The sequence below is a fragment of the Rattus norvegicus genome, chromosome 12, assembly GCF_021556685.1.
Source record: "Rattus norvegicus strain SHRSP/BbbUtx chromosome 12, alternate assembly SHRSP_T2T, whole genome shotgun sequence".
Taxonomy (NCBI): Eukaryota; Metazoa; Chordata; class Mammalia; order Rodentia; family Muridae; genus Rattus; species Rattus norvegicus.
The window spans coordinates 52066680-52210858 of NC_141545.1; the positions used below are offsets into that span (position 1 = coordinate 52066680).

Sequence of the window (144179 nt, forward strand, 5' to 3'; positions counted from 1 at the left end):
TGTTTTAAAAGTCAAGGGACCAAGGAGTGGCAGCCTCAGTATCAAGGAAGAACAGAGCAGTGGGAGCTAGGAACACTTAGACCACACCCCAAACCACCAACTGGTGCTGCTCTGTGGAGAAGGGAGAGCATAAGAAGCCTTTCCCCAAGAGGAGACTTTACCATTGCCTCTCTAGATCCCCAGCCACCACCAGACAGGAAGGATGACCACAGTGTGGTGAGGAAACCCAAGTAAAACCCCACAAGCAGGTGGTCTCCACCCTCTCCAGTGGCTTCTCGAGAGCTGGGGGTGGGGGGGGGGCGGATCCAACTGCAGGCAAGATGTCTGGGGGACCATTTGTGTCACGAATTGATCCAGGTACCTCAACAGTCTGTCACTGACATCTGTATAGGAAAACGAGAAGGAGAAGGAGGGGTTTGGGTATCTATTTTTCACAGTCTACTTTAATAAGCGTTCAACCTCCCCTCTAGCCCACCACCCACCAGAGGTGGAAAAGAAAGGTTATCGGGATGCAGGGGAAGTGGACCTGTTTAGAAATAGTTCCTCGGGGTGATCTCAATCTCTGCCGTTCTCAGTCCGGTCCACCAGCAAACACCACACAGGAATCAGCAGCTGCAGTCCAGTGCACTCGGCAGATACCACACTGGAATCAGCAAGGGCGGTTCAATCTGGAAGGCTTGCCAATCAGCCGCAGGAACCTCACGAGAAGTTCTTCGGTGGCTTTCCCTCTATAAAGTCACCCCAAGCAAAGCTCAGGGAGACAGCAGAAGGCAAACCAAGAGACGTGTGTCGTCAGCAAAGAGTAGTGATGTGGAGCAAGGTAAACCCATGCTCAAACCCCCACTGTCCGTGAAGTCACATTTACATTTTTTTTCTAAACATCACATCTCCTTTCACGAGACTGCTATAGAAAAACATTCTTTCATCTGTGTCTGCTTCAGTGAAACATTCTTTCACATGTCTTCTTTGGCCAATTATTCTTTCGCCTGTCTGCCCCAGCAAAGCATCATTATAACCTAACTGAGTCTCCAAAGAAACCTGAAGTTTCCACATTAGAAGGGGACCTTTGTTTTTGATGGAGACCCTCTTTGTTATGTGAGCCTTTATAACAATATACACATTTTGAATGTTTATGCTAATTTTTAAAAAATATTCAATATTGACTGCTGAGTAAATAAAAGGGATGTGGTATGTCCATACAAAAGAATACTATTCAGCCATTAAAAGGAGAGAAGCAATTTATGCAAAAAATGAGACCAAGCTTAAAAACATGATACTCAGTAAGAATGGTAGCACATACCTACTGCCTTGGAGGGATAGGAGTTCAAGTCCAGCTTCTGCTGGGCTACAGGTAACCCTGTCTTTAAAAGAAATAATAAATAAAAACATGGTAATTGATTCCAATATATGAAATATTCAGAGTAGGAAATACAAAGATGTAAAGAGAGAACACAAAGATGAAGAGAGACGGTGAGACAGGAAGACAGAAATACACAGAGACACAGAGACACAGAAACAACAAAAACAGACACAGAGACAGACAGGGAGACACAGAGACAGAGAAACACAGAGACAGTGAGAGAGAGAGATAGTGAGTCAAAGAGACATTAACACAGAGAGACACAGAGACACAGAGATAGAGAGACAGAAGGAGATATTGGAGGCGGCTGGGCTGGGGAGGTCAGAATGAGGACCAATAGCTAAAAGCAGGATTTTATTTTCAGAGTAATAAAAGTGTTTGGAGACTGGCTAGGCAAATGGCGCACACCTGCTGTACCAGCTCTTGGGAGACTGAGGCAGGGAGATTTTGAGTTCTAAGTCAGCATGGGCTATGTAGTGAGAACAATGCCCCAAATTCAAACCTTTTAGAGCAGCCAGAGACTGCTTCAGACCCCGATTGGAACCACTGCACGCAGGACGCCCAACATGATGTCACTGCACACAGGACCCCCCCCCCAGAACGCTGTCACACTGATGAAGTGCTGTGCTCACGTTAGAGGAGGAGCTACATAATGCGTTGTCCTTCAAAGGCAGTCCTCCCTACCACACTGCGGCAGTCCTCCCGTGTCTCTAACCACCACACGGTGGCCGGTCCAAGTGGGACCTGGACTCTGGACTTTTCTGAGAGCCAAGACGGTACAGCAGAACCTCTCAGAAAGGCGCACACACTGTGCTCCCTGTCTACGCTGGGCCCAACCTCAGGAATGACTATGACCCCTTGTCCAGCAGTCAGGGCACAATAAGGGGTGTCCTCTCAGGAAAGCGATCTTATTTCACACAGCAGATCACAGTAGGATGGGAACAGACGCCAAAGCCTGCTGACCAAGTGTGGGCTGTGACTTGGATATGGCCTTAGTCCTCAGAGACGCTAAAGGTGTCCCCTTTAAGAGGCGGGGCTTTGTCCTTTAGCCACGCCCTCTTGCAGGGATTAATAGTTGATGAATCCTTGGGAGAGGGGACTGTTGGGAGGGTGCCTGTTCTCCATTTCTGTGGCCCAAAAGCAAGTGAAGCCATCCCCTGCCATGCTCAGACCAGCCTGACTGGCCCACATGGTGGAGCTAAGTCAGTGGTTCTTGCCCTTCCTAACGCTGCCGCACCTTAATACAGTTGATCATGGCGTGGTGACCCCCAACCATAAAATTATTTCATTGATACTTCGTAATTGTAATTCTGTTACTGTTACGAATCCTCGTGTAAATATCTGATATGCAACCCCTGTGAAAGGGTCATTGGACCCCCCGAAGGGGTCGTGACCCCACAGCTTGAGAACAATGGCTGAGCTAGAATGTGGGCCTGGACTCAAGGGAATCGCTGGATATCAGGGCTGGTGCTGTGAAATGTGTGTTACAAATATGTTCGGACCGATCAGAGGCCTGACATCAGGCTTCAGGGACCGTGGACACCCCTCACTGCCACACCCCATCCCAACTTCATAAAGAGACGCTAAACACCTGGGTAGGACTGGAATAAGCGGATTTCTCGTAGTGGCGTGGCTTAAAGTTACCCAAGATGAGTGGGAAAAGCCTTACATGCATCTACATCAGTACTTCCATTCTGCAGATGGGGAAACCGAGGCTCTGACCCAATTCATTTGTGTCACGGTTGCAAACATCGTGCTGAAGAGCCACCAGGCTGCACGGCAAAGCTGGGTCAGGCAGCGAATGCACTAGACCTCGCCACCTGGGGGTTCTTACAGTTCGAGGTGGCTCAGTCTTAGCCATTATGGCTACCCCAGAAACTCACTCTGAGTCTTACAGACTCAGTTGCTTCTGCCCGGCACAGTCTCTGGCAGGCATAGTTTGTGGTCCTTGGAATCGTGCTTTGCTTTGCTGCTCAGCCTGACGTTTCTCATCTATGAAATGGGAACAATCACAGAGCCAGTCACAGGGCGCTTGTTGGTCTAAGCGAGGGTCAACTCCCCAGGACGTCTGGATTCTGGGAGTTGGATAGAAGAGAACACAGGGCCTGGATGCCTATGTGGGGATGGGGTGCTGGCTAGAAGCTCCTGACCTGCCTGAGCCCCAGGCCTCGGGGAGGGTGCAGTTCTTATCTGTGCAGACTGCACCCTGACATCAGCTTCCAGCTATGACACAAAGCCACAGGAAGCTGGGGCAGAGAGCAGCGGAGGTCTGTCACACAGCAGAGGGGAAGCCAGGCTGGCATCCCCTGAGGGGTCAGGGAACCATGCAGAGCAGACAGAGGAAGCCCATGGGTTCTTGGTCCCACTCCACTCTGCCCACCAGCACCAGGAAGGCCCTAACTTTAGTAAGGGGAAACTGAGGCCCAAGGAGGGAACACTCTGGCCAAGCCCTCACTGACAAATAGGGGTTTGGGGAGAGTTTCTCACTTGGCTATCTCAGGTGAGCTGTTCAGACAACCTTGAGGGTGGGGGAGGAGGGTTCTCTACCCCAGAGGCTCTGCAGGTCCCACCCCTTGCACACAGACCCCTGAGGCCACAGAGGCACTGCCAAAACAAGTAAAATTAGTTCAGGTCTTCACCAGAGAGCAAGGGAGTGGGAAGAGTCATGGGGAAGGAGGGACGCTGAAGAGGAGGCATTGAGGAGGAAGAGGGGCAAAGATTCTAGACAGGGAGACGGTGCAGAGGGGGAAAACACTGGAATGCTGAAGGAGGGGCGTGAGTTAGGAAGGAGGAGGGATGCTGGGAAGGGGCTTAATTGGGGGGAGGATGCTGGGGAGGGAATAGGCAAGAGAAACAAAATGTCTTGCTCAAAGACACTTTGTTCTCAATGCAGAGCCTGTTGAAAATTTGGTCTCCGAACTCCAGGCTCAGCAGGGGTCAAGGGGTCAAGAGGCCCTGCGGACACATTACTTAACAGGTCTGTGTCCTAAGAGAATGGCCCCTTGGTTCCTTCCTGAACCTCCCTCGGAGCACAGGCAAATAAGGCCCACCGGCCTGAGGGGTGGGGGCGAGGTGCTTCATTTTGAAGCCACCTACATGGTTTTGTATCCACACCTCACCGTCAGCGTCCAAATGCCTGCTTCCTTATCTATAAAACGGGCACACCGTTAGTACATTCTAGATACCGTTAGTGGGACGCAGTTACCAATCCCCACTCCCAGGGAGATCTCAGGGCCAAGAGAGCACCTGCCTGCTAGGAGGGGATGCAGTCCCTTGCTGAAAACACAGAAAGGAAACAGCTTCATGGTGGAGGCACACCATGAAAGACCCAGCAGGCTGCTCTCAGCACCCGGCATGGAGTCTGAAACACTCCAAGACAATCTGTTTCGCTTCTCCGGACCGACTGAACTACTCAACAGTCACAGAAGATTGGTGACAATTCAGCTCACGGTTCCGAGAGTTGAGATCCACCGAGAAGACTGGTGATTCAAGGCTGCTGGTGAGTGGCTGAGGCTGCTCTCACCATGGTGGACCAGGAAGCAGACAGCTCAGCAGGAACCAGGAGAGGATCTAATCTGTGAGTCTGCCCTTGGTGACTTGCTGCAGCAGGACCTCACCTCCTGTTAGGAGATTAAAATATGAACCCTGTTGGGGAGACAGCCGTGGGATTTGTGGAAGAGAGTACCAGCTTCCTAGTTTAATAGATCAAACTGGGCTGACGTGTACCCACCCAGGTCCCCAGCCCATTCTGAGAGCTAAACAAATGTTTGGCCATTGCAGCCTTTGAAATGAACAACAGAAACCCGCATATGTGGTTAGGTCACCTTGGCCTGTTTCTTTCTGGTTGCATCTCAGGAGGTGGGGGTGGGGGAGTGTTAGGTCAATACAGTTTGAAGATCAGCGATCAGCAAACAGACGGTATGGGTGACCACAGCCACCTGGAAAACAGAAAAGATGCCCTCCTCCCCCTCGACCTGCCAGCAATATTATTCCTGGAAATATCCCAGAGAAGAATCGGGCCACCGCACCACACTGCACCCAAGGAGCACGTATGGACACACAGAGCAGTGTGCTCATGACTTTTAGGCAAGAAGCAACTGAGTGTCCACAATAGCAGGCCAGGGAAATTAGCCCGGGCGAGGTCTTCAAAGAATTGTTTGACCTGGGATTCCAGCACCTCTGGGCTGAGGCTAGATAGACTGAGTCACACAGAGTGGAATTTGAAGCCAGCCTGGGCTACATATAAAGAGACAGCCTAAACAAACCACTAACTACATGAGACAACAATGAGAAGAAAAGGTACGCCAGGTATGTTTATGTTGAGTCAGAACAAAGGAATGAGGAAGAAAGGGCCAGCCAGACCTTGAGCTGGCCCCTGGCAGTACGGAGTCATTACTGCAGAGACTACAGGCTTCTCACGTGTAGCCTGTCTTCTGATGACTTGCCCCGGCACCTGCCTCATGCGTCTTCTTTTCGTAAGTAACTCAGGGAGAGATAACTTTTTTTATGAAATAGTTGGGTATTTGGAGGTAGAAGGGTGTCGTGGGTGCTGCTGGCTTCATCATTAGAAGCCCAGCACTCTGGCCAAGTCAACGGCCAGGCTCCATGTGGAGCACCGAGGGTACCACTCCTGGAGAACTCCCAGCATAACAGTACTTCAAGCTACGGTAGTGGGGACTCCTGGCAAGGCCTGTGGAAGCCTCTTTGCCCAGCATCATGGGTCTTGGAGGGAACCTACTTGTTCCTCCACTGTGCGACCCTGTGAGGTGTGCACAGACAGCTCCATGTAGGTGATGGGCGGTTTATCCACAGCCTCTCCAGAACTGGTATGTGAGAAGGAACTGAATCCCCCAAAGATGCTTAGATGTGGGGCAGAATCTGCCAGGGGAGATGTGTGTGTGTATGTGTGTGCATGTGTGTGTATATGTGTGAGTGTGTATGTATATGTGTGTATGTGTGTACATGTGTGTATATGTGTGTATGTGCATGTGCATGTGTGCGTAAGTGTGTATGTGTGTGCATGTGTGTGTATATGTGTGAGTGTATGTATATGTGTGAGTGTATGTATATGTGTGTATGTGTGTGCATGTGTGTATGTGCATGTGTGTGCATGTATGTGTATGTGCATGTGCATGTGTGTATGTGTGTATATGTGTGAGTGTGTGTATATGTGTGTATGTGTGTGCATGTGTATATATGTGTGAGTGTGTATGTATATGTGTGTATGTGTGTACATGTGTGTATATGTGTGTATGTGCATGTGCATGTGTGCGTATGTGTGTGTATGTGTGTACATGTGTGTATATGTGTGTATGTGCATGTGCATGTGTGCATGTGTGTGTATGTGTGTGCATGTGTGTATATGTGTGAGTGTGTGTATATGTATGTGTGTATGTGTGTGTATGTGTGTATGTGTGTGCATGTGTGTGCGCATGTGTGTATGGTGTGTATGTGTGTGAGTGTGTATGCATGTGTGTATATGTGTGTGTATGTGTGTGCATGTGTGTGTATGTGCATGTGCATGTGTGCATATGTGTGTGAGTGTGTGTGTATATGTGTGTATGTGTGTGGAAGAGGGGGGGATGTCTCCAACCCACACAGTGTGCAGGCAAGCTGCCTCAGCCTTCGTTCTTCTCGGAATCACCTCCTCAGTGAACACCTGCTGGCTTCTCTCTCCTCCTTAGCACCTCTTCAATTGCTCTTTCACAACAAGACCAAGCTGACCTTTACCTCCACTTGTATCTCCTCCTCCAGGTAACACCTGGTAAGACAAACCAGACCTCAGGTCACCACCATCCAGAGAAAGTCTTAGTTTATTTCAACCTCCTGCTTCCAGCTCTAAACATGCATGGCATGCATGTTCACATATATACACATGCAAACACTTGCACACATAAACATGCATGTGCACATACATATGCCAGACTGCATACACATATGCATATATATGCACATGTACATACACACTCATATACACAGGTACACACATGCACATGTACACATATGCATATGTATACATACACATGTGAAAATATGCACACAAGACTATACACACATACACATGTACACATGTATACATGCATGTACACATACCCATGCCAGATTATATACACATACATGTATACACAACTACACACATGTTCACAAGTCACATGTCATGCACATTCACACTTACATACATTTTTACACACACATACACATACACACATGTACATATACATGCCAGACTATACACACATACACATACCACAATATTCACATGTACATTCATGCCATGCACATTCACAAGTACATACACATATCACATTCATTCACACATGTATATATGTATACCTAAGAACACACATAAACATTTACACACACACCACACACATTCACATGTAATATACACCACATACATTCACACATATACACATTTATACACATGCACAAACATGCACATGCACTTATAAAATCTAGACCCCACACACACACACATACCACGTGACTAGCTGTTCACATTCAGGATCTGTAATTCTTTCTATCGGGAAATGGCAGGGATCATCGGTGAGCTCGTGCTGTGCCTCATTAGGCAGCGTGCTTGGGGTGGCCATCACTGTTCCCTAACCTCTACATCCTGAAATTCCATCAACTCCTATGGCCCCCTCCCCAGCCCACATCGAGCCCCTTCCTCCCTGCCTCCCCGGGGGAACTCCAGGGTCAAGGAACTGAGTGAAGTACCTTCCTTTGCTATGCACTCTGGGAGCTGTGGGAGGAGCCTAGCAGTCAATAGCTGCTGAAGGGCTGGGCAGAGTGTCGGGAAGGGGTGGCCCATGCTGATGGAAAGGAACAGTTCACACTCATCTCCAGCCACACACGCGCATCCATGCACAAGACTCCTGTGGATGGTGCAAATGGTGGTGTCAGTAAATGAGTCCGATGGGCCACGGAAGTCCGCTTAAACGCTCTGGTCTCCGGTGCAGTCTGCTCTCCCTGGCACTTAATACACACCAAAGAATCCACTCCTCTCTCGTGGGAGGCCAGAGAATCTCTCCAGTTGCTGCTGAGGAAGTAGCCCGGGTCACTCCTGCGGGCCTGTGTTCTGTGCTTTCCACTGAACTTCCCTCAGGTCTGATGATCAACCCATTGTGGAGACAATAGAATGACAAATCTCTCTGAATTCATTTCACAAGATGGCTTCCCGTGAGCCAGAACCCTTGCTAGGTGACCCGAGCCCCCAGATGGCCTCCTGCCCCCCCCCCCCAGTTTCCTATAAAAAATTCCAAAATTTGCATCCAAGGCCCATCTGATGGGCCCTGTTACGAAAGCCGCTGCCTGCCAAAGTCCCAGCATGTGGGCTACCTCATCTTTGTAATATTAGAAATATTGAAAATAGCTCACAGACACCATCCCACACCACATCAGCCGCTGCCGCTGGCCCAGCGTCCCAGGCCCGGCTCCGTGAGCTCCACGTGCCCACCTTGCTGCCTTCAGGACTGGGCTAGTGAGGGCACTCACAGGCCCAGACCCTTCTGGTGTGTTCGAGGTTTAACCCCTCTCGCCAGAGCCAGCCAGTCCTGAGGGGGTGGGATGAGGAGGAGGCCCACTCAGCCCGGGCCATGGAACCCCCTTCAGCTGGCGGAACATCAAACCTTCCCAAAGTGCTTCCATGTGCTGCCAGGCCTGCGCCCGGGCCCTTCACGTTGGATTAGTCCCGGGGCCGTCGGACAGCCCCTTCCTCACAACTCTGCTTTCATGCCTGCCCACAATTTGAATGTCATCACAGAAAATCAAGGCTAATTGTGAACAGGCCTGGCCCTCCTCCCCCTCCCCCTTCCTCTCCCCCTCCCCCTTCCCCTCTGCCTTCCCAACCACATCTGGATTCCACAACTTCTCCCGGGGGCCTGGAGACCTGCTCAGGCTGCGAACTCTCGGTTTCTAACTTGATTTCCTTTCCCGTCTCCCGGCCTCCTAGACATCACGGGATGTTCTTTTCTTTCCTCTGCCTTTGGCCTTGGGGTTGCCATTGTCAAGACCGCCCTGCCTGTGAACCCTGCCTTTCTGGGCTTGCTCCCAGCAATGCTGAGCCTCCTACAAAGCCCAGGGCCTCGCTCGGTGCTAAGGTGGGTATAATCTACCTTATACCAGCCGGTACCTTCTACCCTTCATACAAGCTGTCTCAGAGGGCTTCGTTCCCTAGTGTGACAGACTCCTCAATGTGGCCACACCACCCCTAGTCCCCAACCCAGCCATCAATGATATCTGAACCCCAGCAAAGGCTGTCAAGACTATTCTAGACTGAGGAGATAAATTTGGGGCAGAGGAAATGGAAGTACTTTGTCAACCGTGATGAACCCCAAAGGAGGCAACTGAGGAGTCTGCCTGGGACCTGTTCCAGTAGGTTAAGGAGAGACTCTAGAGGCTCTCTGTGGAATGAATGTACCCTCAGGACCCAGGGCTCTTTAGAACGGATGGGGTTTGGGGAGCAGGGTTTGGGGGTGAGCGCCAGTTGATGTCAAATATGCAGTCGAAACTCCCCCAGAGGGGCCCTTGTGTTAGAGTGGCGTTAGTTTTATCTACAGAAACAGTTATGTAGTCTCAAAGGCTGCGGGTGGTCATCTGACAGCCGATCATGTGGCAGAGAAGCTGTGGCCAAGAAAAAGATATCCACCCAGGGCTGAGCTAAAGGAGGTCCTGCTCTTGGGGCGCTATTAGTGCTGGCTGGGGGACTCCCAGAGAAGATGGCTCATTCTAGGGAAGATGAAGAGGCACAGGAGACTCTGCATCAGCATCCCCACTTGGCAGACACAGCTCTGGGGCAGCCGCCTAGGGTGGGGTTTCCAGCCCAGACCACAAGGATGCTGGAGTCCCTCACACACTGCCTGTGACCTGAGCAGGGACCTTGCCCTGCAGCGTGGGGCTACTCCTACCTCCCTTCTTGAGGCACCAAGAGCCTGTTCGCCTGAGAACAAGGGGTTCATCCTGATCTGGCCTGGACACTTAGTATTCTCATTTCCAGTGATAGAAACATAGGCTAGGATGCCCCTAAGTGCCTGGGGAAAGCCACAGTCATGAGAGGAAGATGTGAAAGACCTTTGGTCTATTTGATCTGCACAGAAATAAGGCGAAGGGAGGGAATAAAAAAAACGAAGGAACGAATGAAGGAAGGAATGAACCAATGAGTGAGTGAATGAACAAATGAATGAGTTAACAAATGTATTAATGAATGAACTAATGAATGAACAAAGAAACAAATGAACGAATGAATGAATGAACAAAGAAATGAATGTAAACTCGCCTCCTCCCTTGAGCTCTGAGCTGTGGGAGGCGAGCATAGCACCCATCCACCTCTCTCTAAGGCTGTGACAGGAATTTCAATTCAGGCATCTGCTGAGAATGAGGCTCTGACAAACAGTCCTGACAAAGCATCAACTCTGTCGCTGAAACCCAAACTTCTGTCTTCCTTCCCGGAGCCACATGCAGTCGGTGGCCTGTGGCTCTGACGCTGCCAATACAATTGGAAAATCACCATGGCAATCCCAGGGCTACCTCTCCCACCCCTCCTAGGAGGTGTAGGGCTGCAGAGGTCTCAGAGCTGCCGACCTACGGAGCCTGTTAGGCTCCCAGGCTGCATCTCTGGAGGAGGATGCGCAAGTCTTGCAGCTCAGAGGACAGTGGCCTTGCCTTATTGCAGAGCAATGAATGATCTGAGGGTCAGTTGGCTTCCTGGGCAGACACCCTTGCGTTGTGACTCCCTACTGAGGCCTGATCCAAGACCCAAAGTCTTCCTATCCTGCTGAAGCCAAAACATTCCTGCCTAACTCCAATCACATGCACGAATGCACGCACGCATGCACGCACTCATGCCCGAGATCAGTGTCACGTGGCCAATGTCACGTGGCCAGTGTCAAAAGCTTCAGCCTTGCAATTTCCACTGTCTGTGACCATGCTTACATTTGCAATAAAAGCTGGCAGCTTCTGGCAATTGAAGAAATCAGCCCTGGTCTGGCCCCAGACGCCGGCCATCCTCAACAGGACTTCTCTGAGCCTACAGTCATCAAGGTCACCAGCCCTGCACACAGCTCCGATCGCCTCACATGAGGAAACAATAACAAAATGGACGCTTCCCCTGAACCCTGAGACTCTGGGCCAGCAGTGTAGGACACAGATTGCCCGACACCCCCACCTGCAACATGCACACTGATCAGAGGCTGCTTTGGCTCTCTCTCTAGATCTGCCTTCTGGGGTCCAGCCGGAAGAACTAGGGTCAAGGTGGGAGCCCCATGGGGCAGACAAGTGGCCGACTAGAAAATCCTGGTCAGATGATATCCCCAAGTCACTGAGCAACTTTGCCCAGGGTTGGCATTCATGAAACCTGTTTGGGATGCTCACCACATATCCCAGGATGAGCTCAGACCCATCCCATAGGCCAGTGTGGGCTTCCATTTCTATGTCTGGTGTGTGTCAGAGTTAAAGCACGATGATCCACTCACAGTAGTGTTGGAGCAGGCTGCCCACCCCTCAACAGGACAGGAAGTGAAGGCCTCCATTCTCCCTCCATATGAAACTAAAAATGACACTGGGCTGTCAGCACCAGTTGTACCAGCTGGAACCTGGGAGAGAGAGTGCTTGGAAAATCGGTGACTTCTCCCAACGCCTCCCCATCTACGGCATACTCCTTGAACTTTTACACGGTCACCATGCCATCCCCTCAGCAAAGGACTGTGTCCTCTGTGTCCGCTGCATTTTCAACCTGCTCAGTGTTCCCTCAGAGATTGACTCTAACATCGGTTCCCAGGAGACAACCTTCTGAGCACAAGCTGCCTCTCCTGGTGTGCCCCTGCCTCTGAGTGCTTACTCTCTGAAGTTGTCCATGGAGAGCTGGTACTAATCTTGTGGTTCAACCTTGGCTGAGAGTAAGGTCTCTACACCAGGAGGCACTTGGGTATCAGGAGGAGATGTTGGGGATCTGGGTACCGCCTACAGGGACCCCTCACGTCACAGTTGAAACCGACAGGACCACAGTCAACAGTTCATCCTGGTCTGCAGGCATGTGTGGGTGGAACTGCAGCCCCGGGTTCTGATGGCTGGGTGTGCTCTCTCTGTACTCTGTTCTCCTCCTCTTCTCTCCCCCTCCCCCTCCCTCCCCTTCCTCCCCTTCCCCTCCCTCCCCTCTCTCCCCCTCCTCCTCTCTCCCCTCCTCTCTCCCCTCCCTTCCTCTCCCTCTCCCTCCTCCCTTCTCCCCCTCCTTTCCTCCTCGCCCTCTGGTCTCTGTGGCAGATCTGAGCCTCTCTCCCTGCAGGTACTTATCTATCCCTTTGGTCGATATTTATCTTCAGTAAAAGGAATCCAGGCACGGTGCTAGGTTGCTGGTTTTGATTTATTGTTGGTGCTGCTTGTTTGCTTCCTTGTTCTAAGGCTTTTGGTCAGAGGTAAGGAGCTCTGTCCCTGTCCTGGCACCCTGGACAGTGGCCTGAGGCACCCCACACACATACTGCCAGATATTCTTACAGACCTGTGACTGGTGTATGTGATTCTCCATACATACAGTCTACACACCTGTTGATGCCCACTCCCATGCTTTCTGGTCGTGAGATCCTAGGCTGTCTCTTAATCGCTCAACACTGGTCTCCCATGCCGTGAAGTAGGCACGGGGATGCCTGTGTGGTTCAGCGGCTGCGTGGGGGTTTCTAATACAAACAAGGAAACCGGGGCTCATCAAGACCAAGGAATTTGTCAGGTGGCTAAGCCTGGAGCCATTTGTTCATGGGACTAAACCACACTCTGTAACCTGCGTCATGCAGATGTGAGCTCCCACGCGCCCCGAGTCTCCATGCCTGCCTCTCAGTCCCCTGCGTGTGGGGCTAGTTCACTGGTTTAGAATGAAGGGCAGCCTCGACATCTGCCTGGCCACACCACAAACTTTGCCTATATTCCCCAGGTAGCCAGGAACCCCTGAAGTACCAAGTTCACCATGGGCTATGCTGGTCCCCTGCCACTGGCCTGTGGGGACCAGGTCTCCCCGTACAGCCTCTAACATTTTCTATTTAAATGCAAATTCTGACTTTTCCTTGGCAGCAGGCTAAAGTTTTTTGCACTCAAATAAGGGTCAGGATTATAATTTATCCACAGGCCTTTTCTAACAATTATTATTTATTCAAGGGGGAGGAGAGGGGCTCTGGAGCCACAGAGAAGGGGCTCCAACCTGAGCCCCTGGGGACAGCCGGCAGAGGCCTGGGTCTCTTTCCTTGGGAGGAAACTGGGATCAAGAGAAGGGGGTCTCCCTAGAGTAGCACAAGGGATGTGGATGGATGTGAACCCAGAGGCAGCTCAGGCTGCTGACTCGATGACATTTGTAGTCAGGAGTGGGTGACTTGAGACTGATCCAATTTCATGATGATGGTGTGAGCTGACATAGGTTGGTGAATAAGTGGGGACCCTGAAGAAGCCCCTGCTCTGGCGTGAGAGCCCAGGAAGACTCCCTGGAGTGAGCGACAACTTCTCAGACTCACAGTGTGCTGAATTACCGGTCAGGCCACTCCTACGCTGGTGTCATGAGACTCAGTTAAGTAAAATCCATCCGTGGGATAGATGGGTTTTCCTAGGAAGAAATTTAAGCTGCCTGCTAACAGATACACAGGGATAGTCAGTGATAGGTTTTAAATCACAGCAAAATATGTGTAACAGTCTAGATACCCACTATTGGGGTGGGGGTGGGGCCTAGATGAATGAATGATGCCGACCCACGATAGGGTACCAGACAGACACGTAGAAGGTCAAGCGCTTTATACGTAATAGAGATGACCCTCGAGTCATAGAAGGTGCAGCCTGAGCACATCTGTGGTGTGGCAGGGAGGTAAGGGACAGCCTGGTTTCCAGTGTCTGTGCTCTGTACCCTGTGAGTATAGACTGACCCCATACTGAGCTTAGAAAATAGATTTGCAAGCTGCCCAGCTGAATGGCTGAATGAGAGGTCAGGGGGACAGTGGACTACTCAACCCATCCTGGCTTTAAGGGACACCAGTGTCACTGCCCTAGGGCTTTGCTTGGAGATCAATGGACCACAACATGCCTTGTGGTCTAGGACAGGCCTGGACAGTAGTGTCCACTCATGCACCGAGAACCCAGTAAGTTGAGTGGAAGCAGCTGCTGTTCTCAGGGGCCTGCAATAGCAGGAGGGCAGGGTGAGTTGCTGTGTGAGTTCTGGTGCAGGCTGGGAGAGGCTGAGTGAGGGTCTCCAGGAGACAGCCTTAACACAGAGAGCCATGGAGGTACAGGGAAGGGTGCATTCCTGGCAGAGGGATAAGGGAGTGTGGCTAGCATCTTCAGGGAACAGTGAGCTCGATGTAGATCAGAGACCATGGGATAGGAGAGATGTGCGGGTACTGGGATATGTGCTATCTAGTCAGTTCCTCTGCTCTGTGAATCAAGGAAAAGCTTGGTAAGAGTTGGGGGCTCACTGTAGGTGCTCTGTCAGGAGGAGGATGGGCGGGAGGGGAGCAAGCAGGGAGGAGGCTGAAGTGGGAGACAGGGTCTAGTGATCTCTGGGTATGCCAGAGGTTAGGATAACCAGACTTACTAGCACTTGGGACAGGGAGGGAACGAGGCCTCCTGGGGGACTGAATCGCAGGGGTAAAAGAGACCAGCCTGGGTTGGGTGGCCAGTACAGAGCTAGTAGCTGCCCACAGAGACTGTTGTAGGGGAGAAAGGTTGGGTTCTGCTTTGAGGGAACCTAGCAAAACGATTTGGGATCCACAGTCTCCCAAGAGTCAGTGGGTCAAGGTTTGCTTCCCTGACTCCTGAACTAACCAGGATCTATCTTAGAGTTCAAATGTTAGTATCCATACCAGCACCCAGCACCCAGCACGCAACACCCAGCACGCAACACCCAGCACCCAGCACTCAGCTCTCAGCACCCAGCACCCAGCACCCAGCACCCAGCACCCAGCACCCAGCACCCAGCACGACTTTCTGACACACAGTAGTGGATATGCTTAATAAAAAAGAAAAAAAGAAAGAAAAAAAAAAACAGCTGGGCATGTGGATCACAGGACACACAAAACATGGCCTGCCCCTTCCTCCCCGAGAAGGAGGATGCTGTCAAACCTTTCTCCTCCATACATAATTTAAAACCCAGCACATCCACGGCGGTGTCCACAGCCTGGCTGGGCTGAGGCAGGATGGGAGACAGCGCTGGGAGCCGCAGATAAGGGGCCGCTGCCGACAGCCTGTCGCTCAGCCTATTAGACACCGCTTCAGCCCTCCCTCCCCTGCTCATTAATACACAGGGTGAATAGAACACTGAATAAAAATCAGCCCGGCCACAGACGGGGGATTGAAAGGTAACTGCCAACAGGAGGATTTGCTCCACAAAGGGACCAGCCTCACGCTCAGCAAGTGACGCCAGCCCGTGTCTCCACAGCTGCGGTTTCCAGAGATTGTGGGTGGGTGGTTTTGCTTTTTTTTTCCTTCCTTTATTTCTTTCTTTTATCCGTTCTTGCTTTTTAAAAAAAAATTTATTATCAGACATTTGGAAGGTTTGTGTTCTCTCTGCCGCCCGCCCACTCCTCAATGTATGTGTGTGTGCGCACGTCTAGGCGGATGTGCCTGTGTGTTCTCTCTCTGCTGTGTGCTCACTCCTGTGGGTACGCACACACGTACATGCGTGAGTCTGTGACACCCTTCCCGTGCAGTCACAGACACTGAATTTGTCTGTTCCTGGTCTGACAGGTCCATCTTCCAGAAAATAAAATATGAAATGAGCCACAGCCCAAGTGGATTCTGGGAAAGGATGTGTCATAAGAGGACTGCAAAGAGGCAAAGAGGGACCAGGATGGGGGAGAGGGGGGCACACGGTGGGAACTCATGAGGGCCTCTGTGTCAAGGACCAGTTGGTGTGAAGTCCCCTCTGGTCTGCACACACCTCCTACTCAGGAAGTTTATGAGATCGCTGGGCATGTACAATGATGGCTGTTCTTACACAGTGGCCAGTGCTCACCCAGAACTCTGCTGTGAGAACTTGTCCTTGAGAAGCCAGTTGTCCAGATCGACAAAAACACAGCCCAATGATCCAGGCCTCTGGAAGAACGTGTGTGTGAGGTAAGATATCAGAACCTCAAGTAAGTCAGTGTGACTTGAAAGAAACCCTCAGAAAGGGAAGGAGTCAGGGGAAGCCTAGGGGACTCGTTGCCACTGAGCAAACCAGTTTCCACACTCTGCCCTCAGTTTCCCTCATCTGTGAAATGGGCCACTAAAAATCTCCTATTCTTTCAAAGGCATCACTCTCAAAGCAGGGGCTCACCGCAGAGGCACACAATTAGAGGCCAGGGGGACTTCTGCTTCCTGCAGCCAAAGCAGAAAGTCAGGATTCCATTAAACACTAGAGAGAGCTGGGGAAGAAATGGGAACTACAGGAAGTGTGGACTAGGGGGAAATGGGCTGTACATTGACAGCAGAAATATCAGTCAGGAAAGCAGGCTGCTAAACAGCTCAGCCGTTGCACGTCTGGGCATGCATCCCAAAGAAACAAAGACTTATGTTCCCATAAAAACCTGCACAGACGTGTTTATAGTGGTTTTATTCACAGAAGCCCAAACTGGGAGCCAACCCTCATGATTTTCAGCAGGTAAACGGAAGAGAGACCAATGGAGGCCCAGTCGCGCTGGGGAATACTACTCAGCCAGGACAAAGACAGCTACAGATCAACAGAACAGCCTGGGGCTCCAGAGACTTATGCTGGGTCCAAACAGCTCAAACTTCACTTCTGCCCCTGTACTTTTGCTGGAGTGGAAATGAATGGAAGCAGGCTACCCTGAGGCTGCAGTAGCTCAGGCAGGGACCATGTGCCGACGGGGGTGTGTTGTGCCCTGACAGTGCTGGCTCTCCCCTACCAGAGACTCCAATGCCTGCCGGGTTCCGCCACTGGAAACTGAGTAAGAGCTACGGGAGAACTCTGTGTCCTTTCTAGCAGCTGTCTGTCCACCAGGGCATCAGATGGAAACTTGTTGAACAAGGGTGGCCACCTAAAGGGCTGTGTCTGGCAGGTAACTGGGTGCCTGAGGACAGGGCCCCGGGTCCTATTATCACCTTTGACCTCTGCTCTTCTCAAGACATGCCACACCTGCAGTTTGCTAATCTGAGGCTGTGGGGACCACGGCCCTGCACTGCTCATCACCAGTCTTGACTTTCTAGACCTCAGAGCTTCTCTGTAGCTTGTCTTGTATGACCAGTGGCCGCCTGGACCTTGTCAGCATTCCAGGTTGGAGGGGAATGGACAAGCCAGTTCATACTGAGGCAAGTCTCCCTAGAGCACTGGGTTTTCTCCTATGCTGGGCCACGCCCCCTCACACCTATATCCAAACAAAACCCCAGCATGCCCACTCCCACCTCACGCCTGGCACATCCACCTGAACCTTCCTGCATTCACAAAGGAGTCCGGAGCCCCTCTCTCCCACAATAGGGCCACACCAAACATAGCAGAGAGATCTTGAAGCCCCGAGGACTGGGACCACCCAGGCCTCAGGTCATTCTGGAAGCTAGACAAACCCCCAAGCAGTTCCTTCTAAATGGAAGACTATTGTAATAGTTAAGAAATGAGTGGGGGGTTGGGGAGAGAGACACAGCAGGTTGCTGGTCAGGCATTATTTAAATTCTGGACCTATCTACAAGGAAGCTTTGGAAGAGACATGGAGGGAGGCTGGAAGATCTCCCCAGTGTAAATGGCTTCGTCAGCCTACCAAGGCCTGGAGAGAGCTGAAGGTTCCTTGCTCACTGAGATATGAGCCAGCAGCTGCCAGGACATCTCCCCCACACTTCCCCAACCAGAATGAGTCCTTCGTCCCACGGAGTCCCTGTTGATTAGCATTTTACCACAGCAATGAGAAGAGTGACTGATAGCAGTCGATGAATAGATAGATGAATAGACAGATGAGAGATGACAAAAGGAGGGTGGAGACAAATAGACAGGTGATAGATAGATAGAGAGATAGATAGATAGATAGATAGATAGATAGATAATAGATAGATAGGCAGACAGATGATAGATAGGCAGACAGATGATAGATAGGCAGACAGATAGATGATAGATAGACAGACAGACAGGTAGACAAACAGACAGAGTCCTACTTAGAGTTATTATCACTCTGTCCCTGTGAAGAAACACCACGACCAAAGCAACTTTGGAGGGGAAAAATTTTATTCAGCTCACACTTCCACATCACTGTTCATCACTGAAGAAAGTCAGGACAGGAACTCAAGCAGGGCAGGAACCTGGAGACAGGAGCTGATGCAGAGGCCATGGAGGTGTGCTGCTTACTGGATGGCTCTCTATGGCTTGCTCAGCCTGCTTTCCTATAGAATCCAGGACCACCAGACCAGGGCTGGCTCCACCCACATTAATCACTAAGAAAATGCCCTACAGGCTTACCTATACCCCGATCTTTTGATAGCATTTCCTTAACTGAGGCTCGCTTCTCTCTGATGACTCTAGCTTGTGTCAAATTGACACAAAACCAACCAGTCAGCACAGACGGAGAGAGTCAGATAATTTTGTCAATTAGAATTCAGAACCACTGTGGCAACAAGCCTCTAGTTTATCTGTGAGGGCATTTCAAGATTAGGTTACTGACATGGAGAGATCCACCCAAAATGTTAGAAGCACCATCGCATAGGCTGAGATCCTGAATAAACCCAGCCCGGCACCAGCATCATCTCCCTCTGCTTCCTGAATATAGATGCAGTGGGACCCATTGCCCCACACCCCCACCTACCCACCTTCCCACTGTGATGCTCTGAACCCTGGACTGACCAAGAGTAAACCAGCCTCCATTCCTCCCTCCCTCCCTCCCTCCCTCCCTCCCTCCCTCCCTCCCTCCCCCTTTTTCTTCCTCCTTCCCCTTTCCTCTTTCCTCCTTTCTCCCTCCCTCCCTCCTTCCTCCTCCTCTCTTCTTCCTTCCTCCTTTCCTCCTTCCTCCTCTCATTTTTCCTTCCTTTCTCTTTCCTACCTCCCCTTCTTCCTCCCTCCCTCCTTCCTCCTCCTCTCTTCTTCCTTCCTCCTTTCCTCCTTCCTCCTCTCATTTTTCCTTCCTTTCTCTTTCCTACCTCCCCCTTCTTCCTCCCTCCATTTTTCCTCCCTCTCTTCCTTTCTTTCCTCCCTTTCTTCTCCCTCCCTTCCTTCCTCTCTCCCTTTCCTTCTTCCCTCCTTTCTTCACATACAATCTGGGGGTGGGGGTTGCAGAGGCTTCCCCCTGAAGCCAGCCTCTGTGAAGACTTGTCTTCAAGAGCATTGGTGCACAGTAGAACTCACGTGCATTCTTTAGATCTCCCCTAAACAGTCTGCTGTCGTGCAGTGTGAGGGCTGTGGGAACCATCTGTACCCAGTCAGTAAACATATAAGCAGGGAAGGGTGGTCCACGGTTGGATGATTCTAAGGACACAGACCTTGTGCACGCAGAGGGCCTACTTTGTATATTCTATGTCTTGACTCAGAGCTAACTTCCCCATCCAGGAGTTTGTGCTTCACAGCCAGGACCCAGGAAGTTCATGAACCTGAAGACCCCTCTCAGCACACTGAGCTCCAGACAGCTGCTACACACTGCAAGTTTCTCACCTGTCAGAGGAATTTGGGTCATGTGATCCTCCAAGCTGCTGCTCAAAACCCAAGGATCAGAGTCTGGCAGTAAGAAGGTTTGCTATGGCTTGAGAGTTTTCTGTCCTCCACACATGTCCTTCACACAGCCACCTCATGATGGGACACACACAGAATCTCTATTGCACTACCCACAGGGCACAGCAAAGCTAGAGCATCCACCCAAGGGCACACAGCCGACAAATGCCCTGGCTGGAATATGATTTCATTTCACCTTGAGTCCATTTCCTAACTACCTTCCTACATGACTTTGTGATAATAAAATTCAAAAACCACTATTGATTCCTGAAAGATGCTCTAGTGAGGACTTATAGGACCCTCAGTCACTCATACGAAATGTCTGATCCAGCAGGGGAGGCAGAAAACATGTCTGCTGCCTAGCAGAAGGTGAGCAAAGTGGACCAGAGAAGGATACGAAGATAGGATACCTAAGTCCATGGCAGAGCAGAGAAGGTAAGGACAAGGAGGAGGTGGGGAGGAAGAGTGAGAAGTTGGGGGGAAGAAAAGAGGGGAGAGAAAAAAGGAGAGGGAGAGTTGGAGGGAGGTGGAGGGAAGGGAGGTAGAGGGAAGGAAGGGAGAAGGAAAGGAGAGGGAAGGGAGAGGGAAGGGAAGGGAGGGGAATAGGGAGGGAGAAGGGGAGGGTAGGCAGCCTCACATTTCTTCTCTGAGAGCATCCCTTACTGTTGCTGCCCTTCCCCGTGTGTCTTCTGGACTATTCAGCTTGTTTCTGGGGCACAAAGCACTGTGCGCTTGGTTTTGAGACAGTGTCCCACGAAGTCCATGCTCTCCATTCACAGGTGCATCTGATGATGTGTTCAACCGTGAGTGTGACACCGTCAACCTAAACTCAAGATGTCTCAGAAGTGCCCAAGAAGAATGCAACCTGGAGGAAGGCAATCATAGCAAGGGCTGCTTGTCTCATTCTGGATATGGTGGCCCTGGAGAAAATCCTGGTGTCTTTCCTCATTCCCAGGTATCACTTAACATGGCTAAGGGTAACTCTCACCAAGCATAGGCTTAATTGACATTGGATGAATGGATAGATGGATGGGTGGGTGGGTGAGTGGATGGATGGATGGATAGATGTGTGGATGGATGGATAGATGGATGAATGGATGGATGGATGATGGATGAAATGGTTAAATGGATAAATGGATGAGTGGATGGATGGGTGGGTGGGTGGATGGATGTTTGGATGGATGGGTGGTGAATGGACGCACTGATGTATGGGTAGATAAATGGATGCATGCATGCATGCATACCTGGGTGGATGATAAGTGGATGGATGGATGCATGCATGCATGGGTGGGTGCATACATGGATTGATGGGTAGATACATGGATGGATGGATGGATGGATGGATGGATGGATGGATGGATGGGTGTGTGGGTAAGTGGATGGATGGATGGTGGATGGATGATGGATGAATGGATGGATGGATGTTAGATGGGTGAGAGAATGAATGAATGGATGGATGGATGCAGGCATGGGTGGGTGCATACATGGATTGATGGGTAGATGGATGGATGGATGGATGGATGCATGGATGCGGGCATGGGTGGGTGTATACATGGATGGATGGATGGGTGTGTGGGTGAGTGGATGGATGGTGGATGGGTGGATACATACATGGATTGATGGGTAGATACATGGATGGATGGATAGATGGATGGATGGATGCATGGATGCATGGATGCATGGATGCATGGATGGAAATTCTGATGGATGAATGTATAATGGATATGATGTTCAATTCCATTGTCAAGATAATTGGATTAATAATTTTTAGGGCATTAGGGGACCATATCCCCAGTATATCTGTAAGAATATTTCCAGAGAAGATTAAGAGAAGGAAGACACATGCCCTGAGTAGGTTGTGATATCCCACTGTTGTGGGCACCATGCAAAGAGGAGAGGATGGGCTAAACACCTCCTCTATGCTTCCATTGAGATGTGAGCAGAAGTCTCTTGACACCAAGCCCTTCTCAGCGTGAGAGGTGGCACACCTAAATTGTGAACGGAAACAAACCCTTCCTCTCTCTCTCTCTCTTTTTTTTTTTTTTTTGGTTCTTTTTTTCGGAGCTGGGGACCGAACCCAGGGCCTTGCGCTTCCTAGGTAAGCGCTCTACCACTGAGCTAAATCCCCAGCCCCCAAACCCTTCCTCTCTTAACAACGATTCTTGTCAGGGTATTTTATCACAGCAATGGGGAAGATAAACTATGACCATGACCTAGGGAGTAGTGGGTCTGACGCCAGAAGCTTCCAGAGCTTTGACTTTTAGACTCTGAGTCTCCGTGCTCCTCTTGGTCTCCAGAGTCCCTTTCTCTGTGTATTCCACCTTGCTGGGGGGAGGGGTAAGGGACGCAGATGGAGACATGCACCTCCTCATGGAGGGCTGTGGTAGACCCCTCATCAATCCTTGATCCCTTCAAGAACGCACAGCACACATGCCCACCAATGGGACCAGTCAAAGGGTCTGTCAGATCCAGCCCCCAACACTGATACATGGTAGATATATGGATGGATGGATGGATGGATGGATGGATGGATGGATGGATGGATGGATGGATGGATAGACGGATGGGTGGATGGAGAAAAGCAGGATTGTGGAAGCAGGGCCTGGAGCTATATATCTGCTTCTCCCACCACTATACCCACCAGCAGGGGGACAGCTTGGGATTCTGGGAAGATTCCACAACTTCATGACTCAAAGTGTTGGCATAGGAGTGAGCCTTCAATGGCATCCTTGTCCAGTGAGAGTGAAAAGACCACCCCAAAGACCATTCACCACTGGCAAATTTAATCCTCCATCACTCAAGCCATATGATCACCCAAGAGAACCGTTCTCCAAGTACCAGGGACTCTTCTGGGGAGATCTGTCACATTCAAAGCCATTCCATCCCAAACTCCTCAGAGTACCCATGGACAATCCCAGCCCCTCCCACCCAACCCTTCTAGAATAATGTCTCAGAAAACCCCCTTCTCTAGTGTCCTTCAGCAGGGGCCCCAGGATATGGCTCTCAGGATAACGGGATAATCCCTGAGTGTTAACGGCAGAATGGAAAGTGGGTGAAGAGCCCAGAGTAGAATTTCTTGCTGTCAACTGGTGGTCTATTTCCCAGATACCATTTGCTTGTATACAGATAAGGAGTTATCTTAAATGGCCATGTCTTTCTCAATTTGTCCTTAACAGTCAATCCCATTTTCCTTCTATGATACTATCTAGGCAGGATGAGAAATGCATTCAGTAATCCCCTGGGATCTTCATATATCAATATCAAATGGACTGAAATTGACCTGGTATAAAATCCAGTCCTTCAGCCAGCAAGAGGCAAAATCAGAACGAAGCAAATTTTAGTAATCTCAGTGTTTGGGGGAGTTTGGGGGCTTTCAGCACCAAAGCTCATGTTTTCTGGGCCCTTCGTGAGGACAATGTCTCAGGCTCCCTCTGAAGAGGAGTCCTTCTGGATTCAGGTCATGGTGGGATTCACGGAGGGCCGGGCTCTGAGAATCTGCATTTCCTTTGCACCTGAGGTCCAAGGGCAGTGCTTGGACTTGGAGACATTCTTCATAGGACATCCCTGTCACCAAACCCATATTCTTCCAGACTCTCCTGCCAGCCTGTTCGGTAGTGACTTAGAGAGGGCTCTGCCTGCCAGCAGCTTCTGAGGCTCGGGCAGGGTGGCAGTTTCCTCCAGCTTCCATTCTGAAGTCTCTGGGATTTACTCATCTATCAGTCATGACAGAGCAACGACCAACGACTACTTCATTTCATCCCCAGAAGAACCTTCGTTCAAGGCGATGAAATTAAAGCCTGGAGCACTGGAGGAACTTCCTAAAGCCGTGCACAGCAGAGCTGGAGGTCAAGCTCCAACCCAGAGAGTCTCCCTTTGGCCACTGCAGTCTAACCCACAAACACTTACATTGGATGGGTCAGGCAGTATGTGGCGGGGGGGGGGGAGGGGGGAGAAAGGCAAACACGGAGGAGGGAAGAAAAGAAGGGAGGAGGAAAAAGGGAAAGATGGGATCCTGAAGAAGGCCCAGGTGTACTGGGTACTTTGAGGACAGAGAGAGGAAGGTGAGGCTCCATAAGGGAGCAGTTGCGTTCCCTAGCGGTGAGCTAGCCAGGCGGAGAAGCAGGAGCCATGGGCTTGGTTCTGCTTGGCTCCTCACTACTGCCCCTTCTTACCAGGCAGGATCACTCAGACAGGAAGGATGTGGAACCTGCTCTGGAGAAGAGGCAAGACAGGAGTCAGGAATGTCAGGCATCCCCAAAAGAAGGGAGGAAGCCACCTCTGTCTCCGAGCCATGGCCCAGAAACATGACAGGCTGGGGACAAACTCCTCCAGCAGCCTCAGACACATATGCTTTTCCCTCTCCGATCCTTAGATGTTGGGGTTCTGGAAAACTAGGAACAAGAGTGACCTTGGGTTCTTAGGAGCTCAACGAAGTCCCCATCTCAGTGAGGTTCCCACACCAGTCAGCAGCTCACAGAGCACACCCTGCTCTCGTTCTGGAAGATGCTCACAGGTCAGAGGTGGCAGGTGGCTCACTAGTGGGTTCTTGGTGCTTGGTGGTGTAATTGCCTCATGTTTAGATGGATGGACAGAAAGACCAAATGGACATATCTCAGCCATGGCTGCAGACCTGCTGCTCAGGTAGCTTGCCTCATCTCTCCCCTGGGGAACCAGCCTCTTGCTGTCTCAGCCCAGTTATCAGCCTGGAGCTGCCTGGCTCCCTTCATAAAAATCACCATGTCTACCAACTCACACACTCCTCCAGTGTGGAAGGAGCTAAGACCAGAAGTCCACCAACAGAGAGGCTGAAAAACTGAAGACCAAAATGAGTCCCACCCTGGGGGCAGAATGAGTGATAGTTTCCAAGGACAGCAAGAGCAGGGCAGGCTGGAGGTGGGGGCTCTTATGAGGCAAACGCTGTTAGAACCAAAGAGAGAATTCACTAGGCATTGGCTCTGAGGTAAGAGATCTGCCAGCGTCTGCCGTGGCATCACGACAGTCTACCTGACCAGAGACTTCTCCACAGGAGAAGCTAAGACATGAGAGTTAAGGAGTCCTTCAAACTGCGGAAGGAAGACCTGGGATCTGAAGCCAAAACCCAGGCTCTTCTCCTTTACCCACTAAGCTGCACATATGGGATGGCACTAGGTGGGGACATGGGTTCAAGCAAAGCCCCCCCTTCTTAAGGGTCGCCATCCAGAAAAGCAGCCTCTGGGTACGATTCTGTGAATAGATTGGTACATCTCTATTAGACACACATGGGAAGGGGACTGAGGCTGGAGATGCGTGCAAGGCTTTCTGGAGTAGTCACCACGTAAGACCAATAGTTGTCATAGTAGTATTTATCAGAAGGCTCCCAGGAAATAGGTGGGCTGATCCCAAAACAAGGTTTTCTTGTATCTTGAATTTCTGACCAAACAACCCACAGCGCAGGGCTCTGCCTCTCAACAGCTGCACTCCAGCCACACTGTCCTTCCTCCCACAGCATGAATCCTCTTGGATCTAGCTGTCCCAGAACCTTTACACATGCTGACCCCCCTACCAGAACAGCATTCCCCACCCTTCATATAATCAGTTTCCTCTGATCTTCAGATTTTAAATCAAAGGCCTTCCCAGAGATACCTTCCCTGCTCACCCCTCTAGTGCAAAATTAGTCACCTCCCAGTCCTTCAACTTTGCTTCCCAGGATTAAAATTTACATCCGTATATACAGCTGTGTCTTGGCTTGCTTGACCCATCTTCCCCTTTTTATTGTGGGTGCCTTAGGGAAAGGGTGAGAACATCTACTCCAGTGACTGCTTTGCCTAAGCACCCAACATTGCAGAAGACACACAATATAGACCTAGATAGATGGATGGGTAGGTGGATAGACGGATGGACAGGTGATGGGTGGATGGGTAGGTGGATGAATTTGTGGGGAGGTATGTAAAAATATGGATGGATGGATGGATGGATGGATGGATGGATGGATGGGTGGATGTGTGGATGGATGGATAGATGGATAGATAATAGATGGATGGATGGATAAGGTGGGTGGGTGGATGGATGGATGAATGGATGGATAGATGGATGGGTGAGTGGGTAGGTTAATGTATGGGTGGATGAGTGGGTGAGTGGATGAATGTATGGGTGGGTAGATGAATGAATAGATTGTTGTTGCATTAGAAAGACCACCTTTAGGCAGAGGACTTGGACACCTAACTTTCTTCGTGCAGCTGTGAGAAATCGAGTCTGGTAACATGAGGTAGGGACTGCTCTATGATAGAGGGAACTTGGGATGGCTTCCCTGAGATGAATTTCTCCTGAACCTTAATGTTACTAGGAGTCAACAGCACCGATGGGGTGGGATGTTTTACCCTGAGTGGCCCTCACGGCACTGTCCATGATGAGAAGGCAGATGCTCAAGATGGGTAGCAAGAGCTGGAGATGTCGCAATGGCTAAAAGCACTGCCTACTCTTCCAAAGGGCCAGGATTTAATTTCCAGCACCTCTGTGGCAGCTTACAACAGCCTAACCCCAATCTCAGGGGCTCTGATGCCCCCTACTGGCCTCAGGGGGCACCAGGCATGTTTGCAGTGAATAGACAATGGATGGACCAGCAAAGTATCCATGCACATAAAACAAAAATAAACAAATGTTTAGGGGCTGGGGATTTAGCTCAGTGGTAGAGTGCTTACCTAGGAAGCGCAAGGCCCTGGGTTCGGTCCCCAGCTCCGAAAAAAAGAACCAAAAAAAAAAAAAAACCAAATGTTTAAAACGATCCTGATCCTTAGTCCCCAACCTATTGAGCTGGAACCTCTAAGGTCCTCCAGAACATCTACTTGCACTCTCACCTGCAATCCCAGCCATCTCTGAGCCCAAAACCCTGTCTCTTTTTGGTTAGTCAGGAACCAGCAGTCCAGCTGAGCCAAAGAGCAAGCCACCAACAAGCTGTCTCTTCCTCAACACTCAGACCAAGCTTGCCCTTGGCCCTTGAGGTGTAGATAAACTCAGCCCTTCCTCCAGGTCCCCCAATCAATCAATCAATCAATCAATCAATCAATCAATCTCTCTTTCTCTTTCTGTCTCTGTCTCTACCTCTCTCTGCCTCTGTCTCTCTCTGTCTCTGTGTCTCTCTGTGTCTCTGTGTCTCTGTGTCTCTCTGTTTCTGTCTCTCTATCTGCCTCTGTCTCTCTGTCTCAGCCTCTGTGTGTCTCTCTGTCTCTCTGTCTCTCTGTCTCTCTGTCTCTCTGTCTCTCTCTCTCAGCACTTCCAAAGAACTTGAGCTGACCACATCCTTCAAGCCCTGCTAAGTCATGGTGACCCTGTTCCTCATGGGCCGCCCAGTCATGGACAGAAACCTGTAAACTCAGTCCAAGCATCCTTCACAGGAGGCAGGAGATGCAAACGCATTAGTTAGCTTTAGTCTGCTTTGCTTTTCTTTGTTTTGTTTGATTGATTTTAGTTTATTTATTTGTTTGTTTTAAGAGAGAGAGAGAGAGAGAGAGAGAGAGAGAGAGAGATCTGTACGACTGACTTTGTTTCTGCCTCTGACAGCCATTCGTTGCCACGTGATGGAGACAATCGTCCGACTGTCAACAAATGCACAGCATCATCAGCTTCTCAGCTACACGTTCTTCATCTCTTTGCTTCATGTGCTAGAATTCCCACTGAGAGGCTGGGAACCCAGCCTCTCAGAGCTCTGAGAACCCACAACACAGGGGCAGACAGTTCTCCTGTGTCCCCAAGAGAGAATCTGGTGAGCTGAATGACAGGCTTGTGAGAAGCTAAGGCAGAAGGATGCAGTGGGAAGCCAGTGGGGTAAGCCACTGTTCTGTCAGGAGCCTCAGTTTTCCCTCTGTAGAATGGGCATCCACCCTGATCCTCTCTTACAGAATTTGATGCCCTGGAGCCATTTCCAGTAGCCCTTCCTCTGGTACCGGCCGCTGCAGCTCCCTGGAGATCCTATGAGGAACCAGACTTTTGCCTGTTGGACACAGAGTAGAGCAGACACAAGATACAGTTGACTCGTGAGGCCAGATATCAGAAGAACCCTCCCAGACTCTGCCTCCTTCTTTCCGGTTGCTGCAGCCACCTCACAGCCCGACTCATCAGAGACGGAGACAGAGGCCTCCACCCACAGAAACTGCACAAGCTAATACCCAGTTATTGCTGCTTCCTGGTAATGAGTCTCAAGTCTCGGGGCTGTTTGTTTCACAGTTACAGACAGCTGACATACAGAGAGAAATGGATAGAAACACACCAAAATACGATAATCAATCCTTGGTATTTACTGCTCCTGGGTGCCAGCCAGACTCTGCTCATGCTTTCTGTTCATTCCCTGGGTACACACCAACACGAAGTTGCTTAACAGATGAGCAAAGCGAGCCCAGAAACAGGGAGCTACTTGCCCAAGGGCACACAGCCTGGAAGGGAAGGGACGTTAGCAGGTCTGTCAGGCTCTGAATTGCACACCCTGCATTCCAGGCATGGATATGAATCCCCTAACCCCGCCCCCGTCCCCCGTCCATCATTAGTGTTACCTTCTAATGGGGTGTTTTTTCCCGTGGGGAAGACATAAATGTCCGTGTGTCGGCAATCCTCCAGGGCAAGTCCTCAGCATCCGGGACTTCTCGGATGGTAGCAGGGAGCCACGTGCTGGAGAAAAGCCCAGACCCTGGAGGCATCTCGGGAACCTAGCAAGGGTGGCTGGGCTGCTGTCTGCCGGAGCCGCAGGGGTTAAAGAGAAAGGCTGGCTTGAAGAAATTCTCTAAGCTGGTGTTAGAGCAGGAGGAGAAGGCAAAATGCTTGTAAATTCCACCCGGGGAATTGGGCCCCGAATCGGCTCACCTTTCGTGGACACCCCCGCCGCCCCCGCCCCGCCTGAGAGGACAGCTGACCTTTGGAGGGAAATAATGAAAAGAAGAAATTCCTTGGAGAAAATAATGTGTCCGGGCCTCAGTAATGAGATCGGCTCCTTTCATGTTGCCATGGCGACGGCAGTCATCTTATAATACAAACCCATGAATGGTCGGGGCGGGCAGCCTCACAGCCGAGGGGCCAGGGAGGGGGTTAGCCTCTTGCAGGCTGGGGTCAGGGGCCACCGGGCCTCATTTCCCCGAGATGCAGCCTGGCTCCGGGGTCTCCAGGGCTGGGGGCTTGGGCCTAGCTGGCAGTTGCACCACAGCCCTGGGTTCACGGGAACTTTGCAGGCTGATGTTGGCAGCACCTTCCTGGCTAAGCAGCCGCAACCCACATGCAGGGTTATCCTGCAGCTGCTCCATAAGGGAGGGATGGGAGCTCCACTGTCAGATCAGGAAACGGAGGCACAGGTTGCAAAATGAGCTCCTCCTGGTCCAGTTCTTGGGCCACACCTATGTGTGGTCCAGACTACAGTTGGACCAGGACCTCTCTAGGCAACAGGGAAGCTGAACGGAAGCAGTTAGAGGCCGAAAAGACGCCCCTCTCAGACAGACAGAATGTATGGAGGACCACTTGTGTTTGAAAACACGCTGTGCTGGGCTAGCCTGGTGACAGAGCACCGAGTGGCACTCGTAAGGCCCTGGGTTCCATTTCCGGAGCCTCAGTGTGATTGATATCTGGCAAGTTACAGCTGCATTTGTCAGTGGGATGGGGCTGAAGAGGCAGCTCGGTGGTCACAGAGATTTTCATTCAAACATGAGAAGCCAGATTGGATCCTCAGAACCCATGCAGGGCCCAACGCCATAGAGCAAGGGTTTGCCAGCCCAGGTCTCCTGCCCAGTGATGGGAGGCAGAGACAGGAGGGTCCTTGGAAGTTCTACAGCCAGCTAGCCTAGAAGACGCACAGGGCATAAGAGACCCTGTTAAATAAAGTTGAAGGTAAGGACTGAGGAGTCCACTGACCCTGCATTGCCCTGGACTTTGTGCATGGGGTGCTCTTCCTTCAGAGCTGGGGTGCTCTGCCTAGATGGGTTGTTGCAGCTCAAGGATACTGCGGGAGACTGGACTTCCCCCAACGGGCTTTGGCAGAGAACATGATGACGGAAGCGGGGCTCGTGGGACACGCAGGTGAGGCAAAGTGTCTTCAGGAGGGAGACCTAGAGGAGAGTGGGAACAGAGGGGTGGATGCAACAAGGAAGTGAAGGGAGGAGTCAGACGGGAAAGAGGAGGAAGTGGAGGAGAGAGAGGAGGGGGAGGAGGGGGGAGGAGAGGAAGGAGAGGGAGGGGGAGGAGGGGTAAGAGTAAGAGGAGAAGGAAAGAGAAGAGGGAAAGAATAGGGGGAGGAGGGAGAGGAGAGGGAGAAGGAAGAATGGGGAGGAGGGAGAGGAGGAGGAGAGGGAGGAGGGGGAGGGAGAGTAGGGGGAGAAGGGGGAGGAGGAAGGTGAGAAGGAAAGAGAAGAGGGGAAGAATAAAGGGAGGAGGGAGAAGAGAAAGAGAGGAGGAGGGAGAGGAGGGGGGAGGAGGAGGAGGAGGGGGAGGAGGAGGGGGAGGAGGGGAGGATCTTAATAAGAGAGGAGGCAGCAGGTGTTCTGAGGCTTCAGAACTGGGCAAGGGGGAACAGCCGGCCAGCTACCGTGTGACCTTGGGGAAAAATGCAGTCCCACATGGCTTTCCTGTCCACAAAGACTCCCAAGAGATCCTGGGAGCAAAAGAGGAGAGAGGGAAAGGGCTAGGGTTGGGAGGCCCCTCTCGTAGTGAAAATGCAGCCCCCACCTCTGCACAGCCTGGTGGCCCTCTGCCTCCTCCTTACCCTTGAAAGCCACAGGCCGTGGGAACCAGGGCTCTTCCAGCAGAGACCCCCAGGCAGAGACGTAGTGATGGCATCCCTTAAAATAACAGTGTGGGTAAGCTTTTTATAGGTCTCTGTCTGACAGGACGAGTTAGAGGGATTTCTGACTGCAGAAAAATCCGGAGATGTCAGCAGACACCGGCGCGGTGCCTGCAAGGGAGCTGGGCGTGGTGCGTCTTGCGGGGCGTGGTTGGCCGATTACCTCCTGCTGCCTCTTGGGAAAAGGACTCAGTGACTCCTTGCTGCCAGGACCATCCCATGTGACTCCTCAATAAAGCCCCACAAGTCATCTCCATTTCACAACTGAGGAAACAGAGACTTGGATCAGATGTGGAGCTCAAGGTCACACAGCTTGTGAGAAACCTGACTGGGAACAGATCAGCCGCCTGCCTCCTTGGGAGCCTGGACTCTTAAGGAGGTCTGTGTCTGTGCCCTTGACCTGTAGCTTTAAAGATCGTAGGTAAGACAGTAGTGCCTGGGACTCAGGAAGAGCAAGTGCTACATGGAGAACATTAGAGTCAGGATCAGCTGGAGCCCTGCGAGGAGTCCTGCCCTAACCTACAGCTCCGGAGAAAATACCCCAAGTCAGTCCAGGGCAGCTAACGAGATGACAGATGTCTCTCTATCCCCCTGTGTGTGCAGCTGTAGATGGGACTACTTCACCTAAGTGTGAGGACAGCACAGCTCTACCCTAGATGCCCACCATGACCTTGTGCTCTGTGCTCCATGGACACATGAGGGACAGTCATTCAGTTCCCTATGATTCTAACCACAGTGGTGCCATGACTGTCTGCTGAGGCTGGCCCTGTCACCACTTGCAGAGACAAGAAAACCCAGGGTCTAAAAGGCAGAACCCAGTCTCCAGTCTCATAGCGGCTTCAGCCTCAGGCTGCTGGTCCTTGTGTGAAGTGTGTGGCTTGAACACAACCTGGTGACCCTGTGACCTCATTGGTTATAGTCCTCTCAGCTTGGGGCTGGATGGTGTCACATAGACACCTGAGGGTTGTCTCCAATTCCTCAGCCTTCCAGTTCCTGAGAGGCCTGTGGTGCTGAGCACATCTGGCCAGTTGGCCAGAGATGTAGCCAACATCTGGGAAGAGGTAGGGGAGAGGGGAGGAGGGAGGGAGGAAGGGAGGGGAGAGGAAGGGAGGGAGGGATCCCAGCTTCTGATGGACAGAACCTTGGACCTGCTCCAGGTGAGCCAGGTGAGAGCTGTAACTTCAGGTCCTAAAAGTATGTGTTTGTACATGCAGGTATGTATGGTGTGTGTGTGTGTGTGTGTGTGTGTGTGTGTGTGTGTGTGTGTCTATGCATATTGCGTTGTTGGAGAAGGTGTGTACACACATATGTGGTATGTTTACAGCGCTCCTGTCTGTGTGGGTACCTGCTTTTGTCTAGCTGTGCAGACCCGAATAAACTGTGCTGCTCCCCAATTCTGAGTTGCTTCTTGCTGTGCCCTCTGCTGAGCCAGTCTGGGGGATACCAACTGGCCAAAGCTGAACAGCCAGCCCTCCTGGTGCTGCATAGACCAGTGGTCGAGGTCCACCCACACCCCCACTCACCCTGGGACAGCCTGCTGCAAGAATGTGGGAGTCTATCTTCTCCCAGACAGCGTCAGCCATTCAGGCCCTTTTCCCTCTGGCTTGCAGCCAGGTTTAAGAGTTTTACAAAAATTCCCAAGACCTTTAGCCGCCTCGCGTTGAGAAGACAGGGCTGTGGCTGTGGCCTGCAGAGAAGTGCACGGCTGGGAGCTGAAGGCAGGAATCAAGCTCCTGTCCCAGCCCAGGGCGGTGCAGTCTGGGGGTTGGGATGGGGGCAGTTAAAACGGCTGCGTTTCAGCAAGGGGCCCATAGGCACTTCTGCCCCAGAAACCAAAAGCAACAGAATGGACAGCTGATACTGGGTGGGGGAGGAAGGCCAAGCAGTCAATGGTACTGTGTCCTCTGCACAGATTCAGGAAACTGTGTCTCTCCTGTCACATGTCCACTACTTAGGTTCAGACTCCAGTCCTGCCCCTTCCTCACCTAAAGCCCTCCAGAGCATCTTGGCTTTTACCTTTCTGAGCCTCAGCCTCTCAACTTTAACAGGGAATTGGCATCACTGAAGCTCTACGGGACGGGATGGTGCTTGTGAACTTATCCTGGACTCCTTCCACTCCTTCACAACTGGGCAGGGCCAAACTTGTTGGAGGGATGGCGAAGCCCCCTGCCTCTCACCCCCACCCCAGAGTGAAGCTCATAGACAGACAGCTCAGTCTTCTCAGAGCTGCTCTGCCTTGGCCCACAGCAGGAGTTGTATCTCCTGCATGGCTTCAGGCAAACCACCAAACATCTCTGGACCCCATGCTGGCATAAGATGGCTCAAATGGGGGTTGGGGATTTGGCTCAGTGGTAGAGCGCTTGCCTAGCAAGCACAAGGCCCTGGGTTCGGTCCCCAGCTCCGAAAAAAACAAAAGAAAAAAAAAGGTGGCTCAAATGTACCTTTTGCCACTGGACCAAAATACCTAACAACTTAAAGATTCTTTTGGCTCAGGTTTCAGTCCAAAGCTCAAATCGTGCAGCTATGAAGGGGGCGGGGAGACACGCGCACACACACACACAGACACACACACACAGAGGGCAGAGGGGAAGTGGCAGGAGAGGGAGAGGGGAAAGGGGGGAGGGGAAGGGGGAGGGAAGGGAGGAAGAGAGAGAATTCTGTAACGGCAGGTTTTAGGCCAGTAGCCTATGGCAGGTGCCACCCACATTCAGGACTGGTCTTCCTCCCTTCATTGGTCCTTACTGAACACACCCTCACAGAGGATACTTAGCTAAGTGACAGGAAACAGACGTCTCAGCCCCACTGGGTTGATAATCAAGGCTGACCATCACAGGCAGCTCTGCCTTGGTCTAATTTATGTTGCTACAACAAAATACCCGAGAGCCGGTTGTTTAGAAAGAATAGAGCTAGCATGGCTCACGCCTCTGGAAGCTGGGACATCCCATCTGTGGAGGCTTTGTAGTGTGTCCTGCCCAGCAGTGACTGACCATTTCCATGAGAGGCAAGGCAAGGTAGAACCTTGGACCTCTCTTCTTCCTGGTCTGATACATCTCTAACCATCATGTGTCTTCACTCTCCAGACCCCCTTGACACCACTCCAGCTCCAAAAGACCCCACTGCAGGCCCCATCAGCCTATGGATTTGAGGTTAGGACTCCGACCTGTGGACGTTTAGGGAGCTGCCTTCAGTTATAGCAAGGGCTTCGAACCCTGGGCTCTGGGAATCTTGGAAACACAGCACGCAGCAACAGCACAGCAAAAAGTGTCCTGAAAATTCTCAAGTGTGAGTTCCACCTTACAGACATCTGTAATCTAGGTGTTAGGATCTGCTTCTAATCTAAGTGTTAGGATCCTGCTTCTGAGGCTGGATACTGGGTACTGGGTACTGGGTACTGGGTACTAGGTACTGGGGTGTCAGGATCCTGCCATAGATCCTGGGGCTGGGTACTGGCTACTGGGGTACTGGGTACTGAGTACTGGGTACTGGGTACTAGGTACTGGGGTGTCAGGATCCTGCCACTGAGGCTGGGGTCTTTCATTTTGTTTGTAAACTTTTATGTTTATGTTTTTAAAATGACGCCTGGCCAACTATGGGCAGGACTCTCCCTGACCTGAGGGTCAGAGTTAGGAGTAAGCTGAGGAAGCCCCATGCCTGAGCCCTCCTTCCCCAGGCTCAGAGGAAATGGACATGGTGAAGCCCCTCAGCTGCCACGGGGAGAAACAATTGCATGCAGAGAGGCCCAGGGAACTGGAGATTTCTCAGTATTAAGGTCCAGGAACAAAACGACAATAGCCCACCACTCTGTGTGTGTGTGTGTGTGTGTGTGTGTGTGTGTGTGTGTGATCTGTGCCCACCTTGCCGTGGGTAAGTGTCTGAGACATAAGCACGCACACACCAGAGAATCACATCAGTAGTAAACTAGGGATAAAGTCCAGGAAGGGCCCTGGGCAGGTTTCCAGTTTGCCTGTTTGCAGACTTCAGAGTGTGGAGAAGGAAGACACTACCCCACTGAGTGGCTGATAAACGTGGGACCTCTACATACCCTCTCTACCTGTAACTCTTTGCCTGCAAAGACAGATGAGAATCCGGCGCTGGAGGAATGGAGCTCACGGTGGAATTCCCCAAACCCCACCTCCCTACTCCCGTCCTTGGACCTCATCCCTGTGACTCCACTGTCTGGGGACACGAGAACAGCAGAAGGAAAGAAATCAGATGGCGCTGGCCCCGTAGCACTCGGTGGCACCTCCCCCACGCGTGACAACTGTGTGAATGCAGGAATGGCAGAGACGGCAGCAACAGCTGGGCCCTGCCCCCATCCAGATGTGGGAAAGACAGTTTCTCCCAAAATACCCTGGCTGTGAAGTCAGAACTCCCTCCTGGTATAAACAAAGAGGCTGCTCCTGTCTCTGCCTGGCTGTCGCTGAGCTCCTGGAGCCTCAACCCTTCTCCCATTCCCTCTCCTCGCTTCCCCCACAAGTCTGTGCTTCTCCACAAGGTCCTGCTGCTCTGGGTGTGGCCACGTGACTCGCTTCTCGGGCTCCTTTCCCTGCCTTCCCCTAAATCTGCCCCTACTTCCCAGGCAGACTTCGAGGTGCTCAACTGGTTCCACCTATGAGTTTACTCCAAGGAAACACACACACACACACACACACACACACACACACACACACACACACAACACACACACACAACACACACACACAACACACACACACACAAAACAAAAACAAAAACAAAAACAAAAAACCAAGAACATGGAATTGTCTAGAACTGCAGGCTTGGCCTAACCCCAACTTTGGTTGGGAAACACGCTGCGGTACATGTGACCCACGTAAGGCTCGTGGTGGGTTGATACGGTGTGCACCCCACCTGCCTAAGCGAGTCTCTCTGTGGTTAGCTCTGGCCTACTGAGGAATGAAAAGGAACTGAGTTCTGTGCAACCCAGGAGGCAAAAGTCCTCCAGGACCTGAGCTTATGATCCTTGTGTCAGGCACAAGAGTTAAGAGAGGGCTGGGAGGCACAACTGGCCCGGATGAGTGCTGCCACAAGTCGTGATTCGAACTGAACCCAGACAGAGCCTAGGTTTTAATAAATCCTACACCGTCAGCTGGAGCCAGAGGGGAGGACCAGGAATCCACTGAGCCCAGTGAGACCGGGAACACCTCGATGAGTTTCCCACACAGGGGAGCCACCCTAGAGGGAGAGGCGCAGTGGCTGCCAAAACAGCCCCATCTTGCTTAAAGGTGGGAGGTGTGTGGACTCAGTATTGGGCGTGGCCCAGCATCACCCTGGCAACCCAAAGTAACAGTTTCATAAACAGCAGTTGGCCCCACAGGGAGGTAGAGAAGAGTCCTCTTCTTGCCGCTGGGATGAGGGTGCCTGGCAAAACCCAACAAGTTTGAGAAGGCAGAATCCATAGTAATGTGTGCTGGGGGTGAGGATGTCTGAGAAAACGGGGAGGGGGCTCGGAGCTGAGGGGTGGGGCTGAGGGGAGCTGAGGGCGGAGCCTGACCAGATCCCAGCCCACAGTCATAAGCCCCGGATTCTGGGGAGGAGTCTCTTCTCACACCAGGAGCACTGTAAGGAGCTGAATAGAATCTGTTTACAAGCCTGCAATGACAGCAAGCCCACCCCTCATTTTAGAGCAGGGAGTCTCTTGGGTCCCAGGGGGAAGGGCCAATTGCTACCACTAAACCCCTTGACTTGCTTTTGCTTTGGAAAAAAAAGAGAAAGATACATTTCCCAAGAGTCATTGTGAGCTCTCGCTGCCCCTTCCCTGATTCCCAGCCCCTGGTCTGCATTCCATAGATGCCGTCTGGGTGGGAAGATAGCTGAGGTACGGTGTCTCAAAGTTCCCTAAAGACTGGACCACATTAGGACGAGGCAGAAAATGCAGTGGGTTTCACAAAGCCAGACACACAGCCCTACAGAAGAGCAAGTGGACCTTGGAGATTAAGAGGAGATACCCAGGCTGCCACTGAGTCCGCAACCAGGAGGTATCATAGCATGGCAGAATTCAGGTCCCTTCTTACCCTTACCCCACGGAAGCCTACAAGGCAGGAAGAGGCTAGAAGACTCTAAGCTTAGGGGAAGAGCCTTTGAGGCAGTTGAGCAGGGAGGTCTAGGCTGAGACCTAATCTGGGTGTGAGGAGTGCTCCCAGAGGAGTGCTCCCTCCTGCTGGACTTGCAGATTGAACAGGCACAGCAGTGGCTAAGGTTTAGTCATACTGTCATCACCTTTCTGTGCAGCCTCAGGAGAGTGAATGACCCTATCTTGGTGCCTTCTTTCCTGTCTGTGAAATGCCCACGGCAAGAGCAGCAGCCCGAGGGGCCAGGGTAGAATGCAACGCATGATAAGCACCCACTCTGTCAGGCCATGGGCTGGTGCTGATAAAAAAGATCAAGACAGACCAGGCACAGCTTGTGTGTTCACATGGAGGAGAACACGCATGTCAATCAAATCAATGCATACCACCCTCCAACCCACCTGCTCTGAAGCCACAATGGACAAAACAGCCCTAGAGTGGAACAGAGCCTCAAAGTCAGAGCTGCTGGAGGCAGTGTGTATGTGTGTGTGTGTGTGTGTGTGTGTGTGTGTGCGCGTGCGTGTGGTATGTGTCTGTATCTGTGTGTGTCCCTGTCTGTGTCTCTGTGTGTGTTTCTGTGAGTGTCTGTGTATGTGTGTGTATGTGTGTCTGTGAGTTGATATGTGTGGATCTGTATGTCTGTGTGTATATCTGTGTGTCTGTCTGTGTGTCTGTGTGTTTATGTGCATGTATGTGTGTGCATCTGTGTGTATGTGTGCCTGTGTGTATGTATGTGTATGAATGTCTGTGTGTGTGTATGTGTGCCTGTGTGTGTATGTATGTGTATGAATGTCTGTGTGTGTATGTGTTTGTTGGTGTATGTATGTGCATGTCTGTATGCATCTTTGTGCATATCTGTGTGTATGTTTGTTTATGAATGTCTGTCTGTCTGTATGTGTGTGTTTGTATATGTATGTGTATGAATGTCTGTGTCTGTGTGTGTATGTATGTGTATGAATGTCTGTATTTATGTGTGTGTCTGTGTATGAGTATGTCTGTGTATGTGTATGTCTCTGTGTGTTGGTATGTATATGTGCGTGTTTGTGTATGTCTGTGTGTATGTTTGTGTATGTATGTGTATGAATGTCTATCTGTATGTGTGTGTATGAATGTCTGTGTGCTTGTGTCTGTGTGTGTATATGAATGTATATGTGTATGTATGTGTGTGTGTCTGTGTATGTGCCTGTGTGTATAGTCACGTGCATGTCAAAGGTCCAGAATTGACAAAACTAAGAAATAAAGCATACACTTCTTGTCTACTTCTGCCTGTACTCTAGCCCTCCTTCCTGCCACCCACAAAGCGTCATAGTCTCCTAACCAGACCCAGGAGCACCCACCTCTCAGCCTTCACACATGCCATTCTCTTTGCTGGTGTGGCCTCTTTTCCTAATAACCGTAGGAAGTTCTGCAGCCTCAGGACCAGGCACAAGTGACCCTCAAGGGCCAACTCACTGTCCTAGGTGGGGACCTGAATCTTCTCCACTCAGCAACAGGCTGTCTGTGCCAAGACCACACCCTTCCCGCCACCCCAATCTGCCTTTCTCCTGAAATTCCCTCTGTGTCCCAAGCTATGGGAAAGAAATGGAAGCTCTGGAGGCAGAATGCAGAGGCGAAAGGGCTGAGAGGGTGTTTTGAACCCAGGCGGATCCGCCTGACCTCCTCCTTGCCTCTCAGGTTGCTGCACAAGAAGGTTGCTGCACTTGACTCCTCAAACCTCCAGGCTCAGCTGCTTCTTCCACGGGCAACTGAAGCCACAGCCACGGGGCACCAGGCAGTCAGGCATCCCAGCTGGGGACACGCCCTTGGCCCAGCTCCCGGCCTCGGCTGTCCCGCTGCGCACCTCACATTTACTCACTTCATTAAACACCTTCTTCATGATGCCCTCTCGGCCTCCCTGCTGAGCAAGAACAAACATCGCAGCCCTCAGGGCAGGGGCATAAATCACCAAGGTTGGCAGAAGCACCATGAGCCTGGCTCACCTCTGCCGGCAGTGGCCCGGCCCATCAGGTTTCCTCAGATACTTTTGGAGTAGGCTGGGCTGCGTGTGTGCTCTCCGTTCCCTGAGGCTTGGAAGCACAGAGCTTGCCTCAGCGGGGTTTATCGTTCAGGCCTTGATAGGACGACCGCCTGACCCAGAGTCACGCAGGAACTTAATCAAAGCTCAGTGCCCCACAATCGTACGGGAGGCGTCACCTTGGTTCAGTCTCAAAGGGTGTGATTTGTGGCGTAAAGTCTCAGGTTCCATGCCTAACATTGAAAAGAACGCACCACCATCCTCACCACCCTCATCATCACCGTCAACAACACCAGCCCAGAAACCAAGCTGACCCTGACACAATGCCAAGTTCTTCACACATCCCCTGGGAGGGGCGACACGCTGCAGCCCATCTGTTTCCAAGGTCTCTGCCCCTCCACGTGAGATCAACTTCTACAATCCGCTCATCGGTTCTTTGTCTCTCAGCCTCCCGAGGAGCAGAACCATCCCAGAAGTCACTACAGCAGCACGTGAACACCCAGAGATGGAAACTCCGAGAAAAATCCATCCTTAACATGGTGTCCACCGTCAAACCCTATTCAGTGGTTGCGAGTGTTGGGAGTGGACCGGCTGCTTGCATCAGGGAGTAGCTGGTTGCTCCGGGATAAAATAGCTGTGCAACTATTCTGTATCTTGTCGGTGGGTCTTGCTTGAGGTGTTAATCTCGTAGCCCAAGTGTTAGCATTCTGCCTAAGCTCCGCCCCACGGTTACCTGGCAACAGACAGGCATGCCAGACCCTATAAAAAGGGGCTGCTTTCCCCCTCTTGCTCTTTCTTGCTTTCCCTGCTCATGATCGGCCTCTACTCCTCTACTCTCTGCCTTTCTCTGCCTCTACTACCCTCTTAACTCCCCGTGCCCTGAATAAACTCTATACTGTACCGTCACGTGACTGGTCCCTCGTGGGGAAGGGATGCCTCAGCATGGGCCGGTAAGGCACCCCCTTCCCCATACCTTGCCACACCTCCACTAAACATATCCCCTCCTCTCTTTATCTTTTCATAAACACATCACCAAGACCGTCTGTTGAGCAGGGCTATTGACAGCTCCCCCAGCAGTCAGCAGGGAGAAAGGCAGCTTGTAGCTCAATCTGACCTGATTTCTCTCTGTCCTACAATCAAAGATGGGAATCTTGGACTTGTGGGGCTTGGTACTTTTGGGCCCACAGTGACCCCAGAGGTCACAATTAAGCTGATGATTGCTGAGGGTGGGGAGGAAAAGTGTGCGCCCACCTTGGGCCATTGCATGCTCTCCTGGGTCTGTGTGAAAGCTGCCTGCAGGTGGACACGCATTGCCGAGCCCTCTGTGTCTAGGAAACGTAACATGTGCATGTGCCCATATGGGGGCCTTACGGTGTATGCTTAGGACAGACAGACTATGCACTGAGGGTGTTGCTGCCTCCACACTGTTAGTGTAAATATAAGTGTGTACACACTATGTACACACACACACACACACACACACACTATGCACACTCACTGAGGACACTGGCATCTGTCCCCCTGCCTGGAGCAATTCTAGCTACAGGTCCTAGTCACAAACCACTAGGCTCCCCTCTCACACTCAACTCTCCTCTTATAGAACCCAGGGACACGAGCCCAGGAGTGGCGCCACCCACCGTATGCTGCTCCCTCCTGCATCAAGCAAACGCCCTCATCTACAGGCCAGTCTGAGGGAGGCATTTTCTCAACTGAGAGTCCCTCTTCCCAAGTGACTCTAGCTGTGTCAAGTGGACATGAAACCTCGTTGACTGGACGCACAAACCCATCACTGTGAGACTATAACCTTTTCTTTCTTGCTCATCCCCCAAGAGCTCATATTAACGTTACAAATATAAAGCATAAAAGCCCTACGGTCTCTAAAAAAAAAAAATCAAATTCTCCAAAACTTCCATATCTTTAAAAATACTCAAAGTCTCTTTCCAATCCCTAAGTCTCCCTAAAAATCCAAAAATCTCTTTAAAAGTTCAAAGCCTCTCAACCGTGGCTCCTTAAAATCAAAAGCGAGTTAAGTGCTCCCGTGAGGAGTCCCCCACCCTGGTCCTGCCTGTGCGCCCGCCTGGAGTTCCCGTACTTCCTGAGTCCAAGAGGGACCACTTCAGCTCTGAGGGCTCAGCCACCCCGCAGCTGGGTACCAGCTCCCCCACGAGCCAGGTTTCCTGCTGTCTGGCTTCCTGGCTTCTGAGTGGCCCTGCAGACAGTGAAATGGTTCAGAGGTGGGCCGTATGGGAAAGTTAGATCATTGCAGGTGTGTTCAGAAGGGGACATCATGCCCCGAGACGCTGGCACTCTTTGTCACCCATTTCCTGACGTTCTCCGCAGCCTCCATACTCAGTCTTAGGGTTCTTGTCCATGCTCCACAGCCTCTGGAAGAAAAAAGCTACTTCTGACTTCTCTTCCTCCTCCTTCTCCTCTTCCTCCTCCTCCTTTTCCTTTTTCCTTCTCTCCTTTTCCTCCTCTCTTTCTCTTCTTCCTCCTCCTTTTCCTTTTCCTCCTCTTTTTCCTTCTCTTGTTTTCCTCTTCCTCTTCCTTTTCTTCCTCCTCCTTCTTTTCATTTTCCTCCTCTTTTTCCTTCTCTCCTTTTCCTCCTCCTCTTCCTTTTCTTCCTCCTCCTCCTTTTCCTTTTCCTTTTCCTCCTCTTCTTCCTCTCCTTCCTCCTCCTTTTCATCCTCCTCCTCTTCCTCCTCCTCTTCCTCTTCCTCTTCTTCCTCCTCCTCTTCTTCCTCCTCTTCTTCCTCCTCTTTTCCCTCCTCTATCCTTTCCTCCTCCTCTTCCTCTTCCTCTTCTTCCTCCTCCTCTTCCTTCTCTCTCATCTTCATCTTCCTCATCTTCATCCTCCTCCCCTTCCCAGCCAAGGTCTTAGGCAGGTGACCCCCACCTCTATAGGCCACCTTCTTTGTTGACTGAGGTCTCCACCTCATGGGCTTTTCGGGGGGGAATTGTGTGTGGATGCGCCTGTGAAGCAGCCAGCCTATGCCTGTTTGTAGAGGTGTGCAGTTCATGCTGGTGTGTTCTCCAGTCATGACCACCGCTCACACCCACCCTTGGTCAGGGTAGACAGGGAAAGGCAGGACTCACACAGCCGAGCCCCAAGTGCGCCTGGACTCAGGGAGCAGGGAACCACAGCTTAGAACTTGTGAGGAGCCCCTGTCCATCCTATTTTTTTAATTCCAAGTCCACAGAAAGGTGGGAAAGGTTTGGTTTCCCCTGGGAAGTAGACAACAGCTGTAGACCAAATCCAATTACATGCAGCTAGCCTGGGGAAGTCCTCTTGATTTCTACCCTGTAGCCTCCTCCCGGGCGCCTCCTCGACTTGGAGCTTGGATTCCAGAGCTGGAAATGGTGGCTAGCTGTCTGTGGAATGCAGGCTCTGAGGGCTGAGAGTCCATTCTCCCTGGCAGAGAACCAGACATTTTCAGCATAGCCACCCAGAGTAAAGCATTCATCTACCAGAACTGTTCAGGCAGACAGTCCTCCATGAGTCCTGTACTCTCCGGCTCAAGGATGTAAGTTCAAAGCTGCCCAGAACCGTGTCCTCTAGAGTCCAACTCCTGGTGCTTTGGAGACTCTTCCCCATGGACCTCTCCACTGATTCACCTCAGTCTTCCAGAACACCAGCGTCTCTGCACACTGTTCCTCCTGTCCAGAATCTCATACACTCACTCTCTTTCTCTGTAAAACTCCTATGAATCCTTCAAGACCCGCTTGGAATGACCCTTCTGGACATGTCAGCACCATATGGGCGTGCACACACCTTCTGTCATCTAAAGCACATAGCTGAAAGGTCCCTGGAGACCACCCGGTCTCAGTCTTGCCTCTCAGTAATCCTGAGAAGCAGAGCTCTAAACCGTAAAATAAGAGAGTTGTAGGTTGGCTCCAGGTGGAGGGAGTTAGGAGCCTGGGTGTGTTCACACCTGCTACCACAAAGTACTCAGGGTTGAGAATAAATAAATTATCCATAATAGGGGTAAGTCTGTTCAGAGTTGGGTTCTGTATCCAGAAGCACAGCCGAGGACAGTGAGGACTGCAGAGGGCTCTGTGAGGACATGGCAGAGGGCCCTGTAGAGAGAGAGAGAGAGAGCAAGCCTGACAGCCTGGGTCTCTCCTCTTCTCAAAAAGCCACTTCTGCCACCTCAGGGGCCTCACACTGGTGACTTCATGTAAGCCTAACAGTAACCTCTCTCAAGCCACCTTGAGGAAGTTCATCGTACGAACATTTATTGTCTTATATTGTGTTTGTGCAAGTATGTGTGTGTGAATGTGTGTGTAAGTATACACGTGCATGTACATGTGCAGTGTAAGTCCGTGATGTTCAAAGAGGCTGGTGGGTTTTATTTTAATTAAATAATTTACAGGATTTGTTTTATTTTCTTGCATCTCTGTGTGGGTTTCTGGATGGAGGTAAAAAAAAAGGTCACGGAATGCTGGGAGCTGGATTTACAAGGAGCCCTGAGCCACATGATGTGGGTGCTGAGAAGTGAACTCCAGTCCTTTGGAAGAACAGCCAGTGCTCTTAGCTGCTGAGCCATGACTTCAGCCTCCATGTATGTGTGCACATGCATATGTATGTATGTATGTATACATGTGTGTACATGTGCATGAATGTATGTATATGTGTATATGCATGTGTGTATGTGCATGTATGTGTGTATATATGTATATATGTGTGCATTGTATGTGTGCATTAGTATGTATGTGTGTATTGTGTTATGTATATGTATGTATGTGTATGTATGTGTATATGTGTGTATATTATGTGTGTACGAATGTATATATGTATGTGTATGTATACATATGTATATTATGTATGTGTGTATATGTGTATGAACATATGTATATGTATGTATGCATATGTATGTATGTATGTATGTGTGTATGTATATATGTTTGTGTGTATGTGTGTGTGTGGAGGTCAGAGGACAACTTGCAGAAGTGAGTCCTCTGCTTCCCTCATGTGGATCCCAGGTAGTCAGTCTTGGAATGTAGTGACATTACCTTTGAGCCATCTTGCCCACCTCATCTAATTTTGGGGTACAGGTCTCTCCCTAAAGCTGGCCAGTAGCCCCAGGATCCTCCCACCTCTGCTTTCTCAGCACTGGGGTAACGGGCTCACACTGTCTCTCCCTATTTTTTCACTCGGGTACTGAGGATTGAACACCGGTCCTCAGGACACAGCAAGCATTCTGGCCGTGGAGCATCTCCCCAGCCTCACACAGGAAAACCTTCAGGTCACACAGCATACTGCATGGCTACTCAACCCGAAGTTGCAGCCAGAGCTGGCTCCAGCCATCAAGGCCTTGGGAAGTGTGTGCCGCGGTCCACTTTGCTTCTTTCGTTGGATAGTGCTTCCCAAGTCCGGACCCAGATGCCTCCATGTCTTAGTGTCTACCCTCCTGCCTGGCCATCGAAAAGGAAACAGAGTAGCTCATTCTAGAAAGCTCTGGGCAAGATGCCAGGAACCTGTTACTCAGCTCTGATTGACTGGACCTGGGTCATGTGATTCTATCTAACCAGTTCTAGAGCCAGAGCCACCTGCTGATCCCATACTAGGTGATTTGTTCTGGAACTGGGGGTAACCTGACAAGGACTGAAGGGAGATGCTCAAGGTAAAATCAGGACTCCGGCCTCCAAAAGGGAGTCCAGACATATGCCTCCAAATTAACACTGCCGTCCTCCCAGAACCCCCACCTGCACCCCTCCCCCTTCATCCCCACGAGACTCTTTGAAGCCTAGGGAAAGACATGATCTGAGAAACATTCATCTACTTCATTTGACGAATGAAGATCAGAGAGGGAAATTAATTTCTTTGAAGTCACACAGCTCACTTCACCATCCCCAGCTCCAGGATGGTCTGCACTTCCTAGACAAACTCTTTCCCCTGACCCATGATGCCTCCATCACAAAGTTTGGCTGAAAAGATCTGTCTATTGTAGGCTTGCTTGTCTAGAGGAATTAGTGTTTCACATCCTCCTCTAGTTTGCAAACTTTAAAAAGAAATTAATTCCATCATTTCAACAAGTGTAACAACTAAATTATCATCTTTACATGATTAAGGAGTCCGCTGCATCTCCCCTGACAAACACCACACGCACATAATTTCACTAAATGTAATAAACCAACCACAGAATTATTAATTTTTCCATGGTACTCATAACAATTAGAACTGCGTGAACCTGGAAAGATGAAGGCTGAAATGAGGGCCGAAGTCGTAGGAAATCCCCAGTCCCTCCCCACAAGCTGAAGGCTGCATCTGCTTCCTACTGTGTTTGAAATGAGACAGACCAGGGTGGGAGCCCTTGGCAATCTCAGCGAAACTTTCTCCCAAATCTAGATGTCTCTGAGGAGCAAAGGGCAAACTCCCTGCCCCTTCAGAACGTCAGTCCGTGTCTGGTCCTGAAATAGCTAAGGTACCACTAATCCACCTCCCACACCCATAGCAGACATTATTAATCAATCAAAAAACTTCCTGCCAACCTAGATAATCTCCACAGCGCTCTTGGCAGACACTAGCTATCAGTCGCACAGTGAACACTTTTCCTGATGTAATCCAATATTGGGAGTTTACAGGAAGAGGAAATAGACTGTAGACAGAGAAATGACTTGCTCCCAGTCAGGGAGTAGACTAAAGGAGGGGTTGAGATGCTGTAGATAGAAGCCTCAGCCCTGTTTGATTAGTGCTTTCTCTTGAAACCTCCAGGAGAAGACCCAAGAGTTGGCTGCTCTGAGGACTGTGCCTGGACACAGCTTCTCCGGATACCTTCTCTGTACAGTTCTGTCAGAAATGTGAGGAGCGAATGACTCCTTGCTTAATTTCTAGAATGTTCACCCGGGTATCATTTTACATGGAATGAAGTTGAAAACGTGATAATTGAAATGTTTTGAAGCACTTAGAAATGAAGTACTTGCTAACACACACACACACACACACACACACACACACACACGTGTCTCTCTTTCGCGTGTGTGAGGACGGCAACTTTCAAATAGTACATGCAGGCTGTGAAGGATGAACAGCAACAGAAAAGTCAAAGCCAAGACTGGTACATAATTGCCCAGGCTGTGCACTGAACAGCTACCGTCACTTCAGCTGTGACGTACGTGGTGCTGTCTGAGGCTGAGCACTTGACATCCCTCCTTGTAGTCTAAGAAGGGTGGAAGCAACAACAGCAGCTTAGCACAGCTTCCCGCAACAAGCGAGGCCCCTTTACAAAATCATGTGAGCGATAATCCCTCTGTACCATTCAGTAGCATGTGCAGTATCCTGCCGGTCCTGGCGGGCTGTGCGCTCCAGCTGCGCTGACGAGGTCTGCACATGCGCCCATGTGTGTCTGCTAGTAAACTGGCATTGTTGGAGGCTCAGGGTCAGGTGCAGGACTTCCTGTTACAGTCCAAGGTGTCCTTGGGAGTCCAACCTATTAGGCATGTGTCCTGCAAAGCCACAGTGGCTGGGCGGTGGGGGCGTGGGGGGTGGATCAGTCTACCATGGCGCAGGGAGCAGGTTCCAGGAAGGCCTCTCCGGGATGTTCTCTGAGAAAGGTGTGCTGCTGAGAGCCCGGCTTTCCTTCAAAACATAAATTTGGGGTGAGACACTGAGTCTCATGAGAGTCCTTTGACTGTACATCTGAGTCAAGTGCACGGGCTCAGACTGTAAGGCCACTGGGCCCTTTGAGTTGAATGCTTTGGGACTTGGAAATCTGCAGCCCATGGCTGCACCTCAATCTCCCCTGAAAAATAATAACACAAAGAAGCCAGCCACGGATGCTTCTTCCTTGATGCCCATGTTTCTTTCTAGGCTAGGAAGACCCCAGTCAAAAAACAAAACAAAACCATCTAGGCCACAGCCTTGCTCAGTATTCTCACCCATAATAGATACAGGGTTAGATGTGGTATGATTTGTTTCCTTCCAGCCCTACATCTGACTCCATGAGACTGTACCCACTGCATAATGAGACAAGACTCGGTGTCCACGTTGGGCCCTGACCCCTGCCCTAAGGTAATTAAAATTCCAAACCCTAACACCTTATAGCTCACAACGAATATGATCCCCATCATTCAATGCCCCAATTCCAAGATGGCGGTCCAGAGAACCTGCCGCAGACAACTCTGACTTTAGTACCCCAGTTTAGGGCGCGGCCTCCGGTCAAAGTGGAGTAAACACAAGCCCAGCCTCCAGATACACTGAAATCTGTGGTGGATGCTGGGACGTAATGGGGGCGGGGTCAGCGAGGCAGACGGGTATCAAGAGCAAGAAGGTTCAAACAATCTGTAAATTGAAGGTAAAGCTGAATCTTGAGGGTGGGGTGTAGCCATGGACCAGATGGGCTGTAATTGAGAGTGAATTGTGGTTGGGGGGTGGGGGTGGGGGTTGGGCGGGGTCAGCCAAGAGATAGACTAAGGGTTGGAGAGGATGGTGGGACAGGGTGGTTGGTAGGGCCTGGACTCTCTGTGCCATTGCCCAGTCTTCAATTGTCCTTCAGTGTGTGGGGAAAGTGGACTGTGTGCGTGACCCCTGAGGCCACGAGGGTAGAGCAGACAGTAGCCCCCGCAGGGAGGAGTCAGACAGGGTCAAGATTGGGTTGGAGCGTCCAGAGGCCTCTCTGAAGGGTTGGGGGAGGAGCCCAGGGGTTGTGTGATGGCTTAGGGGAGGAGCCTAGGGGCAAACAGGAAAGCAGGAAGGCTAAGCTAGGCCAGCTACTCCAGAGACACTTGAGAGAAGGCGGGGAGGTATGGCATCTACTTTGAAATGGGAACCAGAGACATCTCCCTCTGTTCCACATGCAGAAGATCTTTGGTGGAGCAGGATGGCCTACTGCAGCGGCAGAAAACAGAAGAGGTCAGATAGAGGTCTTAGCTGCCAGCTGCTGGCCTCAAAGCCCTGCCCATGGGCCAGCCGTGCGGGAAGAGCCGACTGCGGTCCATAAGACCCGGTGGTCAGGGCAGCCACTGCTTACAGAGTTACCCTCAAGGTCCCCTTTAGCTCTCTGAGCCCTGAGAGCTTGAGGGAGGGGTCAGAAGTAAAACTGTGTAACAGATGGATGGAAGGACAGACCAACTTTTTCAAGATCATATAGAACGTGCTGGATAAACTGAGCTGCACCCTGAACGTCGTCTGTCATTCCCTTCCTCGGAGCAGAGGTGTCCGGCTTGTGGGGAGCCTCATCCCACTCAGACATTGGATCAATGTTGGGGTGTCCCCTGTGGAGGAGCAAGGATGATGGCTGGAACAGCCAGACAGATGCAGTGTGGTGTGAGCAACGACCTTATTGTCCAGCACTCTGTTCCCCAAAAGTGAGTCCTCATCTTGCCCTGAACCCTGTAAGTCTTCCAGTTTGACTCAGAGCTCCACATTTTTTCCTCCTTAGAAAAATGTCACCTGCATTCCTCTCTTTCTCTCATTATTCTCCCTCCTGACTGCTATGACCCTGGGGAAATTGCAGCACAGGGCGGCAGCCTGTCCCCCATTGTCACCTCAGTGGAACAGGCTCCTGCTGGCTGGACCCTGCTGGACAAAGCGTTCCCTGGTGTTGACCTTGAGCTCTGGCCTGAGGCTGCAAACTCTGAAGTGTGTGGCACAAGCTGTTCCTGGGCCTCCAGGCTTCTTGGCCTACGATCGAATGAATGTCAGCTGCCCTCTGCCAGGCCATAACCAAGCTGCCCCCCCCATGTCGCCCACTTCTGGTCTCTGCACTGTTGTACAGAGCAACCCCCCCTTCCTCTACTTTCGTGTCTTTGGTTCTACCCGTACCTCTTTTCATCCTGCCATTTTAATTCTCTGCAAGCATTTATTAACTACCTAACGTTTGCCAGGCACTGGTCCAGAAGTTGGGTGTGTGGTGGTGAGTAAGACAGACAGTAAACAGACAGATGGGCTTCTGTAGCTGACCCTGTGCTTCTTGTCAATCAGGAGGACCAGTCTGAGCCCTTTGTCCTCACCTCTGAACCTGGGTGGGTCCTTACAACGTCCTAACTTATCAGGAGCAGCAAAAGACTCACCCCTCACAGCGCCCCTGTGTTTCTTCCTTACTTCTGGGAAAAGTCACTTGCAATTATAACCTGGTCTCCTGCAGAGAAGAAAGCTGCACTCCAGCCCAGGGCCACTGGTCAGTTAAGCCCCAACCATTGCCTAACCGGTGGAAGCTGCATCCCCGAGCCCGGTTCAACCAGTGGGTTCTTAGAGGCTGCTGTTTTAGGCCAATTTCTGGGAGTTTGTGGTACAGGTACCCGTGACAGTAAAATAATTACACCCAAGAAAGAAAGCAGGGCCAGCTCGAGGCAGGAAAGGAAACCACAGTGGTGGTCAAGGAGGTCCCAGGGAGCCCCAGTCCTGCCCACACCATTATTGCTGGAGATGTGGTCACTAAGCCTACAGACATGCATTTTATACAGCACTTTCTCAGAGCAGACTTTCCCAATGCCCCCCTCCCAGCCCCAGTGTCTGTTCCGTTGCCTCCTGGGATTGAGTACTTTCTTCCTGCTGGGCAATTGAACTAGACTCATCAGGCTGTGAGAACAGGTGCCAGGCTCTGAGAATGAGGGACAAGCGTCCCCTCCCCAACCCACCCCCAACCACCTCAAGTGACTCCTCTATCGTGGTGGTCCTCGGAGAAAGGGAGCAGTCAGCGGAACAGAGCTGAGGTATGTCTCCATGTGGAAGCAGAGGGGACTGTGATGCTGACCCCAGAATGCATCCTGGAGGAACCTTCTGAGCCTATCCCTGAAACCAAAGGTAAAAATGGTTCCCATACTCGCAGGAGCTCTGAGGATGGACTTCAGCGGGAAGACCCTGACTTCTGTCCTCACAACCCCCAAATCTTGGCCCAGCTCTGGGATGGTGAGGAAGCTCAGGTTTGGAGTTTAGAAATCTTAGTCTAGGTCTTGCCCCATTCACTTGCTGTGTGACCTTGGGCAAGTCGTTGCACCTCTCTGGGTCTTATTAATGATCTGCAACAGCTTTTCTAGGGGTCAGGGCTTTGTGTGCTGGCTTGATCACTCCTCCACCCATACCTTTGGGTGTTCACTCCTAAATTAACAACCTTATTTTAGAAACAAGGACCACAGTGCACTGAGGAGGTAGAGACAGGGGGCTTCCTTACAGTTTGCTGCTAGCCAGTCTGGCTGAATTCAGGGACTCCAGGCTCAGTGAGAGCCTGCCTCAAAAGAAATTGTGGAGATTAACTAAGGTTGCTGATGGCTGTCTACCCAGGACTGCACACAAGCATACAGGAGTTGTGGCTGATGTCCACCCCAGGCCTACACACAAGCACACAGGAATTGTGGCTGATGTCCACCCCAGGCCTACTCACAAGCATACAGGTGTTGTTTAGCAATGAACCCTGTCACCGCCACCATGCCCCAGATGTGTGAGAAGGAGCCAGTTGCTAGAGGCACCCTAAGACTCCCTGAGCTGTGCATCTGCAGCAGGCCAGGAGGCCTCACCTCTGCTGGCCCCAGACGGTTCATAGGTGTGCATACCAATGCTATGGCTGCAGGGCCCCCCGGGAATGTGGGTGTTGGAAGCCTCCCCACAACCAGGTGCTGCAGGGCCCTTTGAGGAGAGGATCTGCAGAGTGACAACACCAGGTGTCTGTTCTCCTGGAGTCAGCTTCTCAGGGACAGTGGGAAGCTGATCCCAAGGATACTGGGGACCTCCCAGATACCATCTGATGGCAGGCAGCTGCAGGCCAACTGTGTCGCCAGGTTTCTCTGGGGACTCGGGACCCTGTCACACTGTGAGCCTTGTGGACTTGAGCTCCTGTGTCCCTGAGGGGCCTGATCCACCGCAACCTCAGCCTTATCCTGGTGCCTCAGTTTCTTTCTGTACTAAGCTGACTCATCCACTCCTCTCAGGAGCCTCAGAGCCCCGTTCTCTTAGGGGGTTAGGAACGATTCAGTTTCCTTTGGCTTCCAAAGGATTCTTTTCTAAAGCTTTTGTTTTTATTGTGTATATACAGGTGTTTGGCATGCATGCATGGCTGTGCACCACATGTGTGCCTGTGCACATGTGGAGGTCAGAAGAGGGCATTACACCCCCTGGAACTGGAGTTACACCAGATGGGTGCTGGGAATCAGACCGTGCTCCTCTGGAAAAGCAGCCAGTGCTCTGAACCACCAAACCATCTCTCCAACCCAAGTAATATACTAAGATGTCATTAGTCCATTTAGTGTGCGCGTGTTTTCGCATGGGCACACCCACAGGAACACTCATTTCACCGGTCATATGCAGAAGTCAGGGGACTACTTTTGGGAGTTCTCTCAACCTTGATGGTGATTGAACCATCCTGACAGCACCCCCGTCCCCAAAAGAACTTTTATTTTAAAATTTAAAGGTTATTTTTCGGTTTATTTATTTTATCTTGTGAGTATGAGCGCTTTGCCTGCAAGTACATGTGTGTGCTGTGTGTGTGCCTGACGCCTACAGAGGCCAGAAGAGGGCATCAGGTCCCTTGGAACTGGAATTACAGAGGGTTGTGAGCTGTCATGCGGGGTGCTGGGGACAGGTCTTCTGCAAGTGCTCTTAACTGCCAGCCCCCCAAACAAACTTTTAGAAGAACTCCATGCACACATAAAATCCAAATCCCCACCTCAGTGCTGTGGGGTCACCACATACGACTTAGGAGGTGTTCTGAGCAGACAAGAGCCCAGGAGAGCTGCTTGTGCAGAGGACTGCCTTGAATACAACAGCCAGGTCCTAGGTACCTGGAGTTCCCACCCCACCACATCCAGCTAGTACTGGTTGGTGCTGAGCTAGGCTCAGTTTCCTTCTGGGGCTTGTGAAGGTGGCCCTTGATGGCCTGTGTTTCCCTGAACTAGGGACTCTTTGAGATCTGTAAGTCTGGCACCCCCAACAGAGAGCTGCACCAGGCCCCTCTACCACCGCAGAATCACAGGTTCAGACAGTCACCCTCCCCCCTCCCTCCCCACTCCCTCCCTCTCTCTTTCTCCCGTGTTTATTTTTTTAATTCCAGGATGTTTGGTTTGGCCCGGCTCCAGCTCACGGTGTTTTCACTAGGCCATCTCAGATTCCTCCAGTCCCCATCCCGGTTTTTCCTGTAGTGGGGTGGGGAGGGGGATGAGACATCTGTCTTGGGCTTGTAGAAGAACCTGGGTCTTCCAGGCTGCATATTCTGCGCCTGGTGCTGTTCCTGCATCTGAGAACAGAAGGGCTGCATCTGAGAGCTTCCTGGGCTCACCACGGGGAGAATAGAAAGGTGCTCAGGAAGGACACAGGAAAAACAGGGCACGCGGGACGGGGTGGGGGTGGGTCAGAAATCTCTAATATGGTAAGCTCTGCCGAGATATCAAGGACCCCACAGGACCAGAGGGCCCGTAGGGCACAGTGCCTGTTTCACCAGGCTGAGGTCTCTGGATCTGTCTCCAGCACTACAAATGTTTTCATCAAAAGTCAGGCAAGGTACAGCCCTACAGAGGCTGAAAGAGCAAGAGTACTATTAGAGAATGCCTTCACCCTACAGATGGGGAAACTGAGGCCCAGAGAAGGCAACAAGCTGCTAAGTAGCTCTGAGGTAACTTGAGCCCACCCTGTTCCAGATCCTAGGCTCTATCCCCCTCCTCCTCCCCTTCCCTTTCCCCTACCCTCCTCTCCTTCCCTGCTTCCAGGGAGGAGTGACCTCCTGGAAGCACCCAGGTCACCTGCTGAGCTTCATCACGTGTGTAAAAGTAGCAGCCAGCGTGCCAAACTGCTTTCAGAGCTGGGGCTGCCTCCATAATGGCTTTCTCCAAGAAGCACGGGGGCTCGGGCCTCAGGACCCAGGGGAAAAAATGAGGTTCTTTGCCCAAGGTTGCCCAGGCCTGGGAGAGAAGCTACAGAGCCCCAGCAGCCCTGTCTGGGGCTGGACCCCTCTGCAGCCCCATTCTGGGCCCCAACCCTGCCCGCTCTTTCCCTGGACAATGTAGCCTTTCAGGGCCAGACAAAGGCGAGTTTAAAAGGCGAGAATTGTGTTTCCATGGCGGAGGGGCGGGGGGCCGCCGGCGGGGAGGGCCCAGCAGCGCAAACCGTGGTGTATTTATGCCCGTCTGACACAACACAATTTGATTTTCCACATAAAAGATCAAATAATATTTCGGTTACAGTTAATTACGCAGCCCAAAAGCCCATCAAAGGCCCCTCCGCATCCACCCAGCCCTTGCTCCGTGGCTCCGCGTGCGCCCAGATTTCACGGCTTGCTTCTCAGAGTCTGCACCCCTGCAGCTCTCCGTTCACAAGGGCCAAGGGGGCCGCTCCAGAGACTACCGGGAGAGTCCCCATCTCTGCACATGATGCCTGATCTCCCCACCAAAATAGCAGCCCAAACGTCTCTCAAGGAATCAAGCTTTCCCGTGCCCCCCAAGCTCCATCTCCCTGTGCTAGAAGAGGAAATGAAACGGGGTCTAAGGAGGTTCAAGAGGTTCGTATGAGCTCATGGAGCCTGCTGCGTCACAGCCACTAAAACCAGGGCCGACATGTCACGTCTAGATGAGAGACTTCTCTCTTTGAAATGGAACTGCAAACTCCCAACCGTGTTTGTTGAATGAATAACTTGATAAAGGAGTGCGGGAGGGAGAGGATGACTATGAGGGAGGAAGGGGAAGAAACGGGGAGGGGAGAGGGAGGAGAGCTAGGCTCTACCCTGGTGATGGCAGCAGTGATGAGGGCCTGTACCAGAGCAGCCTCTTCTCCTCACAGGATGCCCCACAAGCTGACAGGAGATAGTGTTCATACTGAGAGCCCTGCAAGGCCAGGTCTAAGCAGAGGGTCACCTTCGAAGTGAGTCACTGTAGGGAATAATCGGCCCCCTCAGAGCCTCAATTCAGCCTGCACTGCATCGTGAACAATCTTCTCAGTACACACTTGAGAAAACTCTAGAAAGACAGGAACTGAGGCGTACAGACTCTTAATCGGAATATTCACGAGATAAATTCACCAACCCAGACAACAATGGACTCTCAGAGTCAACCCAGAGCAGGGAATTCATGTTGGCATCCTGCCCAGATCTGCTAAAAGGCCCAGAGAGGGTATGCATTCTGCCAAAGATCACACAGCAGCTGAGCAGGCTGGCTTTCCAGAGGTTGGATGCCCTCTGGTGTCCACCCCAGGGTAGCATCACTCTGCCTTTTACAGGTACCGGTGGGGGCTGGGGAGCACTTAAGCTCCAAAGGTTTTTTAGAGCTGAGGACTCAGCTGGTATGTGCCCACACCCACCTTGCATCTTCCTGCGGATCCCCTCCCTCTCTTCAGGACAGCCTGCCTTTAGTGGAGGTCCTACAACCACCCTAGGAAGGATGTTCCTCCTGCAACAAGAAAAGGGAGTGCTTAGAAACTTGGAAACCCCCCAAGAGGAAGCTCTCCAAATGCAACCGGTTCATACCCCAGCCTGCAGATGGAGTTAGGGTCATGCAGAACAGGCCACTTCCTCTCCTGTGCAGAACCACCTTCATTTTCTAGGCTCAAGAGCCTACAGAGCCAAAGAAGGCTCAGACCACAAGCTAGCAACCCAGGTGCAGCAGGGGCACAGTGAGGGCTCCAAGCTATTCTGGGGCACGGCACGGAGGCTCTGTGGTGGCGACCAGCCTGAGTAGCAGCAAAGGTGCTTCCTGTGCATCTTCAGCTGCTGAACCTGCCCTGGGCCCACCACAGCCTTCACTCACCATCACCTGGGACACTGTCACACATGCTTCAGCCCTGGTGTCTGGTATTCTACACCTGGAGACTGAGGTAGCTGATGCAGCCCACCCAGAGGAGCCCACAGGGAGGTTCCAGGTGGAGATTCCTGTAGTGTGTGGAACCTCAGAGAAAAGGAAACCTAGAGCACCACTACTACCACCTCTTCCTCCTCCTCCTCCTCCTCCTCCTCCACCACCACCACCACCACCACCATCATCATCATCATCATCATCATCATCATCATCCCTGGCTGTAGCCCTGTGTGCTCCCGTCCCCAGACCCACTTCTCTCGCCCTGTGAGGGTTAAGGGACACACGCTCTGCTTCTCCACAACACTGTGGGAACTGTGTGTCACTACCTCCTTTGGGATGTTGCATATATCTGTGCTTTGCAAATGGTCATTGAATGCATAAACGAGTGAGATGGTGGATGGACTAATGGATGGAAGGATGGATGGGTGGATGGATGGATGGTGGATGGATGGATGGATGGACACATGGTAGGTGGGTGGATGGACGTGATAAATGAATGGATGTGATAATGGGTAGGTGGGTAGACAGATAAGTGGATGGATGGGGTGGGTGAATAGAGGGAGGTATATATGAATGGCTGGGTAAATGGGATGGATAGTGTGGATGAATGTGATTATGGATGAATCAATGATATGGATGAATGGGTAAATAGATTGATGAATGGATGATAGGTGGCTAAGTGAATATGATGAATGAATTTATAGGTGTATCAGTGGGTGGGTGTATATGATGAATAGATGGATGGATAGATGGATTGATAGATGAGTAGGTGTGAAAAAGGTGGATGAATGGGATAAATGTGCTTATGAATGACCTATGGGTGAATGGATTGACAAACGGATAAGTTGGTGAATGGTGTGATCATGGGCGAATCGGTGGATGAGATGTATAACTACGATGTGTAGATGGATAGATGAATGTGTAGGTCAGTGGGAGGATGGATGAAGGAGTAGATGGGCAGAAGATGGGTGAGTAGATAAATGGGTGGTGGATTTATGGATGCGTGGACAAACAGATGGTGACGAGACAGATGAGAGAATGGATGGTGCATAGATAGACGGATAGGTGGATGGATGGATGGATGAATGGGTGGGTGGATGGATGTATGGATGAATGGGTGGGTGGATGGATGTATGGATGGATGGATGGATGGGTAGACAGATGGATGGATGGATGGATTGGTGGATGGATGGATGGATGGATGGATGGGTAGATAAGCATGTGGACAGATGGATAGATGGATAGGTGGATGGGTGGACAGATGGATGAATAGATGGATGGATGGATGGATTGATGGATGAGTAGGTGAGAAGAGGGTGGATAAATGTGCTGATAAATGACCTATGGGTGAATGGATTGACAAACGGATAAGTTGGTGAATGGTGTGATCACGGGCAAATCAATGGATGGATGGATAGATAGATAGGTGGGTGGGTGGGTGGATGAGTAGATGGGTGGGTAGAGCCTGAGCAGAAGGGGAAATAGAAGAGAGGAAGGGTGGCTGATGGCTGACTGAATGTGTTTCTGGGTGAGCAGGTGGGTAGGTAGGTGGAAGAAGGAAGGATTGATAGGTAGTGGGGCATTGATAGACAGGTTAACAGTTGGAAGAATGGGCATCTGAGTAGATGTGAGTGGGTGGACAGATGAACACATGCATGGAAAGACAGACTGACATACAGATGCATTCACAGATGAATGGATGGACGAATTGATAGACTGGTGAACAGACAGACCTCCTTAAGAATAAAAGACTGTTTTCTATAGTACTCAATAGATCCAGTTCCAACCTCTCTGCTTTCTGGCCTCACCCAGTGGGTCACCCTCCCTGACCTTGCTTTTTCCTCACCAGATGAGCACAGTAACCAGATCCTACTAGTTTCTTGGGAAGTCCATGAGATTCCCAGGCCAGTGGGAAATCCTTCCTAAGGTATCCAAGGTCCTTCCCTTGGATGTGGGAAATACTGTTGTCAGTGTCCTGGAATGGCCAGCAAAGCAGGGTAGATCCTCCATCAGGTTGTAGAGATGCTGAATACAACCACCTGACTGTGCTTTCCTTCTACTCGGTCTCCAGTAGACAGCGCTTCTCACTGTGGTCCACACTGGCAAGGGTGCTGGTGGCTTCTACTAAGAGTTATAGGTGCCTTCCTTTATCCAAGCTGTGTCTGCTGAGGTACCAGGCATGGCCACAGGGACCTACCCTCACCGATGGGACACGGGACAGCAGGCTGAATTAGAGGAGCTCCATGGAGACTTCCTAGCCAAAGGCAGAGACTAAAGGACCCAGAGGAAGTGTGTGTCTGAAGATTTCACAAGAGACTAGCTGGTGCTGTGATGGGTTGAGAGATGGCTGCATAGGCTAGACTCTCTTTCAGAAAGCTAGGGGACAACACTGAAGTATCCCCCAAGACTTTCCTTCAGCCCCTCAGCATACCTGTACCCCCTCCCACACAAGGACCTTGGCATGTGCTGGGAACTCTGGAACATGTTGGCTTGCATGGCTGACAAGATGCAGGCATTGACCTGATGATGATTGACTTGAGGTATGGATCAGATGGGGATGGGGATGATGAAGATGATGAAGGAGAAGAGGAGGAAGAGGAGGGGGAAGAGGAGGAAGAGGAGGGGGAAGAGGAGGAAGAGGAGGGGGAAGAGGAGGAAGAAGAGGGGAGGAGGGGGAAGAGGAGGAAGAAGAGGTGTAGGAGGGGGAAGAGGAGGAAGAAGAGGGGGAGGAGGGGGAAGAGGAGGAAGAAGAGGGGGAGGAGGAGGAAGAGGAGGGGGAAGAGGAGGAAGAAGAGGGGGAGGAGGGGGAAGAGGAGGAAGAAGAGGTGTAGGAGGGGGAAGAGGAGGAAGAAGAGGGGGAGGAGGGGGAAGAGGAGGAAGAAGAGGGGGAGGAGGAGGAAGAGGAGGGGAAGAGGAGGAAGAAGAGGGGGAGGAGGGGGAAGAGGAGGAAGAAGAGGTGTAGGAGGGGGAAGAGGAGGAAGAAGAGGTGTAGGAGGGGGAAGAGGAGGAAGAGGAGGGGGAAGAGGAGGGGGAAGAGGAGGAAGAAGAGGGGGAGGAGGGGGAAGAGGAGGAAGAAGAGGGGGAGGAGGATGAAGAAGAGGAAGAAGAAGAAGAGGAAGAAGAAGAAGAGGAAGAAGAAGAAGAGGAAGAAGAAGAAGGAAGAAGAAGAGGAGGAAGAAGAAGAGGAGGAGGAGGAAGAGGAGGAGGAGGAGGAAGATTGTCATGGGCAGCACTGGTTGTGTGAGTGTGTGTTCTTGCCATGGGAGGGCACATGAAGACCACAGATATGACTTCTGTCCTGTTTTGCTTTCTGTTATGATAAACACCACAGCCAAGAGCAATTTAGGGACAGATGGGTTTATTTCATTTTACACTCCCATGCCACAGCCCATCACTAAGGAAAGCCAGAGTAGGAACCCAAGGCAGGAACCTGGAGACAGGAGCTGATGAGGGGCCGTGGAGGGATGCTGCTCACTGGCTTGCTCCCCCTGGCTTGTTTACCCTGCTTTGTCTATCATCCAGGACCACCTGCCCAGGGGTGGCCCCACCCACAGTGGAGCAGATCTTCCAGATGCAGTCATCAATCAAATACTATCTCCCCATAGAGTTGCCCATGGGCCAATCTGATGGGGGCAACTCCTTATTCGAGATTCTCTGAACCCAGGTTATGTCTCGGTTTGCATCGCTTTGGCAAACCTAGCCTAGCGCTTAAAAGTGGAAGAGGGGACCCAACTCCATATTCTGAACTCTGCACATAAGTTCAGCAGCATATACATACCACACACAATAATAACAGTAAGTAAATACTCAGAGAATAATGAAAAATATACCACAGGTGCATCCACAAGCCAATCTGATGGAGGCATTTTTTTTTTCAACTGAGATTCCCCTTCTCTCAGTTGTCTCTAGTTTATTTCAAAAACCGGCCAGCAAACCCCTTCTATAAGATCCCAGAGTGTGGGGTGGCGACTGGGGAAGGGCTATGCTTTTCTGGGACCTGAGATGAAGGAAAAAGACAAGAGCCAGATGGCAGGAGGAAGAGATATCGGAGGACCGGTGTGGCTGGAGCAGTGAGGGGCAGAGGTGGAACAGGCACCATCAGCCTGCCTCAGCGCTTCCCAGCCTGAGGACTGTGGGAAGCTCTTTCTTGGTCAGTGCCCGTCAAACTGATTTACGGGGCCTTGCTGTCCACCGTGTGCCGGCCATCAGCCGCTGCCACCGGGGCCTCACTGTCCACCGTGTGCCAGCCATCAGCCGCGGCCACCGGTTCTATTATTGATGAGCTTTCCAGGACCTGCTAATTAACTGTGCGCCCATGGCGGTCGTTGGGGGCAAGTGGCGGCAGAAACCGAAGGCAGGAGGCCCAGCCAGTGTCATGGCCACAGCATCCTCAGCGGAGCAAAGACTGATTCTGCCTCCTGGGTGGCAGTGAGCCCAGGTACCTTGGCTATGGGCGCCGCCATCTGCGTTGGGCCAGGGCAGACTGGGTTCCCTCTGGAGCGGGAGTTTATGCTAAACTGGGACTCCATCTCTACAAGATTTGATTTCCTTGGGGGGAAAAAACGGAAATAAGAGAAGCAGCCCAAGGGAGGACCTGAGAACTCAGATTCCCCGGTAGACAGACATACAGAGCCCCAAGAAACAGGTGCCCTGGGGGATGAATGGCCTCCTGGACCGCACAAGGAACTGACTTCCTCCTCCGCCATGAATCCCAGTGACACGCCCAAGTCTGAACACTCAAGGCTGTTTACCTAGCAGCTGAGGCTATACCGCCAGCCTCTGCTACCCCATGCAGAACCAAAGAGGGACCCCAAAGCCAAAGGGACATTGAGGTGGTCGAGAAGGAGACTAGCTTCAGACTGGGCACCTGGAGGGATCTCTGCAGGCTGCTGGGGGAGAATCTGGAAGCATCACTCACGGAGAACTCTGGGAGGTTGAGAATAGCTGGAGTGAAGGCCCTGTGTTAGGAAAGCAGTTGACAAGGGGTACAAATATGACCAGGACAAATAAAACCAGGGAGGGAAGAGGGGTTAGTAAAGACACCCAGAGCTGCCAGGATGTGAATACAAGACCAGAGCTAGGAGAAATACGCCCAGAGTTCCCCATCAGCAACTCCTAGCCTGATGCTAATTCAGCAGCTACCTGATTCCCCCAACCCCAAACATCACTATATAGTTAGTTTCTTTTAACTTACCACCTCCCATTTCAGCCATGTTCCAGGACATTGAGGAGATACACCCGATGACAGGCCAGGATCCCCCAGTGGCTTCTCACTTTACAAATGAGAAAACTAAGGCTCAGAGACTGTGAGCAACTTGTCTGAGGCCACACAGCTGCAACCACCCCAGGAACACCCCGTACCCTGGGGGGAGTACCACCACGCAAGCCTTCACCCCATCTTATCTTTACACCTCCAAGAGGTGTAGGGGATCTTTTCACATTCCTTAGATGAGGTGCTGGGCTCAGGGGAGTCAAGGGGATATCTGGTCTCTGAACATGTTTTAACTGGAAGAGGAGACTGAATGAGTAAAGTGTGCTTGCTAAGCTATTCTGTTGCCCTAGACACTGGCCATTTCCTGTCTGGATTTGCATTATATTCATCTTATTGGTTAGGATTGTCCCCTTTGGTCTCCCCACCACTCCCAAGAAGAGATTGGGTTATTTCTGCAACTACAGCAGGTTCCTGACCAGCTTACATACAGCATACCTGGAAGAAAGTGGGGAGCCTAGTAGAGCCAGAGGGAAAGAACTGAGGGCAGAGGAGAGGAAGGGTCCTGGCTGAAGCAGGTCTGAGGGAAGTCTGGCTTTGGGTCACCAGGTCACCCCTTGGGGGTACTCTAGGGACCCAAACAAATGTGTCTCGGGTGGCAGGTCAGAGGCAGTTTCCCTGCCAAATGCCACCTCTTAGAGATGGGGTTCAGGATGTGTGACCCCAGAATAACAGAGATGAGACCCTATGGTTACTTACCTTCCTCTTTCCCTCACCCTCTGAAGCAAAGAGGCTATCCCTGGGTGAGCGGGCACCAAGCACACTCTCAGCAGCAGACCTTCAGCCCTGAGGCCACAAGAAAACATGCTAGACAGGCCAAGTCCCCAGTGAATTAATTCCAGGTCTGGTACCAGCCATGAGTCCTCTGGGTGGTTCTTAGATCACTGAGCCTTAGAATGCAGGAGCAGGTACCCTGTCTTTTGGATTTCCTTCTGCAGGCTGTCACTTAAGGTGAGTTAAATAAATCCACTTGTGTGGCTTGTTGGTGTTTTTTCCCCTAAGGATCCCAGCCAGAAACTAATACAAGGAAAAAAAAACCGCCCCTCCCAGCAATGGGAGATAGAACAGAACTAGATCCAAGGATCACCAGGTCCCCTGCCATAGCCCAGAGAGGGGACTTGGAAACTCCTCAGAGTAAATGGGAGCTGACAAATTACGCCATCCCAGCTAGTTCTGGACTAAGATACAATGATACAATTATCTGCTACAGTATCAGAAGGGCCCAGAAACACTATGTAACCCTGCACAAGTCACTTTTATTCTCTAAGTCCTCCAGGTGGGCCTGGTTACCAGCACAGTCCTCATCTGCAAAGATAGCTAGAGGTGCAGGGTCTCCATCACAGTCCCAGCCCGGAGTTTTACAGACTCCATTCAAATGCCCTTTCTGCTGGCTCCCAGCCTGTTATGCCCCAGCCTCTCCTGTCCTGATGACCATTCCCCATCTGAAACAGGGTAGCCAGGAGGTCAGTGTGTGACTACTGGCTACAGCAAGCACATAGTAGGCACACAGTCTTGATCACATCCTTCCATGTTATTCCACAAAGGAGGGTGATCTGGTCTCCTGCCCTGTTTCCTGCTCCCACCCCATCCCCACTAAAATCTACATCCACAGAAGCCAACCTTTGTCCTTTCAGGTACTAACATGAAAGAATTGAAGGTCTAAACTGTATCATGAGGCCACTCTTCCCTGGTACTTGCCCCCCAGCTGGGTATACAGCAGGCATTTCATAAGTGTTCCCAGCCCTGCCTCAGTGCCCCTTGCTTAACTTCTCAAGCTGACCACTGCTCCGCTCCCAGTTTCAACAGCCTCAAGCAAGGCCACTGTCACCTTCACCTGCCTGCAGCGTCTGTCCCCAACTCTGGCCCTTTTTAAGGATCGGATCAATTTTTGCTGAAAACCTAATTTAGACAAAACCACCTCCCTGTGCCCAGAACAAAGCTCAGAGCTCCCTCACTTCTCATGCCTCTCTCACATTCCTCTTTGGCCCTTCCTAGGGGCGGCCTTGTTATGTCCTGGCTGTCTGTCTACTCTTCCTTCTTCCCCAGGGCCCAGCGTGAACTCACCTTCTTGGGAGGCCTGTGTTATCCACACTGCCCACCTCCCTCCTCCAGCCCCTTCTCTGTGATTTCCTCCAGCACAACCTTGGAGTCTGTGAGACGTGTGTCACAGTCCATAGTCATCTCCTGACCCCGTTCCTCTGCTCCATCAGGAGATCCGTAGGGCAAGGCCTTTTCTGGTCCATTGATGTGTCCCAGGGGCCAGGCCCAGCACACACAGCAGGGATCTACTAAATGTAAGAAGATGGATGAGGAAGGCACACATGCCCCCTCCTGGGGCAGGTGAGGCCTGAAGGCCACCAACGCATTGAGCCTGCGCAAAGGGAGAACACGCTTCTCCAGCTGCCATCCTTCCTCCCTGTGGCCCATGTGTGGCTCCATTTGCCCTGAGTTGTGCTCCCTGTGTCTTTAAAGGAACCAGCCTATGATTTTAATATGCAACTTTCTATCGGTGTTTTGAACTGCAATTCATTATAAGCAAAAAATAGCTAGCCGTTGAGTTATGAAATCAACCGTCTTAATTGTCTGGCTGTCCCGGGATCCTATGAGGTATCCTTGGTAGGGCATCCACTACAGAGGCTGGTGAGTTCCCAGGCCCCTCTCTCCCTGAGGCACAGTGGCATCTATCTCCTTATGTGTAAATGGCCTCATCCCAGCTCGTGCCAGAACCTTCCAGTCCATGAAAGAAGCAAAGATAAATAGGCATCCAACCCCTCCTGGTCTCCCACCTTGGGCCAGAGGTTTGGGCTGGCACTGTCTGCTTCTCTGGATCTCCCAACTCCCAGCTGTTGGGCCACAGGCTGCCTGTCCTTCTGGCTGTGGGAGGTCAGAGAATGAACCCATCACACCTGCACAGTGAGCTGGGGTAAGGGACAAAGGGAAGGTCTTTGTTCTAATGGGGCTGGTCATCGGGGAATAAGAAAAGGACATGGTATGCTATCAGTTTAAATATATGATACAGACACATGCACACATACACATACACATGCACATATATACACACACATGCACACTACATACACATGCACACACATACACATACACACATATACACATACACACACATATATATGCACATACACACACATGCACACACACATACACATATACACACACATAAATGCACACACACACGCACACACACACACACACACACGCACACACTCAGGTACCTATGTAGGCTCTTGTCAACTACCCACCATTTCTTTGAATTTATAGAAATGATCTTTGGTTCTGAGGTTCCCAGACTCCCTAGAGATTCTTTGAGAAGCCCTGCACCCTCCAACTCCAAGACAGCCAAGCAAGAGCTAAGGATGTGTCTTTGTATTGTATCATGACATTTGCATTCATTTCCCTACCCATCATGCATAGGGAGCTAGGAGACTGAGTAGTTATTATGCATCTGACGCTGCACAACGTAACAAAGACATACCACAGCCACTGCTGTGCAAGACTGGAGGCTGTGGCACCCTTGGAGACAAAACATAGAGCCCTGTTCTGCACCAGGGCCACTGAGTGACCAAGAGCATTTAAGCTGGTCATTCCGTAACCTCATCTGCTAATGGAGTCAGAAGCACAGGCTGATTGGAGCTCCTCTTTAGGGAGTCAGTTGGGCTCTCCTGCAGATTGGAGAAGGAGGAAGGGGCTGCCTCTGATGCCTCCTTACTCCAGAACTCTAGGATGTATCTAGACCTCTGACAGTGTATGGGTAAGTCTAGCCATTCACTCCTTCCTTCTGGCAGCCTGTGGGAGGGTAGATCTGCCTCCTGCTTCAGGGGCTGGTGAGGGGATTCTGAGGACATGGACCATGTGAGCTGACACTGTACCAATGACCAGTGTTTATGTGCAGTGACAAACTTCCCTACAAGGTCTCTGCCTCTCTGAGCTCCTGTATCCCTGTCTTCCCACCCCAACCAGAGTCTTGGGAACATATAGCATGTCCTCTGTCGTGAGAACAAGATTCATTTCAGCTCTAATATGTCAGGCGCTGGTGATGGGGCGTTCTGGGCCTAGCACACAAGAAATGACTAATCGAGAGGTACAGGTACTGAAATTCAGAAGGAAAACCACCCACCTTGCACCTTTTCTTGTCCCAGAAGGGAGAAGCACCACCTGCCTCCATCCTGACTCTTCTATGAGGTCCTCGGATCACTCAGTGCAGTGTTGCCATGGAGCAAAAGGAGACTGCTGCGGAGATACCTCACCCGGGGAGCACCAGCTCAGTGGGTGACATCCCCAGTTCATTCCCCAGTATTGATAGAGATGGTTTCTTCCTCCAGGGGACAGGAGACTCCCCTCTGCTAAGGGGTTTCCTGGGGCTACAGACATTGGCATGGCCTCCTAGCCTCACCTGGGGCCTGGGTGAATGTTACAGAGTCCGTTGCCTTTGACTGTCACCCAAGGTTTTCTACGGTATCAGGTAGTAATAGGGCATGAAGAAGCCACCAGGGACACAGCATGCATTGCTCCTACAGCACACAGAAAACACATTGGTAGCCAGGCACGGTGGCACCGAAGTAGGACAACTTGGAGTCTGAGGCCAGCAGACAATTATCAATCAATCATCAATTGATCATCAATACAAGGGAAAGGATCTAGGTATCTGGGGCCTGTGTGGGAAGTGGTCACCCACCTCCCAGAAATAAGTGGTTTCTAGAAAACACTGAGCAGAGGGGGGCACTGTCCCAAACATGGATTTAAGTCAGGAGCTGAATAAGTTCCTTGAATTCCAGAATCTGCTAAAAGTCCAGAGACACACATATGTAGGTGTCCTGGCCACAGATGCCTGGCTTCTTGATACAACCCAGAAACATGGTTAAGATGTGGACAAGGTGAGGCAGGAGGCTTCCAGGGGCCTTGTCTTCAGTGTGTCCTTCAAATGGGCCTGGGTATGGCGGCATGTTCAGACACCAGTCTGAGAGCTTTCTCTGAACATCAAGTGCCAAGGTGGAAGAAACAGAAAGAGGGAAGAAGGCAGCCCTGTTGAGATTCCCCATATCTTAGTAGGCTTTACCTATGAATGACGGAAATACCTTTACACTGTATAGGACCAGGGCACATCCAGCGTCCTCTGTCTCCAGCACACACAGCAACTCCATGCCCTCTTCTTGTCTTATAACTGTAATTGCCTTAAGAAGCAGCTAACTCTGTGTATCTGGTTTAAGACCACCCCCAGGATGTCTTCTAAGCATATACGCAGTGAATACCATATACAGCGGAACCTTTCTCAGGTACAGTCATTTGTGTCCTACGAGCCATGGAGGACCCTCAAAGACTTCAGGGGCCTTTGTTCCCACTTCTGCCGTTGGAGGGTATTTGGCAGACTGTGGTCAGGGAGGTAGTCCATCAGCATGGGATGGAGGGGGAGAGGCTGTCACTGAAAGAGCTGAGCCTGTTTCACTTGCTCATGGGCTACCATTCCAGGTTGACACCTTGGTCCTACAGCTTGGCTGTGGCTGTCAGAATGTCATCCATAGCCAGATTTGGGGGGCTGTGTGCGGCCCCCTCAGAACCCAAGCCATGTGTGGTGGTGAGGCTGCTGAGAGCTGGGTGTAGAAGAGCGGGCACCATAAGCACTTGCAGGGTCTTACGATCACTGCCCCACATAACAATGTCACGGGCTCCCAAATAAACCCTGCATCGTTTTCTTATTTATTTCAAACACAATCTATTTATTGAATAAGTGTTAGGAAAGACCAATAACTGAGGAGCCAGAAATAAAATCACCTGAAGTCAGCAGCTCCAGATCTCACCAACCTCTTTGTTTTAACTCTTTCTTCAATCGTATAATGTGTATTTAGGGGGGAATGGGGCGATTTGGATAATCTTGCAATCTTGCATACACACAAAGAGATTTTGCCATGTTCCTAAGCATGAATCATACCCCAAATCACCAAGAAACGTGTGCTGACCATCCGCTGTGTCCCAGAAACTATCATAGATCCCGGAAAAGCAGCAAGCACTCACAAGGCAGGCAGCACCCTCATCCCCGACAGCTAACACTGATTATTAGATCCTGTGCACAGATCCTATGCTAGTCTGATGTGGGGACCAGCGTTATCCTGTTCCCGCGTCCGGGCAGGTTTGAAACCCTTTAGATCCTCTGGACTGTCAGTGGAAGGGAGCAGCAGGTGGATCTGCAGCAGGGAACCAGGGGCAGCCCAGGGCTGCTGGCCACATGTGGTGTGCCCCTGAGTTTATCCTACGGTGTGCATCGCCGAAATGGAAGCTCACTGCACCAAGGAAAGGTTTGCCCACTGACATTTGTCAGTGCCCCTGCCTATGGTCCTATAGCAGCACCCCAGAAGGGTACTAAGATTGCATCTGGAGCCCCAGTGGAGAAACTGAGGGTAGGAATCAACCTCCAAGGACGTACACCCCTCTCTGGTTCTACCTCTTTTCAACACTAGGGACCAAGTCACCACATGAGCAACTGGCAGGCACTCCTACTCACCTCCAAGTCACAGCGGCCAAGAATAGGCTTCTAGAGCACCAGGGGGAGCTGCCTTGTCTATCTGGGGTGATGACAGAATTGGGGGCTCTGTCCAGACACTGGTGACTGAGTCCCTTGGGCATGGGGGAGCTAGCCCCCAGGAAAGGCAGGGAGGCAAACTGGGCCTTGGCTCCCATGAGACACAGGAATAATGTATCTTTTGGAAGCCAAGCAATGAAGGAGGTGGGGCCTCCGTACCTAGTGAGGGTTTAATGACAGTCATGTATCTGTTCCAACAGTCCCCGGAAGACAAGACCACCCACCTCATGAATGGAACACCGGAACGCCCAGCCCAAGCCACCTCCATTGGGGACGTCCTGTGAACCCCGTGGCTGTGGTAACAAACCACCAACAGCTTAGGGGGTGAAGATGTCACACGTGGGTAAAATGCTTGCTGTGCAATGTGGGGGCCTGAGTTTTACCCCCAGCGCCCGCAAAAAAAAGTCGGAGGTAGGGCACACACCCGGAACCCAAGTGCTGAGGTTGGCATGGAGACAAGTGGATCATGGGGCCCTCTGGGCTGCCTTCCTAAGCCATTCATGTCTTCGGTTCACTGAGCAATAATGTGTCAAAAAGAAAGGTGGAGAGCCACTGAGGAAGACACCCAAAGTCAACCTCTGGCCTCCATACACATGCACACATGCACGCACACACGCACGCGCGCGCGCACACGCACACGCACACGAGCAGACAGTGGCAGAGTTCTGGAGTGAGCTAGGGAGAAGGGGCCGGGCTCCTCCAGGAGTTCCAGAAGCCCATTCTTCGCAGCTGTGGTGTGGAGAGGGCATGGGGTGTTCCAGTTACCCATGGGGTGAGCCCTTGGTCTTTAGTGTGGTGAGGGTGGGGCTGGAGAAGTGTACAGGTCATGGGGGCATCTCCTCTAGGAGGGATAAAGGCAGTTAATTCTGACAAAAGGGTTTAAGGGCAACCCTAGCTGCTTGCCACACACTGGTTTAGACTGGCCGTGTCATCCCTCCCTCCCCGTCCCCCTTCCTCTGTCTCTCTCCTTCTCTTCTTTCCCTCCCTCCCCTCTGTCTCTCCCTTTACTCTTACATCTCCTCTCTCTTTCTCTGCCTCTCTCTGTCTCTTCCTCCCTCTCTCCCCCTTTCTCTCCCTCTTTTTCTCTTTCTCTCTCTCCTTCCCCCACCTCTCCCCCGTCTCTCTCTTCCTCTCCCCCTGTCTCTGTCTGTCTGTCTCCATCTTTGTCTTTCTCTATCTCTCCCTTTCTGTGTTTCTCTTCATCTCTGTCTCTCTGTGTCTGTCTCTCTCTATATCCCTCTGGGCCTCTCTCCCTCTCTGTCTCTGTCTCCCTCTCCTTCTTTCTCAGTTTTCTCTCTCTCTCCCCCTTCCTGTCCTCCTTCCATCCTTCTCCCTCTCTCCATCCCTCTTTCTGTCTCCCTCTTTCCTCACGTAGCCCAGGCTCACCTGTAACTCACAGGCAGCCAGGAATGACCTTGAACTTCTGGTCCTCGGTGCTGGGCAAGCACTGGGCCAACAGAGGTGTACTTCCAGCCCCCTCTGATCTCTTCTTCTGCCCTTGGGGTGTCATTTACTGGAGCGAACATCTCCCAGTATATGTATATGTATATGTACATGCATATGGATATGCATATAATGCATGTATATGTGTATATGTATATGCATATGATGTATCTGTATGTGTATAATGTATATGATGTATGTATATGTGTATATGCATGTGTATATATATGTATATGCATATGCATATGATGTATGTGTATGTGTATATGTATATGCATATGATATATGTGTATATGCATATGTATACTGTATATGATGTATATACATGTTTATATGTATATATATGTATGTATATTTTGTATATGTATGTGTATGTGGTATGTGTATGTGTACATATATGTATATGTGTGTAATGTATATGATGTATATGTTTGTGTATATGCATATGTATATATGCATGTATATTTTGTATATTATGTGTATGTAGTATGTGTATGTGTATGTATATATGTGTGTATAATATATATGATGTTTATGTATATGATGTATATGTATATGTATGTGTATGTATGTTGTATATGCATATGACTTCTGAGGCCATGTTTAACAGGCTGCTGTACCTGGCTCCCAGAAGTACTGCCTGTAAGTCCTATTTCAGCATAGCCGTTCTACACTGAGCTCCCACACCCTCTGAAGGCCTCTTTTGGGGATGTGGGCCACCCAGTCTGTCCCTCCCTACCTCAGGGTTCTTGACTTCAGTGTCCTCTGCCAGATCATATAATTTTAAGGCCCACAGCGATATTTAGCTGTGGCCTCTATGGAGGGAACAGGTTTCTGTCATCCATAAGACAACTGATAGGGCCAGATTTAATCCAAGACCGACTGGCTCCAAACTCCACATTTCTCTACTGCAGCTCCCGAGCTACTCCACAAGTTTCCATGGATAAAGCCCTGAACAAACTACCTTAGCATCAGTTTATCCCAGATTCTACATGGTACATAGTCACACTATTTTACTCACTGTTAACTGGAAACTTGAATGAACGTACTGGAACAGGCCTGGTTCCGCAGCACTCCTGAATATCAAAACCAAAGAAACCTTCAGCTGATGGGCAGCAGGCTATGAGAAATCTCCCAGGTAAACAGCTCTGATGCCTTCCTGGGCCTCAGTTTACCCATCTGCAGAATGGGGGTGGGTAGAAATGTTAACCTTCCCCAAACACAGGCTCTGCTGGTGGCACTGAGGGAGGATTCTGGTACACTGTAGCACCCGGTAGCCCACAGAGGGACCAGTTTGTGCCCTCCCCCAGTGCCCAGCACTGGGACTATAGAAGCACTTCCCAGACTGGACAGATGGGGCTTCAGCCTACTCAGACTAGAGCCAATTTCCCCAGCTCATTGTCCCAAACCAAATTAGGGGCTCTCAGACTATGCCACTCAGGCCTTAATTGGGACTCACAGATGCCCCGCCCGGCACTGCCTTTCTTCCATGTTCCCCTGTCCCCAGCCAGGCCATGCCTTAGGGGAGCCAGAGGCAGCCTGGGCTCTGCCACCTGGGCCCTTGCAGACGCCTCAGTGTAAGCAATTAGGGCTAGGCCAGGCCTGCTGGTAATAGGGAGGTGCTGGGGCAGCTGGGCCCCCATCGATCCCAGCCTCTGGTGACCCAGGGAACAGAGACAGCCAACAGGCAGGCAGATGGTGGTCTCCAGGGTCCAGCCCCACCCCCAGTGTAAGAACAGTCACCAATGGATACAGGCCAGGCAGGAAGGAGGCCTGTGTTCCTGGAGGCCCCGTGTGAGCCCGGAAGTTGGGTTCGGGTGTTCAGTCCTTTCGCTGTAGACCGATTCAGGAATAAGCCCTAGTGGGTCTTCACTCTCCCCCTAAGCACCTGATGCCCTCTGGCCTGTTCTGCCCCAGTCTGGCCTCCTGAGGCAGAGCATCACTGCTCAGGATTCCCTGTGCCCTGTCTCAATCAAGGTTGTACAAGCTGGCAGGGCATGGGAGTGGCTTCTGGCAGTCACAGGATGGCCATCTGGGCATCCTAAGGAAGCCTGAGGCAAAGGTAGAACCCACCATCCTTACTGTCTAAACCCCACCTGCCCACACTCCAGTAGTAGGGATAGGGGTATTGCAAACAGAAAGTAGGAGTAGCTCTGAGGGAAGGAGCCCTGAAACTGCAGCTCTGTGACTGCTGTGGGGGGTATGTATGTATGTGTGAAACTGCAGCTCTGGGGCATTCAGAGAAACAGGTGCTGCAGGGGCAGAGGTCCTTTAGTGTCTGGATTGCACAGGATAGGTACTCTGAACTATGTGTAGAATGACAGGATGTTGTGAGTCTGTGTCTGAGCTCCTTCCAGCTGGCTGAAAAGAACAGTACACATGAGCCATGTACATGTGTGTGTTTCTGTGCCTGCATGTGTTCATAGTGTGTGCAGATTGAGCGGATGTGCAAGTCGTAAGTGGAGGGTGTTGAGTGTGAACAATGTGTGTGTTGTCCATATGAATGTATGCATGTAGTGTATGTGTATGAGGGTGTACAAACAGAGTATGTATGTGTGTACATATGTGTGTGTGTACAGTATGTGTGTGTGCAGTGTGTGCATGAGGGTATACATACAAAGTGTGGAGAGGGTATGCATGTAGTGTATTATCTATATGTGGGTGTGCATACAGAGTATGCATGTGTGGGCATGTGTGTGTACATGTTTGTGTTGTTTACATGAATATATGTTTATGGTGTGTGTGTGTGTGTGTGCGTGTATGAAGGTATACATACAGAGTGTGAGGTATGTGTGCATGTGGTGGCGAGATGTACACACATAATGTGTATGCGTGTAGATGTGAGTATACATATGAAGTGTGCATGTGAGTGTTCATATGAGGTGTGCATGTGTGTGCATATGAGTGTACATATGGAGTGTGTATGTGGGGGCATGTGAGTGTACATACAGACTGTCCATGTTTGCATGTTTGTGTTGTGTGAATGTATGTACAGTGTGTGTATACAAGGGTGTACATAAAGACTATGCATTTGTGTCCATGTGTGTGTATGTGTGTGTGTGCGTGTACGTGTGTAGGTGTACATAGAGAGTGTGGTGGAGTGTGCGCATATCTTGTGTTCTGCCTGTGAGTGTGCACTGAGTGAGTCAGAGCAGGATTGATGTCTTGAGGCAAGGGAACACTGAGGGACCTCTGGGCTTTGGGCCTCCTTCCCATGTCTATTGCTAAGTGTGAAAATGTGCATGGAGCCTGCTAACACCAGGATTGGGAGACTGCAGAGGTGTGTATCAACTTCAGGGAGTTTCATTCCTTGCTGGTCCCAGTTTCTCTGCTTACATCACTGCAACAAATTTCTTGATCTTCAGTGAGCCCCCTACCCCCACTGTGTCCTAAGCCAGGACTCACCTGTGGCCCAATATGGTAGGAGGCACAGGGACTGGGCTGCTGCTAATCAGGTAGGACCTCTCTCTCTGTCCAAAGTCCAGGTCACACCATCACACAGGGAGGAAACAAACTTGCCTGCCTTCCCACCATCTGTGTCTCTAAGCTAATGGCACCTCAGTTCTCTACCCATAAAATGAAGAGAAAATGAAGAAGCTGATTCATCCTGGCCTTCTACCTCGTTCTCCCATGGTTGTGTATCCCAGAGCAGTGTGGGGAACTTTACAGACTGCTACCAAGAGCATCCACGGATGTCACCTGTGACCACCCTCATAGCCTCACGCATGGCACAGGCAGCAGCCCTGGGTTAAGTTCTGCCCTGTGCTACCTCAGGAGAATCAGTGTCAGAGGACACGGGTCCCGAGAAGAAGCTCTTGTCCCCGCAGCTGGACTCTGCAGTGTGCCTGGGGTCCGGAACATAATTCTCCTTCCATCTGTCTCCAAAGAGCAGTGGCTGGCAACAGAAAAAGGAGAGGGCCAAGCCCCCTGCAGCCCTGCCAGGCCATAGGGCTGGGGAGCAGGCTGCCGTCCAGCCACCCAGCACAGGCTGGCTAATTGCCGCCGTGAGGCCACTGCCCTGGACCGTGACACGGGCCCCTGACAGATGTGATTTATGAAGGCCCTCGGCAAAGCGGAACCCACTCAATGGCCTATTACCTCACTTAGCAGACACCTTGTCACCGCCCGAGAGCCGGGTGTTAAAAATACAAGCCAGGCAGCCGCTGGCCGTGTGCAGTCTCCACCTGCTGTGTGCCAGATAACGGCCCAGGGCCGCCACAGTCCTGCCCAGCTGGGCTCTGAAGATGCCCGGGTCCTCACAGATGTCATCAGCTTGGGTTCCAGCAGCAGAATGTGGAAGCAGAAATGAGGTTCCTGAGTCTGACTATCCCAACCATGGTTGGCATCCCTACAGAGACCAGGCCGCTGAGGCCTATATCCAGTGGACCAGAACCAGGTTTCCACATCCAGAGCCCAGCTGACCCTGCCAGGCCTGGTCTCACCTCTGCTTCTGTGAGGCTACAAGATGTTCTGTGATGCAACCACTGTGAAACTCTCAGGTTGGAGTTCTATGGGTCTATCCCTCCCTGCCACAAAGGTCTGGGTCCCAGGTTTCACCCTTTGATCCTGAGGCTAGCAGTTCCCAGGAGTTTGCACCCTGTCCCATGGACTTCAAAGGCCCGATTCCTAAACCACAAAGTCCTCATCCAAAAGTGGCAAGGATCAAGTCAGGGACTGGAGGCATGTTCATTGCTGGATTTAATACAGTCTTGGGAAAGATCCGTCTACCTTCCTGCTTCTGAGTCCAAGGACATGTGTGTGTCTGTGTGTCGATGCTTGTGTGCATGTCTGTGCACCCGTGCATCCATGTATCCACAACAGTTTGCAAACAGCTGAGCATCAATCCAGCTGAGCATTGATTGAGGCCTTGCCCCATTGTCAGCCAACAGTCTCCACACTGCCAGTGTTGGGTGGGCCCTGTGTCCCCGCCGCACCTTCTGGGAGGAGCGGTTAGGGATCTGCCTGCAGGTCCATGGGCACCAGGTTGGGCAGCCTTCACCCCGAAGCATAGCTCACATCTCCATCCATCACTCACTGCTAGGGTCACAACAGTACCCATAGATGGCTGTGCTCCAGGGAGCTCATAGTCCTCTGGGCAAGTCAGGAGGTGGCAGAAACTGTGGGGACCCAGAGGAGGTTACTACCGGTCTTGGCAGGCCTCTCAAGGATGACTCATCAGTGGAGAAAAGAGTAGGTGGGAGTCACCCAGAACAGAGGGATGTCAGACTAGGAGGAGCCGGGTCACCTGGCCCCTGGAATGTCTTTCCCCATACTTCTGCTGGCCTCCCTGCCTTCTGTGCTTCCTGCAATCCCTTCGGGCTTCAGTTTAAACCCCACCCTGACTTCACACACACACACACACACACACACACACACACACACACTAAGCCAGAGGCTCCTGGGCCTTTCCTCCCTGCACATGCTCTCTTGTCTGCAGCCATATTGTATTACCGAATCCCAGTCCCAAGAAAGGGCTGAATAAATGTTTGCAACTGACTGTGAGTGGAGACAGAAAAATCCACCCATTTGGAAAGAAGAAAGCCCTCCCGAACTCAGAGTGACTGGTCCTCCGTGGAGGGCTGAGGCTAACCCCGACACCATGTGTCTCTGTGGGCCATGGCAGAGAGGCCTGTGTCCATCTCACTTCTGCCCCTTCCTCAGCCTCTCTGAGGAACCCATCTGTACAGTGAGATCTCCTGAAGGGTTAAATGCTGTGATTCAGTGAGGAGGCATCATCTGCAGGCTCCATCACCCTAGTCTGGGGGATGTTGCCTCTCTACTCCTCAGAATGTTGTTTCCTAGGCTTGGGGTCAGAGGGTACCCTAGGAGTCATCATCACCTTGTAGGGAGTTGGTCAGAGAGAAGAAGCCTGTGTGGTGACCGTGTAGCTGCTAACATTTCTGAGTTATTCCCCATAATCCTTTGTCCTGAGGGAATCTGTGTTGGAGTTCAGTGTGCATGAAGGGGTCGTGGGATAGACTTGGGACCCTTTCTCCACTGCACCAGCTCACCTTGGGACCCAGGATGCTTCATTCCCTCCCTGAGCTGGGTGGGTGTCTCTGCCCCTGGAGGTGCATTGTAGCCTAAGTCTAGAGACAGCTGCTGTACACCGAATAGAGCCTGTGACCCTGCCTGCGGAGTCGGCCTTTCTAGGTCTGCAGAATCCCATAAGAGGCCCTGAAGTTCAAGGTGAGTCTCACCCACATCCATGGAGCGTCTGCCTGAGTCCTCAAGCTACAGTAGAGCTCAGAATCCACACTAAAAGAAGGCTCAGCTGAGGTTGCTCAGCAAGGTCATGTATTCATCCAGCAAACATTCCCAGCTTTCTTAGAGGCACGAGGAGAGATGACATCATGTGACCACCACCTCCTGGGACTCATACTTCAAGTTCATTTTATAGTTCTGGGGTAGAAAACTGGGGACAGTCACAGTCAAAGCAGTGATGCTCGGAGAAGGAGAGGAGGAGGAGGGGAAGGAGGAGGAGGAGGAAGAGGAAGAGGAGGAAGAAGAGGAAGAAGAGGAAGGTGAGGAGGAGGGAGTGAACTCCAGGGAAGGGAGGGAAGGAGGAACCATATGTGCAGAAATCTAGGGGCCAGGAATTCCCAGGAACACAGTGTTACAAGAAGCCAAGATTACAGACAGGTGCAGCAGAGAGGCCACATGCACCAAGCAGACAGCTTTGCAGGCATGGTCATACAGGTGCTCAGCTGATCCATCACCTGGTCACCCAGCAGCTCCTGGTATACTATGGAGGTGGGTCCCAGGGAAGACATGAAGCAGGGAACAGCTCTGAACCTCTGGGATGTACCAAGGTATGGCTAAGCTGAGGTATCCCAGCCTCTACCCCAGTCAAGAGGACAGAAATCCCAGGGTTTTCCAGGTAGCTGGGCAGACACTGTCCACCTGTTTGTCTGCCCACCCACCCATACAATTCATACACCCATCTGTCCATCCATCTGTCCAATGCATGGTTTCACCCACCTTTATAACACGAAGAAGTAGCTCAGCCTGGCCCAGCCCAGCCCCCAGATTCACAGGCCAAAATGGAATAAATTACTTCAGATGCCTGTGAGGATGTCTAAGCTGGTGACAGAAGCCCCCAGAGCTTGTGACCTCTGACCTGAGTCCCCAGGACCAGCTTAGGCCACTGCCTCCTGGGATGGAAGACGGACCCACCTGGCAGCCATCTTCAGAACGTTGTGCAGAGTTCCAGAGGAGCTGGACAAGTCAGGTGGGTGCTGGAGTCAGGGTACAGCTGATCTCAGCTCTATTTTAGTTTCTGGTATGTCCCTGGAAGGCCTGGGGCGGGAGGCTGGGGTTTTACGAGAGGGATTTGCGGGGCTATTTTCAGTAAGGATGAGGACCAGCAAGGTCCTCTCCAGTCCAGCAGGCATAGAGGCTCGGAAACCTAATCCTGGCCACCACCCACCCAGGAGCAGAGCCCAGCTGGCATCGGCTCCTGAACAGAGTTCCCAAGCAGAGCTCAAACGGATGAGGCCGGAACCTGACCCATCCCACAGATAGAGACATCGAGGCCTGGAGAGGCCGAGGCTGGCATCGCAGCCCAGCTCTTCCCCGGGTCCCAGGACAATAAGCTATTTCTGTTCCAAAGGCTGTCCCAGGCCTGGCCAGTGCCACGCCAAGCCACCGTTAATCAGAAATGGTGATACATCATGCTGCCGACAGGCAGAACAGTGGTAGGCGCCTGTGCGTGCCAGGCTCCACTCCAAGCATGGTGCGAATTTCACCATCAACCTGTTTTCACCCTCCAGACCACCCGGAGAACAGGGTTGTGCCTGTTGGCGAGAAGAAATTCAGTCACCTCACCCCTGCGAGACCGATAGAAGGCTTGATGATTGGCAGCCCAGAGGCATTCCCTGCCCCTGCAAGCCCCACCTACCCTAACACAGTACCTGGCGGCTGTGATCTGAGGATTACAAGATCCAAGATATCCTTGGGCAGCTCCACACTAAGATAGAAATCAGTCTGAGGCCACTGCACTATAAAACAGGGTCATAAATAAAGACTGCATTCAAATTCTACCCTGAGTTGGCTTGGCTGTAGCCTCCCCTAAGGTTGCTGGCCTTTCTGAGCCTGGATTTACCCACCTGAGAAATAGGATCTCATCTTCTTGTCCTATGTGCACCTCTCTGTGGTCAGACTAGGAATCTGGAGCCCAGAGGTGCAAGGCTGAGGTCGAATGGGCACTTAGAAACTGTGTCCCAGTTCAAAGGACAGTTAAGGGGCTGGGAACTGGGGTCTCTGCCTCCCACGCAGCTTTTCTCAAGAACAGAAATCAGGAAAGCATGAATCCAGGGTGTAACCTGTAACCGCTGTGCAGCCTTGAGCTGATAATCAAACCTCTCTGAACCTGTCTTTTTTTCTCGGCCTCAGAATGAGGCCAGCCATAACTAGGGTTATGAGAAGCCAGTAGAGGGTACCTATCACCTTTGTAATAAGGAAGCACCAGCAGCTCAGGTGACAGCAAGGGACAAGCCAGACCCTCACCCCCCACCCCCGCTCCACTCCTGTGCTCCTGTGCTCAATGGTCGAGCAGAAGCAATCCCACTGTTCCACATCACCCATAAGTCTGAAAAAGAGGCCTTGCCAATATGGGGGGTCAAAGTAGGATCCCCAGGACGTGAGCAAGGAAAAGTGCAAAGTTGGCACTAGCAGACCAGTGGGAACAGGACTAGTGAGCACACACTGAGAAGAAAGGCCAAGCGAAGGAGCTCGCCCGCACGCAGCTGCAGCCCATGTGGAAAGGGAGGCTCTTCCCTGCGCAGGCTTGCAGGAGTGAGCGAGTGTTTTCTCTGCCCGTCCCATTAATCTGTTTGCTGTGTCCTGTTCCCGCCCTCCCACCTCCTGTGCCTGTTCATCCCGGGCTCACTCCCTCTCCTGAGGGCTCCACGGGTCATTAAAACCGAAACAAGCCCGGCTCTGATGGTTAAACCAGATGCCAGGCGCGTCCTGCCGGCCCCTCTCGGGGTCAGACCGTGGGGGGCCTAGGTTCCCAAGGGGGACGGGCCAGACTGAGGGGAAACCCAACCCGAGACACATGGAGATCATTTGCCAGAAGAATGGGATCCGTGACCAGCTCCAGCAGAGGGCAAGGAGGGAGAGAGGGGGTAAGGGCAGTGGGGCCAGGCCAAACTGGGCGCCACCCTGTGCTGAGGCTGGCTCAGCCCAGTGCAGGCTCGTTCCCTCCCCCATCTCACCAGGCTTGGCCAGGCCTCCAGGCCCTCCGGGCCCCCAGTATCATCTCCAGTGTGCCAAGGATTGAAAGAAAGCTTTCGCAGCCTCTGACCCCCACCCCTACCTCCACCCCCACCCCAGCAGCTCAAGTCCCTCAACAGATAGCTGATACATAGAAGATGAAAACCAAGACTCAGAGGGGTCATGTGACTTTCCAAAAGACAAACAGCAAATCAGCAGAGGCATCAGCCAGGAATTTCCCAGAAGGCTACGGGTGGGTAGCTTGTTCACTCAGAAGGGATGGAGTGACCTGGTCACCATTTGCCAAACTGGTCATGCTGTACCTTCATGCCCCCTGAGGTGGGTCTCCTGACCATGGTTGGGTCCCCATTTGCTTGTCTGTTACCTTAACAACAGTTGTGTTCAATATAACTCAGGCCCCATAAGTTTGGATGGTGGTTCTAATACATTGTATCATTTTTTCTAACTTTGGTAAATTGCAAATACATTTTCTGTTTGAAATTTCTCCCTCACTGTTTAGCCCAGCCTCCTGTCTCAACCTTTACACCTGATAGCTTTGAGCTTATTCAGTGACATCTCAGTGGCATCAATACACTCCTGACAGCACCCAGCTCTCACCTTCAAGTTTCCCACACTGGTCCCCTGCCTCCATTGTACCAAGCTCTGGTTCTCTTTTTCCCTCTGTGGCTGCTTCAGGCCCCACTTTCTGTCTGTGAACCTGCAGCAGATGGGTACCAGGTAACTAAACCTTTAACTGTTGTGACCAGTGTAGTAAAGGCACAGTTGTTTGCACCCTTGCTAACCTCTTCGGAAGGATACCATGAGGTCATAAGATAAGTCTATACTGGGTGTCCTCACCATCCCTGAACCATGGCTCAGCCTGCATCATCTCTTGCTTGGACACCTCACTGCCCACTGCCTCTCCTCAGCTCTTCTACTGGTTCATCCCAGCCACCAAGGCCATCTCCAAATTCTATGACCCCTGCCTAGACCTACACTGCTCTCTGAAGACAGTTCTTAGGCACCATATTCAGTGGAGTTGCTTATGCCCTCTGTGTCTACCTCTGTCCACCCGCAACAACTCATTCCACACATACTATCTCCTGACTTATCTGATCCTGTGGGTGCTTTGGGACTGGAGATTGTGTCTAATGTGTATCTCCCTGGGGTCCTAAGCACAAGAGGTCCTCTATAAGTAAATATCCTTTGTTGAAAAAAAGAAATTGAGGCTCAAAGAACCAGCCTATCTGAGGATGCACAGTCAGATGCAGAGTGACCAGAAATGACTGTCTGCAGAAACAAGTTGGCAAGATGATCAACAGGTGCTCACCGCACATCGCCATTGGACTGCCTTGGAGTCAGCTCAAACCCTGCCTCTGGCTTGCTGGACCTCTCAAGATTGCTGTCCTCTTTGGGCCTTGATTACCTCGATCTTAAAAGGCGTGATCCCTAGTCTCTGCTTGGTGGAATTTGGTGGTTATTTACCCCCATTTCCCCTTCCTAAGATGCCTTGTCACAGCTGGCCCCTCCTGCCTGCAGGTAATTAGATGGACACAGTGGGGGTTGCAGGCAGGGAAAGCCACCGTTGGCAGCTCTTCCCCCTGAAAGGGGCCCCTCAGCCCCTCAGCCCCTCAGGCCCAGCTCCATATCAGGAACAAAGGCCTTGTGGACATTCAAAGCAAAGCTCTGGGCTGGAGGCCAGAGTGGGCGGCCACAGAGATGGCCACGGGGCTCGTGGCGGGATGGCCAGTGACTGGAAGCTGTCCCTATCCATCAGTCAGCGGTGACAGCTCCTGGGGCCTTGCAGCCCCCCTATGGTCCAGCCAGCTGACCCTCCTCCTTCCCTGCCTCGTGGCCCCAGCCAGTGACCTGAATAGCAGATCCTTGTGAGCAGTGACAAGCCTCTGCTCCAGGCTTCTGTTCCTTCCCGGCTGCATCCCAAATACAGAGAGAAATGAGACAGACACCCATACCACACTTAACCCTTCTGAGGAAGTGAGTCCTAGGAGTCCAGCAGATGGAAGGGACTTGGCTTGGCCTGCAGATAATCCACTGAGTGACCTGGGCATGACTTGGTTGCTATCTGGGCCTCAGTCCCAAAACACATGCACATGGACAATACACACACACACACACACACACACACACACACACATACACACAACACACACATATACACACCTATGCTCAGGCACATACACCCATAAGCACATGCACTCACATGTCTATACACATACATACAACACACATGCACACACATACATATACACACACAACACATACATTGAGTGCGCACAGATACACATGCACAGCATACACACAGCACATACACACAACACATTCATACACACATACGCACAAGCACATACATACACACACTTGTGCATGCACACACATGCACAACACACACATGCACACATATGTACATATACAATATACATGCACACATATACATATGCACACGCAACACATACATAAGTGTGCACAGACTCACATGCACAACACACATGTGCACACAGACATATACTCAACACACACATGCACATACACTTACACACACACACACACACACACACACACACTTCGAGGTCGGATTTTCATCTCCAAGCCTTTATGGATCTGGTGATGCTGGTCTATTTGGTGTATCACAGAGACATGGAGCTGATAGGCTCAGGGGAGTGCCTCCGCTTACGCTCGCTGTGGTCCCAGACAAGTTACTGAATGTCTCTGCGCTGTGCCCCCTCCCTAGCCTATAAAAGCAAAGGGGAAATAGGGTTAGTGTAAGGAAAGCCTTCTGGGCAGAGGAAACAGCTGAGGTGGATGCTTAGAGACCAGACCACATTGAGAACATCTCAGACATACAGTGGAAACCACTCTGCCTATAACAAGGCAGTGAGGGAACCGGACCATGGCATGAGCCTAAGCTCACACTGGCTTTTTCCTCACAGAGTGGCTTCTCTGGTCACTGAGACAGGAGAGCAATACAATCATCTGTCTCTTAGAGGAAAAGAAAGGCTGAGCTGTGAACCTAGAGCGTTCCTGGGAGGAAGGAGACCCAGACCTGGGCACTGTGTCACCCTCGTCACTGTGGGGCCGTGCGGGAGCCATTTGGCAGCTGTTATTGGTTTCCTGTCAGCAGGTGCTTTTCCTTTAGAAGCACGGAAGCCAGGGGTGTCAACTGGTCCAGGAGTTCCTACAGCCTGGGTGGTAAAGAGGGAAAACCCAGCTACACGACCATCACTAGGAAGATGACCCAATGTGTACTGACATATCCGTGCTGTGGAATAGCCCATCGCCATGGCCTTGTGTCAACTGGAGCATCACGTATCAACAAGGATCAGGCTCAAAACAGGACTTTGCGCCAACAAAACATACCCACGGGACATGCATCCGAGAGGAGTGTGCCTACGGAACACATTAATAGAGTCTAGCCATGCCCTGTATCCTGAGCACAGAGGAGACAGGCAATGTGGAAAGGATGGTAGGACAGCCTACTGGTCACCAGAACACTTACTTGCCTTCCTTTTATTCCTGCCATGGTCCTCACACAACCAGGGCTGCTACCTGCCTTTTCTAGGCCATTCCTGAGGCCAGGTGTGGAGTTTTGCCTGTAGCTGTGTGCCAGTTCCCTAGGGCCTGGGATGTAGTAGGTTCTCACAAAGCTGATGGTGCCGATGGGAGGAGCAAGGAAGGCTCCCCAGAGGGAGGCATCAGCAGTGTGAAGGGCACACGGGCCTTGGTGAAGGCAGACTGGGACAGAGGCAGAGTCACCGGTTCCTACCCTTGGACTCCATGGCCCACCACTCTGGACACATTTCCGGGCTCCCACGCCCACTCTGGAGCAGGAGAGGACCCTGTACCATCAGGGAATTTGGAAGGTCTAAGCATGCCCACCCAGACACAGGAGGCACCTGGCTGCTGTCAAAACCAGTTTTTGCCTCTGAGGCAGAGAACCCAGAGACTGGGCCTTGCACAGCTGTGGCTCCTGCCCACTGTGGCTTCCCCTTGGAGTCCAAGGTCAAGGTATATCTCCACTCACAGCCAGCTCTGTATCTCCTGTTACCTCCCATGCCACACTGAGCCCTCCTCTTAGGGACAATACCCTCCCTCCTGGGTCCTTACTCTGTCAGCCATTGCCCTCAGAACACTGTCTCCCACTGACCCCCAAGCCCTACTGCCACTGCTCCAGCTGTGCCCTCCAGCACTTCCAGCATGGATTTTGAATATGCTGTCCCCTTCCTGTTGCCTTCTCTCCTCCTCAAGCATCAATCCTGGCTGCTCCCTTTTGCTGTCAATCCTCTGACAGGCTCACAACCCTAACATGGCCTTTTGGAATGCCTGGCACAGGCCCCCAAGAAACCAGCTCCAGGAGAGCAAGGTTGTTTCTCAAAAGGTTCAACATTAGGCCCAGGGCACATACAGGTTCAGCATCTGTGAATGAATGACCAAGTGGGCAAATGAATAAATGAATGGGTGAGTGTGTGAGCAAACTAGTGGATTAATATCCGAGCGAACGGATAAAGGGGTGAATAAGTGAATGGGTAAAGGAATAACTGAGCAGATGAATGGGTGGATGAATGAATGAACGGCTGAATGGGTGAATGAATGAGTGATTGAGTGAATGGCTGAATGAGTGAATGAATGAGTGAGTGAGTGAATGGCTGAATGAGTGAATGAATGAGTGAGTGAGTGAACGGCTAAATGGGTGAATGAATGAGTGATTGAATGAATGGCTGAATGAGTGAGTGAATGAATGAATGAATGGCTAAATAAGTGAATGGATAAGTGAATGGATGAATGAATAGATGGGTGAATGAATGAGTAGGCAAATGAATTAATGAATTAATAAGTGAATGAATGAGTGGGTGGATGAATGAATGAGTGGGTGGATGAATTAATGAATGAGTTTGTGAGCAACTAAATGCACAAATTAGTGAATGACTAAGTGAGCACTTGAATGGATTGAGTGAGTGAGTGGATGGCTATATGAGTTAGTAAATTAATGTGTAAATGAGTGAGCAGGCCCCGTGGGCATCTTCCAGGTCAGTCTGGACATCCTTTAGGGAGCCTAGATGCAAATGGAGATCTGCATGTGAACTCAAGTCCCTTTTGTGGGGACCGAAGATGTCTGTCTGCAGAGAAGTCCCTGGGTGCCTGCAGCCCCATGCACTGAGCTGGAAGAGGTAGAAAGAGCCCAGGCCAATTTCCCTGCAAGACAGTCCAGGATTGAAGGACATTAAACCCCACTGGGCACCAAACCCTTGTGTGAGGCCTGCAAGAGCCAGACTAGTGGGAGGATTGGCCGCACCTCGGATACGCCCGGGGTTCCATTTGGGCTCCCACTCCAAACAACCAAGGACAAGAGGCATGAGATAGGGTCAGGGAGCAGCTGGGCCTGGGGACTCTTTCCTTCACACTGGAGAGTGTCAAAGGACCAGCTCTGCCAACTTCCACTCACCCTGGACACCTGTCCATAAGCCCCAACCCATGCCTTCATTGTCCCTGTTTTCAAAGGAGGAAGCCAAGGCTCAGAGCAGCCAGGTGACTGAATACCCAGAGCTAACAAAAACCTCAGAGATGACTAAGGCCAGGCCGGCAGGCGGGTGTCATGGAGGACGCTCTAACTGAAATCATTCCTTTCTCCTCATTTGGCTGTATCGGTAGCAGCCTGACATATCTAACTCCCCTTCCCAAGAGACTCAGGTTAGGGTGCAGTTCTCAGGTTCCAAAGGCGTGGCGCTCTTCTGTTAGTGTCCTGTTCCCTCTGGCTCCCCCAACAGACATACACATTTGCTTGAAAGGTCACTGGCCTGAGACCTGCCACAGCAGATCTGTCTGTGTATTTAGGCTTCCCCAGTAGGGGCCATGGGGCAGTAGGTTCCATTTGTACAACTCACAAAGCTTGGGGTGGGGGGCAGGTAGAATGGTTTTACATTCAACAAAAAGCTTATTGGGAAAAGGGAGCAGCAAGGAAAACTTGGGGTAGGGACAACTTGGAGAGCCAGCCTCAAGTGCTCCACTATCCCAGTCTGGGCCAGGGATTGACTCCATGCAAGGTACTCTTGTCTCAGAGGCCCTGACACCACAGGTGCTCTGGCTCAGGGGCAATCCGGCCCCTGTTGAGACCTGAAGACGGCCACTGCTGTCATACAGGCCCTGGGAGTAGCCAGAAGCAAGCCTTTTCCAGAAGATATTTAACCTCATGCTGAGTGAGCCCAGTGAGGCCCAGAGAGAGGGGGGAGGGGCAAGAAGAAGAGGAGAAGGAGGATGGGTGAGGAGGAAGAGGAGGAGAACATCAGAGAAACAGAGAGGACAGAGGAGAAAGAAAGAGGAAAACCAAGACGAGACACGGAGTAGAGTGGCCTGATTGACAGGAAAGGAAAGAAAGGAAGAGAAGAAATGAGGTGGAGACAGAATAGAAGAGGGGAGGAGAGAAAGTGAGGAAGGAAGGGAAGAAGAAAGGGGGAGGAAAGAGGAAGGGGGCAGAGACAGAGGGGGGAGAGAGGAAGGGAGATGGGAGAGGAAGAGAAAGGAAGAAGAGAGAAGGGGAGAGTAAGAAAGAGAAGAAGAGAAGGGGAGGAGAGAGAGAGAGAGAGGGAGGGAGGAAGTAAAGGTGAGGAGAGGGGAGAGAGAGAGAAGAGGGTAAGTAAGGGACAGAATAGATGAGGAAAGATGAAGAGAGAGAGAAAGGGAGGGAGGGAGGAGAGGTACAGAGAAAAAGAGGAGCATCCCACCCACAAACAGGCTGGCCCTCAGGAGCATCTTCTCTATCCTGCCCCAGGACAGGGGACAGACTGATGATCATTTGGACAGGTGGATCTATGATTGGCAGCTGGGTGGATAGATGGGAGAATGGAAGGAGGAATGGATGGGTAGTTGAGTGAGTGGACGAATAGGTGGATGGGTAGATTGGCAGAAAGGTAATTGTGTGGATGGGTGGATGGATGAATTGGTGGGTGGATAAATGAAAGGACTGATGCATGGATTATTAAGTGAGGGGATGAATAGCTGAGTGGTTGGATGAATAGATGGATGGCAGGCAGATGAGTGAGTAGGTTGATGGATGGTGAATGGGGGTAATGACAAATACGTATATGGTTGGAAAGAATGGTGATAGATGGATAGAAGGAAAATGGATAGAGAGATGGGCAGAAGGGTGGATGAACAGTAGAGAGGTGAGTGGATACACTCATATATTCGTACATGCATAGTACACACACACATACATACATATGTACATGCATATATACATGTGTATACAGTATACACACATACATACATATATACATACACACATACACAGGTACATACATAGTGCACACACATATACATACATATGTACATATATATATTCATACATACATAGTAACACATACATACACATATACACACATGTGCACATAGTACAATCATGCATATTACACATATGCATATATGCATACATATGTACATGCATACACATGCACATGCATACATATATGCATACATAGCACACACATGTACATACACATGCATATACATGTATACATACATATGTATGTACACGTGCACATATATACACATGTACACACATGCATAATACATACACACATGTGTACATGCATAAATATGTATACACATGTGCATGTGGATGTATGTGCATCCATGCATATGTACATACATATGTTCATATATACATGCATGCATATGTACATCTGTGCATGCATACATACATATATATGAAAACTGATAGATGTTCAGGTGAATGGATGGATGATGGGCATATGTCAGGGAGCACTGATAGATAGATGATTGATGGATTTATGGATGGGTGTGGGGATGATAGATGTTTGAGTGGAAGAAGAGAAGAAAAGTTTAGTGGATTATATAGCCCGTGCTGACCAAGAGCCTCTTCTCTTGTCTCAGGTCATTTTATCTGTCCTGCAGAATCTGCAACGGGGTCCGGACTGACAGCCTCTCTCATTCAGTCACCCACGGTGAGAACTAGAAGATTCGCCAGGGACATGAGGGTTGTGAAGCATTTTGGATCACAAACAGGTCAGGTCCAGACCCCGAGCAGAGATGGCTACCCAAGGCAAGTCCAAGAAGACAGAATGGGTCTGCGGCCTTCCAGCAAGCCAGAGTGAAACAGTGTAGGTAGGGTTAAGCTACTAAGAACCAGCATGGTCCCCTGAGCTCTGGCCAGCTCACCTGGTGGGAAAGAGGACGGTGGCATCCGATGAGGGACGAAGTGGAGTCCCGATGCATTTGGAACTGGACTTGGGTCTCGGCTGTGGGGGGAGTGTGAGAATGCATGGGTCACCGGGGTTCCCAATTCAGGTCTAATGCCACAGAGTCGATGTTGATCTGTGGAAAGCTGGCTGCCGGTTTTTTAATGGGAGAGTTGGGAGCTCCTTTGTTTATACATTCAAAGATATCCAGAGTGTCCCTGTGCTCTCTGTCCTTCCATCATGCCAAGTCTAGAGACAATGTACCCTCTGCTTCCCAGGCACCAGCACAGAACGTACCCAACCAAGTTACCCACAGCTCACCAAATCCCCCCAGGAGTGACAAGACCAAGTGTCCAAAGGTGTCAGGTTCTCCTGTCCCTCCCCAGAGCTAGCTGGCCCAATGGCAGCCAAGCCTGGTCCCCTAGGGAGCAGGGAGTCTCCTCCAGTGGTCATGTGTTAGGGTAGTGCTAATCTCTCATCTCCTGTGGCTGGACAAGGATATACAGGGCTTGTCCAATAGCAGCCCAGGTCCACGACCTCACCTCAGAGTGCAGCCAACAGCTGGTCCTCCCTGCCTGCATGACCTTGGGTGGGCTGCATTCCAAAAATGATGGCCCAGGAAGGGGTCATGCTTGAATTCTTCTAAGGGCCTGCTGGCTCCCAGAGTCTCCTGAACACCTCCCCAGTGACAGACTAACAGACAAAGTCTAAGAACAAGGGTTTCTGGAAGATGTGAAATAGGCCTAAATTAACCACAGATTACAGACACCCTGTGTCCAGCTAATCTTTGCAACCCAGGGGCAGCAGGGAATAAACTGAAAGACCCATTGTGAAACAGGGGAAACTGAGGCCCACAGAGCTGGGGTCTTGGTGCAGGCCACATTAAAACTGGGCTAAACCAAGACCTTAGCTTCCAGGTCCCCCAAGTCTTAGTTTCCAAGTAAGTGTCTTGTGCTAGCTCCAAGTGCTTCCCAGCTGGGTTAACGGTGTGAGGCAGCTTGAGACAGACAGAAGAGGAATGAAGACATAGAACTCAGTTGCCCTTCCCCCACTTCCAGATCACTCAGGTCGTATTCCTCCCAGAAAGGTTCTCAGAGGTCCTTACATGGCCCCCAGGGGCCAGGTCATGCAAGGCTTTACAAGAGGCTAAATTTAAAACTGCAACCCAGACCTCAGGACAGGGTAAAAACACTTGGAGGAGGGGGACCATGGGTGAAGCCAGAGCTGTAGGCACCTGCCCAGGCCCTCTGAGTCACCCAGGGGACACAGTTCTAATGCACCCAGGGAGTGGTTTGGCACCAACTACAAGTCTTGGCCAGACCACCTGTCACCTGGAGCTCTCTGGTCCCTGGAGCCATTGTTTCTTGTTGGAAGCCAGGAGGAGAGGAGGAAAGAGACCTCCAGAGGGCAAGACTAATAGTCCTGCAGAGGAGCAAAGTGTGCTGCTGTCAAGCACTCACTCACAGATTAAGGTACGACTCAGTCCCATGAACACAGACAGGAAATGTGCAGAGCAGGCACAAGCACGCATCCCTGGTCTCCTGGGTTGTTACACGGGAATATCTCACATACAACACACATGGTACAGAAAAGACAGGCCAGCTCTTTCCAGCTAACATCCGTGCACATGAATATGTGTACATGTGCATGTGTGCAATAGAGCACCACAGGGATGCTCACATAGGACAAGGGACCTCATGTGCAACACATACATATACCATATACATATATAATTTCACAATGTATACAAAGATAAACACAGATATACAATATGCACTCGCACGTACTTGCACATAAATACACATACACTCACATATATATATACACACATACATACAACATATAGTCACACACACATACACTCACACACACTTCCACATACATACATACATATACACTCATGCACACACATATACACATATCTATACTCACACAAAAGCATACTAACATACATACACTTACACACACACATATACCTACACAAACATACATACATACATACACTCATGCACACACATAGACATATATACATATACACATATACACTCACACAAACATATACTAACATATGTATACACATACACTTATGTACACACATACACTTATGTACACACTATATATGCACAAACAAATACACATATACTCATATACATTCACACATTTATACTTACACACATATATACAAACACACATAAACTCACACATATACGTACACACTCATGCACACACATACACACATATATGCATACAGATGTACAGATATATACTCACACATATATATTCACATACATATCTACTTAAACATATATGCACTTACACTCATGCACACACATACACATATATACATATACACATATCTGCACACATATACTCATATACTCACATGCAATACACTCACACACATATATACTTACACATACATATATATACACTTAGACACACAATACATAAACACTCATGCACACACAAGCACACATATATACAAGCAGAAACATATATACACACATACATGCACACACGCATACACACACACTCACACTTCTTGCACCATGCTGTCATCCAGGACCTAGAGAAGGAAAGAGTTTTGGTGTGTACTAAGGAGTCAAGACAGAATTCTGAGTGGCTCAGAACAGAGACCAAAGGAAGTCATGTGGTCAGGAACAGGGTGCAGGTTTTAATGTGCACTCTTTCCCCACCCCAAGTAACCTCAGCACCTCACTCACAGAAGGCCTGCTGGAACAGGGTTGTGTGCCAGGGGCTCCTGGGTGAGCGGTAATATGGGAGGAGAGGACAGCAAAGCATGGGCCTCCATGATCTCATCTGTAAAATGGGCATAGGTGCAAGGCACAAAGGACAGCAGGGGTGGGCCAGGTGCTAGACTCATTCCATACAGTGAAATCAGACAACAGCAAATGGAACCAGCTCCTGGGGGTAGAGTCTATCACTCTGGGGAAACTGAGGCCCAGAGACAGGTTAGGTGGATACAAGCTGATGTCACTGAGAAGGAAGTGGCGGGCAAGCCTCCTGCTTATATTTGACAGCTGTGTCACCACAGCAGGGACCCCAACAGACACAAGAAGGGAGCAGGAGATGAGGGCCACCAATGGGCCTGCAGCATCCACACCCCTGGACTCCCCCACAAGCTCAGTATGCTACTGAGAAATAACCATGTCCCAGAGGGGGAAACAGAGGCACAAGTCTCAGTCACCTGCAGAGATCCCAGAGCCAAGTGTGTGACAAGGCTGGGCCTGCAGCCAGTGCTGACACTTCTGGGATCCCACTGCAGCCGGCCCAGCCCTCTGTCACTAGCTTCCCCAGTGTCCAACTCCAGACAGTGGTGTTTCCTCTCTTCCTGCCCAGATGGCGACTGTCGCTTTGTCCTGAGGGTGTCCTCCTTTTGCTTTGCTTTCTCTGGCTTTCTTTCTTCTCCCCCAGTCGCAATTGGAAGGATGGAGGAGCAATTCCCTGGATGGCAGGAGCAAACAAAAGGGGTGGCTGTCAGCTAGTCCCAGGGCCCTGCCACCCAGAGCTGGGGATATGGAAATGAGCTGGTGCATATGCAAATGAGGGCCCTGGTGATTTGCATGGGGTTGCAGGATAAAGTGGAGGGAAGCGGTGGGAGGCTGTCAAGTTCTGCCAGCCCCTCTGGTGGGGCCTCTTCTTGGTACTTGGCCTCTGCAGATAACCTCCCTAGGGACAGCCTCTCTGAATGCTGGTCTTTTACCGTAAGAAGGATCTGGGCAGCTGTAGGGCTTCCTCCTATCTGGGTAAATAAATCGAATTTTCTGTTTATTGCCTCGTTATGCCAACATGCTGCTGGTTGGGTGTTTTATGAAACGCAGAGAGAAGTTTGGAGATGGTGAACCGGGAGGAACACCTACAACAGGTGCTATAGATAATAAATATACAAAGGAGCATCCTCCTGCCCAGGCTGAGAATCCAAAGCAGCTTTGCTGTGAGTGCAGAATACTGGTGAGGGGGATAGGCTACATAGACCCTCTGAGCAGGGCGGGATTGTGTGGAGGATGGGTAAAGGGATGAGAGAGAGAGAAATATATAAGGAAAGAGCTTGAAGAGTGACTGGATTCGCAGGTACGTAGATGTTTGGATGACCTCTTAGTAAGAGTTTCCATTGCTGTGATGAAACGCCATGACCAAAGCAACATGGGGAGGAAAAGGTCTATTTGGCTTACACTTCCACACCACTACTCATCTGCAAAAGCAGTGAAGACAGGAACCTGAAGGTAGGAGCTAATGCAGAGGCTGTGGAGGGGTGCTGCCTACTGACTTGCTCCTCCTGGTTTGCTCATCCTAATTTCTGATAGAACCCCGGACCGCCAGCCCAGGATGATACTGCCCACAAGGCTGAGCTCCCAGAGTTAGTTCCAGTCCCTAGACTTGAAAATGTACCTGGTAATACCAATCCCAAGGACCTGTCTACTAGGAGCTTGCAGAGAGAGGAGGCACAGGCTTCCTCAGCATCCTACACAAAGAGCATAAATGCCTAAGTGTGTAAGTTGGTCTTCTCTGTCAATGAGCCAAGATGATGACTGAGACACCCAAGGCTCACAGGAAAGCATGGATACTTTCTCCTTAGTGAGAAAAAGTACTTGACAAAGGCAATGTAAAAGAGAAAGAATGTATTTCGACTCACAGGTCCAGAGGGATACAGTGTATCATCACCGGGCACGCATGGTGGCTGCAACAGAAGGTTGGCTGGTCACATGACATCCACACCCCAAACACACAGAGAGGAATATTGCAACACAACTCCCTCTCTCCACTTCTTCAGTCCAGGATCCCAGTCAGGGAAAGGTGATATCCACAGTGGGCAGGTCTTCCCACCTCAATTAATGTAACTGAGATAATCCCTACAGGCATACCCAGAGGCCCACCTCCCAGGAGATTCTAGATTCTGTTGAACTGGCAACTAACTAACACTGACCATCACAGCAAGTGTATAACCCTTGCATGAGATGGAGTTAGTTTCCCACAGAGGCCACACTGTGTCTACACAGACTGCATACGAATATAACATCAGGACACAACTAATGCTCAGGCCATGTGCTGGACAAGTTTGATATCAACTTGACATAAAACTAAAGTGATCTGAGAGGAGGAAGCCTCAAGTAAGAAAATGCTTCCATGAACCAGCACTTGGGAGGCAGAGGTAGGTGCATCTCTGTGAGTCCAAGGCCAGCCTGGTCTACAGAGAGAGTTCCAGGACAGGCAGGGATACAGGGAGAAAAACTCTGGGAGAAGAAGAGGGTGGACACAAAACAAAAACAAAAACAAACAAACAAAAAATACCTCCATTAAGATAATAAATATAGACTGTAGACAAGCCCATAGGGCATTTCTTAATTAGTGATTGATGTGGGAGAGCCAAGCCCATTGTGGGTGGAGCCATCCCTAGGCTGATGGTCTTGAGATCTATAAGAGAACAGGCTGAGCAAGCTATGGGGAGCCAGTTAAGTAGCATCCCTCCAGAGGCCTCTGCATCAGCTCCCACTTCCAGGTTCCTGCTCTGTTGAGTTCCTGTCCTGACTTCTTTCAATGATATGGAAGTGCAAGCCAAATTAACCCTTTCCTCCCCAAGCTGCTTTGGTCATGGAGTTTCATTACATGGATAGTAACCATAACTAAAACACTTCTACAGCTGCTCCTCCCCTCACACAGATACTGACAGGTACCTTCTGAAACACTGTCTGTGAAGCCCTAGCTAACAGAATCTCAGGACCTGTCTTCAATCTCAAAGGGGGCATTGGCACCACACACACTGCTCCCCACCCCTACTCTGCCTCCTACGTGAGAATCAGAGAGCCTGTCTGCAGGCTTGTGCTGGGAAACCTCCCCATCCTCAGAAAAGCATTTATGTTTAAACAGACTCCACTTCTGTCATGTGCATCCTGATTCCTCTCTTCAGAGACCCCACCATGCTGTCTGTTCCCAATATTAGGACATGAACGATCCTCACATCCCCTGGCATACTTTTGCTTCTGTGTATGTTCATGTCATTAATAATCCTATTCCTTAACCTGTTCGGACTGTCATAGCAGCTGTGTGGGACTTAGACTATGTCCCCTCTGGCTTTCCCCTGCTGGAAAAATTCTGCAGGGTCCCCATTTACAAATTGCGTGGATGACAGACAGCATCAGCAGACAGCAGATCCAGAGCCATCTGGTATACCTAGGATCTTGGCTGCTCCTCCTTCTCTGGATCTATATTACCTATATAGATAATGTCAGGAAAAAGATTCTTTTTAACTTGAAAATTCAGGTGATCATAGTGTGTATGTTGTGAGGAGAGGGAATATCTGCCAGGAAGCAGCAAGAGACACAGGAAGTATCCACAGTAACACAGCCTTAATGAACTCCACACTTACCTCAGTTACCTTCCTTGTACAGAGAGGTCCTACAGTCTTCACAGCCACTCAGCACAGTGCCACCCTCCAGTCAAACAAAAGGCCCGCAACAACCCGTGATATCCAGGGAGGGGCGATGCTAAAAGGACCTGAGAGTCACTTCTCTTCTGTGAACCTCAGTTTTTTGCATCTGTGAAATGGACCTTAGAAAACTACCAATGAGAAGCTGTGTTGCGCAACCCCTATAAACTCAGCCAAGAGGTTTGGCTCTGCTTCCCTGACTCCCACTCCCAAGAGGAGGGGTCTTCATGATAAGCCAGAGATTGACGTTTCCAAAGTTACATACAGAAAAGTAGGGATTCATACCCAGGCCTTCTGCTTCCCAAGACCACCCACTTGGCTCCCCCTGAAGCCCAGCAAGACACAATATAGGTTAAGGGGATGGGCAGTGAACTACACTGGTTGGCCTTGGGAAGCTTTTCCTACAGAACAGATGAACCTTGGTGTCAGGCTGGCGGACTATGAGAGCTGTGATACTCAGGATTTGTAGAATCAATGGGTATGACACTCAGGCTATGTAGATGTGCCCATCTCACACCCGGCAGAGAGTAGATCTCCCTTCCACTCGCTTCTCTGCCCACAGCCCAACCTCCCTCCATTGACCTTCACTTGATCCGCTCCCAGAAAACGCAGCTTTTACAACAGAGCCTCCTACTAGCAACTGTAATCCCATTGACCTGGGCAGAGCCAAGACACAGATCCCTGGAAATGCCCAGGGTCCTGAAGACACTTAGAGCCCTCCAGGTGCACTTGGTGACACTGGGACAACATATTCCTTCTTGGCTGCTGCATTGGCCAATATCATCACCTTGCAGCATAGGCATCTCTGGGATGTGCCCATACCACATGTCCTTTGGAGCCACCAGGTGCTGGCATTTAAGTGGCCTGTAGGCATCATATACACACACTTGGAGCAAAGGAAAGAGGGAGCTAGCTGATATAGATTATCCCAGAGTGAGGCCATTTTTATGGCTTTTGAATATGAACCCTCCCCCCTCCAAGACATTGCCTTTTAGGGGGGAACTCCCAGGAGATCAAAAGGCCACATGAGGAGCGAATCAAGGCAGACCAGGATCCAGAAGCCTACACCATTATGGGCCCTGGTGTTGATAGTTGTATTTTTGTCACTACTGTCCCTGGTATGGACAGATGTGGTCTTGTCTCTACCTCCTTTGTCTCTGCCTCAGAAGAACTTCTTCACCATCACGTCCATCAGTGAGGGACAGCAGGCCCGCTGGGGCTTAGGACCTACTATAATTCCGCTGTTATTGCTACCTCCCTGGTAGCTTTCCTGGGGTTTCGGGTCTCCCCAGAACTCCATCACTAAATGAAGTTCTCAAGCCTACTGTTCTATATATATTCTATGCAAATGGTCTGGAGTTTTGGGAGAGCAGGAAAAGGAAAAAGAGAGGAGAGAGGGGGGGGGAGAGAGAGAGAAACAGTTCATCTCTAGAGCATAGCATCTTGTCTTTTAGAATTCTCGGCTTAAATTTCTCTCCCCTTCGCTGCACTTAAATATTAAATGTAGTATTAATAGCTCAGTCTTAATTACCCATCAGTAATGTACTAAGGCTCAGGAATTAATGAAGGGAAGGGCCCAGCCCTTGTTTCCTACTCCTCTGGGTGCTAAGGGTCGGTGGGAGGGGGAGATTTGCATATTATTTGCATGTGGCGTTTGGTGATCCTGGCTGGGGAGGTGGAAGAAAGACATATTAGGCTCAAATGGGGAGCCTGCAGGGGACCCAGCCAGCTTCCAGCACTTTCCAGGGAAAGGAGTCTCCCCATCTCTCACTCTAGGTGCTTTTCAAGTTTCTCAGGTACTGGTACCCTTCCTTTTGTACCAGGATTTGAATATCCTCCCTGAAACTCACCTTCAGAATGGCATGAAGAAATGTCACCTTAAGAGATTCTTGGGTTTTTGAGGCTGGTGGGCAAGGTCACTCTTGCTCACCTAGCACACACAGAGCTCTGAGTTCAACACCCAGCACGCCACACACTGGTATGGTGATATCGGCACTCAGGAGGTGGGGATCCAAAGTTTACTACTGAAGCCTGCTATGATATAGGAGACCCTGTCTCACAACATAGACACAGAATAAAAGATTAATTCAGATCAGGCATGGAGGCACATCCCCATCACCACGGTACTCCAGATGCCGAGGCAGGAGGATTGTGAGTTTGAAGCCAGCCTGAGCTACTTTATCCCTGAGTGGGACTTCGAAAGGCAGGGGAACTCTGGCTCAGCGGAGGAGCCCTTGCCCACTGTGTGCACGAGTTTGCCCTCCAGAAAACAAAATAAAAGGATCCTTTGAAAACATTCTGGTACCTCCCCAACAGCCACACCATGGCCGCCAACCCCAGAAGCCTGCTCAGAGGACTACCACGAGAAAGGAAAACTTGGGTCTGTGGAAGCATAAACCACAGGAGCTAGGAGAAGAAAGGGCAAAAGAAGCTACCCAGAGAGGAACACGAGCTCTGTCCGTGGAGTAGGACAGTGAGTGGCCATGGAGCCAAGTGTTGGACAGGCAGCAGCGCCGACAGACTTACAGACACTGCTGCGAAAGGAGCCTCTGAGCATTATACAATGTTTTTAGATGAAATTCCAAAAATAGATCTCTAGAGACAGCAGATTCCTGGTTGCCAAGATTGGGGGTGGGGGTGGAGAAGGAGGTTGGGCCAGTGGGGAAAGATTTGAGGTTTCTTTCTGAGGTAGAAAAAAACATGTTCTAAAATTATTGTGTTGATGTTTATATGGGTCTTGGATGTGCTAAGCCCTCTGGGTCTGTGCTTCAAAGGGATGATCTGTGTGGAGTATGAGGCCATTGGAGAAAAGTCATGGCCTCTCCAACATAGCACTAGGGGGATGTCATCCCTACCAGATGGAGCACTCTTATCTGTGCAGTGGGGACCTCCTCTTGAGGAGAGTCTGTGGTTTTACACAGGACTTGAGGAGACCTAATCGATCCCCAGTGGCACTCCTGGTCACCTGTGTCAGCCTGGGCATGTGGCTTCATGAGCGTGAGTATTCAGAGCCCCAGAATACGGGGCTAGCATGACATGAAGGAATAGTAGAAACTTCCACTGGCTCTGGCCTGACTCAGAGGCTGAAGAGCCGGACCATCTGGTTCCTCTCCTGTGACGACAGTGAAGCCAGCCTGGCTCCCATAGGCCCCACACAAGGTGACATAATGCAAGGAAGTCTTGCAGGGTCCAACTGAGCTTGTTCTATCCCCTGTGCCAAGGGAGGCATCCCCAGCTCTCCCTCAAGGTCAAGCCTTAGCTACTCATGGACACCAGTGTTGTGTGTGTGCTGGGCATCCAGTTGAATGCAGAGAAGGTAGCTCGGGTCCTCCCAGAAGAGGTAGCCTGGGTCCTTCCAGAGCTGATCTATGGCCACTGCCTGACAGACAAAGCCTGAACACGGATGGGGTTGTGACTGTCACCGTCTGCTGCAGTTTTTCTTTAAGGGTTTGTATGTTGACACTTGGTCCCCTCTTCATAGTATTAAGGAGTGGCCAATGCCAGTGTAAAGGGAATCATTTGTTATCCCAGTATTTGGGAGACTGAGGCAAGAGGATCACATAGTGGGTTCTGGGACAACCTGAACTATACATCCAGAAAGATACTGTAGAAGGAGGAGGAGGAGGAGGAGGAAGAGGAGGAGGGGGGAGAAGAAGGAGTGGGAGAAGGAGGGAAAGGAGGAAGGAGGGGGAAAAGGATAGGGAGGGGAGGGGAGGAGGAGGGGGAGGAGGAGGGGGAGAAAAGAAAGGAGAAAAAGAAAAGAAGAGGAAGAAGAGGGGGAAGGGGAGAAGAGAGGGAGGACAGGGAGAAGTTGAAAGAAAAGAAAAAGAGGAAGAGGAGGAGGAGGGAAGATGTGTGGTGTGTGGAGAGAGAAGGGAAGAGGTGTGGGGAGAACAGGAAGGGTGGGGAGGGAGCAAAGGGGAGGAACCTTTAGGGACAGGTCCAGCTGGAGCTCTCTGGGTCTGATGCTCCACTCTGTACGTGGTTCAGGTGAATGTACTGTAAGAGAGTTTGCCTGGCCCTGGGACCTGCTCTGGGTTTGTTTGCCCCAAGTCCCCTCTTCTCACAGAGACTCCTGTCTCTGTCCTCTGCCAGAACATCACACACACATACATGGCAGACCCTCCCCTGAGTACGACACCTGGACTTACAACATCCACGCACCTTTCTTTCTTAGCTGCTTACCCAGAATACACAGTGTTCTCATCTCAACAGAAATGAGGCCACCATACTTTCCTCAGCAGCCACCCAGCTTCACTTTCACCCATGAACACACAAAGAGTGGGAGTCACTAAGACACACCTGTCCCTTAGCCCTTCCCAGCCAAGGCTCATTAACGCTTAAGAGTTCTACCCCATCTGTGTCTTAATGGATCCTACAGGGGTTTCTCCGGATTTATCAAAATAGCCCATACTTAGTGGAGATAACTGACATCAGGCTGAGTGAGATGGGCTAGCCTTGGCACCAGGTTCATCATATATCCTAGAGAGGCCCTACACAATTATGTTTACTGTGCTCTTGGGAAAGAGGACAATCCGCATACTCAGGGTGAGCTTGGAACAGAGGTGTTTCTGGTTGGGGTTTTTTTGTTTGCTTGTTTTTTGTTTTGTTTTGTTTGTTTGTTTCCCAGACAGGGTTTCTCTGATACCCCTGCTTCCTAATTGCTGGGATTAAAGACATGGACCACCACTGCTCAGATTTTATTTTTATTTGTGTTTGCCTGTGTGTGTGTGTGTGTGTGTGTGTGTGTGTGTGTGCATGAGTGTGCGTGGGCATGTGTGCATGTGTATGCATGTCTGTGTGCATGTGTACATGAGTGTGCATGAGTGTGCAAGCGTGTGGTGGCCTCTGTATGTGTGTGTGTGTGTGTGTGTGTGTGTGTGTGTGTGTCTAGAGGAGAACTTTTGAGAGTCAGTTCCCTTGTTCTACCAAGTGGGTCTCAGGAATTCAACTCAGATTGCCAGGTTTGGTGGCAAGCACCTTACCCACTGAGCTATCTCATCTACCCTAAAGCTGTTGAATTTCTAGCCATGTGGTAATCTTAGCATGTGTTCATGTGTAATCCTGAGTTGCCCTCCTTTTCTTCAATCTGCTCTTGAGCCCTCTCCAGAGGCCTCATCTCCTCCTCCACCCTGGCCACAGTGCTCTCAGAAGTCCCATGGGAAACAAGCTGCCTAGACATCGCTGGCACCCACCCAGCATCTCTCCTGACCATCACGAATAGTGCCAGTGGTTATAGGAGTGTGCCTACCTCTCCCCAAAACCAGGCCCCACAAGGACTTTATTAATCTCTGCCATCCTCTATGGCTGATGCCTCAGGCCAGCCAGAGAGGGGTACTCTGCCTGCACAGCTCACTGAAGCCCTTAATGATCACGTCAAGTGGCCAACCATTTATTAGTCTCCTTAGTGGGGTTGGGGGGAAGCAGAGAATCTTGAGCAGTTCAGGGGACAGTGGTTTGTTTTATTTTAATGCCTGCACCAAGACAGACATTGAGGGTATGAGACAGGGTAGTGCTCCCAGTTGGGAAAGCAAGGAGGCTATGAGGGAAGCCCTACACAGTAGGCAGCATGAGGGTAGAGCTATCCATCAGTCCTTGCCCAGGGTCATGAAGCTTCCCCTTGCTTGTACATTAGCAGATCCACAGGGTTCCTTCAGAGGGTCTCGGACTCTTCTATGGAGACAAATGAGTGAGCAGAAGAGGTGTGTGGACACAGTTCAGGAGAGGAGATGCCAGTGTGAGACACTCCCCCAGACTCATTTTTCTCATCCACAAAATGGGCTGGATCAGAGTCATCCTTGGGGATAAAGGACCCTGTGGCCATCACTACCTTGAAATCCTTAATTTTATCCTTGAGCTTATATGTTGTGAGCCATGGTGACATGGCACATAGATCCAAGACAAAGAAGGACAAACAGAAAAGGTTTGCTCTCTCTCTCTCTCTCTCTCTCTCTCTCTCTCTCTCATCTCTCTCTCACACACATGCACATACACAAACATACACACACTCACATACATATGCACACACATTCATACACATACATACACATTCACACATATGTACATATATATTCACATACAACCACACATACAGTTACACATTCATACACATACACACACATGCTTAGATACACTCATACACACACATACACACACATAAACACTCATACACAAACTCACACAAACACACATTCACATATATACACAATCACATACATACATATACTTACACACATAAATACACACATACACACACATGCTCATACATATTCATACACATACATACACATTCACATATATACACACATACTCAGACACACTCACATACACACTCACACATAACCACACACTCACACACATACATATACACACATTCACACACTCAACCACATATGCACACACATTCTCACACACAATCACACACGCACTTACACATATTCATACACATACACACACATACTCAGACACATTCATACACACACATACACACTCACATACCAATGCATACTCATACACATAAATACACACATACACACACTCACATACACATACATGCTTACACATATTCATACACACACTCACATACATACACACATATATGCACATTCACACATACACACACATACTCAGACATACATACTCACATACACACTCACACATGACCATACACTCACACACATACATACACACATTTACATATTCACATATATACATATTCACACACATGCACATACATACTCACACACAACCACACATACACTCATACACGTATAAACACATTCTCAGACACACACACACTGTCACACACATACACACACTCAACACATAAACCCACATACATACATTCTCACACACACACACACTGAAATCACAGGCATGTGCTATCACATCAGCTTCAACTCATTTTCTGGCTGTTCTTTTGCCCTAAATTTACTTCCCGCAGGGTCCGGAAATCTGCAGCCACCAGAGTATGCAAAACTCTCCCTTAGGCCTTGGGAGACCTCTGGCTCCTCTAACCTTTCGTTTCAGGGTTCTGGCCCCCTACAGACTGTGCACTGGGCTCATGTGTGTAGGAAACAAGCACAGGGTAGTTCATTCTCTTTCTCAAGGTCACACGGCATGCAGCAGAGCTAAAGTAAGACCCCAACAGACTGGCCACAGCACAAGGCCTAGAACATAGCCAAGCCTTCCCCTGAAAACCTTCCCGGGAAGTACTTCCCTACTACCCTTGCACCCCATTCACAGCTGCCAAGTCAAATCCTGGGGGAGTAATGGAGTGAGTCTCTGGGTAACTATGTGGCTCTGGATTAGTCATGTCCCCTCTCTGGGCTTGGATTTCCTGTGGAGGCTAACTTGGGGCAACTCAGGGGACAGCTAGGCTTCCACTGGGTGGCGGCTGCTGCTGCTGCTGCTGCTGCTGCTGCTGCTGCTGCTGCTGCTGCTGCTGCTGCTGCTGCTGGTTAGGGAAACTCTAGGGAGTGTTCCATGGGTCCATGGCTAAGCCCATCTGTTTCCACATCCATCAATGTGGGGAGGGAACAAGGGGCGTCCAGGTCCCTGAGTTCCAGACCACTGTGACAGCTCCTTCAGAAAGGGTAGTGCCCAGCAGGACAGAGCAGCTCACATGCCTCCTGTCCACAAGACCTCCTCACCCAGGACCACAACCCTCTGCCCACACCCTTCCTTCCTAGGCAGGAACTGCCAGGAGGGGCTGGGCTAGTCCCAGCTCACCCAAGCCGTGACCTGGAACAAAGTCTTTGTGTGGCCAGAAGCAGACACCATTGTCCTGGTGACCCTGGTGGTCAGTGAGGGAAGCTGCCCACTAAAGCCACGAGGTGGTGCTCACATCAGATCGGCTTCACCTGGGAAGCGAGGCACAGGGTGGACCAGGACCCGACCGGGACCCTGCATGGCAGCTGCCCATGTCTAGTGTGTGTGAGCAGCAGGCGCCCACGGCTCTCCCTCACAGGCTTCAGGGAACAGTGAGCTCTCAGACGGCCACATGTTCCTCTCTGCCAAAAGCCTGCCCAGAACTCCAGCCACCTGCACACAAAGACTAATAAGGGGCTGCCACCCTCCCTCACCCTAGGGCACACGTGAGGAGACATCGTGGCTGAATCACATCACCATGGCCAAGCGGTGTGACTCTGACCAAGCACCTTGCCCCTGGGGACTGCTTTCCCCATATTCATCCTTATAGCTAGCCCGGTGGACCGACCGACCGCGCGGCTGCTGTGGCTGAACCCCCACACCCACCCACAGAGCTGACAGATGACTCCCTCCAGACGAGGAAACCGAGGCTCAAAGAAACGGGAAGCTGCGCACCCCAAGTCAGGAAGCCGGTCCAGGGCTCGGCAGAGGATGTGGGTGTCAGTGGGGCCTAGGTGTTTCCTGCCCAGAGCCAGAGGTGGGGGCAGGGCCAGCCGGAGGGGAGGGGTAACTCTTTCCTGCCCAGGGCCTCCCCTTCCACTCTCTCCCTTCCCCCTCTGAGGCAGCCAGACAAAGCGTCCTTTATCAAGATTGTGGCTGCGTTCTTCGGTGACACATGGGGACAAAGGAGGGGACCAGGAGTGACAGGAAAGCCTTGCTATCCCACAGCAGTCTGAAGTCTTCCCACGCCCCACCCGCCTCATAGGCCTCCCTGGGGCCTTCCAGCTTCCCTCCCCTAGGGCTTGGGAGGGTCTCCCAGGGCAGAGCGCAGTCTCCTGCAACCAGAGTGTGATAAGGCTATCCACCTCCCAGCCTCCGAGAACCTCAGTCTTTTTGCCTGTAAAACAGACCAGTATTTGAAAGGCCCCCATGCAAGCACACTGAGAGGGGGGCAGATGGGGCAGTCGGTACTGCCCTTGTTTCATTCCCTGCCCTTCCTGCATTTCTCCTGTCCCCAGAGCTTTGCCCATTCTGTCTCCCTGGCCAGGACCCTTCCTCCCCTTTAGCACCTCCCCATCTCTCTACAACAAGTGTCACCATCCTGCACTCCTCCAGGCAGCCCACCCTGACTGCAGTGTAGCCACAGTACTGAGTGATTTGTTGACCTTACGTGGATTTCCCTGCCCTACATACTTCCTCACAGCCTTCAGTCCTTTAACTGTCCCTATCCGCTGACACAGCCACATACTGTCATAGCCCCTTGAGGGCAAAAGCCAGGCTAGCTGGTTTCCTCTCATCAGACCTGAGAGAATGCCTAACCAAGCTCAGACCATGCTTTTGAGACGATTGGGTGGATGAAGAGGTAGTGAATGGAAGGGTGGATGTTAGAAAGGTGGATGGATGGGTGGATAATTAAACAACGGATTAGTGGATGAGTGGACGGGTAGATGGACAGGTGGATTAATGGATGGATGGGTGGATGAATGGATGGATGGGTGGTTGAGAGAGTGAGTGGATGGATGATGGATGGATGGATGAATGAGTGAGTGGGTAGATGAATGGATCGATGGTTGGATGGAAAGATGGATGGGTGGGTGGGTAGATGGGTGGATGGGTGGATGCATGGATAGGTAAATGATGAATGGATGGATGGATGGGTAAATGAGTAAGTGGGTGGATGAATGGATTGATGGATAGATGGAAAGATGAATGGGAAGGTGGGTAGATGGGTAGATTGGTGGATGGGTGAGTGAATGGGTGAGTGGGTGGATGGGTCAATGGATAAATGGGTGGGGGATGGTGGAGTGGATGGGTGGGTTATGGTTGGTGACTGGGCGGTAGGTGAGTGGATAGATAAACATGAGTAAATGGAGAGATGGGTTGGTAGAAGGATGGAGGATGGGTGAATGGGTAGATAAATGGATGAGGAGGTAGATAGATGGGTGATGACTGATGAAAGATGAACAGGTAGGTGAATGAAGAGATAGGTATGGGCAGATGGGTGAATGAAGGAGAGATGTGGAGAGATGATCGACTGATGGATAAATGGGTGCGTGGAGAGACAGATGGGATAGCCAGATGAGTGTGTGGGACTGTTTCTATATTTTCTAGGCAAAAAAAAAAAAAAAAAAAAAAGAAGGGAACGAGTAAGGGAAACGAGGTTCTGGGAAGTGAGGGTAGGTGTCTTCCTAGGCCACTGGGTCACCAGCAGGAGAGGGACTGATTGCTCCACAAAACCATGGCTCCACAGCTAACCCCCCATTCCCATTTGCGCTCCCCTCAAATGCTGGACTATGGGGACGGTATAAGGCTTCAGGGCTTCCACAATAAAAACATGCTGGGACTTGAAAGATAGCTCGACAGTTAAGAGCACAGATTGCTCTTATAGAGGACCTGTGTGTCCCACAATCTCTCCCCTCCCAGGCTCCCTGGTCCAGATCTCTCAGCAGACAAAAGCTTCACTAGTTCTATCTAAAGCCTCAACAAAATCTGCAGTCTGGACTCAGAAGTTTTCACAACTCCCCGTGTGTCATGTATATGTTTACCTCTGTGTACCGGGTATGTGGAAAGCATACCAAAAAAGAGAAACTGAGTCTACTTCCCACGGGAGTTCATAACTCGAGCGCAGCTTGAGAAACCAGAGTGCAGGTGGTTCCAGACCAGAGAAGGCCTCCTGGGCCACCGCTGTCCTCTCCCTAGGATACATGTATATGGGGCAGAAGTGAGGTCACAGCGACTAAGAAGAGGAGGGGATAAATGCCTCTTCATTTATGGGGTGGGGAAGCTCCTGGTTTGCCTCCAAAGCCGGCTTTGTCTCTTCCACGCCCCTGACTAGATAAGAAAGCCGGAGCGAGGTTGGCCAAGACTGGAGTTGAGCCAGGACTGTTCAACTACAGAGCCTGCTGTTGAGGTAGATAGAGCCAGGGCACTGGGAGTGGCGACAGCTGACTAGTAATTCAGAAAGAAGAGACCGGTGGGGGCAGGGGAGCATCCTCCCATGTGGAAATCTTATCCACGGACCGTGCAAAGACCGCCGCAGCAGGAGACCCCATCGCTCCTCCCTGAGCTCTAACTGACCCGTGTCTACACCTGAGCACCCAGGCCCTTTGCTAGCCCCTGATCAGAGGATCTTTAATGCTTTTAGCTGAGATGGGTGGCTCCAGGGAGGCCCTCGGAGCTGGACAGAAAAGGCTGTCTCTCAAAACAAACAAACGACTTCCGGGGCAGAGGGCAGCAACAAGGTTCCAGCCGGGCCTTTGGGCTGCACGCGGCCCATTCAGCCAGCCCCGCCCGGCTGTGTGAGGAACTCAGAGAATCAATCACAAGCTCTGTGTGTTTGCAGAAGAGTGCGTGTGCCTGGGAGGCGGCCTGGGACACGTGTCTACTGCTTGGGCTCCCGGGACTGCTGGACCCCAAGGGCTTTGATACGGAGGTGGATTTCCAGGCCATAACATGAAGGGTGACATCTGTGGCCACGTTTTTCAAGGTTGGATTCGGAACTCCATAGCTTCTTTGTGGGTCTTCTAGATAATCAGAGGGAGTAGGTGGGCTTTGAAGGCCTGTGGGTAGTGAGGGAAAGGCAAGGATTTCACAGGTTAAAGGGCCTGTCCCCATTGAGTAGTAGCGAATCTGCCGCCTGCATGCACTTCCGGTCCACCCTCCGGTCCAGGATTCAGTCTCTTCCTCAACTTCCTGTTTCCTTCTTGCTGTTGTTTAGTTGTTTGCTTGTGTGCTACAACAGGGTTTTGCTGTGTAGCCCAGGCTGGCTCCTGCCTTGGACCCATGGGTTCAGAGATGGAGGTATGGTGGGTCATATCCCCTTCGATAGCCTAGGCTGTTGAGCTGACTCCCTGGTCCCTATCTCTGTCAGAGGCCTGCCAAAAAAGAGCCAGGATCATGGCACAGATTGGGTGACCGGCCAGGTGACACTGGTCTGAAGTCAGCCAGAAAGTCTGTGGTAGCTCTTGCTACCCTCTCCATGAGATGTTTTGATCTCAGAAAGTAACACAGAATGCCCGTGTTGACCAAGTCACCTTCCCAGTTTAGTAGAGACACTGGACCAGCAAGACAGCAAATGAGGTCAAGGTTCTTGGCTCCAACCCTGACCATTGGCGTTCCACCACATGGTGGGAGGACAGAACTGGCTCTAAGCTCTCCTCTGACTTCCAAATGTGCAGCATAATACACATGTACAAACACACACATATGTGCAGTGTTGTACACACACACACATGCAAAGTAAGTTAAAATATAATAAAATGTTTAAAGAAAAGAAACAAAGACACTGAGACGCGGGGAGAGGCGCTGTCAGTTTGAACATGGCAGGAGGGTGGTGGGCTCACAGCAAGCAACTGCCAGTTAAAACCTAAAGACACCGTTTCCCCCCACTGTTCTTGAGTCTGCATTGAGTTTTATCTAGTCAGGCTCAACTTAACCAACTCAACACATTTGTCTCTTTCCCCACAGGGTGAGACAATATTGGAGAAAATGTCCTACCCGACTTCCCAGCAGAGGCCTCCCCTCGGGTCTCTGTGGTTTCTCACTCTGTGTTTAGAGTCCCCTTGGCTCCTGGGATAGTTGCACCATGTTAAACTCATTTCTCTTTCCGGTAAAAACACTGTGGCAAAAGCGACTTAGGGGAGAGAGGGTTCACTGTAACATACTTCAAGGTTACAGCCCAGTCTTGTGGAGAAGTCAAGGCAGCAGCTGGTCACAGTTTGTGGTCAAGAAGCAGAGTTATTGATGTGTGTGTGCCCCAGTCAATACTGTGTACATACTGGGCTTCTTCTCTCCCCTCATACAGTTCAGGACCCTCTGCCTAGGGAATGGTGCCTCTCACACTCACACCGGGTCTTCCTGTATCCATTAACCCAATTAAGAAAATCCCTTTTGGGCTTGCTGACAGATCAGTCTAATCTAGACAACTCCTTATTGGTGTGCCCCTCCCAGGTGACTTTACACTGTGTCAGGTTGACAGCCAAATCTAATTATCCCACCCTGCAACCTTTAAACATACCGTGTGACTCTTTCACAACACAGAGTTTAGCAGGAAGGAGGTTAGCGATGTGCCACTGTGGGACGTGCCACGCTTCTGGGTTCACAGAGAGGTGGCATTTCAAGGAATTTCCAAAGGCACTTGGACATTCTATGATGTTGTCCTATATACCCATCCCCAATGTGAGGACCCATCCCAGGACTATCCAGCAATACAAAAGGAAGTGAGGCCAGGCCTGTTCGAGACCTTTATCAGGGCTGGGGAGATGGTTCAACGCTGGCCTTGCAAATCTGATGACCTGGGTGTGGATCCCAGAAGCCCAGGAGTCAGATGCTCAAGTGGAGTGTCTGTCACCCTTCTGTGACTTCCAGAAGTTCAGGGGGCAGCTCGGTTGAGGATACATGAGGTGCAGGTGGGTGCTCGAGGGGTGGGCTTACCCAAGTGCACAGAAGCCCAGGGGATAGTGCCCCAATCTGCAGATACTGGATATGGAGCTGCAGAGTTCGATCTGACATTTGCTCTCCTTTCCTTCCTCCATTTTGGCGTGGGAGCAGCGTATGTCAGAGGCGTGTCACTTTTATGATACACGCTGCTGTTGAGCACTCTTTCGCACAAACAGCCGCCATCTTTAGTGTATCAGCTGGTGCTTGTGTTAGACCATCATCACTGATTACATTTCCTTAGGGGAGAGCCCGGGGTGGTATCCTCGCCTGAGAGTCCATCCAAACGTGCCCCACACCATTGCACGCAACTCTGCTGTGATCCCTAGTGGTTTAATTGCACTTGGCTCTGTAGTATACGGACTGAGAAGGTTAATGAAGAGGGCACCGTGTATGGGGCTAGGAGGAAGCCATTGTGAATCTGCTTTGGGGTCACACGCATACCTTTAAACAACGCCTCGCCCCTGCTCTATAAGGAAGCCCAGCAAATTGATGGGTTTCCCATGAAGAACTTTAATAGGCTTGTACTTTGGTTTGTCACTGGGGCCTTGCTATGTCTCCCCAGGGAAGAAATTCTTCAAAGAACAAAGGCTCACCTTGAAGAGGTTTCTTTGAGGCTCTCAGAACAAACTTTTGGTTTTAAGACTTAATATATGGGGTTGGGGATTTAGCTCGGTGGTAGAGCGCTTGCCTAGCAAGTGCAAGGTCCTGGGTTCGGTCCCCAGCTCCGGGAAAAAAAAGAAAAGAAAAGAAAAAAAAGACTTAATATATTAGAACTGTTCATTTTTTTTTGGGGGGGGGACTCTCAGAGTGAACCTAAAATGGTTTGCACTAAATGGTGTCCATTAGCCTTTGAAGACCAAGGGTGGAATTTTGTGATTTAAAAGTGATGTTTTGGTGTTGAGTTGATAAGGGGTGGACTTGTGATGGGTCATCTTCCCTGTCAACCTGACAGGATTTGTAATCGTATGGAAACAGATCTCTGACCATGCCCGAGAGGGACTCCAGAATGGATTAATTGAGGTGGGAACCCTGAATGTGGGTGTCACATCCTGCGGGCTGGGTCCCAGTCTGGATAATAAGAAATCAGTTGAGCAACAGAGTTCATTTCTCCATGTTTCCTAGCAGGATACCTTGTGACACCCACCTCACACTCCTGCAATGCCTTCCCCTCCATGGTGGACAGGATCAATCTTTCCTTCCCCTCACCTTCATCAGGTGTGTTGTCACAGCAACAGGAGTCTCCCACATGATGAGCCAATTTCTTAGAAAGCAGAGAGAAGCACTTGAGACCTTTGGAGGCTTCATTACCTTCTACTGACCACAGAGAATCATATGATCAGAACAGATTGCAGGGAGAAGATGTAGTATATGGGGCTGTGGCCAGTTTTGTACTAACAGGTTTCCAGTTTTCCAGCCAAGACAACTAACTATGCTGTGAGCAACATTATAGAGAAACGAGACTCGTTTGACTCAGTTCCAGACACTCAGGGACACAGGACTGGCATCTGCTCTGTTCCAGTGAAAGCCTCATAGAAAATGAAATCAGAATAGCAAGAGTGTGTTCAGTGGGAAAAGATGAGTGGGTGGGTGGATGAATGGATGGGTAGGTGGATGGATGGATGGATGGATGGATGGATGGGTAGGTGGATGAGTGGGTGAATGGGTAGGTGGATGAGTGGATGAGTGGGTGGATGAATGGATGGGTAGGTGGATGGGTGGGTAGGTGGATGGATGGATGGATGGGTAGATGGACGAGTGGGTGGATGGGTAGGTGGATGGATGGATGAACAGACAGATGGATGGGTGGATGAATGGATGGATGGGTGGATGAGTGGGTGGATGAGTGGGTGGATGAGTGGGTGGATGGATGGATGAATGAGTGGATGGGTTGTTGGATGGATGGATGGATGGACAGATAGATGGGTGGATGGATGGATGGATGGATGGATGGATGGATGGATAGATGGATGGATGGATGGATGAATGGATGGACAGATGGATGGGTGGGTGGGTGGATGGGTGGATGGGTTGTTGGGTGGATGTGTGGGTGGATGAGTGGGTAGATGGGTGGGTAGATGAGTGGATTGGGGCAATGACAAGGAATATGTGGAGCTTTGTACCAAAGGAAACCCATCAACAAGAAGGTACTAGCCCAGGGACCTCCCATTGGGTCTCTCCTCTTAAAGGGCATGGCACCTCAACACTGAGGGTCAGAGCTTTAGTCCCTGTTGAGCTTTCAAGAGTAAACCAAGCCACACTCTCATCATTCGCACTGCCTCCATGAAGGATGCTTGCTGCCACAGGCCAACATTGCTGTGAGATTTGTTCTTTACAGAAACTACCTAAGGGCCACAGGAAAATTCTCAGTTTCTCACACCTCCAGGACCCACCCCTCCACTCTCTGTACCTCCCCAACACTGACATTCACTGTGGTCAGACTGTGGCTGTGGAAGCCAGTCTGAGCAAGTGTAGCCACATTTAGATAAGGTAGAGTAAGGGCATCATGTCCACCAACGGAGTCAAACTGACCCAGGGGTACCTTCTTCCCAGGCCGCTGTGCTCCAGAGTAGTAAAGAAGATACGTGTCTGTGGTTCCACGGCCCCTCCTACAGCATCCCGGGAGAGCAACCCTCCTTACAGCCATCACCAGGTCCACTTCCAGTCCAGATGGGGGCAGAGGGCAAGTCCCCTGTTGTCCCTGTACTTGACCTCTTACACTGTCTGGTCCCCAGGGTCACATAGTGTGTGCGTCCGGGAGAAGATTTATCCCACAGTGCCGTACAATGCGGGCTGGTTTCCAGTGATTTAGTCTCAGAGCCCCCATCTGACAGAGGGCACCAGCGGAGGAGCCTCTGCCGTATATCGTATATCAAAAAGCAAACTGAAGAGATCCCTGTAAACACAGCGGGGGGGGGGGGAGGAAGAACCTGCCATAGCCGTAAACCCAGCAATGTGGCTGCGTCGGGCGAGCCATCTGCCATGCTCCCCATCCAGATGCGCAGCCACTGCCTGAGAGACTCCACTCTTTTGGATTTCTGGACACACCCCTTTCGCCTCTCTTCTTGTTGACCAGAGGAGCAAGAGAACCCAGGCAAGAGCATGGAGCCTCATCTCCTACCTCCTCAGGGAGCTTGAGGTAAATCTGAGTTATTATAGAGCAGATCCAAGCCACACCCTGCTAGACGTAAACCCAGATGTACTTCCAAATGAGTGCCAGCCACTGCCTGTGTAGAGAGAGTGCCCCTTAATTCTCCTACACTGCAAGGAAACTGAAGAGGGAGAGCCAATCATTTCGTAGGATGCATGCTTCCACTTTCCCAACCCGGGACGGTTTTACAGAATGTCAAGGCTTGCAAAGGAGAGGAACCCAACTCATAGTGGCTTAAGAAACTAACAGTGAAAATTATTGAAGGAGCCACTTCAGGCATGGCTGGATCCAGGGTCTCATCCGACGCTGCCTGTGTCTTTCAAGTCAGTTTTCCTCGTGGTTGCCTTTCTGCTCAGGGAGGTTAAGGTGTCTTCTGCCACTGGCATTCTATGCTTAGCCAATCCAGCAAGAGAGACACGGTACTGTCAGCGCACCCTAAACTTACAGGAGAAGACTCTAATTAGCAGGTACTGCCCTGCTGCCTCATTAGCTAGTGAGTTCCCTGTCCCTGGGACCAAACAAGCAGCCTGGTAGGGACACCAGAGGATCAAGGTTTCCAGCAGGACTCTCTTACTAGAATCTGGGCTTCCGAAGGCCCACAGTACCCAGTCTGTTGACTAGTGTGTCTACAATGCTTTGCACAATGCATGCATCATAAATAACTCAATGCAATCCTGGCACACATTCTGGTCCATTTTCTGCTGCTGTTACAGAATATCTGAGGTAGGTAGGTTTACCTGACTCTAAGAAATCCTGGAGGCAGATGCCGGGATCCTCTCGGCTTCTGTCAAGAGCCCTATTCTGCTTCAAGTCAAAGTTGGAAGCTCAGCAAAGCTGGACATGATCAGAAGTGAGGAAAGGGCTGCATTCCCAGGATGGCACACCCCTCAGAAGGAAGACATGGATTCAGTGACCAGAGGCACCCCCATGACCCGCATGCCTCCTTCTGGCTCCACCCCCATGACCAGCAGCCTCTCCCCAGGCTCCACCCCCATGACCAGCATGCCTCTCCCCAGGCTCCACCCCCATGACCAGCATGCCTCTCCCCAGGCTCCACCCCCATGACCAGCATGCCTCCCCCACCCCCTGGGCTCCACTCCCCACACTGCTGTGCTGTGAAGCTGAGGCTCCCACCAGTGAGCTTCCTATGTTCTGAACTCAGAGCAGCCAGCATCCCAGATTCTTTCTTTGATCTCTACCCTCCCCAGCTCCAACCACCTACTACTCTCCTCTGATTGCACCTCAGTGCCTTTGTCTGAGCTGTGAGTGAGCCTAGGAGAGCTTGCTACACCACTCCTGGCATGTCCAGCTTCTTCTCAACCCTCAATTTCATGAGAAATGTTGCGGTCTCTTCTTGGGCCAACCTCCCCTTGGGAAGTCCTCTCCACCTCTAGCCCATGGTCTTGCCTCTTTCTCTGTTTCTGTACTTACACACATGTGAAAAATGCTTTTGACTCTGTCTTTCCACCTAGTGGAATGAATTTTTCTGCGTCCTGTTCTGGGTTAGCTCAATAAATAGCTGGCACTCAATTTACCGCCTTACCGAGGACGGTGCCAGGCGCTGTGAATGGGCAGTCCTCTGTGGTGTCCGTGGAAGCGTTTTCTCCTCTTCCCTGGATAGATGGTTTTCAGCCAACGTTTGTCAATCCCTCCCGTTAGTGGCTTTTCTTCCTCTCTAAAGGTCTCAGAGCCACCAGATTTCTGCTGGCAGATAGAGAGAGTGGGAGACATGGGTGCTGGTTTATGGCCAAACCCAATGTGATACAGCGATATGGGCACAGCCAAGGGCAAAAGGAGTATGGGGCAATGTGGTGTGGGAGGGAAGAGAAACAAGTTTAGTAGCAGCCAGCCTCTGCCTCAGCAGTGAGTGGGTGGGTGGACAGAGGTAGGTGGGCAGACGTAGATGGGTGGATGGATGGGTGGGTGGGTGAGTGGGTGGATAGATGGATAGATGGATGGTGGATGGATGAATGGATGAGTGGACAAGTAGATGGGTAGGTGGGTGGATAGATGGAGGATGGATGGGTGGATGGATGGATGGATAGGTGGGTGGATAAGTGGGTGGATGGGTGGATTGATGAGTGGATGGGTAGGTGGATGGATAGGTAAATGGATGGATGGATGGATGAGTGGATGGGTAGGTGAGTGTGTGGATAGGTGGGTGGATAGATGGATGAATGGGTGAGTGGATGGGTGGATGGATGAATGGATGGATGGATGAGTGGATGAGTAGGTGGATGAATGAATGGATGAGTGGATGGATGAGTGGATGGATGGATGGATGAGTGGATGAGTAGGTGGATGAATAGATGGATGAGTGGATGGGTGGGTGGATGGATGAGTGGATGGGTGGGTGGATGGATGAGTGGATGAGTAGGTGGATGAATGGACAGGTAGGTGATTAATTGGTAGATAGGTGGTGATGGATGATGGGTAAAGGATTGGGTGGATAGATGGGTAGGTGGTTGGTGGGTGGGAGGATAGCAAATGAGGGTGGATGAGTAGGTGATGGTGGGAGGTCTGTGGGTTGGTGTGGGCAGAGGGATGGATGCAGTGCTTTTAAGTTCCTGTCAATTTATGATATCTTTTTATTTTACTTTTTACGTTTTCATTTTATGTCATGCTCACTGCCCCTCTTACATTCACCCCCTCCCACAATATTTCCCTTATTCCCCCTTTTCCTGAGTGGGCGCCCCCGCCCCCCACAGCCTGGCACTTCAAGTCTCTTCTAGACTGGGCACTTCATCTCTCAGTGAGGCCAGACAGGGCAACCCACGAGAAGAGCATGTCCTATGTGCAGGCAACAGCTTTTGGGACAGCCCCTGTTCCAGTTGTTCAAGACCCATATGAAGACATAGAAGCTGCACATCTACTACAGGGGAGGCCTAGGTCCAGCCCATGTATGCTCTTTGGTTGGTGGTTCAGTCTCTGAGAGCCCCAAGGGCCCAAATTAGTTGACTCGGTTGGTCTTCCTGTGGAGTTCCCATCCCCTTCAGGGCCTGCAGTCTTTCCTCCATCATGAGGAATCATAATGCAGCTCTTCCATTAGAGTCCCCAAGCTCCACCCACTATTTGGCTTTGGGTGTCTGTATCTCTTAGCAGTTCATGACTTACAAAGCTCCAAGTCTACTGTCCCAAGAACTAACATGTCCGCTGCTGCCTGTCCTGCGTATGGGATCCATAGAGACAGGGTTGAAGTGCACTACCCACAAGGCATCTGGGTTTCCCGGGTTGCACTGTTCCCCCCCCCCCCCAACACAATGAAGAGAAGGGCATGGATAACCTCACACGAGGCTCCATCTGGATCCCAGCAGGCCTGGCGTGCGCAAGTATCCATCTCATGCCTTTCCTGAGCTACCTACTCTCTGGAGCTTCAGGGGTGACTGCCCATGACAGCACTGAGTCTTCATACAACACACACACACACACACACACACACACACACACACACACACACACAGCACGCACGCACGCACGCATGCACACTAGCACAGCCTTTCGCCTTTGTGGTTGTCTCTCTGTGTTGTTTGATTCACTGAAGCATGCACCAGATTTGGAGACTGCAGCAACAAGTGAAGGGCCCCAGTTAGCCAGATGATAGGGGTAGCTTACATTACTGTGGCCCAAGCTAAGCGTCCCTTCTAGGGGGACAGAGACATTCCCCAACCACACCATCAATAAAAGAGCATTGCTTCGGAAGGGCTCTGGAGCTCACAGGGAGATCAGGATTGGGGGAGGACTGGAAGGACAATCCATGCCTCAGGATTCCTGAGAACTCATGGCTACCATCTGCCCAGAATCCCCCTAGTTGGATACCCTCCCTCCTCTGTGTGGACACGGCTTCTTAACAGTGCCCAGAACCAGCCAGAAGTTAGGGTGTGGGGCATCGGCAAGTACAGCTTGGCCGTCTCCACCTGCTGCTACAGCCTCTGGGCAGGGACAGAACCCCTAGGAAACTGCAGCAGCTGCAGAGTGGGCAACACCACCCTCTGTAACCTGGGTCCCAAGCTGGTGCTGTCCGGTCCAGCATACACACCCAGAAGGAGGTATCCAGGGAGCTCCCCATCTGTGGCATCAAGAGCTCCAAACCTCCCTTTCAGCTTTTTCTGTGAAGATGGTTGAAAGCCGGGCTTCCCTTCACTCCTGAAGATGTGGATGCCAGAACATGACTGGTCTTGGGAATCGGTGTTTTGAGGCAGAAGAGGAAAAGCAGGCCTAGCTCAGGCCCTCTGCCTCAGCCAGCATTCCATGGCATTCCAGTCAAAAAGCCAGGCAGGCAGCTGTTCTCAATGAAGGAAAGAGACGCGCAGAATTCTAGAGAACTATGCATCGACTGTGCGTAACCACAATATGCTCGGCGATGCAATTGTCTTGTATTGCTCTCCAGAGAGAGGGAACGTTCACGCCCACCCCCACCCCTCCCAAATGGTAGCCTCATGCTCGACTCTCAGCCATTTGAGTTTGGAGTCATGATCACAGATCCGTCATGCATGAAGTAGGGCCAGGGCTTTGAGTCCTCAGCAGTGAAGGGCCTCAGAGCTCAGGAGTTTCCCAAAACACAGGAACCCGAGGCCAGCCATGAGCCACGGGTACTAGTGTCAGAACAGCAGCCCCTGGAGAGGGTCCCAAGGTGAGGGTAGGGCTCTGTGGCAACAGATCCCACCTCTTGCTCATCCCTACCCACTATAGCAGGCAAACAGTGGTGATTGCTCCCAGGTCCGGTTGGGTGGGGGTGGGCCATCAGACGGAGTGTGGCAGAGGGACCCCGCACATCCTCCTCAGGAGGCCAAGGGCACCCAGGACATGGAAATTAAAAAGAAAGGGGGGAGAGACCCGGCATATTAACCTCCTTAATCTTTCATTTCTGACATAGATTGTGGGCCTTCATTTCAAAGAATTTCCAGCTAATGTCTGGAGGGCAGAAAAATCTATTTCCCAATACACTGCCGCAGCCTTTGCCCCAAACGACTGCCCTTCCTGCTACAATCAGGTGCTCATTGATTTCCGCTCCCCCCTCCCCCCCCCTCTCTCTCTCTCACACACACACACACACACACACACACACACACACACACACACACACACACACGGTACTAACTCTTCATCTACCAAATATATCAATACAAACAACATCTTTGAAGGAAACGTCAGCATCTCGGGCTGCCTCTTTGTTAACCCTGAAACCGCCAGGTGGGAGGGAGGCTTTTCTAAAGACCCCACCTCAGATACTCATCTCTGTCCCTTCTCCAAACAGCAGGCTCTCCGTACGGCCAATGGTGGGATCTTCAGCCTCCGTATGTTAGAACACCTTAGGGTGTGGGCCTGTGAAGTAATTTAAACGCGAATTAACTAACTCGAGACAAGATGAAAAATTCTATTCCTCCATCAAAAAAAAAAAAAAGCCACATGTCAATATTGGATGGCTGTGTGTGTGATTCGTGGTGAGGCTGTGGTCAGCAAAGCCTTAGAGCGTCCTTGTGGTTACAGAATGTTCTAGTGGACAGGGCTCCGTTAGAATGGGGTTGGGCAAACGTTTTAACTGAGAAAGTCAAGTTGGCACCCTGCCACTGAACAAGAGGCAAGATGGTTTTGGCTTTCTGGGTCATTCTCTATCAAGCTACCCATCCATTGCCATCGTAAAAGAAAGCAACTATGTGTTGTATACAAAATGAAGCAGTCCTGTCTCAATAAAGCTTTACTGACAAAACCAGACAGTGGATCAGATTTGGTTCCCCCGCCTCCCCGCTTTGGAAATCCCCTAAAAAGACCTCAGCAGGTTCAAACTGGTTAGAGTGCTTAGGCTTCCCTAAAGAGTTATCTAGGATAATAGCCAGAAGCTAGAATCAACCCAGATGTCCCTCAACAGAGGACTGGATACAGAAAATGATATACATCTACACAATGGAGTACTACTCAGCCATTAAAACAATGACCTCATGAAATCTGCGGCAAATGGATGGAACTAGAAAATATCATCCTGAGTGAGGTAACCCAGTCACAAAGGAACATATGGTATGCACTCACTGATAAGTGGATATTTGGAAAAAGGCTCGGAACATCCATGATACAACTCACAGACCACACGAAGCTTAAGAAGAAGGAAGACCAAAGTGTGGGTGCCTCAGTCCTGCTTAGAAGGGGGAACAAAATAATCATGGGAGCTAGAGGGCAGGAGGGGCTTGGGAGGGAGAGAGGAGGAGGAGGAGGAGGAGGAGGAGGAGGAGGAGGAGGAGGGGAAAGGGGGGAGACAGGATTAAGGGAGATGTACAGAGGGTCAGGAAATTGAACAGAGGTGTGTAGCAATGGGAGATGGGGAACTGGGGGTAGCCACCAGCAAGTCCAAGATGCCAGGAAAGCAAGAGGCTCCCAGGACACAATGGGGATGACACTAGCTGAAATACTCAATAAAGGGGAAAGAGAACCTATAGAGAGCATATCCACAGGTTAGGTATGGCCCTCGGTTAAGGAATGAGACCACCAACCCTTCACAAAAATTTAACCCAGAATTGCTCCTGTCTAAAGGAAATACAGGGACAAAGAGTGGAGCAGAGAGTGAAGGGCTATCCAGAGACTATCCCACCTGGGGATCCATCCCATATGCAGCCACCAAACCCAGACACTATTGCTGATGCCAAGAAGTGCTTGCTGACAGGAGCCTGATATGGATGTCTCCTGAGAGGCTCAGCCAGAGCCTGACCAATACAGATGTGGATACTTGCAGGCCACCATTTCACTGAGCACGGGGACCTGAATGGAGGAGTTAGGGAAAGGACTGAAGGAGCTAAAGGGGATTGCAACTCCATAGGAAGAACAACAGTATCAACCAACCAGAGCGCCCCCCCTCCTGAGCTCCCAGGGACGAAACCACCAACCAAAGGGTACACATGGCGGGACCCATGACTCCAGCTGCTTATGTAACAGAGGATTGCATCAATGGGAGGGGAGGCTCTTGGTCCTGTGAAGGCTTGATGCCCCAGTGTAGGAGAATTCTAGGGCAGTGGGACAGGAGTGGGTAGGTAGGAGAACACCCTCATAGAGGGGGGTGGAATGGGGGGCTTTGGAGGGGAAACCAGGAAGGGGATAACATTTGAATTGTAAATAAAGTAGCCAATAAAAAATAAAGTTGTCTAGGATTGAAGCTGTTTTTGTTTGGAGACAGAGCCTCGCTATGTAGGCCCTGATGTTCTGGAGCTCTCTGCAGACCATGTTGGTTTCAAACACGGAGATCCACCTGCCTCTGTCATCTAAGTGCTGAGATTAAAGACACGTGTCACCAAGCCTTCAAGGAGACAGCTCTTTCTCTAGGTAGAATGTCACATCTTAGTGTTCTGTGTCTTAAAATGTTTAAATAGTCTATTCCCCCAGAGAAGATTCTTTAGAATGTGAGACCAGCTCAGAAGAGACTTTGAAAAGCCAAGATCCTATGTGGTGGCTCAGAACATCCTTATCCTGTGAGAGCACAGCGGGGCTTTGCAGTCCAGCATAGGGGTGGAAGGGTTGGTCTCTCTCACTCAGATCCCTCCTTCAGGTAAGAGGCTGTTGTGCTCCCCAGCGAGCTGCTTCTCCCGGTCCTGTATTATTTGTAATTTCTGGAGTTAAAAGTGTAACAACAGCAATAGCGACTGAATCTGTACATTCCTAACTTTTGGGAACATGTTGGGGTGTGGGTCGACATCTCAATTGGTAAAGAGCTTACTGCACAAGCGTGAACACCTGTTTCAACACGCATCACCCACATATAAGTGTCAGGCAGGGCAGTGCACATTTATAACCCCAGCACTGGGGAGACTCTGACAGGAGAATGCCTGGGGGTTGCTAGCCAGTCAGCCTGGCCTCATCGGTGATCAACAGGTCCCAGGGAGAAAAATCAATCTCAAAACACAAGATGCACAGCTCCTAAGGAAAGTATCCAAGGTTGACTTCTGGCCTCCACATTTGTGCATGTACACACATGTGTGCACATGGATACACATGTATGCACACATATGCATATACACATGTGTTTGCACATGCACACATATGTGCACGCCCATGTATGTACACACATACACGTGCACATATGTACACACATGTGTGCACACACATGCACACACACACAGAGGAGAATCTGAGAAAACTAGGCAGGGGGTGACATGGAGAGTAGAGAGCCTGGGAGAAGGCACTAATGGGATGAGGGACACAGGATCAGGCAGGGAGGTCTCCACACACCATGGGGTCTCTAGCCTGCTGAGAGGGTTTGATGGAGTTTCTAGAGCAGAAATTGGCAAACAGAAGCTCAGCGACTGAAGCTGGCACACTGCATCTGTCAATACAGTGTTCCTGGAGCCCAGCTGAGCCCAGTAGGTACCCACACTCCTAGGACTATGGGAGGAGAAGGGTAGTTCTATTCTTCCTTCCCACAGGCTGTAACCTCTGCCTCTTTGTCCTAGAGTAAAGAACCTGTTGGAAGCTACAGTAGGGAGAGATGGTGGCTGAGATAGGTACAGGAAACAGTGGCTGTATGACCCTAGGGAAGTAGCTTCACTTGTGTGTGCCTCAGTAGTGAGCTCTGTAAAACAGGCAGGACCCAATGCACGGGTTGTTTCAAGAATAAAAGGAGGCATGGCTACATCAAAACACTTTGCTTTGAATACTTTTTAAAAAATGTTTCATGTGTGCTTATGGGCATATGTGCATGTGAGGGGAGGGGTGCACGTGTATGTGATGTGAATACATTCTCGCAGGGGTTGGGTGTTGACACATGTGGAGTCTTGAGTTTTGCTGTCTGGAATCATCCTGACACTATTCGGCCTTATTCTTCGAGGCAGAGTCTCTCAGTCTAACCCAGAGCTGCTGACATGACCGGTCTTGCTGTCCAGTTCGCTCAGTGGGGTTATATCTCCATCGTCCATGGCTGGGGTGACAGATAGGCTGCCAGGCCCACTAGCATTAAAGGAGGTTTAATAGGGTCTGAACTTGGCCTTCACACTTATTAAGCAAACACTTTAACCTCTGAGTCCCTCCTCGGCCCTCAAATGCCTTTGAATCTCGCTAAGCATTTTGATAAAGAAGAACCTGAGGCCTGCCAGCACCCACTCCCCCTTCACCCCTTCTCAAAGAGCTAAAGTACTTGCCCAGTGTCAGGGAGGCAGCAGCCAGCTGCAAGTGCCCTTTTCTTTTCCCCAGCTCAGACCCCAGTGGGTCATCACCACACATCTGTGGTATCACCAGGGCCAGGTTGCCCATCACACAAATCATGAACCTGGACTAAACCCAGCAGCTTGTTCTAACACCCAGGCCACAAGCCAGGAACCAACTCCCACATAGCGGCCAACCCAGTATCCAACGTCCTAGGTCACAGAGAAGTCACACTGTCCTCGTGTGTGACTCCTTCAAAGCTTGGCTTCCCTCCTTATGAAGCTGAATCCCACCTCCTACCCTCCCCCTAGCTTGAAGAGACACCCCCTCTGGGGCACACAGGAAACCATCAAATGTTGCCTCTCACTTCCCCCCATCCTGACCCAGAAGTCCCGACCCTCAGTCAGTCCTTCAAAAACTATTTCTGGAATACCTACTAAGTGCCCGGCTTGATCCTCAAGACCGGAGTCAACACAGGATAAGAGAGCTGTGGTTGGTTCTCACGAGGTCACATCTCCCAGGGATGAGACATTGGAGGCTTTTCCAGAACTCAGCCCAAAGAAGGGAAGAGCTGGGAAGGCTCACCCGATGAAGCAAGCCTGTGGAGAAAGCTGACAGCCATGAAAGCATTCTGGGAGGAGGGGCTTGCGTGCAGGCGGCAAGACAGAGGAAGGGAAGGAAGAACTGCAGCCGTCAGGAGAAGAATGGCCCCAGCTCTCTGCACGAGCCTCTTTTCCTGTCCCATCTGGTGCCACCTCGACCTAGAGATGTGGGAACACCATGAATGGCCAATGGCACATAGTTATCAAAGTTTCAGGAGCCCGGGTTTAAATCAAGCCTCAACTCCCTCCTACCTGACTGACTTCAACAGAGGCTGACCCTCCTGGGGTCTCAGTTTCCCCAGTGGGAGATAGATCAGTGAGGACATCTTTCCCCTGGATTTTGCAAGAGCCAAAGAGTCGACAAAGGGCTTTGTTCAGCGCCAGACTGGGTTATCTCAGCCAAGCCAGAGAATCCGTCGGCCTGACGGCAGGCAAGGCCTAATTATAGAAGCCTGGAGACCGTTCTGAGCCTCTTGTGACTCAGGACAGGGGCCAAGGAAACTGAGCGGCCCAGGGAAGGAAGGGTCCCCAATGGTCACACGGTCTTTGCTCAAAGGCAGACAGCCTGATGTCTGCTCCCAACTCTTCAGGACCCGGACAAGTCATAGGGCAGTGACACAGAGCAATCACAGCGAAGGGACCAAGAGTCAGATTGGCTGAACACTGAGGAGGCATGCTGCACCTTGGTCTCTCTGTCAAAATGGAGGTGTTGTGGGACCCTCTTTCTGGGCCTGTGAAACTTCTAGATTAGGGACTGGTACCTGCACATCCCCAAACAGACGTATGGATGGAGGGAGGGATGGATAGAGATAGATAGATAGATAGATAGATAGATAGATAGATAGATAGATAGACAGACAGATGGACAGACAGACAGATGGACAGACAGATGATAGATAGATAGATAGATAGATAGATAGATAGACAGACAGATGGACAGACAGATGATAGATAAATAGATAGATAGATAGATAGATAGATAGATAGATAGACAGACAGACAGATGGACAGACAGATGATAGATAGATAGATAGACAGACAGATAGATGGATAGATAGATAAATAGATGAGACATAGATAGACAGACAGACAGATAGATGATATATAGCCAGACACATACACACATACACACATGGCAATGTGTGTACAATGTACACTGTGCACTGTCTCTTGGTATTTCTTTTCTTTGGCTCAGCAAACAACAAATTCCTGTCAAGTCCTCTATGTGCCTAACTGTGTTAAACTGGAGATGCCCAGAGATGCACAAATACATCTGAGCTCAGAGCCGATTCAGTCCACTAGCAGGGCCACAGGAGGCTTTGTGACAAGCAGGGAGCTGCTCACAAGGTTGCCACCCTCTGCTCCTTAGCCAGAGGCTTATTGACGGCATGCCTGGCCCAGTGGGCCATCTTGTCTGTAGCTTTGCTGAGGGAAGGTGGAGGGTCCTTCCCCACCTGCCTGTGCCCCGCCTCCCTCCCAGCCTCAGTGGAAACCTCTCCTCTAAGATGATCATTTACCTTGCAAACCGAGTACACACGCACCCTGTCCCCGCCCCCGTCCTACTTTGAAACTTTGTGCAAGGCACACAGCCACCCTGAGCCACTGCCTGGACTGTGACCTGGGCAAAGGTAATAGAAATAAAGTTCTCTGACCTGGATGTGGCCTCAGGCTTGTCACCCCAGTAACTCATCAGGCTGAGGCAGGAGGATTGCAAATTTGGGGCTGGCCTGAATGAGTTCGAGATTAACCTGAGCAAGTTAGTTGACTCAAAATGTAAAGGGGGTTCGTAATTCCATGGCTCAGTACTCCTTGGGGTGCACAGAGCCTTGGATTCAATCCCCAGAAGAGGGGGCATTCTGCTGAGGCTATTTGGGGGTTCACTGTAGCCATAAGGTGGCATGTGCTGGATCCCAGGGACTCTCCTGGAGAACACTGTCTTTGTCACAACCTGTTTAGGGATGTCATGGGTTCCAGCACCAACATCACTCCTGGATTCAGGAGACCCACACCCTATGCACTCATTGGATGAGTCCAGGATGACCCGTCAGGGCTGCCCCAGCTCTGACGCCCTAAACGAGCCCAGGACGTATCCCTGGCAGGGATGCCCCGTTCTCTTCATCTCTGGGTCTTCACCTAAAAATGAGGGAGCACTACCCTAAGCAGAAGAGACCCCCAAAGATCTCTGCTTTTCCCAGGCTGGAGAACTTCTCACACCTAAACTACATATCCCAAGTGTCCTTGCAGCTAGGCGGGGTCATGTGGTTTTTCTCTGGCCAATAGACTGAGAGGAGATGCTGTGAGTTACTTCCAGTCATGGTTGATAAACAGGTGTAACACCTCAATCTCTTCCTCCTCCCTTTAGGTGAGGCCAATTTAGGGCTGGAGATTACAGAAATCAAGGATGGAAACATCCTAAGTTCCCCAGGGAGCACAGGCCAGCCGGAGGCTCCCGAATTAGTGGAATGCCCATCGTACGGGGGGCGGGGGGCACAGACTAAGCTTGTTGCAGCAGCCAGCGCCATGGTACAGATCCAGCGTGAACTTGGGACAGGTCCAGTCATGATGTTCCTACACATATCACATTGGTGCAGATGGGGAGACCCGCTCAGGAGAACGTACACACATTAGAATTCGCATCCTTCTCTGGCGGTGTCCGACCACACCAGTGAGTTGCAGCACACGCACCCCCTCCAACCTGTACTCCGCAGTGTGCTGGGTGCCGAGCATCTTGGTAAAGGCTGTTCCAAGAATTGTGTGAGCTCGCCAATACTTCAACAGAAAGTTGGACTTTTGGAAGCCTCCTGCAGGATGAAGTGAGTATCCTACACCTATGTAAACTGGGCCGGGCCTCCCGTGTTTTACCTCACCTCGACTTAGAATACTTTGAACATTTTAACAGGTGCAAACCCACCGTAAACCCGAATGTTTTCCCAGCTGTGCATACATTACCTCAGTTAACACTCCTAAGGCCAGTCAGACACACAGCTGCTCCCTACGGACACTCAGTGTGTGCCAAGCCCTGAGCTGAGTCTCTCGCATACTCAATTTACATAGTCACCACTGTCCCATCTACTGAGCTCCAAAGTTCAGAAGCCTTGGATGTTGGAGCAGTCGAGAGGGGTGGGGGACCTTCCAGGTCACCAGCCAGTGAGGGGAAGTGGCAGGATCCTTCACCCACTCAGATTCTTCTGTTTTTGCAGTTTTGAACCTGAGTCTCACTATGTGGTCCTGAGTGGCTTCAAACTTGAAATTCTCCTGTTTCAATCTCCCAAGCGGTGGAATTATGGGCATGTGCCATAGTCTCTGGAGGCTCTGAGAAGACCTACAATGTGGCCATAGCTATGAAATGTACTACTTCAGTAAACACCCGTGGCTGGCCTAGGGTTTAGGGTTGCCCAGAACCTGTCCGGCTGCCTCAGTTTCTCTGACCTGCCTTCTTTCCTCAGAACTATAAACAAGTTTGGTATCCCCGGGCCTGAAATGACACTAAATACATTTTTTTCCTGCTGGTCTTTTCTCTTAGAAAACGGTTCTCACAGAGCACTTGGTCTCTGTGGGCTTCCCTTGAGGTCAGCTGGAGCTTGTGAATGGATGCTGAGGGTGGGCGGACGAGGAATGTAGGTCGTGAGGGACAGCAGCCCATAGGGCACTGGTTAAAAAAACTGCAGTGTCTCCCTGTGAAGGAATATGCGACATGGCCCTGTAAAAACTAGCAGGATCCAGATGTGGTAGTACATGCCCTTGGTTCCAGCACTGGAGAGGCAGAGGCAAGCAGATGTCTGTGAGCTCCAGGCCAAATAACTAAGGTTATATAGTGAGACCCTGTCTCAAAAGGGGAGTGGGGGTAGGAAGGAAGGAAGGGAAGGAAAGAGGGAAGGAGGGAGGAAGGGAGGGAGGGAAAGGAGGAGGGAGGGAAGCGGCAGGCAGGCAGGCTAGTTCCAATGCCCACAGTATCTCTTAGTTGATCCCAGACCTAACCAAACTGACAACCAAGATCAACTCTCATATCCAGTGTAGTAATCAGGGTGTGTGTGTGTGTGTGTGTGTGTGTGTGTGTGTGTGTGTGTGTACACATGCTATATGTGTGTATGTGTATATGCACACACACATACATACATATATAATACATATGAATTATTAGATTATTAGACTGTCTTACAGACTGTGGTCCAGCTAGTCCACTAGTGTCTGTCTCCCAGTGGAAAAACCCAGGATCCAGCAGTCATTCAGCACACAAGGCAAGGTTTCTCAGCTGGTCCTCAGTATACACTGAGAGCCTGAAGAAGTGTGTGCTAAAGTCAGTGAAGGGATGCCTCAGCAGCAGGGTGGATGAACTTACCAGTGAAGCGTGGGGGCAAGCTGGCAAAGAGCAAAGGCTCCCTCTTCCCCATCCTTCATATAGGCTGTCACCAGATGCGGTGGCCCAGGTTCAGGGTTGACCTTCCCACCTTAAAGGATCCTTAAAGTATCATGAGAAATCCCTCATAGGTGTATGCCCAGCTGATTGGGTTTTAGTTAATGCAGATGTGATCAACCAAGGTTAGCCACCCCACCCACTCATATCCAGTGTAGTAATCAGGGTGTGTGTGTGTGTGTGTGTGTGTGTGTACACATGCTATATGTGTGTATGTGTATATGCACACATACATACATACATATATAATACATATGAATTATTAGATTATTAGACTGTCTTACAGACTGTGGTCCAGCTAGTCCACTAGTGTCTGTCTCCCAGTGGAAAAACCCAGGATCCAGCAGTCATTCAGCACACAAGGCAAGGTTTCTCAGCTGGTCCTCAGTATACACTGAGAGCCTGAAGAAGTGTGTGCTAAAGTCAGTGAAGGGATGCCTCAGCAGCAGGGTGGATGAACTTACCAGTGAAGCGTGGGGGCAAGCTGGCAAAGAGCAAAGGCTCCCTCTTCCCCATCCTTCATATAGGCTGTCACCAGATGCGGTGGCCCAGGTTCAGGGTTGACCTTCCCACCTTAAAGGATCCTTAAAGTATCATGAGAAATCCCTCATAGGTGTATGCCCAGCTGATTGGGTTTTAGTTAATGCAGATGTGATCAACCAAGGTTAGCCACCCCACCCAGGAAGTCTGAAAGCCACAGCTGTCCACAGATACATGCATCCTGATGGGTAGGTTTAAAGCTCTTGGAAACAGGTGACTGTACCTTGGGAAGCCAAGTGCTTCCTCAGAGGCCAGATGATCAGGGCTTAATAGATTTACAGGGACAGGAGAGTAGGAAAGTGTTAGACATGAGCCCCTGCTTAAGACCACACTCTGAGGCAGTATTCTCAAAGGCAGACTAAAAGCAGGTAAGTGTAGACAGTGTGATGATCAACTGGAGAACCAGGAGTTCAAGGTTATCCTTAACCACATAGCAGGCTTAAGGCCAACCTGTGTCAAGGATTATTTTTAAAGAAGGAAGAAAGGGAGAGAAGAAAGCAACACAGGGGGCTGGGGATTTAGCTCAGTGGTAGAGCGCTTACCTAGGAAGCGCAAGGCCCTGGGTTCGGTCCCCAGCTCCGAAAAAAAGAACCAAAAAAAAAAAAAAAAAGAAAAGAAAGCAACACAGAATTGTGCATGTCATGACAGGGGCTTGGGATAAGAAAACTCCCCCTTAAGACTGAATAACTGTGGGCTGTTTTCACGGGCAGTAGGGTAGGACTGTAGTTACTCATATTAAAATAAAAAATTTCATTTATTTTATATATATGCATACATGTATATGTGTGTGCATATATGCATATATACATGTGTGCATATATGCACATACACATACTATACACATATACATATATGTAAATATATATAAACATACACACATATGTGTATATACATATATTTATGCATATTGCATACACTAACACATACATATGTACATATATGAATGTAAATATACACACGCATGTATAGAGGTATGCATGTATATATGTATGCATATATCCATACATATGTACGCACATGTATACATATATACACACAAATACACATATACACATACATATATGTATATACATACATATACACACATACATGCATATACATATATACATGCATACATGCATACGTGCATACATACATACATACATACATACATACAAAACATGGGGATGTTTTGCCTGTAAGTATGTTTGTGCGCCACATGGGTGCAGTGCCCACAGAGGCCAGAGGTGGAACTGGAGTTATTGATGGTTATGAGCCACCACATGGGTGCTGATAATAGATCCCGAGTCTTCTACACCAGCAGCCAGTGCAGTTACGCACAGAGTGACACAGAGCCAAATTACCTCCAACCATCATGTTGTAAACCAGGGGCTGCCCCGCCGAGATGAGCCCACTCCCTCTAGCATCTTCTGCTTCCACTCAGCTTAACCCTGAGTTCCTGACATGACAGTTGGAAGAGCGGGAGCCAGCAGAGATGGGAAGCTAATCAAAGGTTAAAGACTTGTCAGTATCCTGGTGCACACCTGTAATCCCAGCACTCGGGAGGCTGAAGCAGGAGGATCAAGAGTTTGAAGCCAATCTAGGCTATGTGGTAATACTCTGTCTCAAAACAAAACAAAATTTGAGGTTCCCCTCCCCTATGCATGCACACGCACGCACTCACACACACTCACACACACACCCACACACACACACACACACACACCACCACCACCACCACCACCATCATCATCATCATCATCATCATCGTGAGGCATGGGCATGTGAGTGACTGCCAGATCTTTGTAACAACGGGGAAGAGTTGTAGTCCCATGCACTGGTCCGGGTCAGCAAGTTCGTTCTGGAATATTCTTAACAATGAACTGACAATCTGACTCTGATATGTGTTGTCCACAGCAGACTTCTCCCACTCTAATTCCTGGGCTTGCTATGTGGGCTTCCTTCTGCCATGTGCCTGCTGATCTTGTCCTCTCTCCTCCTCTGTGTGGGTGTCCCTCCTCTGATGTGTGCAAAATAGCAGCCTTCATTACCCTTTCACGCTCTTCACCTCTGCACACTCGAAACCAACTCTTTGTTCCCGGCATCTCCTGTAGGAATACCCAGCTAAAATGTCCTCCCTCCTGAGATCTCTTGCAGCCCCATGTGCATCTCTGTTCCAGCATCCTGAGCCTTCCCCCACTGGGCTGGAAGGTTCCTGTAGGTGGGGATTGGAAGTCTTATACTAACCAGTGTGCTAGCCATCAGTAACAGGGAGCAGTACAGAACTCATGATGGCTGGATAACGGGATCACCACGCCGAACTCCAGCCCCGTGAGAGAGACATTTGGAGAATGGTGGGAAGATCACAGGACAAGAGCAATGCCTAACTCTCCCTTGTGACTTGTCAGTCCCTTCCAGAGCATCACAGGAAGAAGCAGAAAGTCGGGAGGAAGGAAAGCCAATAGAGAGTGGCTCAAAGTCCCCGTCTCCTCCTGACCCCAACCTCACCCTGTGAAGGGAGCTGACCTTGCTAGGTTATCACTCTAGCTGGCCAATAGGGGAACAGAACCTGTTCCCCTAGCCAATGAGGATGTCCATGCAGAAGCCATGAGGCTCCACCCAAAAGAAGGGCTTTGGTTACCTCTCATGACCTGGTGTTCTCACTTGCAGGTTGTTCTCCCAACTCAGCAGCTATTTTTCGGAGCTGCTAGTAAGTCGGGTGCAGAAAAAAGCAGAACACACCCAGTTGAGCCAAGTGCAGGGTACGGCCGCTGAGTTCTGGTGGATTCCGTGGTGGAATAGTTGGTACATCCATACTGCAGCCTGGAGGACCGTCTGCAGGTGATCCTGAGCTCAGAGCAGGAGATGAGCTAGGGACAAGGGTATGGAGACACACAGGAAGGGAGCTGAGCAAAAACAAGTTCTCCACATGTCTCCAAATGTCTTTCCACGGGGCTGGGAGTTCTGCATGGTGATTGATCCCTTCTTTTGTATGGTTTTAAATCAGGGTCTCACTTTGTGGCTCCGGCTAGCCTCAAACTTCTGATCCTCTTGCCTCTGTGCACGAGTGCTGGGATTTCACGACACCCCAAACATGGGTGGATTCATCTGGTCTACGGTGTGGGTTCCTCTCTCCCTACCCTTCTGTATTCCCAGGCACAGCAATGGGCGTTGCTGTGCACTTTCTTCTTCCAGGTGCAAGGGCAAGGAGACTGAGGCTCAGAAAAGCTTAGAGAGGAAAAGGTCATCCAAGGTCACACAGGCAGCCCAAGCTCTCTGACTCCCCAGAAGTCCTCTGCTTCCCCTCCCAGGCCCACGGACGGTTGCCTCATGGGAGGGAGGGTAGGCAGCCTCACTCTGTACCAGCCCATATATAACCCTTCCTGCGCACCTTCCCCACATTAATAAATGGGGAACCGAGGGCTCATAAATCCCGGGGCTGCCAATGTCCCTGAGACCAGCTCTTTCTCCGGCCACGCACTAGTACTTTTTACAACCCATTAATTAGTCCCTCTAATAAAGTTTGACAAAATGATAACTTGCCCATGAAAAGCGTAATAAATACATTTTCCCTAACTTTCGACCATTCGAGCATGACCACCTCATAAACCCTCCGCTACGGTTCACTGCCTGATTGTCTCTGTATTTCTCCATCAGTATAGAAGTTGGGGGCCTGCGGTGTATTAGACCCAAGATAGCCCTGAAGGAGGGTACTCAGGACCTCCAGGGAGACAGCCAAGGTCAGCACCTACCTGCTCACAAACTCTCAATGGCTCCCAATACCTACCAGGTCAGAGGCTCTCAAGCGCCAATCTACCTCCTGGCATCTGACTTTAGTCATAAGCTTTAGCCACAAGGATCCTCAAGGATCCGTTTCTGGGCATCCTGATTTCTTTAGATCTATCCCCTTAAAAAAGTGTTTTTACAAAGAAGTCTAATATCGCTGCAGAAAACTAGAGAGGGCACACAACAAATCTGAATAAAGGGGGACATGGATTCACGAGAGCGTGGCCCGAGGGGGTGTGACCCAGTGGGGCCGTAGCTCTGTAGGGCTGGCTTGGTGCGGAACAGCCCAGTAGGGGTGTGGTTCTGTAGGGCGTGGCTCAGCGGGCACGCCCCCTGCAGGGGCGTGGGCCAGTGGCTAGAGCTCTTGCCTGTATGCCCGCAACCCTGAGTTCAATCCCCAGTACTGCATATATATGGCACAGTGGTACATACACTTAATCCCAGGACTGGTGAGGTAAAGGCAAGAGGATTGGAAGTTCAAGATCATCTTGAACCACACAGTGAGAAGCCAGCCCGGGATACATGAAACCCTGTCCAAAAAAAAAAAAAAAAAAAAAAAAAGAACAGAAGGAAAGAGAAATGGAAACTGTAAGGAGAGAAGACAGGAGGAGTAAGTGGGTGGGGAGGACTGGCACTGCCCCAGCCCGCACCGTCCTGCTGAGCTACCAACGCAACGCTACCCCGTCTCCTTGTCCAGTCAGAAGCTGTTAAAGATATTAGCTGACCTTGTAGACCAGGGTCTAGAATCCAGTCCCAGGAGGGATTTCCCATGAGTGACAGGTAGACCTGGGGTGGGATCTGGTTGTAGGAGGGGCACAGGGTGTGTCAGCCCACTGCAGGCCAGATGGACCCAAGCCCCTCCTACTTTACATAGATACCCGAAGACTATAGCTTATCAGCGGGTGGAAGAAGAGTGTGCTGAGGATGGGCAGACTAGGTAAAGTCAACTCCGCCCCCCCCCCCCCCCCCCCCCCGTCGGGAGAGCCTCTTCTCTCTCCATACTCAGCCAAGTGGTTAGCATCCCAGCTGCAGGGCCAGATCTCATCCAGGAACCTGCCTGGAATTCCTGGTATCTGCCCCTCCCTCCTGTCAGTCACTTTCCTTATTCAAACCTTTGGTACTGTTACAAAACAGGCATTGTAATCCTGACCATCTAAGACCAAAATCAAACACAAACGACCCCTTCATAGTGTTTCACTCAGTTTGCCATTTTGCACTGGACAGCATTTCTGGCTATCAGAAATGTCCGAGTGTGGCCCATAGGCTGCAGGTTGGGCACACCAGCGGGGGTGGGGTGGGGTCTCGTTTCTCCTTAGTCTGCATCCCAGCATCTGGCTCTGCACAAGAGGACTCAGACAGTATCAGCCTAATATGTGAGTGGGTGGGAATTGGGGCATCTGATAGTCCATTAGCCCATTTCACAGATGAGGTCTGAGAGGAAAAGACTAAAGGAGTCTGACTGAGAGTTCTGATTGAGCTAAGACCCTGGACCAGAACCCCTGAATCACCTCAGGGCCACCAGAACCCCTGAATCATCTCAGGGCCACCAGAACCCCTGAATCACCCCAGGGCCACCAGAACCCCTGAATCACCCCAGAGTGCTTCTGCTTCAGACACCAAATCAGTCCCTCCTGGCACCAGAACACCCACCCTCCAGCCTCCTACTCACTCCTGGCTGCACCAATGGGGTGCTGACTCCCTCCTCTCCCATCTTCTGGTGTCCTGTCATGTGTTTGTGACTGCTTGGCTCCAGTCCTCTATCCCCTCATCCCCTTTGTCCTCTAAAGGCTCTGCCCTCAGACACCACCTAGAAGCAGCCATTGCAACACTCAGATTCCCCGACTGCATTATAGCCAAGAACTTCTAACAAACACAATTTCAGGTCTTAAGGGTCATGGGCACCCAACAGCTGTACTACAGGTGAATTCAAATGGAAGTCCTACACATCTCCCTGCACACAGGAACACCTAGAGCCCACTCCCTGCCTCACGAAGGGACAGAGATGCCAGCCAACGGGAGCAGGCCTCCGGGCACAAGCTAGCTTCCTGGCCCTGTTAATTTCAGCAGAAGTGTGAGCTCCCTTCAGCAACACTGGCATCAACCCCCCACAGGCCTGGGGATCCATCTCTTTGAAGGAATTTATGACCATAATTTAGGAGTGAATTATGCCGGCTGGCACCGGGGCACTGAGAATTGCCAGGCACGTTAAACCCACCCCAGACACCCCTCAGCGCTGGATCTGCCCTTTCAGAGCCTGTAAATAGAATAGCAGGGAGCAGGCCCAAGGCTGTGGTCTGGTCCGTGAGAGGGCTGCTCTCTGGGGAGCTGGGGCAGGTCTGAGGTCTGTCCTGGTGTCAGCGGCTCCACAGATGCAGGTAACAAAAAAACAAAAACAAAAACAAAAACAAAAAAAACACCAAGTCCAACCCAGACCCATGACCCATGTTTGCAGACAGAGATGTGTGGCCGCAGGCAGGTTAGAGGCATTCAGACCACAGTGGTGAAGACCCAGAGTTGGGATTTGAAAAGCAAGAGGAGTGGTGTAAACTGGCCTCCTAGATATCCACTGAGAACCCCTCTCCTCCTTCACAAAGAGCACACCCACCAGACCTGACAGAGGGCAGAAGAGCCCCTCCCCAGGAGTCTCTCCAATGATGCTGTCTCCTGCCTACCTCAGAATGTCAGTGGCTGGGTTTCTCCTAAGAACTTGGGGTTCATATTCAAACCATAGCCTGGCAAAGCCCATGCAAACCCCGCCTGTCACCCCATACCCACTCCGCTCCCACCACTCCCATTTGCTGACTCCTAGATATGTGCTTCCCAGGTCTCCACATGCTGTCACGAATCCACACATGCATGTATGCATACACACACATATGAAGGCACACATGCACACACTCACACATGTTCACACACTACACACACTCCCATGAATACATACACATATGCCTGCACACACACAAACTCACACATGTACATACAGACAAGCCATACACACATGCACACACAAATGTGTACAAACACATGGGCACACTCAAATTATGCATACACAGTCATATGCACAGTCACACACACATGCACACGCCCATACACACACATGTGTACATGGTAACATGCACACATACACAGACTCACAATAATGTACATACATGCATGTACATATGCACAAAGTCACGTATATGCATATACACACTTGCATACCCATTCTGTCTGTCTCTCTGTCTCTCTGTCTCTCTGTCTCTCTGTCTCTCTCTCTCTCACACACACACACACACACACACACACACACACACACACACCTCATGCACAGCCCCTGCCCTGATCTTTCTTGTCTCATTGTTGATGAGGTTCTGTCACTTGAGAAAGTTTCCCTTTGCATGTTCATTCAGGTAGGGCTGATGCCAGGAGCTCTGCTGGCATCAGGGTTTGGAGGCAGGGGCTGATGTGGAGGCCATGGAGGGGTGCAGTTTACTGGCTTGCTCACAATGGCTTACTCAGCTTGCTTGCTTTCTTGTAGAACCCAGGACCACCAGCTCAGGGCTGGCCCCACCCACAATAAACTGGCCCCACCCACCGTGGACTGGCCACACCCACAGTGGGCTGGTCTTAAATACATCAATCATTAAGAAAAGCACCATAGTTGTTTTTTACTTTTTCCTCAATTAAAGTTCCCTCTTCCCAAACAACACTAGCTTGTGCCAAAATGACATAAAACTAGGCAGGTCAGGTGACCCTGGCTGAGAGCTGGATGGCCTGACTGTGGCCATGTCTCAGAACTAGCCACCGTGAACAGGTGCTAGAAGAGTCAAGACAAGCATCCATCACAGCTCTGCAGGCTGCCGAGTCCAAGGTCTAAGCCCCAGCCATCCCAGGTGCTGCCACTTCCTCTCCGCTGCTGGCCTGTATGTCCCAGCATGTCAGAAGGGTCAAAAGTGCACTCAGACACTGGTCCCCCTCAGAGGCTGACCCTCCCAACCTTGCCACCTCCAAAGTCTCTAACCCCTGATGCTGTCACTGTCCACTGGCTGCACATTTAGCAGCCTCCAGAAGTGGATGTGGGTGTCTGTAAGGGTAGGAGTGTAGTGCTGTGCAGAACTGTGAGGCCATGAGGGTCCCGCTAGAGGACAGTTGGGCCTCTATGCACGTAGATACAGATATCCTACGCTTTCTTACAGAAGGACCACCCCCTCAACATCCACCACAGCCAGTGTCACCAACTAATGTGAGAGGACACGGGTGGCTTCCCTGCAGAGCTTACAGAGCCCATGCGCAGGTCACACAGGAAGTGACGGGCAAGAGGAAGATGAGAGGGATCAGAACGGGGGCAGGAAAAAGCCCCAGTGGTTGACCTAGGCTGAGCCAGGGCTGCTTGTTACTGAGGCACAGCACATCCTGCACTGACTGGTACGGAGATTGTGAGCAGGAAAAAGAGACTAAGACAGAGCCTGAACGAAATGTCCTGTACCATGAGGTGCTGTGTCGGGGCATCTGTTACTGAACGCAGCCCAGCTCGTGCTGACTGATATGAGTGTGAGTCCATGTGGCTGAGGGAAGCCTGAAGGTAAGTGTGCGTGAGGGTGTGCGTGAGGATGTGAGTGGAGGTAAGAGGGGTCTGAGGAAGGGATCAGGAGCTTCAAGTAGACCTTTATCCCAAGCCTGATGTTTTCAGGGCCCTGGACAGTGGTTGTGCTGGGCAAACACACACACACACACACACACACACACACACACACACACACAGATGGACACACAGTAGAGACACATATGCACACACATGTGCACACACGCACACAGGAGACACACAACACACTTGATACACACACACCCACTGAAGACACACACGTTGGAGACACATATGCATGTGCACACACAAACACTGGACACAGACACACTGAAGACACACACACACACACTGGGGACACACACTGGAGATACATACACATGCACACACACTGGAGACACACACACAGGAGACACGCACTAGAGGCACATATGCATATGCACACACACCGGAGACACACAGGAGACACATATGTACATGCACACACACTAGAGACACATACACTGGAGATACACACACTGGAGATACATACACATGTACACACACACAAACACTGTAGATACCTACACATGTGCACACACATGCACACATACCAGGCACAAACACACACACACACACACACACACTGGAGCCACATATGCATGCACACACACACACATACATATATACACACACACACTGGACAACACTGGTGTGCCCCTCCTCACATCCCTTGACCTCTCCTCCCTGCCCACACCACCTCCCTACTCTACCACATGATCTCCTGGCTGTGATACCTGTAACCGTACACATCACACGCACCCAGATTTCTCTAGTCACCAGAATGTTCTTCCTAAGGGGAATGATGGGATGACTCAGGCCAGTAACCTGGGGGCTGGGGCTTGTGTAAGGATTTGGAAGACAGAGTCAGCAGCTTACATTGATGATCTCTGTTGAGAAGAGGCCGAGGGGGAGAAAGGATGCTCAGGCCCAAGGTTCCACTGCCTCTCCCGAGCAGCCCTCCTTTGAAAGGGGGCTTGACTACCATGGACAAACTCAGAACGTCACCGTGGAAACCAAGGGAGGTGAGGCTAGGAGAATACGTGGACCAGGGAAGGCGCCCTGGGCAGACTTGTAACGAGTAATACTTTGTTTGGTTTTGTGTTTGTCTGGTCAGTTTTTGAGACAGGATCTCACTATGTAGCCCAGGCTGGCCTCCAGTTCTCCCTATTATGCCTCAGCCTCTTGAGCCCCTCGGCCAGCATTTAATAATTGTATTTATGAAGCTGTATTTATCAGCCCCTGGGGTTGTGACTTGAGAAATGTCATGGCTTGAACCACCCCTGGTTATGTTCTCACTGGACCCCAGAGTCTTCCCACTTTACCTCAAAATTCACAGCACGGAGGGAAGGAAAACAGCCAATCCTCCACAGTTCCTGACCCAGGACTGAAAGGGTTAATCTCCGGTGGCCTGTGTGCACTGAGGAGGTGTAGACTGGTTTTCTTTTACTTCCTGATCCCCACAACACGTTTGCTTGGTTGCTAGTCAAGCACATTGAGAAGTCATCTAGAGTGGGGTGAAGTATCCGGAGGGCATACGTGGCTCACAGGCCCACACACCCGCTCTACATAAGCAGCAGGAAGACCCCCTTCAGATCTGGGTGTCCATGGTTGTCCTCGATCCAGTCCCGTGCAGGTACTGTGACACTCCAACCGCTAGATAGCTCCATTGCCCCACATTACCAATCCTGCAATCACATCAGACATTGCTAATCCATCACCGCGTGTTTTTCCAGAAAGCACTGATTCCAGGCCCAAATTCTCAGGCCAACATTCCTGAGAACCAGCCTCCTGGCACTATACACCGGTAGAGGAAACAGAGGTGACTTTGGTCTGTTTTATAGAAGAGGAAGGTAGGATGCTCTGTCCTGGGGAGTCCATGAGACCTGACGTGTCTGACAGCTCTGGGAGAGTCCTGCTGCAGCAGGTGGGCTGGGGTGCCATGGGGCACAGCTAGGCAGCTGGCACAGAGCACCCCGTGTTCTCTGCCCTTGCCGACTGGGCTCTGCCCACCGGCTTCCCACAGCTGCTCTTTTGAAAGCCTTGTATGGGAAGCTGTGGATGCGGCTCCCCGTTCCCTCTTCAAGCCATTGTCCCTCACTGGCGCCAACCACGGTCCCCCCTTGGCTGCTTAATTAACAGTATTACTAATGCCAAGAGGGAAGTCACAGATCCTCTATGGGGCAGTTCCAGATCTGAGGATGAGTCGAGCCATAGGCCTCCAGGAAGCATGGCTGGTGCCAGATGATGTCCCCTCCCCATCACAAGAGCCCTGGTCTCTGCCAGCACTCAGCTGGTCTTCTCCGCCCCTCCTCCTCGGCTGCCATTGAGGCCAGGAAGACTTAACAGATCTGGCTAGAGACACCAGTGTGGAGGCTGGCCCATCCGTACCGCTCTGAGGAATGGTGGCAGGTTAAATGTGATGAGGAGGGATGACAGGACCAGCCCACGGCGGGCTCAGAACCCAGTGATCCCATGCTCATACCCACATAGGAGCGGCAGGATGTGGGCTGTGTGTCCAGTGCAGTCACACAGGACTCTGCACCCCAGGGTCAAGGTGAAGTGACGTGGGCTCCTGTTGGGGAGAGCATTTGATGTTCTACAAGGCAGTGAGGGTGGTATGCACTATTGAGGGCATATTCAGAAAACACAGCCAACTATGTCCTTCAAAACAGTGGTGAGGGGAGCTGATTACCACTCTCTCCCGTTTGATCAGTGAGGCTCAGAGAAGTTAGGACATTTACCCAAAGTCACACAGCGATGTGGCTGAAAAGAACACAGGAGTCTGGCTTCCCTACTCAGTTGTCTCCAAACTTATTCTGTAGCCATGACATCTCCTCCTAACAGTTGCTACCGCAGACTGAGCTAACACAGTCTCCACTGCAGCCTCAGGTAACAAGGAATAGCAAAGTAATGGGTCCTGCTCTGCTCTCAGGCTCTGTCCATATTTCCAAGTCCCAAGGAGTGACTGGAAGTCCAGAGGAAGACTTTCCTGAGCCCATCCATCCCCGTGAGAAGGGAGATCAGTCCCTCACCCAATGGGTCAGCATTTTTCTCTCTGGCTCTAGGGTCTGTTGTTTTGTTTCCTGGTGGCATTGACCCCAGCCCAGCCCCAGTTCTGGCTGGAGATGTTTAAAACCACAAAGGATGCTGAGGAGAGTGGTGGGTCTAAGCCAAGAGACCATCAGACAGGGCCATGAGCAGGATCAGCAGCAGCCTGAACAGCAGTGGCAGGGCCAGCAAGAAGAGCAGAGCTGGAGTGAGGGAAGAGGTGCTCATTCTGAGGTGGAAGGAGGATATCAACTCTGTAAACAGCGTGGTGGGGTTTTATCTGTGTGTGCGCATGCACATGTGCATGCGTGTGTATAAGTGTGTACCTGCATGTATGTGTGAGTGTGAGTACATGTGTGTATGTGTGTATGTAGAGGCCAGTCTCCTCCTCCTATTCTTCCTTCTCTTCTTTCTTCTCTTCTTCCTCCTCCTCCTCTTCCTTCTCCTTCTCTTCTTCCTCCTTTTCCTCCTCCTCTTCTTCCTCCTCCTTCTCCTCCTCCCCTTCTCCTTTTCTTCTTCCTCCTCCTCCTTCTCTTCTTCCTCCTCCTTCTCCTCCTCCTCCCCTTCTCCTTTTCCTCCTCTCCCTCCCCTTCTCCTTTTCCTCCTCTCCCTCCCCTTCTCCTTTTCCTCCTCTCCCTCCCCTTCTCCTTTTCCTCCTCACCCTCTTCTTCCTCCTTTTCCTCCTCACCCTCTTCTTCCTCCTTTTCCTCCTCCTCTTCTTCCTCCTCCTTCTCCTCCTCCCCTTCTCCTTTTCCTCCTCTCCCTCCCCTTCTCCTTTTCCTCCTCTCCCTCCCCTTCTCCTTTTCCTCCTCACCCTCTTCTTCCTCCTTTTCCTCCTCACCCTCTTCTTCCTCCTTTTCCTCCTCATCCTCTTCTTCCTCCTTTTCCTCCTCATCCTCTTCTTCCTCCTTTTCCTCCTCATCCTCTTCTTCCTCCTTTTCCTCCTCATTCCCTTCTTCCTCCTTTTCCTCTTCATCCTCTTCTTCCTCCTTCTCCTCCTCATCCTCTTCTTCCTCCTTCTCCTCCTCCTCCCCTTCTCCTTTTCCTCCTCACCCTCTTCTTCCTCCTTTTCCTCCTCATCCTCTTCTTCCTCCTTCTCCTCCTCCTCCCCTTCTCCTTTTCCTCCTCACCCTCTTCTTCCTCCTTTTCCTCCTCATCCTCTTCTTCCTCCTTCTCCTCCTCCTCCCCTTCTCCTTTTCCTCCTCACCCTCCCCTTCTCCTTTTCCTCCTCACCCTCTTCTTCCTCCTTTTCCTCCTCATCCTCTTCTTCCTCCTTTTCCTCCTCATCCTCTTCTTCCTCCTTCTCCTCCTCCTCCCCGTTCCTCTCCTCTTCATCCTCCTCCTCCTTCTTTTCCTCTTCTTCCTCTTCCTCCTCCTACTTCCTTTCGAGGAAGTTTCCCTCACTGGCTACACTGACTGACTAACAAGGCCCAGGGGCCCTCCTCTCTGGTGCTGGGATTACAGCTCACACCACAACTGCTTTTAAAATGTGTGTTCCAGGGATTAAAGTCATGCCCCTCTCTCTTGCAAGGTTGTCTTTCCAGCAGATCTGACAGGAGCACCCCAGCCAGGGTGACAGCGAGCGGGCTTGGGGGCAGGCAGGATTATGAGGTCCAGTCACTAAAGCAGAGGAAGAAGTCTGTGCATGTGCTCTGAGGAGAATGTCCCCAAGGCTCTGGCTGGACGACTAAGAGGACCGTCGGTTCTTGCTGGAACTAGGGTTCGCGCCCTGAAGAAACTCCCACCAAGGAACTCAGAGGAATTCCAGGGAAGATGGGTGACTCGGGCAGCCGACATCAGTCCGCCTGAGCGTCATTCCTGAGTCTGCCATGCCCCTTCTCAGTGATGATGACATGAGCGTGCTTTAACTATAAAAAGCAGTGTTAAAAATAGCCAGCTTGACGCGAGGTACAGGGAAGAGAGACTCCCCCGCTCCACGCACAGGAGTGACGTGGAGTCACCCAAGCTTCCAGAACTGTCACCGCTGCCTCCTCCTCCCAGCCGTGAGGACCTCGGCTTCGAGGTTTGCTGACACCCTGCTCAGAAGCCTTTCCACCACTTCATCATCTCCGTGAGGCAGCGTGGCAGCGGCTCTCCCAGCTGACATCTCCCTCCCTGCAAGGCTCTTCCGGGCAACTGAAAGCATGCTTCTGTCCCTCTTTTTCTCTTGCTGTGTGATCTTGAGTGAGTCGGATGACCTCTCCGGTCTTCATTTCCACACGGAGCAGGGTCCAGAATACTGGAAAGATGAAAGTCACATGACCTAGCAGCCTGGTTCTGGAGTCTCTGTACCTGTCGTGTAGGTCCAGTGAGCACCCACTGCCATCCCCACTTAGCAGAGGGGGGAGCCAATGGGGAACAGCCAAGTGCCTTCAGGCTTATTGATCGATGATCCATTTAGTACGAGAAAACACATGACTCAATTCCTGTAGGCCGCGGTGAGGGGCTGTAGGGGTGAGCTCTGGGACAGCCTCCCTCAATGGTACAGAAGAGTGCCCTAGAACATTGGGGGTGACAAACGCCCCTGCCAGAAGTAGGCGTAGGGACAAAGATTGTCTCTCTGGCCCTTCACCATGACTTCTGCAAACACCACAGAAGGGCAGATGGCTGAGCCTGGCACACCCTCTCTCTCTGGCCTCTCTTCTTGTCATAACAGATCTGAATGCAAAGCACATCCTCAGGGTGCCCAGGGCTAGGCACACTTTGTAGATTAGCTAGGCATTAGCCATGGAGCCCTGCAGGGCAGAACTGGGCTCTGTCTCATGCCCAGGGTGATGCTGTTGCTAGGTGATCTGAGCAAACTGGGTACAGCACTAGGGACCATGGACCTGTCCCATCTGCCTCCACCCCAGAAAATCCTTGCTTGGAGATGGTAGAGGGTCTGGCATGCAGTGTCTCACCTCACAGTACACAAATCGCATGGCTGAGCTGGTCAGAAAAGTACCCAGAATGCTGTCTGTCCAGCCTCCAGCTGTCTGTCCTGCCTCTGCTGTCTGTCCTGCCTCTGCTGCCTGAGTGCTGAAATTACAGGTGTAATTTCATCAGTCACAGTCATTTATTTGATCCATGGGCCAGAAATTCACGTGACAGTGGCTGTGTGGACTCAGTTTTGCACCTCAAGCCCTCACCCAGGGGCCTGACCACCCCCCCCACTTCCTCACCTCTTAGTAACAACCCCAGTTAAACCTCACCCAAGAAAATCTGCGCAGTCTTTCCGGACAGACACATCCCCAAACAAAATGTGTTGACTTAGTGCGGTGGAGGCTGGCCTTTGGCAGTGAAGAGCTCTGAATATGAGCAGAGACTACAGACCCCTCAAGGTCCTGCTTGGAACTGGAACAAACCCATCTCTGCCACATGTGTTTGGCTAATACACAACCAACCCAGCACTTGCTCGCCACCCCCAACCTTTATCTCCTACCCCGCCCCTACTCCAGATAGATAAAGGTTAAGTCCCAGTGGGATATCTGGAGATAGGGGGTTAGGAGATAAAGGTTGATGAGGTCATAACGGTTGGACCCTGATAAAATATGGCTGTGGCCTTATGAGAAAGATCCCTCCCCTCCTCCCCCCCCTTTCCCTTTTCTTCCCTTCCTCCCCCCTTTCCTCCCCTTTCCCTACAAAAGGGTGTGGCCCTGGTGGAAGAGGTGTGGCCTTGGTGGAAGAGGTGTGGCCTTATTGGAGGAGGTGTGGCCCTGGTGGAAGAGGTGTGGCCTTGTTGGAGTGGGTGTGCCATCGTGGATGTGGCCTTGAAGACCTTCCTTCTAGCTGCCTGAAAGCCTGTATTCTGCTAGCAGCCTTCAGATGAAGATGTAGAACTCTCAGTTCCTCCTACACCGTGCCTGCCTGGATACTGCCATGTTCCCACCTTGATGATACTAGACTAAACCTGTGAACCTGTAAGCCAGCCAATCAAATGTTGTCCTTGTAAAAGTTGCCTTGGTCATGGTGTCTGTTCACAGCAGTAAAGCCCTAACTAAGACAATGGCTATCCTCCAAGTTAAGCAACCACTGTCCTGGGGAATTCATCTCCAGGAATTGTTCCCTACCTAAAGGTCATCCCAGATGGGCTGGTTGATAGTTTATGCCCAGCTTGGAGTAGAGCACGAGGTCCTCACCTGGTTATCCAGCTGCTCTGCCACCTGGCAATGCTTTGCAGGAAAGACTGTGGTTCTGAGGAACTGTGGTTCTGTGCTACCAGGGGAAGCCCTTTCTGTTGAGTAAACACTTTCCAGTATAGCCGGTTTGGGGAGCAGCTTGCACATTCCTGTAGGTAACCCCTCACCTTTGGTCTGTGAGGAAGCCCAATAAACTCACTAGTTACCCAGAGGTAACTTTGACGGAATCAGGTTGTCCCTGGTCTCTGGGAGGAGGGGTGGATGTTCTACTTGTCCCTCAAGGAAGAAGTGACATCCTCATTGTTTTGGGTTTTCTGTGCATGTGGTTCCAGTGAAGTCTTTCCCCAGGAGCTGCAGAAGGGAACCGGGCTGACTTCTTCCACTGCTGAGCCCTGGGGTAGCTGCCCAGGAGGCCTGCAGTGGCTTCCAGTGTGTTCACATAGGAGAGACAAGCAAAAGAGGATACATTGTTAAAGACCTTAGCACAGGCCTTCGGGGTGGCACAGGAGGAACCAGACAGCCGGCAGGTTCTCTTGGGAATTAAGAATTAATTATCAGAGTCTTGGGTGTGGCAATTGCCTGTGGGAGAGCCATTGTTGGCCACACGCAAGGCCCTTGGTTCCATCCCCAGCACCACAAAAAGCGAGGCTACATGCAAAATCCCTCCTGTTCATCCCACAAGGCAGGGGCTACCTCCCCTTCAGGACCCACTGCCCGGGGCCATGTGACAGGGCCAGGCCTCTTGGAAGAGACTCCTGTCCCCTCAGAACAAGGAAGCCTGTACTTTCAAGGCGCTTACCTTTTATGGCTGACATGACATCATTTCTCCTTCTCCAGCAGACATTCCCATGCAGATCCGCCCCCACCCCTTCCTGTCGGTTGGGAGGACCGATTTCCTGGACCAGACAATGGCTGCTTGTGTGCACAGACCTTTAGCTGGGGGATGGCAGCCTGCACCGTTGGACCTGTGCTCCCTGAGCTCAGAACTGGGGATAGAAACAGCGCTGCCCAGGGACACGCTGCCCCCTACGCCCCCGCCCCCTCCAGTCTCCGCCCTAGCACAAGGCTCTTGGGAAGACAGAGGCAGACTTTCCAAGCAGGCCACGTGCAGGCCAGTCCTGGGGCCTACAGTTGGTGCCTGCACAGCCCTCCTTCCGTTCCTCCCTTACTAGGAGCCGGGCCCAGGAGCATCTGGGTGTGGAGAGTTATAGTTAAGAGACTGCTTGGAGTCTCAAAAGAGACTTTGGACTTTTAAACAGTGTTGACACCATGAAGGACTATGGGGACTTTTGAAATTGGACTAGGGGGTTGGGGATTTAGCTCAGTGGTAGAGCGCTTGCCTAGCAAGCGCAAGGCCCTGGGTTCCGTCCCCAGCTCCGAAAAAAAAAAAAAAAAAAGAAATTGGACTAGATACATTTTGCATTATGTTGTGGTTGCAAACCCATGCCCCGCCCGCCCCCCCCCCCCGGAGAACTGTGGTGCTTTGAATGTTTGGTCCCCAGCTGGGAGAGCTGTTTGAGAAGGATTAGGAGGTGTGGTCTTGCTGGAGGAGGTGTGTTATTGAGAGTTGTCTTTGAGCCACCAGGCTCTGTGTCTGTCTGTCTGTCTGTCTGTCTGTCTGTCTGTCTATTTGTCTGTCTCTGTGTATGTGTGTCTGTCTGTCTGCCTGTCTCTCTCTCTCTGTGTCTGTCTGTCTTTTGTCTCTGTCTCTCCCTCTCCCTCTCCCTCTCCCTCTCCCTCTCCCTCCATATCCCTCCCTCTCCCCCTCCTCTTCCCCCCCCCCTTCTCTCTCTCCCTGCCCATGGATCTGATCTAAGCTCCCAGTTATATTGCTCCAGCACCATGTTTACCTGCCTCCTGCTGTGTTCCTCACCAGGATGGTCATGGATTCACCCTCTGAAACTGTAAGCAAGACTCCAATTAAATGCTTGTTTTTTAAATAAGCTACCTTGGTCATGGTGTCTCTTCACGGCAATAGAACAGTAACTATTCTAGGTGAGATATTATTGTTGAGAATAGTATTATTTGTCCTAGGTAACTACGAATTGAAAACAGGGGTCAACAGGTGACCGGGTAAACAGACTGTGGTATGTCCATATGGTGAAATACTACTGAGCAATAAAAAGGAAGAAATTATTGTGGATACGACAACCCTAAAGCATTATACAGAGGAGAAGGCATGACTGGGTGAGGCCCGGCTGTTCCTGTCCGTGTCTATGCCATTAAAGGACCCAGAGTAGATTCAGCTGCAGTGATGGGAACCACAGTGTTGCAGGGCATCTATCCAGGGATAGTCAGGAAATAACTTCCTAGAAAGCTCATCCTGATGGAGTTTGTGAAAGTAGGGAATTGCACACTTAGGATCTGTGTGCTCTGTTTTATATGAATCACTGTCCAGATTTTTAACGCTGGTTTTTCTTTTCAGGGCTGGGATTGAACCCAAGCATGTAGTCTACTAAGGAGCTACGTGCCCAAGCAAGGCTCAGATCTAAAGGGGCACCACCGGGTTAACAAAGTTTGATAAGCTGACTCGGGGTGAGGATGATTACTGCGCAGGCCTGGACAATCTGGCTGATCTTCAGAATCCATGTAAGGGTAGGAGAGAAATGACTCCTTAGAGTCCCCCTCTGACTATCACATGCATATCATATGTGTATCATGTGTATAGCCCATGCACACCACACTCACATGGCAAGTACATCACATGTACCTCACACGAACATCATATATACACCACATGTACCTCACATGCACATCACATGCACATTGCATGTATCTCACATGTACCTCACATTTACCTCATATGCACATCACATGCACATCACAGGTAAAAGTGGAAGGAAAGAAATGACTCCTTAGCTTTGTCCACTAACCCCCACATGTACAGTGTATCACATGCACACCACATTCACATCACATGCAAATGGCAAGTACATCACATGTACCTCACATGCATATCACATGTACCTTGCATGCACATCGCATGCACATCACAGCACTCTCAGCACCCCATACAAAGCACACTCGCAAACATAAACAATAATAAAAATTTTAAACCAAAAATCAATTCTAAGCATATATGTATACATATATATATACATATATATATATATATATATATGTATATATATATTTCCATGCCTATAATCCCAGCCCTCAGGAGTTGAGACAGGAAGATTCATTACAGTCTGAAGGGTAAAATAGCTCCAAGTTTTGTGAACAGATGAATGGGTACACACACTGTGGTATAGCTATGCAATGGAATAGAATTTAACTGTGCAAGGAGAAAATACTGCCCCATTCACTCCAAGGGACACATCATCCTGAATGAACCCAGACAGGCACAAAAGGCCACGTAGCTCATGGTTGTCTGGGACCAGAGCTGGGATGTCCACAGGGACAGAAAGATTGGTTGGGGCATGTAGCGGGTGATTGCTAAAGGGCCCCAGTTCTTTGGTGATGAATCATTTCTCCAAGGAGCGGCACTGTGAATTCCCTGGGGCTCCTGCCTGTTCTCCTCACAGCCAGCAAACTGCTAATTTTATATCACACTGCAGATGTCCTCACAACAAGGAAATACTGTCCTGGGGTTCTCAGGACAACTCCTGGAGGCTACTGTGACTGTGGACCCTATCTAGTCCTGTCTGTGACTCGGTCCTGAGTCTCTGGCAGTACTTGTGTTGCTGGAACTGCAGGTGAAACTGGGTTACCCAGGATCGTGAGGTGGGGCCTTCACAGTTGCATTAGTGGTTTTTTAGAAAGAGGAAAACCCAGCCTGACACTTTGCACTGTCCTCCAGCCTTGCTCACTGCCTGCGTGTGTGACCTCCTGACATTGAACTTCCGGCTTTTAGTAAGAGATAGTTGGGGCTGGGGATTTAGCTCAGTGGTAGAGCGCTTACCTAGGAAGCGCAAGGCCCTGGGTTTGGTCCCCAGCTCCGAAAAAAAGAACAAAAAAAAAAAAAAAAAAAGAGATAGTGGACTGAGACACACAGGGTTACAGTTGTAGAACTCGGTACTTACAGACGCATCCTGGTCAGCTCAGTCCTGGGTGGAGACAAAGGCTGGCCACTACCACTGACCCATCTTCTATGGCTCTGCTACCATGACCCAACACAGAGTTCTCCTGGCAGAACCCCTCACTAGATATCGCTGCTCCTGGGGGGTTGGGAGGGATGCTGAGTCCCTCTCCAGCACAGCAACAACGGGAAATAAACCTCACATCAATCCTTCTGCCTTCCCTGTTCAGGGTGAAAACCCACTGTGTGATAGTCAGGAGGCTTCTTGTTCAGTGGACACCTACTAAGTGCAGAGCACTCAGTTAAGGAACCCTGGAGAAGCATACTTTCCCCAAGGCTGAAGCTAAAAGGAAGTAAAGTTCAGAGGGTGAGGCAATTTGTCCAGGGACACTCAGCAGAGCCCATCAAGAAGGCCAAGTAGCCTGAGAGCCCACCAAGCTATTTTCTCTAAGAGGACTGTCCCCAGAGAGACCATGAGTTCAGCGGCAGGCCCTGTTCAGAGCCTGTGTGGGTTACAGTTTATCCAGCCCCCACGTTTTTCCTTCTCTGATGAGGGACACTGCACAGGTGAGAATTTAAGAGGCATTTGGTGTCCTGAGGAAGTCAGTCCCAGGAATGGGTTTCCCAAGACTGGATGGGGTTTCAGGGACTGGGTTAGTCCCACAGGAAAGCAAGTTCAACCTTCTCCCTCTCTTGTTCTTCATGTCCCTCCCTATTTCTCCCTTCTTTCCTCCCTCCATTCCCCCTCCCTCCCCATTCTCCCCCTTCTTCCCCTCCCTCTAGTCCCCTCTCCTCCTCCTCCCCCTCTCCCCTCACCCCTCCCCTTTCCCTTCCCCTTCCCCATCTCCCCTTCCCCTCCTGCTCTCTCCAACTCCGCTTCCCTCTCCTGTCCACTCTCCTTTCCCAACCATTGTCATGCAGTGTCCACACCTTGACAGCAGATGTGGCTGAACTACCTTGGACTTCCAGCTTCCAGAAACTACGAGCTAACCAGAACCTCTTTGCTTTAGAAAATTCACAGATTTGATTATTTTGTTATAACCATTAGAAGCAGACAGACACAACAGTGAAAGAAAACACCCTACCACAACTTAATTGCGAGGAAAAAAAAAAAGAGTTGAAATTGTTTTATTAGGATACTCGAAATGCTATTTCGACTTTATTAATTTAAAAAAAAACTTGATTTTAATTAGCGAGATATTTAATATCTTTTCTTTTTCCTGGCCTTTTCCTTTCTTTTCCTGAAAGCTGAGCACATTTTAAACTTAGAGAAGATCTCGGCTTGAACAGGAGCATCTCAGCATCCAGAGCCAACCCCAGGATGGGCACGTAGCAGCTTCCCTCCACCCCTGCTACACACTCCTGCCTCAGTCCCAGCACAGAACAGGGATGAACAGGAACTTTTGAGTCCTGGTGCTGCTCAGACTGGGCATTTCCTGTCGTGAAGGGCAGTCAGGTTTTGTCTGTGTTCTCTTCTGTTACCGTGATAAGATAGTCTAACCAAAAGCAACTTAGAGGAGAAAAGGGTTTGCTTGGCTTATACATCCAGGTCACGGTCCAGCTGCCTTGGTCACTTTTCTGTTGCTGGAACAAAACATCATTGCCAATGCAACTCATAAATCATTTAATTTGGGGGCTCATGGTCCCAGAGTGTGAGTCCATGACCACTGTGATAGGAAGCTTGGCAATAGGCAGGCAAGGCACTGGAGCAGTAGTAGCTGAA

General features: G+C 50.9%; 5 long non-coding RNA genes across 14 annotated transcripts; 2 read left to right on the plus strand and 3 right to left on the minus strand.

Moving 5' to 3' along the window:
• Positions 1–15491: 15491 nt before the first annotated feature.
• Positions 15492–25707, plus strand: LOC148002378 (uncharacterized). The gene is made up of 7 exons (XR_015634411.1): positions 15492–15783; positions 16324–16438; positions 16962–17632; positions 19845–20023; positions 20338–20438; positions 20783–20958; positions 23213–25707. It is a non-coding gene; the product is annotated as an uncharacterized LOC148002378 (long non-coding RNA).
• Positions 25708–27418: 1711 nt separating this feature from the next.
• Positions 27419–75133, minus strand: LOC102552958 (uncharacterized). Of its 8 annotated transcripts, XR_015634403.1 has the most exons (8): positions 75081–75133; positions 68926–68980; positions 30715–31056; positions 30538–30603; positions 29957–30061; positions 28526–28703; positions 28246–28408; positions 27419–27969 (listed from the first exon to the last, which is right to left on the minus strand). It is a non-coding gene; the product is annotated as an uncharacterized LOC102552958 (long non-coding RNA). The 8 variants fall into 8 exon arrangements; XR_015634402.1 differs by lacking the exon at positions 30538–30603 and having other exon boundaries at positions 30956–31056; XR_015634406.1 differs by lacking the exons at positions 28246–28408; positions 30538–30603 and having other exon boundaries at positions 30956–31056.
• LOC134481213 (uncharacterized) lies at positions 57945–62160 on the minus strand. The gene is made up of 4 exons (XR_015634410.1): positions 61937–62160; positions 59798–59876; positions 59471–59561; positions 57945–59151 (listed from the first exon to the last, which is right to left on the minus strand). It is a non-coding gene; the product is annotated as an uncharacterized LOC134481213 (long non-coding RNA).
• LOC100912310 (uncharacterized) lies at positions 74314–75946 on the plus strand. 2 transcript variants are annotated; one of them, XR_015634400.1, is made up of 3 exons: positions 74314–74428; positions 74967–75135; positions 75677–75946. It is a non-coding gene; the product is annotated as an uncharacterized LOC100912310 (long non-coding RNA). The 2 variants fall into 2 exon arrangements; XR_015634401.1 differs by lacking the exon at positions 74314–74428 and adding an exon at positions 74551–74716.
• A 30424-nt stretch (positions 75947–106370) lies between these two features.
• Positions 106371–118312, minus strand: LOC148002379 (uncharacterized). Of its 2 annotated transcripts, none has more exons than XR_015634413.1 (6): positions 118203–118312; positions 117786–117947; positions 113452–113553; positions 109775–109932; positions 108969–109117; positions 106371–108666 (listed from the first exon to the last, which is right to left on the minus strand). It is a non-coding gene; the product is annotated as an uncharacterized LOC148002379 (long non-coding RNA). The 2 variants fall into 2 exon arrangements; XR_015634412.1 differs by having other exon boundaries at positions 106373–107976.
• Positions 118313–144179: the final 25867 nt, after the last annotated feature.